The sequence below is a fragment of the Cheilinus undulatus genome, linkage group 11, assembly GCF_018320785.1.
Source record: "Cheilinus undulatus linkage group 11, ASM1832078v1, whole genome shotgun sequence".
Taxonomy (NCBI): domain Eukaryota; kingdom Metazoa; phylum Chordata; class Actinopteri; order Labriformes; family Labridae; genus Cheilinus; species Cheilinus undulatus.
In genome coordinates, this window is record NC_054875.1 from 21,247,281 (window position 1) to 21,391,459 (window position 144,179).

General features: G+C 38.5%; 1 long non-coding RNA gene across 1 annotated transcript; it reads right to left on the reverse strand.

Moving 5' to 3' along the window:
* Positions 1 to 40,983: 40,983 nt before the first annotated feature.
* Positions 40,984 to 93,743, reverse strand: LOC121517444. Its single transcript, XR_005992552.1, has 3 exons — positions 93,612 to 93,743; positions 91,975 to 92,031; positions 40,984 to 41,048 (listed from the first exon to the last, which is right to left on the reverse strand). It is a non-coding gene; the product is annotated as an uncharacterized LOC121517444 (long non-coding RNA).
* Positions 93,744 to 144,179: the final 50,436 nt, after the last annotated feature.

Sequence of the window (144,179 nt, forward strand, 5' to 3'; positions counted from 1 at the left end):
TTAGCAGACGGAATTTTTGCTTTCCCTCATCAAACTCATCAAATAGACAATCCAACAACTCCAAAACGCCCTTGTGGACAAGTCGTGACCTGTACATTCACCACGCTATGAAATAATCATGGAACATTACGAGACGGAGATGTTTTAAAGTTAAGTGCAAAGGCAGAACTAAACTCCAGACATGGCTGCTGCACTGTGTCACTCCGCGCGGTGGTTTACTCAAGAAATAGTTCCGAGTATTTGCTCCATGTGTCGTAATGTTACACAATTATACGTTATTATTTCATAGCGTGGTGAATGTACAGGTCACGACTTGTCCACAAGGGCGTTTTGGAGTTGTTGGATTGTCTATTTGATGAGTTTGATGAGGGAAAGCAAAAATTCCGTCTGCTAACATAGCGTTTGCTGTGCAGCTGGTATATCGGTCCCCCCAGATCTAGAAACAGCTTGCACTGACAACCAAAGGAAACAAACCTATTACTAAGACTTTAGGTATTATGGCAATGGGCGAATTTGCCAAAATGTTGAAGTATCCCTTTAAGGAACTAAAAAGTTAGGCTACAGTAGCGGTGTGGCTACTCCCCTGCTCTCACAGTGATGGTACTTGAGGAAACCACTTCTTACTGTTCCTGTTTGCTGTTTCCATCCACAACAAATTCAGTGCTTCTATGGTGAAGCTACTGTTCTGACTTTTAATCTAGCAGAAGTTCCTCATTTTCTTTAGACATAAAAACATGTTTTTATCTGTACAGGAAGTGATGTACCCACAGTCTATGAAAGCTTAATAAAAAAAAGTAAAAGCATGACCAAAAATATCTCTTAACAGCAACAGACAGTTGTGCATTTTGCTGCATGTCTCTGCATAATGAGTTCTCGGTCTAAAAACTGTGCTTCTCTTTGTTCTGTGTCATTCTATTTCATTGTGGGGTTGGTGATCTTGGTGCAGAGCCACTGGTGTGCCACTTTTCCCATGGCAAAACACGTGCTGAGTGTGCTGGGGTGGCGAAATTTAGGGCATTTTAGTACCTGCATATATTAAGAGCAAAGTCTGCTGGATTCGTTGCACAAGTGGAGCTATTAGCGAGCGCAAGTCTTGTGCTAAAGTCAAAGTTATTAGCTCAGCACAAAAAATCAAAGTGGACTTTTTAAAAATGTTTACATTTAGGTTAACCTTTTTATGTGATATGTAGCTGAATTTAATGGGCAGTTGCTTTTTTTGGGCACTTAAGTAGTCTGTAACTTTATAAACTTCCAGCAAAGTAACACTGCAGCTGAATGGACCCTGCCAATTGTAGTGTAACACAAACACAAACACAAATAATATTTACAACTGATCTAAATCTATTTAAAAGAAACCAGAATATATAGCTAATATATTTTACTGCCACAGAACAGAGAGGAAAAAAGATTGTATATGCAAATAGAGTGGAATGAGACACATTTGATCGTCTGTCCAGATGTTACTCAGTTTAGCTGTGAAGAGTGAAAAAAATGTTGTTACTGTAAACCACGTCCAGTGCCCCTTTAATAAACCCTTGTTGCTTTTTTTGTAAGACTCGAAGTAATATGTAAAAGGATTGAATGAACTGCTTGTGGAGGCATCTGCTCTGTTCTCTGTGCTTGCTCATGCAGGCCGTAATACCATACACCGCGGAAAAAAATTGGATAGGTTAAAAGGTATCAAAAAATGGATACTTACCAATCCTAAATCGGACACAAGACACTAGATAGTTAACTGTATCACAAGGTTATACTTAAGCCAGCCCAACTAAAAGCCATAAATGCTAACTTGTGCAGTGGGTCAACTGTTTGTCAAGGAAAGCTAAGACAGCGAGACTTAGTAATAGGTCAGTTATGCATGACTTAATATAATCAAATGAAATGATTATAAACCTGTATCTCTTACAGTAAGCATTAAAGAAATGAGCCATTCAGACCAAAATGGATCTTGCTCCAGCCTATAAACGGGTTTATTTCTTACAGTCAAAATGCACATATTAAGCTGATGTCTATGGGGTGTCAGGGGTTTCTGCAGCCAGCCTCAAGTGGACACTTGAGGGACTGCATGTTTTGTTTTTGCACAACTGCACTGGCTTCCTTTTTCAAGTTTGCCACTTTGTTTTAAATTATAAGAAAAATTAACTCCAAGTGGCTGACAGTACGGGATGGAAAAAATATCAGTGACTGTTTCGGTTGATCCTGCTAACCTATTTTTGTTGCGTGCCGGATAAAACTAGACCAAAGGAGTAACAATTTCAATGCTGTGATCTAACAGATATCCTAAAATTGTGTGGCTACATTGTCAAACAATGGCAGCTTGCTTTTATATTTACTTTAAGTTTCTTTATCATAGTTTTCTATTTCTGTGTATTATAGCACAGCTTAATAAGAGGTCTGTCATCTTTTCTTTTCAGCCCTAAAGTTAAACCACTCTTATTACCCCAGAAAGTATACATTTGAATAACCAATTAATAAAAAAAGACTTGTCAACTAGCTGACTGATAGTGTAAGCTACAATCGACAAGGAAAATTCTCGGTAACAAGCAGTCCTATTAAAGAAAACCACATGCAAGATTATTGTCTTCATCCATCTAAGACAATATCAAGCTGTAATGGAATGTGACTCATTGTGACAGTATCATTGGAAACATATTTTTATCTAAATAAATCACTACATGCGGGGGACATTTTGCACAAGTAAATCAAAGAGATCATTATGTTGACCTAAAAGCAGAAATGTAACTGTAAAACCTTACAAATGCAGATCATGTCCAAGTGACTTTTAGAATTGCCACCTAATGATAGCAGTTTTCTTTATTAAACACATACAGTCGCACAATTCCAGTGATCAGTGGGAACACAGCTGGTACAGACACTCACGCTCTATCTTTTTTTTCCTTACAAATGATGTGAAAATGGCCCATTACTGTGAGGAACAAAGAGGATAGGCCCCATGTTAGAGCCAACCCCTCATTGATGCCCTGGTGACTCGGCCAGCCACTCTCCCAAGGCCTACTCCTTGATTAAATGCATAATCCACTACTCCCCATCCCCAATGATTTAGTGTGCCTTTAAATCAGCTTGCGCACACATAAAAACCTCAAATAAAAATCACCAAGAAAAACCATTGCACTCTAACTGTTCTATTAAAATGATACCCAGCCCAGCCTTTCTTCTCTGCAATACCGTTTATTCCACATGAATGCATATCTTCATTTTTTTCATAGGTATGCATATAAAATATTTAAAGTTTAAAATGTCACCGTTGAAACATCAAATGCAGGAGTCTCTCATTAATCAGCAAGGATGGAGGTTCTCTTTTAAGGTTATAACCCTTTGAAAGAGCAAAAATTACATTTTTGACCTTGAAGATGAGACAAACTCATAAACGTAAAATAATTTGCAGTTTAAAGGGGAAAGAGATATCGGTTACCTCAGCCAGCAGTGCTCTGGGTTGTCAGGGGGAGACCAAACAAGTCTCATTTTCATATTTACATCCAAGCTGTTGAGATTAATTTAAAATCACATCAAGAAAAAAAAGAAACAAAACTCAGAGAAAACATCAAAAGGGTCGTCTGTCAAACTTTTAAATCCATGGGGCCCCAGCTATCTCCGACAGTTGAAACGCAGACTTTTTTCTTACAGTTTTATTAAATGGTGCATGACATTTTCATTACTCAAGGAAATTAAATTGACTAATTTTCTTACAAGCCCTGTTCGTCTGCTATTTTAGGGAGGTGCAGAGAAGAGAGCAATTGTTTCAACACCTACACAAAAGGAATATGAACGTGGCTGTGCCCTCAGAAGAAAAGTGATTTCAAAAGCCTTCAAGGAAATTTGTTCTCTAATGAGGGAATTTAGAGTTTTGATCTTTTTCTTAAAACCGGGTTTTGATCTTGCACCTTAACTTTGAATCCTGCTCATTAATGTCATCAGAGCAACATAAACACTTTTAAAAACAGCATTTAATTTAAAATTAGAGCTCCTTTCTTCAGTAGATTTGCCCATGTGTAATGATCATGGCAATGGCATGCTGATGCTGTTGAACATTGTATGTTTTTCAGGATATTATAATGAGACATCATGATACATTAAAAATGGGAACCGTAATCCAAAAAGAAAACAATAATTTATCATACAACAAACTTCAAAGACAAATCTCCAGCCGTTTTTGCTCAGCGTTGATTCTTATTAATCTTAAGAAAACTAATGATGACAAACATTACTCTTCCCATATGTTCTCTGACTTTTAAGAGTCTTCACACACAAAAACACTTCACTCAAAAAGAATAAAAATGTTTGATATACAAAAGAGGGATTAGTGAGATGGTCCACACAAGCAGACTGAGCTGAGAAAGAGTGAAGCTTTGCTCCAACACAGCGAGGACAGCTGAGGAAAATATGGAGTCAGCCGTGGACCTCAGCATTGCCCCTCCTCTGGAGATGAAAAGGCTGATTACCTTCACCTCTCAGGGGTGTAAGCCACATGGCTGACAACATCATTGGAAAATAGACTCCTGAGCTCCTTTGGGCCCTATAACAGCTTACATTTAATGTGGGGGGAAAATTCACACTAAAAAGGAGGTGACACCACTGCTACACTCACATACTGTTGAATACATTATGAGGGGAACCACCTATTTATGTTGTTGGCTGTGAAGCAGTAACGGAGGAAAAGGATAAGAAATGTTGAGTACTTTGGAGTTCTTAGAAAAGTTCAAATTCTAGTGATACACAATAAGTTGTTTTTTTTTAACCAATGCCGTTAACTTTAGTAAGTAGTAATTTCCTACTCCTGATGGCTGATAACCGAAAAAAAACCCTGACAATTTCTTTCCAATTTTTGACAAGTCTATTTTATCTATTAAGTCTATTTTATGTATTAATGCACATCTGGAGGTAAGAAGGGTTAATATATATTGAGCAGAGATATTTATAACCCACAACTAACTGACATCACTGGTGTTTACATCAAACACAAGTAACAGTGCTGACTTTAACAAAGTCATACCATAAAAAAAATACATTCTTGTGTTTTAAAGTTGTTGTTTTTTCACTTCTGCCATGATAAATGTCCTGAGAAACTGTCAAATCTAACACTACAATCAACTAAAAAAGAATTCAGCTGACATATGTCAAAACAGGCATGTTTCCATATTAAGAAAACGGGTAAAAACGTAGAGTGCATTCCTCAGTTAAAGATTAGAGCTAAAAGCCTGTTGCTTATTTATATGCAGATAAAACACATCAAGGTTACCAATAACACGCTGTCATGCTTAATACACCAAAAGGTTTGGGGGACAGCTGTGCTATTTTTAGTCAGAACTTAAAAGAGAGCTGATGTCTTTCATAGAAATTCAAAATATGCTCTGACAAAAGTCTTAAAGGGAAGTACAAAATTTAATGTGCTACGTTAATTAAAAAAAAAAAAAAGTGTTGTTGTCTGTGGATAGACTAATGTTACTGATACTGTCGGTCAGACTGTGAATGAAACCAAATGGAGCAGGCAGGACTACGTCTAAAAATTAGTGGCAGATCAGGAGACTGCAGAAAGTTTCTCCGAGACAACCAAAATGCAGATCTATTAATGACAAAATCTATCAGCGTTAAACGCCTGCTAAATCCGCCTGGCGTTAGCCTTTGGCTTGGTCCTAATACTAATGGCTTACGCTACACAGCAAAAACTGGAGTGTTAAACTCTCAGTGTTAAACATTCCAGTGTTGATTTTAACACTCAAAGTGTAATTATTACTGTAATTTTTACATTCAGAGTACATGGCCTTCAGTTAGGGGTGGGCGATATGGAAAACAAATCATATCACGATTTTTTTTATGGCCAGATGACGATCTCGATTTTATCACGAGTTTTCCCATCATGCCTTTGTGCAGAGCGTTCAGATGTGTTTTGGACATTTTAGAGGTATTTAGATGTTTAGTTGTGTTTAGATGTCACCTGTTGTACAGTGATCACTGCTGGAATTCAACTGCACGTTTCTTGAATTATTGTTATTTTTAATGTTACAAACCTTATTTTGAACTTTAAAAATGTCATTGCCCTCAAACTAACGTGCGTTTGTTATGGTTGAGTGGACACTGAAAAACAAATCCACTAGAGGTCGTCGTCTCTCACTGAGCCACTTTGATGCTGTTGTAGCCTTAAAGACTGAAGAAAGAAGTGTTGGTCCTCTGCTCAGCTGTGCACTTATAGCTGACTCTTTTTGTGCCCAGGTGAGCTAACATCATTGATATGCTTGTGTTTACTAACAACTCACTCATTATTCATTGTTACAGGTGGGGTCTGCCAGTGTACCTAAAGGCTGCTACTGCGGTAGCTATTAGCTTGGATGTAGCTGTAGGAAAGCGGTAGTTTAATCCGAACTGGACAACATTTCTTGATAAAACTAGAGCAAAGAGCCACACCCAAAGCTTGTCTTGGCAGAGAAGATGTTTTAGCATGTCTCCCGACCAGCCTTGGCATCAATTTTATTCACTGAGAAGCTCTGCCAATAAAAAATTACAGCAACTGCAACCTGTCAGCTCAAGTGAAGTGCACGTGTACAACTTCATTTTGTCTTTTCGTTCTGATTGGCCTGTTATAAACGTAACAGAGAGAATGTTCCTCCAATCACCTTCTAAGAATTTTTTAAAAACTTTTCCAGATGAATGTGAAGTATATCCATGCAACGGATATTTGAAACAGTCAATGTGGTGTGTCAGGTTAAAAAACTCTCACACTAGTAAAAGAAAGCCTAGTAAAGCTCTGTTTAGTCTGCACCCTCGTCTTGGCGCAGCAGAGGCTTCTTCTTCCCTGGGACTTAATAAGAGGTCACATGCTGCAACGCCATGTACTGTTTTGGAATGTGTTGTCTTTTATCCGAAAATAATAAAATACTATAAATAATATGCAACATCAGCTGACAATTTAACAGCACCGATAATTAGCGTGCATCCCTGTTCAAATGATGAACTGTGTATATAGACAATTTTGACCTGTAGAAAAAATAAGGTAAAAGCTTGTGATTGGGATGCAGATGGCCTAACAGTTAGGACGGGCAACATGCGCACAGACGGCCCAGGATCAAGTCCAGCCTGTGGCATCTTTCCTGCATGTCTCTCCCCCAATCGCTTATCCCTGTTTCTAACTCTATCCACTGTCCTCCTCTCTTCAATAAAGGCATAACAAGCCCAAAAACAAATATCAAATAGGCTTGGAGATTTTCTGCAGGGTTTTTGTGTAGCTGCTTGGACTGGCTCAATTCATTTTGCATCTCCAACCACAGACTTAACATTAGTTACAAAATGTATTCAAGAGCTCAACAGTTGGTGCTCAGAAATGAAAAAAGTCAATGTGAATGAAGTAGAAACCATAAAAATTATCTAATCAAAATTAGAAATTGTTTATTAAGTCCTCCAAAGTGTATCAGTGGCATAGTTTGTGTGTCACTGGATGAAACATTCCAAAATGAAATCCCACTAACCCTTTGATGAATAAGCTCAAGTCCTCTCCATGACCTCTGTGTTCGTCAACAGCAACCACAATTTAGTGGCTGCCTGAACTCTATTTCAAAGGTTACTGAATTAACTTAAAATTACTTACAATGCTATTAAAACGCTGAGCTCTTTTGTTGTGGCAGCAAATTAATTTAAAACCTCAGCGATTTGAAATATTCAGAGACATGTTGGGGGGGGCGGAGTAAAAGAATGGCAGAAGTTAGACTTTCTCAATGCTTTTGGCTTGGCAAATATGCGTTTTGAATGATGAGAGAAAGAAATTGGGCTTAACAAGAAACATATGCTATTGCACTGGAGAGGAAGCCTTCGTAAGAGGATCATGGCTGTGTAATAAGTGGAGACAGGAAAAGGGCACGTGTGGCGGTTTGGGCGGATGAGGAGTTTTTCTAAGGCGAGATGAAGCCACAGACTTTTAAATTAAAAAAAGGAGTAACAGTGGCTTGTTCCACCTTCTTTATCAAGACACTGAAAACACAAGTAGCACCAGCAAATCTAAACATCTTATTTTCCCATACTTGCATCTATATCACTTTCATAACGGATGTTCTTAGGCCCTGTTTAATTGCAATTATACAAAGGAAATTGGATCTCCTCTCTGTGCTTTTCATGATCGGATAGAAAAAAAACTGTGATCATTGTAACTCCTAAGAAAGTGTTAAACTTCTTGTTCCAGCATGTTGAAGGGTATGAGTTATATATTATAAACCATTTCTGTAACAAAAGGATAATTCTTTGAAATCTTTATCTGCATATTATTCCAAAAGCCTGCCGGTCTCTCGTTTATATGTACTCTGCACCAGGGCATATGTCTGTGCAACAATCACAACAACAATCTTTTACAGATTGCCCATAATTAGAAAAGCTCCTCTCCAAACCAGCTCCATGTTAAGAGCATGATTGCAGCCAAATTGAGCAGTAATTTGTATGATGTGGACGTGGGTGCTGTGCAAGGGGAGAAGTCTGATGGTTTAATGCCACTTTTATCAGGTCTGGTTAGCCTGCTTCACTCAAACTAAACACACAAACCTAAGCATCAGACTGGGAAAAGAGCCTCTGTATTGCATCATGGGAAAACAGACATGGGGCTGATTAAAAAAAAAAGAGGGGGAAAAAGACAGAAGCAGTATACATGTTTTTTTGTCCTCAGTAACCCCAGGAGACCCATCATGGATGCTAATGGAATCACTTGCCCTACTATTGTACAAAAACCTAAACATCACCTGGCTTTCTGTGTGAAGAACAGATGCACTCATTATTATTCCACAAAGCTTATCAAGGCCAAGCTACTGAGAGGTCTAATAAAGACTCTCCTGTTACTGTACTGCAGACACAGAATTTAAACTCTGCCCTGATGTTTAGACTTAGTGAGGCCTTTTAGGACCTGGCTAAGAATGGTCAGACTTAATGTGACCTCTGCTGCAGTTAGATTTCATCTTTTTACATCATTCCTTTTTGAGGAAGGACACTTTAGTTTTTTCAAGCATTTCTTTCTGAAGGGTGCAAATTCTAAACTAAATAATAACTACAATTTCTGTTGTCATTTTAAATCCATTTTAAATTAAACATTTTTTACTCATCTAAATTCCTTATGTGTGTGCTCTTGTCTGGTAATATAAAACATTTTTATAGTACAAGCACAATGACTTAGTTTAAACTTCCGGTGTTTTCCTTGTACTCACATACATCTTATTAATAAATACAGTTTGCAGGGTTCAAGACGTCACAAAATGACAAAACTGTGCACTGTAAAGACACTGGGACAAAAGAAATGGGTTTACACTACTGCACTTTCAGTGTGCACTACGTTGGCTATGCCGGGCTGAGGAATGGGATGAAAACCAGGGAAAAGCAGATTAAAACTATTATCAGATCCTGAAAATGCTCCAGGACCTCAATACTAGTCCATCTCCCCTCAGTTCAGAACAGATTGCTGACAGGTGTTGAGGAACTGTTTTGGGTGGGTGGTGAAAAGAAATGAACAGAAAGTCACAGGTTTTCAAAAATCCCAAAAGTTCTGGATCATATCAAATGTAATATGAACAAGGGTTGGCTGTGACAGATATAGCATGAATGGAGGTAAAGCATGTTTTTGTTGTGTTTAAGGATACTTAAATCTCCCTTTCTAAAACAATGGGATAAAAACAGAAACCCTTAACAGGAGCAAAAGGCTGGGCAGCTGTTTCAGCAAACATATGAGAGATTTTCTCTTTCAACCAACATAATTACTGCTGCCAATCCAGACTGATTTTATAATTCCAAAATCCTGACACTTCACAAAGACTATATAATTGGATTGGAATGGCCTTTCACACCTTATGGTCTATTAATTATGTTTTTCTGACCTGTCCTTAAATACATCTCTTTTTCTCCATGAAGCCACCTCATGAGGAGATGTGGAATTTTCCATGAAAACACGAAAAATATCCACTTGAAATGGACACATTTTCTTCTGTCCTTTCTGCCCTCAAAAACATCCCAGAATAGAGCAATGATGTGGTGCTAAATACACAGAGAACCTACAAGAATTTCAGCTGCACAGGGAGGGGACCGTTTCAGGTTGAAGATACAGATTTAAGGGCAGGAAGGGTCAAAACAATAACTCCAGCTTTAGTTTCAAACCTTGTGACTGAGAGAACTGAACTACACAGGGTACACACAGTGGACATAATGGGTTATTTCAAACTTTACAACATATTGTCAGGAGGAACTAAAGGCTTTAAGCCAGGCTTCTACACAAACACAGGCAGGGCTCAAGCTGTGACAAATATCTGATTTAGAATCTCAGCTGGCCCACTTAATAAAAATAACAGCTGAGGAAAAACAACAGGTTCGGTACACTAAAAGTGCCTTGATTTCCTAAAATAGTGATGCACTAAGAACCTCCCGCAGGGATGTAAAGATTCACCCTGCTCACTATTACATATGTACAGTGTATTCAGCCCCTTGGATGTTTAACCCTGTTACTGATTTATAAATCAATCATGGACAATATAACTTGGCTTTTTTGACAACAAGATTTACAAAAAAAGTATCTTTAATGTCAAAGTAAAAATTGATTTCTGCAAAGTAATGCCATTAACAAAAAACGTGATGTAAAATAAGTGACTGCAAAAATATTCACCTTCCTTAAAGCAAGCCTTTGAAAGCATACTCAATTGATATCTTAGCATAGGAGCACAGATATATTTTTTAAGTCTCTCTAGGTTTACTTCTGTCTAACTGTGCTCCAAGTCTCACATTTCATCTTTTTCCTGCTGAGGTGTGTTAAGCTGCTAATAACTTGAGCACATTTCCTGATGAAGGCGTGCACAATAAAAGCGTTTCAGAAAAATAACAGCCGCAGACTTTTATTGTGAAGAGCTTGATGGAAGTAGTGTGTTTAGCATTGATTAAGCTTAGCTTTAGCTGCGTACAGGCGAGTTTTTGCAGCTAGTTTACAGATGCCTTTCTGAGCTCATTTAACATCACAGCCTGGATCTTTGACTCACCGTGGACTTAGAAAAGAAAGTCATAAGTTAAAAACACACCATTAAACGGTTGTTAAAGCCGTTGTAAGAAAAGCTGCAGCACTGGGCTGCAAACCAAGACCAGCCAAAGTAGCACTTAGCTTGTGTTAAAGGTTACAGGTTGCGTTACAGGCATCAAACTTTGAGAGGAAAGAACACATGTTGTGTCTGTTAGCACTAAATGTGCTAGTGACTGGACTCAGCCTGAGATGTCTGTCACAAATCACTCACTCTGCCAGCTGTGGGAGCAGATATGCCTGGTGAGTGCATCCCAGCACAATGTACAGTCATGGACAAAAATATTGGCACCCCTGGAATTTTTCCAGAAAATACATCATTTCTCCCAGAAATTGTTGCAATCAATGAATGTTTTTGGTATACACGTGTTTATTTCCTCTGTGTGCATTGGAACAACACAAAAAATCAGAGGAAAAAAGACAAAATTGACATAATTTTACACAAAACTCAAAAAATAGGCCAGGCAAAATTATTGGCACCCTCAACTTAATATTTGGTTGCACAACCTCGGAAAAAATAACTGAAACTAATCACTTCCTATAACCATCAACAAGCGTCTTACACCTCTCAACTGGAATTTTGGACCACTCTTCTTTTGCAAACTGCTCCAGGTCTCTCAGATTTGAAGGGTGCCTTCTTGCAACAGCACCATTGAACACCTCTCCATAGGTGTTCAATGGGATTTAGATTCAGACTCATTGCTGGCCACTTCAGAACTCTCCAGCGCTTTGTCTCCAACCATTTCTTGGTGCTTTTTGAGGTATGTTTCAGGTCATTGTCCTGCTGGGACACCCATGACCTCTGACGCAGACCCAGCTTTCTGACACAAGGCCCTACATTACGGCCCAAAATCTTTTGATAGTCTCCAGATTTCAGGATTCCTTGCACACAGTCAAGGCACCCAGTGCCAGAGGCAGCAAAATAACCCCAAAACATCCTTGAACCTCCACCATGTTTGACCGTAGGTACTGTGTTTTTTTCTTTGTAGGCCTCATTCCATTTTCTGTAAACAGTAGAATGATGTGCTTCTCCAAAAAAGCTCTACCTTAGTCTCATCTGTCCACAAAATGTTCTCTCAGAAGGATTGAGGCTTACTCAGGTACATTTTTGCAAAATCCAGTCTGGCTTTTTTATGTCTCTTTGTCAACAGTGGGGTTCTCCTCAGTCTCCTGCCATAGCGCTTCATCTCATTCAGATGACGACGTATGGTCCGAGCTGACACTTTTGCACCCTGAGTCTGCAGGACAGCCTGAAGTTGACTGAGGATGTTTATCCACCATTCCAACTATCCTGTGTTGCATTCTTTTTTCAGTTTTTCTCTTCCATCCACATCCAGGGAGATTAGCCACAGTTCCATGGGTTATAAACTTCTTGATTATATTACGCACAGTGGACAAAGGAATTTCAAGATCTCTGGAGATGGTCTTGTAACCTTGAGATTGTTCATATTTTTCCACAATTTTGCTTCTTAAGTCCTCAGACAATCTCGGCTCTTCTTTCTCTTCTCCATGCTTGGTGTGACACACACAGGCACACAAAACAAAGGTTGATTCAACTTTTATACATTCTAACTGGCTTCAGGTGTGATTTCTACATTGACAGCACCTGTTACTACCACAGGTGAGTTTAAATGAGCATCACATGCTTGAAATAAAGTGATTTAGCCCCAATTTTAAAAGGGTGCAAAAAATTTTGTCCAGCCCATTTTTTTGAGTTTTGCGTAAAATTCTGTAAATTTTGCCTTTTTTCTTCTGCTTTTTTGTGTTGTTCCAATGCACATAAAGGAAATAAACATGTGTATACCAAAAACATTTTTAATTGCAACAATTTCTGGGAGAAATGATGTATTTTCTGGAAAAATTCCAGGGGTGCCAATACTTTTGTCCCTGACTGTAGGCATTAAAGATGATGACTGTGTTGCAAAAATCCACTCTGTGGCAGAAATTTTACTGGTGACGGTATTAATACTGGTTTACCGCCCACCACTATGACACAGAATGGGCTATTGACTGAAAATTTTACAGCAGTATTGCTCAAAATAACTCAGAAACGGGGTGCAGGTGGCCAAGTGGTTAAGGCGCGCGCCTCATGTACGTGGACGGCCCGGGTTCGAATCCGGCCTGAGGCCCTTTACCGCATGTCTTTCCCCTTGCTCTCATCCCTGTTTCTGACTCTATCCACTTTCCTCCTCTGTCAAAAAAAGGCACAAAAATGCCCAAAATAAATCTTAAAAAAAGGAAGTAAATAAATAACTCAGAAACAATGCATCTTCACTCGTCAAAAAGATGCAGGCCGTTTGTATTGAAGTGGCACTGCTGAGTGTCTGCTCTGCCCTCCCTTATAGCATCAGCTCCCGCGGTTTATGCTTCTGGCATTTTCTATGGTTTAAGTGTGAAACTGGACAGACTTGTCATTGTAGGAACAGCGCACAAGACTGTGATGTTTTTAGAACTTCAGTGTGAAGGATCGTGGTTTTTTTAACTTTGGAGATAGCCGCTGTTTGTCAGTGACACATGGGGACTCCTTTTACGGCTCATATCAACATGGGCTGCTTTGTTGATTGGCTAGAAGTCATGTCACATCTTAGCCAATCAGATAGTGCTGTGGGTGGGACATTAGGTGAGACAGTGTGAAGGAGAGCTGAGCCATAAGAGACGACACACAGGCAACAGAGCCAAAATGGTGGAAGTTTTAATAAATAAATCATATCTGTGATCAGTGGTCTAAAATGCCAATAACATTAATCGGTAAAATGCAGAGTATGGGCACGATACTTGGCCAGATCGATCATCAGTCAACCCCTAATTCTGGTTTTTCACTCAGTCACAGCCTGTTGACCGGAAGCTTCACGTTGCAACATGAACACGGACACCAAAAACTGTTCTACATTAAAAAAGGAAATTCAGACAAGGAGCAGAATACCTACATTTAAAATCAACAACACAAATCAACAACAGTGCCCACTCCAAAAAACTGTCCCATCTATGACTAAAATCTCTGATCCAACCTGAACAATGACAATTATGATCCATTTCACTGGCTAGAATCATATGTTTTGTTTTTTTATGTTCATGTTTTATGCTTTATGTTACAGTACTGATCCTCAAAATCCATGCATTATTTTTCTATTAGCAATATACTTTGAAAGATTTATGGAGGGATTTATTTTGTGTTGTGTTTAAATCCCTAACTGAACATGGCAGTGTAGTAATTTATTTGCAGCCAATTAATCATTTTACCCCAAGTTAAAAAATTAAAGAAGACATGGAGGAAACAAGTACTTTGACAAATAATAACACAACACAGAAGTCATCCAGGGTGCATATTGCTAATCTGCATCAAAATATAAACAATTCATCTGAGTGTACCCCTACAGTGTCCTATGAATGGTGTTGCCTCATTTTTAATAACACACAGCAATTTGTCCAGTCTTCAGTATTCTGTTACCAAAAAAGAAGGAATTTCAATTTGAGAGTAGCTGTTCCAACACTTAAGTCAAAATTTCACAAAATCCAAAAAATAATATAAGCAAAAGAAAAAAAGGATTTGTCATCATGCTGAATGTATTATCAACGTTTAATTAATAAACTAAATATGTTTTTTGTCAATAGATATGAATACAGTATCTTTATATATTAGCAGTAATTTTCTATGGGTACAAAGGGCTATCACAAAAAGATAGATCTTTTAGAAACACCTTGTGATGCATTAAACAAAAAAGATAAAAAGTGTTTGTGTTACTGAGCCAGGTGCAACAGGTGTGAATCCTTCTCTTTAAACCCTCAGATCAAATACAACCAGTCAGCCATAAAATATAACATGGCATATGCAAACACGGTCTCCTAGTCTTTTACAAAGTAAGCTCAAGTGTTAATCTCTTAACTAAATCTGTATGTTTGCCTCTTCAGAGTAAAAACTCTCCTGTCAAATCTTGACAATTCCAGCTCCCGTTGCAACCATACATAAATGTCAAATTACTGTTGATGGTAAGGTAAAGGAAAAATTGGTGTTTCAAGGCTGTTTTTGTGAGCATTTACAAAGGTGTGTGTTGAGTTATCTTTTTTCATATTAATAAAGTATTAAATGCAAATATGTATTCAGGGGGATTTTACCCTCTAGATCTTTATGAACAAGGCTGAGCAGCAACTGTCCATATTGTTGAAAGTTGAAACACTTCATTCAGAAATAAAGTTTGTTAGCTTATTGCTCTCTAGCAAAGTGAAAGCTTCAGATCTACTCACTTAAAAAAATATCATGCAATTATTTGCCAAAACAGTGCCCTTGACAAACACTGAAATGACGGAAGGCATTAAGTTTTGAATGATGATGTTGACTCCACCATAACCATACAACAAGCTCAGATTAACTAGTCAACCAATACAGCATCAACGAGAACAGATGACATCCTGTTCTCTCCCAAACACAAACACAAATTCAGTTTTCAAAAGAAATATCACTTCAATTAAAAAAAAAAGTTTGTCTAGAAAGTATGACAAATGGATACAAAAAGAAATCTACAAGAGAAAAGAACATTTATTTGCTTGGAAACTTCAGTTGCCTGATTGTTTTAGATAGAAAAGTTCCAGACATTTGGGACTGGGGGGAGTGGCAATCTAGCATTTAAACAAACAGACAAACATTAAGTATTTCTGGAAGATGTTAAAATCCCTGCAGAGCACCAAAAGCATGGGGCTTAAAGATTTACTGCAGTCGTCTTATCTGTCATTACTGACGAGCGTGAAAGAGAGGCAAACATATTCTACTTTTTGCATTTCTGTTCTGATCCCAGTCCAACTCTATTAAACATTTGTGTTTCAGAGGATGCGTCAACTTCATTCTCAGAGCACTGTGTGGATTTGAAAAAAAGGGAAGAGAAAAAAACGCTCAGAAATTAAGTTCTTTAAGACCATCTTTCCCCTCTTCTGTTCTTAATAAGAGATCTGTTTCTTTTTGTTGTGTTTTTTCTCATAAAGCTGTGCAATGTATGAAAGCCCTGGAATAAAAGCCAGTACAATAGCATTATGGAACAAAGGCAGGAAGGAGATTGAGGGGAAAAACAGGGGGAAAATGGCATCCTCTCTAAACTTAATGAAACAGCATCCTTTCATTTTTTCTAGTAATTATAATAAAGATGGAAAAACATAATAAACGTCTCCCTGCCCCCACCTGCTAACAGTAATTATAATAGACTCAACAATAAATGGTAAAGCAGCACAGAGCTGCATCTTGGGAATTCTCAGGAGTCTGTGGATTAGCTTGAAAAGCCTGAATGATTAAAATACACTAATTAAAATTTTGTGTTCCTTGGTAACTCGTCTTCCAGGGCCCCTTGTGCTGGCAAAATGGGAATAAATGCGACAAAAGCAAACACTCTTTTGGACCTGAATAAATAAACAAGTCTAATCAACTCTGTGTTTTTACAGAGCCAGTTACATAAAAACTTCCTTGATGACCTTTCCTGACACTCGTACTTTGCATCCACCAGGAAAAAAGCAAGAATATTTTGTTGTTCAAATCAAGAAAGGCTTGCCAAGCATACCAGACATTTTAGATAGCCTATTACACTGCTTTGACAAGGCAGTTCAGCTTAATTGTGACTTCTAATCATTATTTAGACAGAATTAACATCAGAGAACAAATGGGAATAGAAACCAAGATCAAGCTTCTTTTTTCTATGGTTTAAATGAGTTATGGATGAAAGCTGTTGATGTTATCTTTAAGAAACAGTCCCCATACAAAGCAGCATATATAACACGTTTATCAAATGATGAAATACATTGTAGTTTTTAGGAGTTTCTACATAAAGCTAGGTGTGATGGATATGACAAGTGCAAGCTTGTTCGAAATTCTGAGGTTGAGTTAATCTATAGTTAAAAGATCAGACAGGGAGGGATCAAAGCTCTAAAGGTTGCAGTTGCATTCAAATAGCTACCATGTAATCCACATAATGCTCTTTTTGCATTTAAAGATAATGCTCCAAAACAGGAAATTATTTCAGAAAAATGTATTTCATATTAAATGTAGTATTGCCTTGTGAGGAGCATGCTTTTTAAAGAGTGCTTCTGCAGGGGCTTTCCCAGTAGTCTCCCTCTACAAAGAGCCTTCACTGAACCTTTTATTTATTTTCTGCTGTCTTTACAAATAATGTCAAACCCCTGTTTAAAGTCAGCAGGGACAATAGCTTGATACAAAAAGATGTTCTCTGCCTTACAGTAGTCTTTCATCTCTACCACTCCTTAAAACCACAAAGGTGTGTGCTAAATAAAGGTTTTGACAGCGTTAGGGTAGAGATTTTCAGATAAATTTACTTGGTTTGACCACTTGACACAATTATCTTTCTCACAGCTTCAGCAGACAGCTGTTCTTCATGAGTCTGGTTCTGCTCAAAGTTTCCACCTGGTAAAAAGAGTGTTTTCCTTACCACTGTAACTCTGCTGAAAGTTGCTTGATGCTGTGATCATGGTGGATTAATGTTAGGTCTTTGTAAACAATATAATAAGAGTACAGTATTGGCCTGCCCTCTTTGTAAACTGTCCTGAAATAACATTTATTTTGAACTGGCTCTATATAAATAAAGATTGACTGTTTGATTAAATTACACACAAATATTCATATAAATGCAGAGGTTCAGTGATGTCTCTTGCTGCTCAGTATATTCTCTGTGGTACAAAAACTTTCCTCCTGTATGGCCACACTAAATAAGATGTCATTGCTGTGGATCTATCAGTCAGGGCCTTTTCCAACAAGACCCTTGCATGGTCACTGGGACTTGGCCCCTTTTCTGCCGGGGCATCAAAATAGAGCTGAGCTTCAAAAAGGCTGTAATCCCTGCCAGTATTACCGAAGAGGCTAAAAAGATTCAAAAAGCCTGCTTACAAATTTAATTACCTTTGCAGTTAACCAGAGCTTAGCAGCCAATGACCTGATATTTCCACTGAAGACTAGCTAAGGGGAGATGGATTGGAGACGGACGCGCCGAGTGGACCATTGAGACTGGCAAGCGTGGCAATCCAGGGCGGCTCAGAGGCATCCGGTGGGCATACTCAGTGCCAGCCAGGGCAACAACAGCACACATGTGGCCCTATCTTCTGCTCGAGTGCAAATTAGATACAGTTGATTAAAATATTGAGTCATTTCGCAGTCACTGTTGGGGGAATAAAAGGAGCGCGAGCACTAAAAATGTGCTGTGGAGTGCATGTGTGTAAATGTGTTTGTATGTATGAGACAGAAAGAGAGAAAGAGAGAAAGAGAGAGAGAAGAAGGAGGGGATATTTGACAGAGAAAGACCAGGCTCTCTTAAAACTGAACAACACACACATTCTTCTTTTCTATATATTCCCTTTTTCAAATCTGCCCTTTCTCAAAGGACAAGTTTTTAACAGCTATAGTATAACAGCAGAGAATTCTTGGTAATCAATCAGTACAAACAGCATAACAAGTGTTAAAAAAGCTGCATGTGGTGTTGTACACTTGTGTAGCAAAGCAGCATGTTCCAGTAGCATCGTTTAACACCCCTGTCCATGCTTTTTCAAGAGTAAAATCCAAGTTCTTTGTTCAACAAAAAAAGTGAATATGACTTGTGATATAAAAACTTCTGCCTCGCTGCAATATAACAAAAGAAAATTAACACTTTGGGGTTGCCCTGGTAACCTAATTGCATCACAACACTGCACACAGGAGCCAAAGTAACTGAATTTTGATGAAAAGGCTGTGATAATTTACGGCATTGAGAAATTAGTTGCCGTGGCGACGCGTTAATTACATCTCAAATTAACAATGCAAGTGTAGTGAAATTAAATATAAATCATATTTTCTGCATAAATTACAGGGGTTGATTAGTGCGGGCGCCAGGAGAGAGAGGTTGAGATTCCAAGGGCCTGTCACATCCCCCTCCTCCTCCCTCCCTCCCTCTCCTCTCTCTCTGTCTTTCTCTCCTCCTATTCCTTAATGGCACCCCCTCATCCTGACTGGTTCCTTTAAAGACAGGGACTGGATTACACCAGAGGGAACAACTCAACCTGAGCCTGTTTGCATTTTAACAGTTATTTTAATTAATGCAGGGCAAGTCAGCTGTCCCGGTCTATGTTTGTGCTTTATTTTAGACAGAAAACAATTTTACTTCTGTCATAACATTTTTCCCTCCTGGCATATGCGTAACTGTTAAATGTACAGTCATGGACAAAGGTATTGGCACCCCTAGAATTTTTCCAGAAAATACACCATTTCTCCCAGAAATTGTTGCAATTAAACATGTTCTGGTATACACATGTTTATTTCCTTTATGTGCATTGGAACAACACAAAAAATCCGAAGAAAAAAGACAAAATTGACAAAAGTTTTACACAAAATAACAAAAAATGGGCTGGACAAAATTGTTGGCACCCTTTTAAAACTGTGGGTAAAACATTTTATTTCAAGCATGTGATGCTCATTTAAACTCACCTGTGGCAGTAACAGGTGCTGGCAATGTAGAAATCCCACCTGAAGCCAGTTAGAATGTATAAAAGTTGAATCAACCTTTGTGTGTGTGCCTGTGTGTGTCACACCAAGCATGGAGAAGAGAAAGAAGAGCCAAGATTGTCTGAGGACTTAAGAAGCAAAATTGTGGAAAAATATGAACAATCTCAAGGTTACAAGACCATCTCCAGAGATCTTGAAATTCCTTTGTCCGCTGTGTGTAATATAATCAAGAAGTTTACAACCGTGGAACTGTGGCTAATCTCCCTGGACGTGGATGGAAGAGAAAAACTGAAAAAAGAATGCAACACAGGATAGTTGGAATGGTGGATAAACATCCTCAGTCAACTTCCACACAAATTCATGCTGACCTGCAGACTCAAGGTGCAAAAGTGTCAGCTCGGACTATAAGCTGTCATCTGAATGAGATGAAGCGCTATGGCAGGAGACTGAGGAGAACCCCACTGCTGACAAAGAGACAAAAAAGCCATACTGGAGTTTGCAAAAATGTACCTGAGTAAGCCTCAATCCTTCTGAGAGAACATTTTGTGGACAGATGAGACTAAGGTAGAGCGTTTTGGAGAAGCACATCATTCTACTGTTTACAGAAAACGGAATGAGGCCTACAAAGAAAAAAACACAGTACCTACGGTCAAACATGGTGGAGGTTCAAGGATGTTTTGGAGTTGTTTTGCTGCCTCTGGCGCTGGGTGCCTTGACTGTGTGCAAGGAATCCTGAAATCTGGAGACTATCAAAAGATTTTGGGCCGCAATGTAGGGCCTAGTGTTAGAAAGCTGGGTCTGCGTCAGAGGTCATGGGTGTTCCAGCAGGACAATGACCCGAAACATACCTCGAAAAGCACCAAGAAATGGTTGGAGACAAAGCTCTGGAGAGTTCTGAAGTGGCCAGCAATGAGTCTGAATCTAAATCCCATTGAACACCTATGGAGAGATCTCAAAATTGCTGTTGCAAGAAGGCACCCTTCAAATCTGAGAGACCTGGAGCAGTTTGCAAAAGAAGAGTGGTCCAAAATTCCAGTTGAGAGGTGTAAAAAGCTTGTTGATGGTTATAGGAAGTGACTGGTTTCATTTATATTTTCCCGAGGGTGTGCAACAAAATATTAAGTTGAGGGTGCCAATAATTTTGTCTGTTTGACTTTTGTGTAAATTATATAAATTTTGGATTTTTTCTTCCGTTTTTTTTTTTGTGTTGTTCCAATGCACATAAAGGAAATAAACATGTGTATACCAGAACACTGTAATTGAAACAATTTCTGGGAGAAATGGTGTATTTTCTGGAGAAATTCCAGGGTTGCCAATACTTTCGTCCATGACTGTATGTGTGCAACTGGAATGGTGAGATTTATCTGTTAAAAGTCGAGTAAAAGTTCCTGTGATTTTGTGTTAGAATAGCCATTTTCACACATACTAGGGGTGCACGGTATATGAGGTAGATGGTATAAATGGTATAAATTTCGCCTATGGTAGAGATTTGGACTCTACAGACCAATCGCGATAACGCTTGTTGATGACGTCGTCTTATCTGCCTCAGTGTGACAATGGCTTCAAGCACAGAGACCACGGAGCAGGAGGAGTTTGTTAAAAAAAACAGTGCTACATAGAGGTGGGCAGTAAACTGGTATTAATACCGTCTCACAGCTGGCAGATAGAGTGAGTTGTGACACACAGCTTGGGCTGAGTCTAGTCAATAGCTCGCTTAGCTCTAGCATTACGTGTAGCCAGGTAACTGACCAGTATTTATTGTATGACCTTTTATGATGTTGGAGGCTCTCAGGCATCTTAAACAGGGTCCAAAACTAACACTCGTCCACTTGCCAATTACTTATTTGTTGTTGGCTCTTAAGTGGACCATAAGGTGTAAAACTAAACCAAACATAAGAAAACTAAACTTCTAGGAAAAATAGAATAATAAATGAATGATAAACCAAAAATAAAATTTAAAGTAACTCTGCCAGAGTGTCTCTTGACTCATTTTGCCTAGCCCAGATAAAGGAGGGTTGCAATTGTGACGTTATAAAAACAAGAATCCACAGAAGCAAGTTCATTTGTTGTTCTACACATAATAAGGGTCTTTTTACTCACTTTTTGTCTCTTTTAGCATCTCTTGCCGCCGTAACTAGGCACAGTTAGCAGGCAAAAACATGTTTTTTCTTCTCATAGTCTGACAGCTGTACCGCAACAAAGTCAGTGTGCTGTCTCTGTCAGCCTGCCTGGGGCTTTAACACATCTGATCTGGCTGATCTCAGAGCCCAGTGCTGCAGCCTTTCTTCTTACAACGGCTTAAACAACCGTTTAAAAGTCTATTTTAACTTATGACTTTCTTTTCTAAGTCCACAGTGAGTCAAGGATCCAGGCTGCGATGTTAAACGAGGTCAGAAAAGCTGCTGTAAACTAGCCATATTCTCCGGTACGGCAGTCAAAGCTAAGCTAACTCAATGCTAAACACAATACTTCCGTCAAGCTCTTCAAAATAAAAGTCCGCAGCTGTTATTTTTCCGAAACGCTTTTACTGTGAACGCCCTTACTAGGAAACGTGTTCAAGTCATTAGCAGCTTAACACACCTCATCGGGTTAGAGATGAAATGCGAAACTTGGAGTGCAGTTAGAAGTAAACCTAGAGAGACTGAACAAAAAAAAAAAAAAATGTTTTCTGTGTTCCTATACTTAGAGATAAATTGAGTATGCCATCAAAGGCTTGTTTTCAGGGGAAAAGGGGGTTAATAACACTTGAATTTGGATAAAAAAGCATTATCACTTTTTATTTTGTAATACTGTGATATAATACCATTATCATCAAAGGCAAGAAAAATACCATGATATGATTTTCAGGCCACATCGCCCAGGCCTAACACATACACATGAATATTTCTCTAACTTTTCAGAGCAGCCTGCCCCTTAAATCCTCCTGAGTTGCTTATTCACATACATCCCTCACAGCATTAAGATTCCCCTGTCAGATGGGAAGTGGCAGTGGGATCTCAAGAGGCTAGACATGATATAAAAAGACGCTGTAGAAATATTAGACAGCGGAAGAAGTGAAAGACTAACACTGCCATACAGTTTTTGGCCATTATATATGTACGACACAGAACTGGCCGCACTCATTAGGGGTGTAAATCACTAGTTGCATACAACATGATATCGAAACTTGGGACTAGTGCTGCATGATTTGGTAATACAGTGCAATTGCAACAAGGAAAATGCAGAAAATAATGATAGTTTTGAAGTGTGTATCTCTCAACTCAAAACATACAAATATTAAGGTAAGAAATTACAGAGCATGAAATTTATAAAGTACTGTTTTCAAAATAACTAAATATTTCCCAAAACATCAAACTTAATCATTTTTTGAAAATTGAGGTACATCTACAGAGTGAAATAGTGGCACTATTGTAAAATACCTTTCTGCAGGCATTGTTGTAAGCAACTCAAGTACTTCTTAGTACAAAAATAATTTCAGCCTTTTATGCAATTATGAACAGCATGGCATTGTGATTGTGGTTTCAATTGGATTAACTGAGCTGCACTACTTTGGACAGCATTTCTTTCTGATATCATAAAAATCTGCCACAATATAGTTTCGATTCAGGAGCCAACAATCAATATCAGATGATATGTGCTAATTTCCCACAGTTCAAGTAAAAAAGCAGTTTTGGCAACTTAATTGTTGAAAGGTCTCAGTGTTTTAATACAAAATAATAAATTCTAACAAAAGAACACAGACCTGCATTTCACTTGATGTTGCAAATGTTATTACTTAAAATTGAACGCCCACTACCTTTAAATTAGCAACATAATGATTGACACTTGCACTAGAAAATATATTATTATTATAAAACAGCAAATATTTCAAGTTCCAAACATTTCTTTTTCTTTCTTTTAAAGTATTCTGATCAATCTAAACCCCTGATGCATGTACCTTTTACACTGTTTTAAAATCAGGTCTTTTGAATTTTTAAACCTTTAAAATCCTTTTGAATACTGTTATACACATGTGGACCTAAATAGTTGTTTCAGCAATATTTAAGCCCTTCATACTTTACATATGAATGTAGTATAGTTCATGCGTAGTTTAGTTTCACATAAGGAAGTTTTTTTATGAGAATTATTTTTGTTTTACTGTACTCTTGAGTTTGATGAATGGAGGGGTTAAGACAAAGTTTTTGAGATGCTGTCCTTAACATATGACCAACTATAATCAGTGTATCAAAGCTGGCATGAAACAGCTAACTTATCCCTCTCTGTTTAGCTGCAGAGCCTGTATCAGACACTAAACACACTAGGTAGACAGGGAGGGGAGATGTGTGTAAACATGCAAACAATTGTAGTCTGTGAAAAGGGTGGCAAGCCCACTGTTGTAGTCTGAAATATGTTCAAACAACCAAGAGAGGAGGAGAAATCCTCTTCATCCTCTTGATCTCGGCAGCTATCTGTGAGCAACTTCCTGTTTAGAGCTACCTTGTTTGAAAGTTCAGGATGATGCACATCTGGGTGGAAAATGTCAACAAGTGTGATGGAGGAATTTCAAAATAAAAGCATAGCTTAAAGGTGATGGTATAGATCAATTTCTTACTTTATCAATCAGGCTGAATATTTGATCATTCAAATAGATGTATCAATTCACACTGATGGAAGGTCACACCCACAGTATTCACAGCATTAACAAAAATGGAAGCATCATACTGGCAAGCAGAAAAAGAGCATGAAGCAGTTAAATAATGTGCGCAACAATAACACCATTATAGCACATCAGTCATGTGACATTAACATAATCATTCGTCACCCACCAGCTTTGGTTAAATTTTCAGATTAATTCTTGCTGCAATCACATATCAGTTTGTTCTACCTCCAAGTGGAAATCATAATATTGAACAGGGAAGGAAATGTCTGAGAAAAGAAGGGCTAAAAAAATGTGACTGAGCTTGCACATTCAACTCACTCCAGAAATTTCAGGACATTTTCAGGAGTTTGACACATCTGTGAAAGCACCATAAACTCTGTGCTTGCTTGGTGGTCAGTAAGCCAGTTCAGCACTTTGAATCCATTTTAAACTTTGTACACTATGAGAGAAACTTTCATTAACTCTGATGCATCAGTGATAAGTGCTGCATAATGCATCTAAAATGTATCATGTAAAAATCTATAATAGGTCACACCCAGTCTTATTAACACAGTGCTCAGTGCAAGCCAGTGTTCAGAACTTAAATATTGAAATCACAGCCTCTTAAACTTCAGATGTGTGCTAGATGTGCGGCATGTTTAACACGAAGCACATGTATGGTTTCTCTATGTCTACAGTGGCTCTTGCTTGTGTGAATATGTTTGTAAAGGTGTGTGAGTGTGTGTGGGTGTTAAATTGTTAATCTGAGGTTTGTATAGTTCTAGAAAAGACAGGAGAGAGAGACAGCAGCAAGGGAAAGTGAGCCCCATGATTCCTCATGAGGTTCAACTTCCCTTTAAGCATCACAAACAAGCCTCAGGAGTGATGTCAAGGAGGGAGGGAGTCTGGCGGTGTGTGTGTGTGTGGGGGGGGGGGGTGCTGAGCCGGGAGAGAAAGCTGAGCGCAAACACAACAGCAACAGGAACCAACTTGAGCCATCTAAATTATTCATACACCAGATGGATACGTTTCCCCTGAATTTTACACTAAAACACAGGCATTCAGCTTCCCCACGCGTTTCTGTCTATTCAACGGACAGCGGCAGGAATCAAGATAACTATCACTTCATCTAAAACGTTTCATGTCTGATTCATATCAACTTTGAAGAGTGGGAGCCCCTCGACACCATGATCTCACGTTTGTTCTTTTCCACAGGCACAATGAAGGGGGAACATGTTCTCTTTCCTCTATCTTCAAAGACATAGGCACTGCTATGACCTTGTCTGAAGGATATTATACAAATCAGGGGGGTCCGTAGAGACACATGTCATGTATATCACTGACTACACCTCACCCGCCTGATGTGTGCTTGTAGGCAGCCCAAAGGTGCTCGGTTTAAGAAGAAAATTAATACTAGAATGTAGATCAACAATGGAATTTTTAACTGATGGGCCAGCAATACATGCCCTTTATGTCAAAAACCAACCTGATTTTACATAAAGTGCATTAAGAAATACTTGTGTGAATTACTTGTGTTTTTAATTATTCTTATATTTTCATCAAAAAACTTGAAACAGTGTTTAGTGACTCTCCTTAAAATAGGCACGAAGGAAAAAACTAAAACTTAATCAGAGGGCATTTTGACTCAGGAAAGAGCATTAAATGTTTTAACACACCAACACTCGGTCGGTGTGAAAAAGTCACATCCTTTTCAAATTTTAATACCCTTTGTTTTAAGTTAAATCAAATCACCTCAAGAAACGTATTCAGTCATTAAGACAGAGGTGTTACAGAATTAAGCTTTAGAGGGAGCAGACGACCCAGCGGTTAGGTTGCACCCCATGCACGGAGGGTCTAGTCCTCCAAATGGGTGGCTGGAGTTCAAGTCTGACCTGTGGCTCCCTTCCAGCATGTCATCGTCCTCTTTCTTTGTGATTTCCTACTCAAACCACAGCACTCTTTAAAAAAGGTCAAACAGCCCAAAGATAAATGTCAAAGTCAGTTGTAGGTAAATCCTATCACTGGGAAATTTTATATCTTAATTTGATCTTTTATCTGCACATTCAGACGTGGTTTAACTTGCTATGCAAAAACTAGGGCCACCAGCATAAATGCATTAAACTCAATCAATAAAGCTCCATAATAAGTGCATTTATTTTCCTTTTCAGCACTCTTTCTTTAAGCCATTGTAACATTTCCTGTGGTGTAAAATAAGTGCATCACTGCTCCTTAAATGGATATTTTGATATTTTTTAAGTTGGGTATAAGGTACTCAGGAATTGTAGTGGCATTGGCCTCAAGAGATTTCTGTGTATTGCCCCTTTAAAGCGTGTTTGGGGAAGCTAGGCTATACAGCGCTACAGATGGGAACAGTTGCTCTGAATAATTCAGCCCATATTTGCTAAAAATGGGCCAAAAAATCAATGATGGCTCAGTTGTTTGCCATATCGATAATTTTTTCAGCATTTTATTTTTCACCCCAAAGGCCTCTGTGTTTGGCACTATCTTGCAATGCAAGATTTTGCTTCTTCTGCCTCAGTGTGTCTGCTCAGCTGTTTGGGTCTACTGGCTTTGCCAGTGACAACAACAAACTAAGTGTAACCTGGTGGTAAAGGTAACGCCACACCCACTTGGACTTGAGCTTGCATAGCACTTCTCTAGTCACCTCACTACTCAAAGCACTTCTACACCGCAGGTCACACCTACCCATTCATAAACTTTCACACCATTCACACACTGATGGCAGAGTTTGCTATGGAGAATTGGCCATCAGCATTTGCCAATCCCATTCAGTCACATCCACACTCATTTACATGTCACGACTGAAGCAGCGGGAGCAAGCTAGGGTTAAGTGTCTTGCATGTAACCTACAACCTTCCGACTGCGAGACAACCAACTCGACCGACTGAGCCACAGTCTACCACGTCGTCACAAGTAGGACTTCACACCAATCTTCAAGGCATTTCTGATCAAGGATAGCAGCTCACAGACATCTGCAGTCTGCATCACATTCCAACCATGACTTCTCTCCCTCTCTGAACACCAGAGTTTAATGGATCTTCTTCGACTTTCTGAAGACTTTCCCCCAACCAGAAGAGCTGAATAAACATGTTCCAGCCAAATAAATTTACTGCTGTTACTTTAATCCTCTAATGGCTAATAATTAGCCAAACCACAGTCAGCACGATATCTTGTATCTTATATCGTGTCCTAATTGCACATCATGACACAAGGGAGCGTCAACAGCAAAATTTTACTGATTCATAATGTAGTGTCTGGACAGCATGCAAGCAATGCAGCGCAAAGCTCATTGGACAAGTCAAAAGTCATCTGCACCTTGTTTTACCAAACATTTACCTTTAAACTGTTCCTTTTCTAATCCATTTTAAGTTCCTTTTTCTGTAGCTAAGTTTTAAATGCAAAATAGTGGAGTTTTAGAACAAGACTATTATTGATTATGATTAATTGCAGTATAGAAATCCTGAGACTTCTCGTGATTTAATTTTTTTACTGTTTTCCAGCCCCGGCAGAAGGGCATTTCATATCAAAAGTATAACATTATTTTTATTGTTGGCAGCACTAATTTCTGATCCTTTCTTATAAATATTAATTTTGTTTTGTCTTACAGAAAATGCTGCCTTTATTGATTTTTCGCTGCTAAAAAGTTCTTGAGTTTGACTATTAGGAAAACCTAGAATAAGAATGATTTCCTCTGTTTGTTAAATATCTCCATTCAGCAGAAACATTCCTTTGTGCAACCATGACACAAACCATAATTGATGGGTGTTGGTAGTTTATTGGCTTAGCTTGCCAATGGAAGGATTATCTTTAAGTACCCTGAAGAGAAATTTTCTAATTTCTTTCACAATGCAAGCTCAAATTCAAAAACAGAGCATTTCAGATGTTGAGGCTAAATTGTAATGAATGAAAACAATTTACATAACCATTCACAATAAAGACCTTTTTCCTCATTTAATGAAGCCATCTTTGGCATACTGCATAAACATTCAACCACATATATATTGTATTTACAGTGCTTCTCCCATCAGATACAAGAAGCAACAAACTGATCAAAAATAATTTAAAACTAATGACCATCCACAATAATTACCATGTGGTATTCTGAAATGCACTCCTCCCAACCCTGTCAACAAATTTAACTTTTAATGCAAACTGTCCTGCCTTATTTCATAGAGAATACATAGGGAACTTCTTGTGCCTGGGACCAGAAGGTTGGGATGACCTCAGTCTCTGGGGTGCTCCTCTGCCGTACTCATCCATTTGTGAATGAAGATGACGACTTTTAAGAGGACAAGACATCATTAAGAGAATAAGTAGCCTTTCCAGTGGTCTTTTTGCACCATCCCCCTCTGGAAGTAATTTCGATGCATTTATACAGAACTAAAAGTGCTTGAGAGTAGGAGGGGCAGCAGTTTAATGGTCCAATAATGTCTCAGCCAAAGCATCGTTGTCCTCCCAAGATGGTACAAAAAAAGTAACACACAGAGGCCAGCCAGTTTGACGATTTAGGACACAGTTAAGGAAGAGTGTTTAAAAGAAGGATGAACAGCAAGTGCATAAATTCAGTAAAATTGAGCTATACACACAGTAAGGTCATGCAATATAACTGCCGGATTGGATACACTACCCATATAAACAAATATATTTTATCAAAAAAAACACAAGTCAGTGTGTGACACTGAAGGCAGGTATGGTCAAATGACATTTATTTAAGTGGCATTTCTTATACCGCAGAAAAATATGGGGAAGATGAAAGATAAGGTCAATAAAAACAAGCCAGGGACCTCAGTATGGAGCTGTAAAGGGTGCCTTGGCAAAGTCTAATCATTTGTCTTGCTCCTTCCTTCCTGTTTTTGCTACATCTCTCACCTTTCAGTTTACTGCACCCACAAAGTGCCAGGCAAACACAATAGGCTTCCCAGAAATCTCAGAATCCATAATACTAGCTAATGCTACAGGTAGATGAGCTGCAGGTGTGACCTCCCGGGCTTGATCGAATATGCAGTTTCACTTTAAATAAGAATAACAACCTAGATTTGTGATTTTAGACCTAGCCTATATGCCAAAAAGACATAGTTTCATACTAAGTAAGGTGCTCCCAAATGTCAGATAACCCACTGTATAAAAACCTCCCAACAAGTTTAAATAAACCCTGCAGGATAATGCTGGCTCTCCTAGGGGAACCAAAAGCTGATGGCTTTGAAACAGGAGGGAGGTACTTTCAGCGGGGCTGCCCAGCATGAGAGATCCTGTATGTCTCACAGCTGAGCTTGTTTTATTGAAAGGTTGTTTGAAAGGCCCTGAACCCAAGACTTCAGTGGTCATGTTTGTTTGGCTTAAAGTGGAGCAATATACCAAAGCTTCCCAAAAAAAAAAAAAACAGTTAAAATAGTTTGTACATAGGAGAGAAAATGAGATGGGTTAGTGCCCACAACAACTTAGACACACAAGCTGGGAAGATTTGTAGAAATTAATAAAATGGCCTCAGTATAGCTTCCATTACAACCTCCAACAAATGTGCACAGAAAAAGCTTAACTGCTCAGAGCAAATAAGTGCCAAAACCAGTGCTGTTATCAGGTAATGGAGTGAGAGGAAGAGAGAGGGCCTTAGTGAACTTGACACTCCCATTAGGCCTCTACTGGAAAGTGCAGTATTTGATCAGGAGATGGGAATTGAGCAAAAATGAACTGAAACTAGATCCCACATGACTTATTTTCCTGCTGGCTTTCAGCTTTAGGTGTCACTCAGACTTAATAAAGCTCCCTCATATTCATTTTATCACAGAAAATAGACTGAGCAAAAATAAAATCAGTCGGTTTTGCCTTAATGGAGCAAAGTAATGGCGGGGTGAAACTGACACACATTCTGTCCATAGTAATACTATCAAAATGAAAGCATATTCACTTCTGGAGTTTTCTAGGAATCAATTCAAACCGAGTATTGGCCTTTTTCGCAGACTTTATTTCATAATGGTTCCAACAAATACAGCACTTTGGCAATAGGCTGTCACCTCGGGTGATACCAACACAGCTATTTCACCCTATAGAGTTACAGTATTCTCTGGCCCACACTGAGCCTCCTCCACTAGCCTATAATTCTTATTTTATTTCCGCACTTTATACATTAGTGGTACATTACACCCATCCCAGCAGATAGGATGAGTCCACTTTTACACCCAGGTGTTACATTGCAAGGTTAGGTCATTTGGATGGCTATGACCTTTGATGGCTCTGTCTTCGATGAAAATGATCTGGTGATCTCCACATTGACATGCACACAGATGCCCTTGTGCTGTACATTCACACTACGGTGATAAGGCCAGAGCAATTCACTCAGGAGACATTATGGAATTATTCATTTGGGAATTAGGAATTATAATTAGAATGTAAGGCCACATTTCCCTGTCTTAGGTATGGTTGGGATCGCATGATTTCCCAGAGATAGGACCAAAAAGCAGTCTTTAAGAGAGCTCCATTTTCCTGCATGTATTCTGTTTATCTTCAGGGGAGAATATTGTTTATCATGCTTATCATTCCAGTCTTCTTTAGAGAATGCTTTGCTTTTAAAGAAGTAATTAGATCAAGTAAAGTGAGAGGAAAAAAATCAAACAGTAAGTCCCAAGTGCTTTGGTATGCAATTAATTATTCTGAGAAAGACAGATGTAAAATTGTGTATGCCCATCAGCGCTAAGAGTTTCTGAAGATTTATCATTCATGTAAATCATGAATAAAATATTTCCTTGTTGAGAGAAAATGCTACATCTGTTTGTTGCATTGTGTACACCGAGTGCTAGAAAATAAGCAAACAAATCAGACCTATAACAGCTTGTTTTTGACAGTGACTGGACATGTAATGTAGACTTAACAAGTAGGGCTACAAAGAAATGTAATTCAGTAGTCACTTCAGATTTTTTTAAATCATCTCAATCATTATTTTATTATGTGATCACAGTGTTTAATTCATTTCGTCAAAAGACAACTAAATTAAATCTGTTCCCTGCATAGGTGGCACACCTGTGCTTCTTCTTTCCCTAGATATATAAATAAACGAGTTAAAGCACACAAGTGAATGCGACACTGTCATTGGGATCACGGACAAGGCAATGGTGGTGGCGGAGGTCGAGCCACAAGCCACCGGGACGGTAGCGTCTCCAATCGCCCCTGGCGACCATCACGTTGCCATGCTCCGGAACAGACAGGCCTGCTCGCACAACAGATGGAACTAATGATGCGAAACAAAAGAGATCATTTCACCGTGGTCCTCTAGGAAGCCACAAAGAGAGGCTTGGAAGTTTGAATGATGGGACCAGGGGACTTGCATGGGGTTAGATATGGGTAGCCTTTTTTTCTGGAGGTGCTCAGTTGAATAGGAAAAAAGGCCTTTGATGTTCTCACAGAAAGCAGCACATTAAAAGACAAGTAATGAAAAAAAATTGAGAAATGGTAATGAACCTTCAAGTTCTGCTCAGGATTCCCACTAGAGAATGGTTTTGCTTCTGATTTTCTGGACTTCAGTTTTCTGATAAATATAAAGTCATATGTGGGTCATCAAACTGCTGACTTGAAATTGTCTTCAACTAAAAATGATGACCAAGACAGTTTTAAAACTATACTTTCAGAACTAAGTTTAATCTACTACTCCTTTGTTTATATTGCTTAACACTTTGAATACCCAAATGTGCAATAGCCTAACAACACTGCTAACAGTTAGTACAATCAGGGTAATCTGACATCAAGTTTAATACTTTGAAGACCTTTTTTCAAGACCCTCTTAAAACCATTTTAAGACCCCATTGCACCTCAATTTTTAACCAGTTACATTGGTGACCCAGTTATAAGCATAATTTGTGCAGATTGTAAGATAAAAATTGGACAACACAGTCAAGAAACTACAGATAGCACTTGTTTCTGAAGAAAACAAATTAAGCTTTCTTTGAGATGCTAACAGAGCTTAACCTTGCAAAGCAGATGGATACACCCGTTTCCGTGTTTCTCACTGGGGAATCCATCTTGCAAAGCTCCCATCTGAACCGTTGGGTCTGGTTAGAAAGTGACAGGCCCAATCAGCGTCGAGGGCCAGTGCTTTCGAGTGCAGGAGAATCGTGACATAAGCAAGCAGCAAAAAGAGGCCAGCGCAGTTATGGCGGAAGAAATTAGCGTGCTAAAGCGCCAGTTTTATCAGAACTTGATGACATTTCTTTGTTAGAAGAAGAACAAAGAACAGCATTGAGTTGTTTTCTTTTCAAAAACGACAAAAGTGGTGTACTGACATGTCTACAGTCTCCATGGTTTGCGTTCTGCAGTTCTGCATGGAGTCTACTTCTTCGGTAGGGGTGGAGCTCGATAGCGGCTATGTCACGTGTTTTGTTGCTCTGATTGGCCTGTAAAGATGTGACAGACAGAATGTTCATCCAATCACTCTCCAAGTTTTTTTTTCAAAGGCTCTGCCTTTTCCCAAACGCTGTCTATGAGTGGTTTGCCAGATGGATGTGTGAAACACATCCATCTGGCGTGCCAGGTTAAAGAGGGGGTATTATACTTTTCCAATTTTTAAAACATAAATATAAAGTCACAATGTTGGGTGTCCATACTTCACATGTGCAAATTTTCAAACCGCAAGATAAACGTATGTGGCAGTTATCTTGGAACTAGAGTGTAAACTGATGAAAACGGTTTGTTGGGAATCTCTCCAAGATCTTCCCCAGATCGAGATTTTGATGGACCAAACTGATGAGGTCATCGCAATAAGATCTCCTGACTGGTTCGTCCGTGCTGCCGTCAAAGTGGAACAGACCGCCCCCACAAGGCCTTTTAGCCATTTAGTAACACAGTAATTAAACACTTACAAAACAGATACGTCCTTCTCTATCCTTCACTGCTGCTGGTTTTCTTCCCCCTCTCTCTCCAAACCATCAGGGACAGACTCCGGGTCTAACACGTATGAACGTATATCAAAATTCGCCATATTTTAGTCGGACCGGTTCATTCAAACTTTACAAGTACTAGCATAGCAGTATAGCCACATTGGAGGGGGCGGGCACAAAATATGGAGTCCTGTCGCCGGCCAGCCTGCGGTTAATCGGCCAATCAGAGGAAAGGAGGTCCGTGGAGGGGGGGTGTTAAAGAGACAGCAGCGAAAACGAAGCGTTTCAGACGGAGGTTAAAATAAGGGTTTCTCAGGACGCCAGTGTGAGAAACATGAGGAATTTTTTGAGCTGTAAACCATGTGAAGCTAATATGTGGGTATCAGAGAGATTGTGTAAAGCCTTGGAAAAAGGCATAATACCCCCACTTTAAGCAGAGCTAACATTAACAGACTTTGTCCTGGTATAACACAAGGCAAAAGCTTGACTGCAAAGCTGATTTTTATTTGCAAAATCCTGTAAATTTTATTGGACACACCCTCAGCTCCAACGCCTTCTCAGAAAACTTGCATTTACCCATCACTTACGTGCACACAACACAGATTACATAGTCAACTGCAAGCTAGGGACACAGCGGAGCTTTAAGGATGCACTTATAGCTCAAGGGACCAGAACATAGACCAACATGCATACAGACGTCAGATCTGGTGGAGTTCCATCAGAAAGTACTTGTGCTTAAAACCAAACGCAAAAACAGAAACAGAAAAAACAGCCAACAACCTCTTTTGACAAATATGAAATTGAAAATGGTTCCAAAAATTGAAACATTATGGTCCCGCATTTAAGACTTATTAAAAGTGTTAAATTTTTGCTAAATGTATTTATCAACTTTTGATATTTTTTTAAGACCCTGCAGACACCCTGACAGTTGTCATTCATTTTACTAGTTGAATCACCTCATCAGCCTTGTTTCAGTTTGATAGCTAAGCTTTTAATGTGTAATTTATGTAGAAGTACAAAAAGACTGAATAAAAAATAGAACGCCAATGCCAAAAGTGAGGACACATTTCTACGATATCCTTGTATCAAACCAGTCTGGTGAACAAGGTTGTAAAATGTCTTATAAAGTAGAGCTATGTTTGTGCACCAATGCTTTTTACCACTGCGCTGAATAACAGCTGTAAACAAACTGCTGTGTCCTGAACTGACAAAAACAAATCAAATTTGAGCTGAGGACATTTGCATATCCTGAGGGACAGGATTAGATTTAGAGGTCATCTCTTATGAGCCAGTCCTCAGCAGACGCCGATGTAATGTTTCTATGTCAAGTGCATTCAATTGCAGACTATGTGAGCCCAGTCTGTTTTCCAAGTCAGGCAGTCAGAGAGAGGGAGCACAGCTCTTTAAATACAGTGTGTGAACTGAGAGAAGTCAAACACCTTGGGATCGGATTTAACCAGGATGGAGAGAAGTGGAGCCCAATCCATACCCATCCACACATTGAAGGGATCACTGGGAAAAGTTCAGCTCTGACACTGACACAAACAGCGGAGCAAGGCCTGTATTAAAGTCAGGTTAGCAAAGATAACACTATCAGCCAGATCCCCATGGGTACCAAATGCCGGGCCTTGCTGGCAAATAAAGCTACAGTGTCTTGACTCCTTGGCACATTAGCTCTGATTACAATGACCTTCATTATATCAGCTACCCTTATTACAACACGTAGAAGGCGTCTGTCCCCTGGGCAAAGCACAGTGGGGGAAAGAGTAAAGGAAAGCGGTGAGATTCACTAGTAAGGCAATGGCAGCAAAAACCAGTCTTTAGACCTGCTCTGTAATGTACAACTAGCACCTATGAAAACAATCAGAATATCTACCATTGTTGATTAGACAAGTCATATTAAGATGGGGTTATGGAGTATTGCTGAGGTCAGACTAGACTTATGCTGACTTTTTTTAACTAGTTTTCTTGGCTCTAGTGAAGGTAACTACAACAAAACTCTGAGTTTTAATAAAAGCACTTAGTTGTTTTGTCATAGAAACCGTATTCAATCGGTTTTAAATGACATACTCTATTAAAACCTTTAACACTGCTGCTTCCTACAACACACATATTAAGGATGCATGATACTGGATTTTTTCCAATATTGGATATGCTGTTATTTACAAAATAAGTTTAGACGATACCTACAGTGCTTAACAAATTTATTAGACCACCCTAAAGGCCCATTTATGCTCAACATTTAATACGAATCCGGATATGGACGGAGCCTTCTGTCCATACTCCGCATTCATTTCATCCGTATTTCTGCACGTTTCCATAAAGCTTACGGATACGGGACAAACGGAGCAGTACCACCGGAAACCGTGGGGGCAGTGTTGCTGTCACTACCCGTTGCATAGCTCTAGTGAGACACGAAGAAGAAATAACAATGGTGGAACTTTTTGAGGAAAAGTTGTGTGAGTTGGTTAGAAACGCTGCCGCCTTTTTTGTCTAATCACCAAATATTTTTTTATGTTTCGGCAATGATTAATACACCAATATGCAGAAGCTCTTTAACCTGTATGATATTTTTAATGCTAAAATATAATTATTATGGTTATCCATGAATTTTCAAATTTACTGATTTACAAAAAACTGAAAAAATAGTAAAGCACATTATTCAAATTATTCATTATTCACATTAGTCAAATTACAGTTATTTACTTGCATTCCTGAACAGAAAAATTAGTTTTAGTTGTTGAATGTTATGCTTGATTAATTTCTGACTTCTCAGAGAAGCCCAGTGAGCCGGCTCAAATTTGGGTATAAAAAGGTGAATTCAGTTTGAAATCCCTCATTCCTGTTCAAAATGGTAAAACGTGGAGAGCTGACTTAAAATGAAAGAGTCCGCATTAAAGCACTTCATGATGCTGGATGGTCTTTGAGACAAATATGACAGGTGGTCTAATAAATTTGTTAAGCACTGTATATGCAAATGTAGTCAGACCTAAACTTTGAGAAACTGAAGGCCAATGATATGACAACGTAATGATAAGGCAAATGGCAAGATTTAAAATCAAGTTTAAAAAACAAACAAACAAAGGTGGCTGCTATGCTACTAACCAGTAATGTGAGTTTGAGATTTACTAAATATGGTCATTACTCCTCTTCAGTCTTAAACTAACTTCATTTAAATGTATTATTTAGCACAGTGGGAACATTTATGAGGCTTAGTTAAGTCCAATTCAATTGCCCCTTTTTTTTTTTTTTTACATATTTTTAACCAAATTTTCAATTTGGAACTCCAAAAGTGTATTTTTTCCCAAATATTCAAGGGGCTTTAATTTTAATATTCAGGTTAAGGGCTTTATTATTTTAAAGAAAAAGTTGACTACTGAGGGATTTACCATTTTAGGTCCTGTGTGCATGAACTCTGTTTAATATGTAATGATGTTATTAACCTCAATTTCCTTCCCAGCCTGCCCCTCCACAGGCCACACTGTTAGCTTGAACAAGCTCTTGGCAAAGGTAACCACGATGCTGGTGGCTCTCATTCAGTCTGACCACCCCGCAAGCAAGGATATTCTCTCCCACAGCCCTGGTCATCCTTCCTTCAGAGCCCCTGCTGTGCATCTCGGCCTCCTTCTTTGCTGGCAGGTGATTCAAAATAACAGACGCTGCCCTGAGAGAGCCACTCGGTCGCATTCACTTAGCACAACACACCCCAACATGGGATGAGCTGAGCTGTGGGGGTTCTGAGGACCATCCCTTCAGCCAGCAGGAGGGCGTGATGTTTGTTTATGTGCTGAAATACAAAGGGGACCAGGGGGAGGGCAGAGGATGCAAATCAGCTTGTTTTGGATTAAAAACAAATCAGGAGATTTTTGGAACTACAGTGAGTTGAAAACAAGAGCACCTGTAGGAAGCAAAGGAAAACAGTGATACAGCAAGTGATACACTGTATCACTCTCAGCCTCCCATTCACATATTTGTCAAAGTCCCACTCTTGATGAGAAGTAGCACTATAGCCAAGAGTGCACTTAACAGAATCAGAGTTAAAGCCATCAGATGCCAAATGACAGTATTTTAAAAAAGCAAATAAAATTGTAACTTAATTATAAATTTATAATGAGCCACTGCACCTCTGCCAAAAACAAGTCCCACACCAAGACAAACAGGCACCTGTCGAATGCTCTCAGCTCGAGGGTTTTCATAGATTAATTAATCTAGGCCTTTGGGTATCATGACTGGTGCGTGCTGCTTGTTGGCACGTTTGAGTCAATTAAGCTGTTCGTTGAAACAGAGGTGTGACTTCAACAAGGAGTAGAGGCACACTAATAGTGCATATTACATTACGAGCCATTTTCTGTGATTTATGAAAGTCAAGTTGATGCTCTGAATATGTCTTTCCAATGGACAACAACAAGTTTTATGGTTATATTTTGCTATGAAAATAGGTCTCTTTAAAAAGGATCCCCTAGTGTGATCCCCTATAAATGGAAAACCATTGCTGTTTCATTATATATTTAACAAGGATGCAACAATTCTCAATCCAAGACTAAACAGCAGCAGCATCAATGGTTCGATACATGCATATGAATTTTATTTTTTTCTCCAATTTTGTATAGAACTACTTTTATCTTTAATAAACACTTGTTTGAATTGGCTCAGTCTGAACCTGTGAGACTGAGACGAAGAAACTAATCACTACAAGTAAACATTCAGTTCAGGGTCTGACATTAATACAAGCTAAGTGCCAAATGTGTGTAGATTTTCCATTTGGTGAGTACATTTCAGAGGACTATGCAACACATGGCCAGTGGATGTTCAACCAAAACGTTCATGTAACCTACAAGAAAACTTTAAATGACATTTGGTGTAACCTTGTCTTTGCCCTCTCACTGGGGATGAACATATCAGCATGAGACTGATTTCGTCAGATATTCGCTTAAAAAGTTTAACATTAGTATCAGTCAGGGATGCTCAATGTTGGATTTTTTTCCAATATCCAATATGCTGATATTTACAAATTAATTTTAGCAGATATTGATACTGATTAGGATTGGGTGGTAATACAGTATTACCGTATCAAGGGGTATTAAAAAATAGTCCAGTAATTACCATCCTGATGATGTAATGAGTCCACTATCAAAATAAATGCCTTGGGGGTAGGTGTCCATTTCCACCCTCAGCACCTCTGCCGAAGTGTGAAAAAAAACAGTTTCTGCAATTAAATTAGTGACAGGTCTTTGTATTTGATTAAAAATATCTCTTTAACAGATCGCCTGGCACTATTAGTGATATTTATGACCGTTTTTTACTCTCTTAAATAAACCTTGTCAATGTGCAGATTACGACAGAAACTCTTCAACCTTTATAAACGTAGGAGTGTTGACAAAAGATCACACGGGCATAGAGACAACAGGAGGAGACGGAGACATGCATGTGTGTGAATGGAAGAGAGAAAATGAGTAGATAAAGTCAGTGGAGAACAATCAATCATCATTAGGAACATTTACCAAAATGCATAATCTAACCTATTATAAATATGTTATATGTTACAATAAAAAGGTTTACTAAATAATTTGTTTTGGTTGTTAGTTAAATCTTTCAGATGTTAGACTCATTTGCATGTAGGGATGCCTTTTTGACTGCATAGGTAAATTTTACAAACTTTACACTAATACTGGTCTGATACAGTCCAAAAGTTACTCCTGATGTGGCAGGAAGGCAAAAAAGTTCATTTCCAGATAGATAGATAAAAATTCATTTATTTGTGGCGGGCCACCACAAATAGATTCTGGCGCTACCTGGTCACCCGTGCATTTCTCGCTGGAGTTTCGCTTCTCCCATTACACATGCGGCTGTTGTGTCGTTTTTTTTTTTTTTTAATATCAGCGGCGAGAGAAGCAAGGGAGGAGAAGTTAAACAGTGCAGCGTGGTGAGTTAGCGGCTAGTTAGGTGCCTGATGGACCCGAGAAACAGCGCTGGATCTGCAGCGTTTAACAGTCGTTCAACTTTGAAATGAAAGAAGTCGAACTCACGTGGTATTCGTTAAGATACACTGCAAGATGACTCTGAGATAACGGCGGCAGTAACACAACACGCCGCTAAAGACATGAGCCCAGTGTTGTTGAAAAGCCAGGATTTAAAAATCTCGGGAGCGCAGATGGTCGAGTGGTTTAAGGCGCTACCCCTGTACGCGGGTGGGCCAGGTTCGAATCCGGCCTGTGGCCCTTGTCTCTCCCCACTCTCTTCCCTGTTTCCAGATCTATCCACTGTCCTTCCTCTGTCAAATAAAGGCACAAAAAAACAAAAAAAATCTCATTGAGACATTTAACCAAGAATACAAGATTTGCCTGGGTGCGAACATTTTGCTGAAAACTCCCTGCCAGAGTTGTATATGTCAGAGAGAAGACGGCCGAACAGCGGACAAATGTGATCCATTTCTCCACAACAACGGAGCCTTATTTCAGCTTTACAGTTCAAAACACCGACAACAAGTATTTAAAATGTTCCTGCCTCCAGACAAGCTTTCCCCCATTATCACACAGGAGAGGTTATTGAATGAGGTTTAAAGACGCTCTTGTGTCATGAACTTGTCAGAAGCTAGTCCAGCGTTCATCAGCACAGATAACAGACTAATATAATCACAGCTGTGAGCCTGAATGGTGGACTAGACTGCAGGGTTTTGGCCTTTGGCTGCATGCAGGATTGGTGAGTTTTGTGTAGGTTTGCTTCACCCTTAATAGGGGAAATAATCATTTTATAATCAGCAATAGTGAACATAACACAGAAAACATTTCAGGACCGTACACTGTGAAAGACAAGAGTATTTCATGATTTATGTATTTCTGATCTATTAGTAAAAGACTGAGTAAAGTCCTTTTCAAAATAAAACTGCTAAACTTTCTGCATACAATTTTATTAAAAACCAATAGAACAGTCTATTTTAATCATCAAACTAGTGTCATTTAGGGCTGAATTAAATACAGCTGCTGAGAGGACATTTCAAAATATCACAATATATATTGTGTATCAGGATATAGCAAAAATATATCGGGATATCAATTGTAGGCCTTTTTTTTTTTTTTTTTTTAGGAAGCCCCATGAAATAAAATGCCTCAAGAAAGGGTGCAAACTCTGCAGGAACAAAATTTAACAAAATTGTTACTCCTTTTGATTTAAGTCACCTATTTTATTTATTCAACCCAATTTCTTTTCTATCTATTTTTATTTATTTCTTTAAATAAGCTATTGTATTTATAATTTAGGTTAAATGTATTTATGTTAAGTTTATTTGGTGTTTGTTTACATTTGACATTAAATCAAAGTTTTATATTCAAATCCAAATCAAACTCCATGTTTTTTTTGTTTTTTTTTTGCGCCCTGTCTGATGCAGATCAGACCTAAAACTTAAATCCTTTAAACACAAGTTTGAGGATGAAGAAAATAACAAATTTTAGTCTTCAAAACACACTTTAAAGTGTAAGGAAAGATGATGAGCAAAGAAAAAGACCCCAGCTGAAAAGGTTTGTTGGTCCAGTCTAAAACTCTGCTAGCACATTTGTTCACAAAGCTATTATTTGCCGCTGATAGGCAGATTTTTATAGGTAAAATATCAGTTGTCAATATTGGCAGAACTTTTTCTCTTTGTCAATACCAATAATTCACTCTTTAAGCTAATATTGGCAGATAACAATACCATGCTAAAAATATCGTGCTCCCCTTGTATCGGCAGGTATGAAAATATCTGCTGCTATCAACCATACACATTGGCAGTACATATCATATATCAGCCTTGAATATCATAAAAATGTACAACTGTACCATCAGGTATGGGTGGTTGCCTAGGACACCATACACTCAAGGGGGTCCACTATGAGCCCTGAACATTTTGAAGGAAGCCCCAATCTCAAAACAACAATCAACCTGTCTACTTCCCCATGTGCTGCTGCATCCCCAATAGTCAATATCATTATACAAGACTAAGTCCAGTCTTACCTTACATTGAAAAGCATTGCTACGGCTGAATCCACCGAGGAGTTATTGCTTGGGGTTGAAGTTCTGTAGATAAACATACAAAAGCTGTTAAACATCAAATGTATTTTCTTTGAAACTGAACATTTAAAACAATCTTTTTAAGTTCAAAGCATTTGCAGGAAGGAGAAATTTAAAAATCTGAAAGTCTGGCTGGGGAAAGCCTAGATAAACTAATTTTATTCAAGTTTGGTATCTTACATTTTTGGCCCAAATATGGGGTATAGTTATGTTGTTGTTGTTGTTGTTGTTGTTGTTGTTGTTGTTTTCCCACTCAAATTTAACACATTTTTGATAACTCCATTCTTTACTTTCTGTGTGAAAAGAACCAATGCAGACAGAATCGGTGAAATGAAAAATTACAGTAGTCATTCTATTCTAAACAAATACAATGTTTATATGTTTATCTACAAATCTTAATGAATGTGGTAATAACTTGTAGGCACTGAATAATTGGTGACCAAAATGAAGAAGGACAAAAGTATGAAATCCTCATGACTGCTAATTACTGCTTTGAATGAGCCAGATAACTAAAGAGAAAAGGTATTAAATGCAATAACTATTACTATTGCTAATTACATTTCCAATTATGTCACTAATGAGAATGGCTTAATTATCAGCACATTGAATAAATAAGAGTTTAGCTTTCTACCCTTTGTGATGGAGATGGTGATGTGGTTACAGCATCAGGCGTGACTTCTCTGACCAAAAACACAAAACATTAAAACTCCTACAGCATCAGGGTCATTTAAATGCTCATCAGATAAGAAGAATGTCAAATGTATGCATAATAATACACCTTTCTGACCATGTCCCTTGTGTTGAACGTGACCCATTATTCATCAAAAACAAAAAGTTTTCTTTCCATATGTACTTAGAAGTCATGATGCTTTTCGGTTAAAAAAAAAAAAAAAAAAAAATCTGCTACCTCATTATCCAAATAAATGTAGAAATTCTGCAACATCAAGTCACTGGTTATAACAGGACATCAATGAAGAAAGAAAACTGTATCAGTTGTCAAAGATTAAGTTTTTTATGTTGTGACTTTATAAAATCCTGTTCTACATCAACATACTTTAAATTTTTATAATGAAAATGTTATAAAATGTAGAATTTCAGTGACACAAGCCCATATCTGAACTGTAGTTTGTGTATCATGCAGTAATGTGTTTTAAGCATCTTAATCAATGAACTGGTTGACGACTGCTCAATAAATACTAAGACAGTGTCTTTTAATACTCCATCTCACTGATCCCATACAGCCCACCAGTGACTTTTCTCCTCAAGGAAAACTGCGGCCACACTTCTGTCAAAATATTGTTGTATCACACTCTGAGAGTCTAAAAATGTTGTTGATATTTCTGTATTCCTTAAGGGCGTAGCTCTACCTTTATGAGAGCGGAAGTACAGCAGAGGACCGTGTCTGAGTGCCAAGTAAAGGCACGATGGATTAGAGTCATATCTTCCACATGGCTGCTTCCTAATCCCACCATCTGAGGTAAACACAAGACCAGGTGAAGCAACACGACTGTCAGACACCTCTGGAACACAGAGGGATCTCCTCTTAAACGTATAAAAATAGTCTGGAGCTCATGTTTGTCTAATGGCACAATGCTGTTTTTGAAATAAAATGATAACTCTGATTCTTACAAAAAAACTGTAAATTTGCTGATCTGTGTGTAGATTGTCTGGAAGACTATTCAAGGGAGAGGAAGATATTTTGAAGCAGCAAAAGGAGCAGCAAAGTATGGAAACTAACAAGAAAAGCTCTTTTACTGAAAGCTGTGTCAGCAGCATTGAGTCCAAACACTCCAAATAAGAAGACAGTCACAATAGTTTTTTGAACAATACTTGCTTTAGTGACAATGTCTAAGAAGTAAAACACTCAAACACAGCATCAAAAAGACAGACAGCAGAAGAGCACTTTTATACACAAGGCTAGTTAACACTAACAATGGCATTGCTTTATACAGTACATACGTATATTATTTCTTGCTTTTGAGTCAGATACTGACTAATGTGAAACAAGCTACTTCTCTTCTATCCTTCACAAAAATTGGGCCTCAAGTTGTCCCATAATTCTGCTCACTAACAAACAAACCTTTAATAGCACATGACCTCATTGAAAGAGGTTATAGCTGCTTTCAACAAAAGAAAAAGGATCCTTTCATTTTGACAGTATGTTGTTAACATTTATTCCAGTAATTTATGCCTTTGCTTTTCTTGCAATGCACACAATCTGTACTCAGATCAGAACTTGAACATCTGGTTCAACTCTTTGTTTTTCATGTTTTCAAAAAGTGAGCAATAAGGTGATACTTGTGTGTGTCACTGCCAAGGAATGTTGCCAACTTTAGTTTCAAAGTCTCTCCCTCTCACCTCAAAGGTAGGGCAGGAAACAAAAAAAAACACAGAAAAGAACATCTAATGGGCGTGTTGAGATGGGGCAGATATTCCTAAAATATTTAGATCACTACACAAAAGCAGGTTTTGATATGTTATGGCAAGACAGTTTTCAATACATTTTTTACACATGACCTCACAACTAGAAAAAATGTACACACCCATGAAACTGGTACTTGAGGTCTAAAAAACACCAACAAAAAGCTTCAGGAAGATGCAGTGAGGTATGCACTTTGCTGTATTTGGCTCCAACTTTGATTTTCCATTAAGGTGATGACTCTATCTGAGACAGGAAAGCACACATTTGTGCGCAGTTTAAATAAGAAGTATCACATTTTAACTTTAAACAATCGTTTAAGTAAAGACTTAGACCTACTTGTTTTATGATAACTGTCTCTGGTTGAAATTTGTTCACGACCTTTGTTCATGAGCTATACAGTAAAAATATCTGTGTAGTAAAATAAGTAATGAGAAATAAACATGCTATATAAACAATAGTTGTTCTTACAAGCTAGATTTTTTCTGTTGTCTCTTTTAAAAACAATGTTTAAATAGAAACAAGGTATACCAAAGCACAGACTTACTATAAACATAACCTAGAGCCAAGCCACTTGTGAAATCCTTGTCAGAACATGTGAATGAGGGAAGGTTCTGAAAAAGTGCATATTTTGATTTAGGTGATAAAACAGCAAACACAGGTGCTGAAGTGTGTTAACTGTTCAGTGACTGTGAATATCTGCGTATGAAGCCAGCAGATCAGATACTTCACCTCATAAGAAATGTACAGTACATAGTGTTTGTGTTATCTTTACACAGTCTCACCAGTCAGCGACTCTCACAGTTTAAAATGTCATGTTTCAAAAGTCACGCAAATTGAAAAGGCATCCTTTTGTTACAGTACAAAATAACCGTCTGTACTTGCTCAGCTTAGATCTTCAAAACAAAAAATCTAAACAGTTGAGGTTTTTAGAGTTATGCAAAACGTCTTATGCCATCAAGCAAGAGCCAGACAAAAAGAGAAAAGTGAACCTGAATAGTGAGATTTTCTGAGGTTATGTTACCAACAGTTGCCCTCAGGCATGAGTATGAGATAAATATAGTGTAAAATATACACACACCTTTATCACGCAATGTGACTTGAGCAAAAAGGCATCCAAGTTCATCATTACCCGTCCCATAAATGTAATGTGCAGCTGGCCCACCTTAGTTTGTTATGTATGATTTTTTTTCTACTTAAGTCGTGCTGACAGAAAAATAGCCAGCTTTAAAGATTCTTACTCACTGTACAGAGATGTGAATCCATGGCTGAATGGAATTTTGCAAGAGTGCACGTGTTTTCTGCTTTATTAAACAGTGGATGTAGTCATTGCATATGTAATCACTCCAGATCTCATTTGTCATTATTTATCAAAGATTTCAAAAGTACCACTGTTGGTTTTATTCTGAGACAAAAATCCAACAGACTAGTTCCAGTGTGCGCATGTTTGTGTGTGCATTTTTGTGTTCACTACAAAAAAATCATCTGTACAATCCTTGTCTTCAGATTCTCAGAGCATTTAGTACAAAATCTAGATGGACTATAGCTCTATTGAAGCAATACAAGACTTTGTTGATTTTTAAGTCTTTAAGACAACAGGGGTCACATTCCACCAATTCAGTTTTGTCCCCCTACAATACACCCTGACTAAAAGCAAAGTACTGCATCCAGAGAAATTATATTTTTGATTCTACAGTTTTGCTTTCTTTCTAAATATCAGATTCCTGTGTTACCTACAATATAAGAGACTTTATAGCAGCTAAAGTAGCCTCAAGCTGTTAGTCTCCAGCAAAGACGAGAGGCAGGCAGCAGAGTTCTGCTTTTTTTCTTTCTACTGTTGCCTCAGTTAACCCAACAACCAACTACGGTATCACACGTGTCACCTGAAGGGATGTCACTAAAGGCGCTAGATGAGCTACATTTGAAGCCATCATTTTCTGGATTTTTTTTTTAAACATGCAAACAGAACTTGATATTTAAAAACTACTACTACTGAAGAGCTTAATTATAATTTCATAACCAAAAGAACACATTATCACACTAATGTGCCAGTTAATATCACGGTTCTTCTTCTCATTCTGATGGGAAAAAAGCTTCACTGAAGACCTATAAGTTTGGTTGGAAAGCAGGAAAGCAGTCACTTTCACTTTCACAGATGTCAGGTTTATTTTCTACCTGTGACCCTTGCCCCTTCCTAATTACACAATAAACAAATCAATAAAAAAAGACTGTCCAATGATTAAAAATGTTCAATTGCGATTACTCTAATAACTTCTACTTTCAGAACTGTGTTTGTATCATTCTGTACTTCTCTATTGTCTCAAACTAAGGATAATTGACTTCCTGTATGGATACAGATCAGCTTTTAAAGATAGATCCATTTTAAAATGAACTTAACCACAGAATAAAAAAACTGTTATGGATCTAAAAGGAAATAAGTGGACAGTCAAAAGGTAAATGTTTGATAGCACAAGTTCAGATGACATCTGACTTGTCCACTGAGGTTTCTGTGAGTTTATTACAGTGAGACTTAATTTACATCACTGTGACTGCAGGGTGACTGTATTGAAAGAGACCATAAAGCATGAGATTAATTGTGATTTTAAAAATAAGTGCACTAATTGTGGATCACAATCACGATTAACTTGATTAATCAGACAGCCCTAAAGTAATAACACAGCTACTCATGCCACTAAGGGCTGGTTATTTAAAACTCTGACGGGAGATTTTGGGTGGAGTATCAATAAAACTGAATCTAGGTATCCACCCTTTGTAAAAATGCTTTTTAAACTGGGGCTGTTGATTGTCTGAAAAGGAGTGGCATTTCTGTTTTGTGACTTACATCACATTGCTCCACATGAATCATGTTTCCACTAAGGGAATCACAATGACCCCATCCTATTATCCAGAAAAACTAAGCTCACTTGACCAGGCAGTATTGCAGTATTCTGCAAAGTCAGAGTGTCTTCACAGAGAGCTCAAATTCTGGGTCAAACAACACCTACAAGAAACATTTCTTGAAGGTTCATATTTGGGATTAAAAAAAAAAACAAAAGGTCACCAAATAGTAATTTTTATATAAGGACCGAATTACAAGCACATGTGCCCATGTTTGTATTCACTGGAGATATTTATTTTAGGGTTTGAACAATCGTAAAGCATATAGAAACAGTTAAAAATTTCATCAAGCACACCCAATCTGTTGATTGGTGCGACTGTTGAGTCCTACCATTTCAAAGAGAATGTGTGAGGACATGTTGATTATGTATGCTAGGAGTGGTTCAGTCTTTTATTGGAAAATTTACACCCATGCTGTGATTTATATAAATCAGTAGTGCCCACAAAGCAGTAAAACTCTAATTGTTTCTTCCATTTTGAAAGTCTAGCGTCCATTAAGGATTCAGTGAGTAATAAAAAGGACTTTTAATCAATCCTCTCTTGTTGATGAGTTGATGTGTGAATGGCCTATCCTACCTGACAGCGCGACCATATGTTGATTTCTCTGTTGAATATCTGGCAAAGAAAGAGAGGGAGCTTATTTCAGTATAGAAAAACACATTAACGTTGCAATTTTATCAGTGTGTAAAAACATGAAAATAAGTCTAAATTGTTTCAGTTTGTTTTTAAAAAAGAATCTTCCTCTTTTTTTCTCTCTGCCCCAAAGAAATTCTGTATTCATATACTCTGATATTTTATATGATTTAAAATGCAAAATTATTTTTTCCTTAATTGTAATTTATAGCATTGCTCTTTTCAATACAAGAAATGCTTTACAGATTTTTTGCAGCTTTAAAGCAAGGGCTGCTGCATCAAACGTTGCTCCCTTTTGCTCACACTGCAGTCTCTGTAGTGACCCTTTCATTGTCAGATTAGACTAGCCGACCCCTCCTCGACCGGCTGGCATGGCCACAGTAAATCCTGGAGACTGCTCATGCTAGGGACCTCGGGTAATTAATAAAATCCCCATTACATGCCTTGTGCCCGTTGTTTGCTATTTCAACACCCCATTTGTGCCACGATTACAGTCATTATCAGTCACCGCCATTAATTCTCTACCCGATGCCAGAACTGCATACTAATAAATTGGGCTCTAAAATTTTTTTACCTTTCAAGGAGTTGGTGTTGGAGCTGAGCCAGGAAGTGCCACTCCAGATTAGGAGTCATCTGGTGACTCCAAAAGAGCCCTTTCAATAGAAGGCTGCTGCATCTTTGGAGATAGTTCAAATTTCCCCTTTGATTATTTTCCTTTCCCCTCCAAAATGAATCTTTATTAAGCTTAAATCCTGAATAAAATGAAATTAGCAGACTGCAAAATATTGCTTTCTTTTCTGACTCTATTCCCTTGTGCACGCATGCAAATTATAATGCTTATTTATGTAAATGAGGTGTCGTCTTTAATTAGTTTTGCTTGAGGGCATTAAAATACATGTATTCTCTCCCCAAAAATGATTTGTTTTGTTGCTCTGTTCAGTTTAGGTTCAAAATGAATGATTATGCCAACTAAAAAGGTTTATTAATTCTCTAGTTTTCTTTTTTCTTCCTCCTCTTTTGTAGAATTATCTTCCCCACCCACTTCCTGGGAAGAGAGTATTCTCTGTGAAATCGAAAAGCCCCTTCAGGCAGTACTCTAAGCACTACTCTGACAAGCACTTGTAAAGGTCCCAGGTTGAAACCACATGGTAGAAATGCACTTCCACTTATCAAATCTGAAAGCTGTGCTCTTCAGCGGTTCCTTCTATACATTTGTGTTTAGCTATGTGACTATGTGCATACTGATACATTATTGAACACGAGTTTTGCTTAACTGTTGTACTTTCACATTCTTCCTTAAGTGCTGTTTAACCACTGTGCAACACAATGTGCTGCACTTTATTGTATTTCAAAGATGTATACACTCATAACATAACCTGTCATCGAGTGTAGTCAGTTTCAATAATCAGTTGATAATATAGATGTAAACTATAGCAGCCTGTCAGCATCACCCCTAAAGGAAGAGAGAATTCATGTGTTTGCATTCTGTTTCACAGTTTTAACTCATTTTATATCTTAATTTTACACAATTTCAGCTTCCTGCTGTTTTAAGCTTCTTTGTGTTTTGATTGCTTTTTCATGTGAATTGTTTTGCATCAAAGCACTAAGTCAAACTCCGTATATGTGTAAATGTTCCTGACAATAAAACTGATTTGGATTCTGTGTATGACACGTTAAATGAGGTTTCGCCTGATTTGGGTCTTATTTTAATTTTTGTTTAAAAGGATCTGCAGTGTTACAGTAAATCTTCCACTTTGCACAGTTTTTATGCATTTGCTGCTGATTTACAGTCATGTGTTGAGTGGCTATCGAACAGAAAACTGCTTTATGTCATTGCAGAAGGTGTTGGGTCAACGACTGTTAGAAGCAGCCACTGACTGTGTAACGCAGTATTTCAAACCACTTCAGGTTGAAAGTGACCAACTGCAGCTCTTGTTATTGTTCAATATCATATCAGTATTCAGCATCCCTTAGACTGCTCAGATGAGCTGAAGTGGCAAGTTAAGATGCCCCCTCCCCAGCATCTGAGTATGATTTATGGAAAGGAAGCTAAAACCATTATAGCATTTTTATTATTATTGTTCTTTCAAGGCTAATGCAACAATAGATTTTTGCATGATTGATGTGTTACACTAAACATTAGAGGATTACATTAACTTTGCATAGAACAGCTAAATGACATGAGATTACTTATTGTTATTTTTCCTCCACATGATCACACTGTAAACGCACCACATACTGTATTTCTTTGCAGGTATTGATTAATGTATACACAGTGTATACACACAGACATGGTGTATATTAATGTAGAATGTCACATGTATTTAGGCACTTGCTCTCAGTATAGTTCTAGTTGTTAACATTAGGAAGAGATGTATTTTTCTGTTGTTCTAGAGAAGTAAGTGTATGTCAAAGATAAAACAAATGTCCCTGATAACCTCTCATGCACCCCTTCTACTCTACACAGTATTACAACTTTGGGATCTTATGGAGAGGAATATGGCAGCAAGATGCTGATACTTCAATCAGCTGGGAGGAAATTCCACAATGTAATAAGGAGGAATCACTTCTCTCTGTCCTGCAGTTGTTATCATGAGCTTCAGCTGTCAGAGCGTACAGTACAGCCATTAGGTCTCTTTCATGGCATCTGTGAAAGACAAACTTCAGACCACATCAAACTTCACACATCAGTCCTCACTTATAAAGCACATGCACAGGCAAGGTTCAAATGCTTTGCCTTTCATAAGAAAAAAACTGCTTCACTTTTCATTTGGTGCAACCCAAATAAAAGCTGAGAATGTATCCATAAAAACAGAGACATTATTTGAAAAGTCAGACCATGATTTGACAGTGGCTCAGCTCCATTTCAAGGTTTTGTCCCTTACCCTGGTTTTGGAGTGGCTGTTGCCCCTTGAAACAGAGTTAGAACGAGTAGTGGTGAAATATTCCCTAACAAAATGGGACGACCCTTCAAGCTCTTGATATGTCAACAGTAGTTGTCAACAAGATTATATAAACAGACCCAACATTAAGAGACATTTATACAACTGTTTTTTGTTTTTTTAATCAAACAAACACTTGATCTGGAGTGTGCCTCAAGAAAATCTCCATATGGAGGGCTACGCAGCCCAAACATTATATAACATTCATCCATAAGAATTGGAACACTGTACCCCGAGATTTGAATGTGTAAATGTGGGGGTAAGGGGTGAACTGGGACTAGGCCAGCGTCTCTCTTTTGGGAGCATCTATGACCATTTGTATCTCAATCCTGATAATTATTTAATTCAAACAAAATAAAAGACCCACTTGTACACCCAGCAGAAAATTTCTCAACACACAGTGCAGGTGTCTGTCAGGGCCTGGCGCGAACGTTTTTTCCAAAGGAGCACATGTGCTCCTAAGTTGAAAAAGTTAGGAGCACATAAAGAAATTTAGGGGCAAAATGAAAATTGATCAAATAATGTGTTTTTTGTAATAAACGTGATGCAAATAGACATTTACAAGAAAAACTATTTAATGAATTTGTATACAAAATGTACAGAAAGGTAAAATCATCAAGTTTTGAAAAAGTATTGTAATTTATTTTTGTCTTTAATTTTACTGATTTTGGTACTTTGAATTTACTTTAAATTTGACAACTTCAGTCAGAGTCGGTCTAAGTGACTAATAGGTTTCATTTTTGCATGTGTTGTATAGTCCAGGGGACTCGGTCTGTTTTGGAACGTTGTTGCACTTTCCTTAGATTTGGTTTGCATCTGCACTGCTCTTGGCCAAAAGGACCAAACCATCTAAACACCTACAGCCTCTGCCCGTTAGGGGCGCTGTCGTGACAAACAAAGAAGAAAAGCCGGTGTAGAAGAAGACGAAACGGGGAAATCCAGCTCGTTCTGCCGGTCTTTTTTCCACATTAACAATGAAAAAACACTGAATTACGCTGTCTTGTGGTTTCTGCTCTTGCATTGGGTCATTATGAGCAGCAAGCGAGACGGTGAGCTGTCCAACATGTCATTCTCAACATGAGACGAATAAATAAGCACAGACAACGACGTGTTGCTATGGCTACACAGACGCCAAGTGAGGCATCTTTCCTCCATGGATCTCTCCTTCGGCTGCTTCGGCTGATTTTTTTATGCACATATGTGCCGCTAAATATTTTTTACAGTTAGCACACATCTATTTGTGGGCGCAAATGTGAGTGAAACGCTCGCACTGTCAAGCCCTGTCTGTCCTTTTCTCCACCCAATGTAGTTGTCCTTTTTATCCCCAGTGTTCACACAGTAAATGAAAGCAAATGAACTTGCACTCCAGTTTGCACCAATAGTTGTGTTTGTCTAAAAAATGAGGAACTGACACATTTAAGGAAGCATAAAAATCTACTGCACCTTAGACTATGTAAAACCTGGTCCAAAGACAAACATTTTTGGCACAGTATGGCATTCAGATGTCTGGAGATTTTAATGATTACTGACATCAAACTTTGGTCCAGTAGATCTTTTTTTAACATTTCTGATGTTTTGGGAATGCTTTGGTAAGTACAACTTAAATCCTCCACCCAAGTATTTCCTATTCCTAAGTATTTCCAAAAGAGTCTTGTGTGTGTTTTGTGGGGTCAAAGGCACAATTTAAGGAGGGAAGTCTAAAGCATTGGTTCCCAACCTGGGGTCTGGGACCCCCCAAGGGGGCGCCAAATATCTTGAGGGGGTGCGAGGCTTTGTTTGCTCTGAGGATGCCAAAATTAGATTTGCAAATATTGACTAAAACCATGATAAAGCAGTTATTAATTAGTTTATACAAAGGTCTATTTATAAGGAAACCATGCAAAGGCATCTTTTTAGGGTTTTATCAGTGAAACAATTAAAATCTATGTTGCAGTGTGCCACTTTTTCTTCTCTCTGGGGACCGGGGGGGGGGGGCTCTAATATTCTTAGGGTACATATAGGGGGGGCTACGAGGAAAAATGGTTGGTAATCACTGGTCTAAGGAGCTGGCCAGAGGTTGGTTTATTTTAATTTAAAAACTAAAATCTGCCAAGTAAGTAACAACCAGCCACACCTGGTTTTAAAGAGAATGAGAGCTTACATCCCCGTTGGTTTGATACGGTTGCAAGAAAAAGTATGTGAACCCTTTGGGATTTCTTGGATTTCTGCATAAATTGGTCATAAAATGTGTTCTGATCTTCATCTAAGTCACAACAATAGACAAACACAGTCTGCTTAAACTAATACTGCACAAAAAATGATATGTTTTCATGTTTTTATTGAACAATTCATGTAAACATTCACAGTGCAGGGTGGAAAAACCTTTTTGTGCTCTGTTCCTGCATTTGCAACCTCATTATGTGCTGTATAAAAAGCAATACGCACAGACACTCCCTATATCACTGCACAACTGGCTTTAGACAGCAGGTTTCACGCCATCAAAACAGAGCCCAAAGACTACTGTCTGGACCTGCTCTACATGCTGCTTATTCTGAAACATCTTAATAAGATTTCCTGTATATATGAAAACTGATTGATCTTGTTTTTCAAGCTAAGATCTCACACATGTGCCTAATGGCTTGTTAAGTTTCAGCAACTTCAAAGATAAGCATTTGTAAAAATGCACAAAATGTTTTTCTCAAAAAGATAAGAGCAACAATATTATGAAACTCTCTTTGGTTTCAGGAAAAAGGTCTTGAACAAAAATAATTCGAACCCAAGACATAAAATTTTCCATTAAAATGTTGACGCTGACTTCAGGTGCCTTTTATAGGCATTCGTGTGCTTGTGTGTTTATCATGTCCAGACCGTGCAGGCAGTGATGGGCATCCAGCCAACTGATTCTTCCCCCAAAGTGCTAATTTGTGCCACTCTTGTGTGCACAGTGCTATAATTACCTGAAAACGTAAACTGGAAGCTATGCCTGACAAAGACAAGAAACTGTAATAAAATTGAGCTTTTGATGCTCAGTTGTGGTGATGCTTATAAGACGTATTAATGGAATGTTTAAAGGATATGGCAATTTTTCATTTGTCTTGTAGAAAAATCTTGGGCAAAACACCTGGCACACTAAGTGTCTGCAGTCTGAACACTGAAAAGCAGCTAGCGGTCATGGCGCTCTTGTTGCAAATTGCTGTCACATCTGGAACATTTTCTATTAACTATGAAATGCAGCTTTCTACCACACTTGTCATGTTTTGATTGTCATAAGGTGGCAACTAAATGAACAGCTAAAGTCAGACTTTAACACCTTTTCACTTGTAAATTATCTAAAAGTATTTAACAGCCCTCTGTTTAAAAACATATCATTCAAATCACTGAGCTCTTACTCAGTGCTGTGACATTTAAAAAGAAAATGTTCCCTACATAGATGTTTTTAAATCTGAAGAGTTTTGCCCACATGTCTTTCATAAAGTTGCAAATATTGATAGATACTTTTACACAGTAATCATTAACTATTTGCTTCTTCCAATGGTCACTTTGCAAGAATTTGCTCATTTTCAGACCCTATATATTTCATATCAAGAAAATTAAGAAAAGCAGCTCAGTTAGAAGCTTCTTAAAGAAAAGTAGATTTACAAGTCGTCAGCATTAATGCTAAATAACAAAGCTGTAAGCAAATATTGGAAGTACTCAACTGTCCAGAAATATAGTAGGAAACTGTAGAAAAATGACTTTGGAACAAATTACTGGCTATGATCAGTTCAAAAGAAAATATGCCACCAGCATCAGGAAATGCCCACAAAACGTTAGATCCTCTTTCGCTGAGGGGTATAGCGGGCAATCGGCTTAAATACTGAAAAGCTGCTGTGTGGTCTTCTGAACAAATACACTTTTAAAACAGATCTTTTGCACTTAAGTTTTATATTAACATAACTGCAGCACAGGGCGTAGAGGGAGAACACCATGTCAGCATGAGAGGGCAAGCTTTTCCCAACTGTGGGATCCAACTAGGGCTGAAACACATCCTAGAGTAATTCAAGTCACCTGAATTCCTATATGAAAAATATCTGTCTCAAGGCTTTGGTAAATCCGTCAACACCCATGTATGCCCATGGTATAAGCATGGACATCCTATTATGTGTCGCGCGGCATACTATGTTTTACACGCACTGTCATTTGTGTGGCACAATGCACTTGCTTTCACTGCTGCCCTAATGTACAGTGTGCAGTAATGATGATGCGAGGTGTAAAAATCATGAGGGAGGAGAGAGAGAAGATGATGCAGTGGTGTTGAAAGGGGCACGTGCTGTGTCTTTTACATACTGACTGTCTTTGGCATTATGGCAATTACAACATTATAGTGATGTAGCAGTGCAGTGTTGTAAAAACAGGTTTAAAAAAAATAATAAAGTTTTCCATGAAGAGTAAGAGACTGCATGGGCTGTACTACTCACATATTCGAGTTTTTGCAGCCTGCAGGACTCTAATACAGCAGTCCGTTTGTGTCTGCCAACATCAGAGGATTTTATAAAAATCACACAAAAATCATCATATCCACATAGAATGTGGTTTCATCTCAGGTGATTCAACCAGGCAGCTAAAGATACATTGGGTCATTGAGTGCTATCTTTATTCCAGTCTTTTATAACATACAGGCAACAATCAGAGCGTGTTATGATGTGTTTATTAATGTATCTTCCTTTGTCAATTAATAGTAATGACTCAGTGTAGGACATTACCGTTCGTTAGCACTGGTGCTGAAATCTGTGCATGGCAGTGTTGTAGGCTGTAGGAAAAAGGATTTATTTTCCCAATGTGACACCCTGCCTCCAACTATGATGCAATACTGACTTTATCTGTTTTTAAAAAATGTTTTTTAGGTCACACATTTTTCAGTCAATCCCCTAAAGGGATTACTTTCAACACTTAACAAAAGGAACATAATGCTACACTTATGATGGTTGGGGGTTTAAATCCATACCTGCCGAAAAATGCGACAATACCAGAGCGCTGAGAACATTCTGTTCATAAGAGCTTATACAAATGTGTTTCAATGAGCTGAAAGTGCTGCAGCTTTTGTCTAAAAAAATGTGTGAGTTTGTTTTTGGTGACAGAGATGCCAAGGACAAAACAGTATGCATGGAATGCTTATTCTGAGACATGCCTCAAAAAGTGGCTATTAGCTATACATGTCACCTAAAATAAATGACGAGGTAGCGCCTGGACAAATTTAAGCTGGTTGAATGCTTGAGTACTACATATAAAACAATATATTTCTCAGGCTTGATATTACTGGGGAAATTTTATTTAATTTTCTAGAATGTAAAATAATTAAAATGCCACAATCTGGACAGAGTGTTCATGTGTTCACAGATTTTTAAATATGCATATCAACATAAGCTACACAGTGCTTAATTAGTCAAAACACAGGATAAAGAATTGTTCCAGTTGATAAAAATTGCCTGGCAACTCATCTATGTTAGGAAAACAGATAATTCATATGCAGGAAGACAAAATGTGTTTAAGCACACAAAACAGGACAGACAGGTTGAACTATTATATACCGTAGAGAGACGTAATTATTCTAATAAAAGTGTTCCACACCAACAGTCAGAACATTCCAGTAAAGTCAAAACTAATGCCAAGATTGTGCACACAGAGGGAGCAAGAATGCTGTTTCAACGAGGATGCACATGACAAAAAGAAAGAAAAAAATGTTTATCAATTCCACAGAACATACAATCAATGGTAGTTTCTATTGTCTTAGCAAACAAGAATCCTTATTTCAAACTCTGACGCCCCTGTAACCAATCTTTGCTAGTATTTGATAAAAGCCCTGAAAAAGATAGACCCCTTCACTCCAACACATGTAGCGAGGTAATGGCATGTATACAAGAACAGTACAACAGACAGTTGTAAGGAGCAGAAGCTGCGAACGGCGCAGCCCATCCTACAGCACAGGGGTGTGGCATCATTTATGAAGGTAAGATTATGCAACACGAGATATAAAACCTGTAAAGATTCTCAGTCATCAAAGGATTGCTACAAGAACTAAATCAAATTCAAATGGATCTTATTTTTCATCATAAATAATTTCTTTAATCATATGAGGACTTCTGTCGAAATAACAGCAATAATTCAGACTAAATATCCAAGACTACATGCAAAGAACAATCAAGTTTCAAGTAGAAACTTTGGCCCTTGGATTGACTATTTTAAACATTAACAGACTACTCTTTAACTCTTTTGCAGTTTGTTTGTATTTGATTACATATGAGAAAATGGTGGAGGTTATTAAGGTGTATAACCTTTTTTCCTTTTCTTTTATTCCTTTTTTACTTATTCTATGTCTCACAAAGGCCACAAGAATTCAAGAAAAAACAAAAAGCCTGTCAGGGCGAGCATACAACAGGCAAAGGGGGAATCTGGCATGCCCTAAGCAAAGTCATAAAAATATTTTCCCTTTTATTTAATGTTGTCCATAATTCATTGCTAGGAAAAGCTAATCAATAGCACCTTAATGAAAACTTGAGCCATATTTTATTTTGCCGCAGCAAAGTCCCAGATCAGCATTTGTTGCCTTGTTATGTGCTGGTGTTCACCCTTGGGCTGTTTGACAGATGTGCATCATATTTGCAGATACTTTAAATATTTGCTCCCTTCAACCATATTTGCCTTATCAAAACACCACAAAGGAGGAGGGAAAATTCTGGAGATGATGGCAGAAGTTCTGAAAATAAAAAGAGAAAGTGATGCTAAACTGTTACTTATCTGAATGTTTTTCCTGACTATAACCTTGGCTGAATATGGCAATGCATTGCCAAACTAAAGATGTACATAAATATTGACTAACACATTTTTGATGCTTTGCTCCAGTGTCATAAATATACTGCACTCCCAAGACTCAAGGTTCATATTAATGTCAGATTACATGGAGCACGCTAAAAGGAAAAACATATGTATGCCTTAAACACTACATCTCTTCCAATGCAATTGATAACACTAAGCAGACACTTCATAGAGCTAAGAAATAACAGAAGTTATAAAAGGAAAGGGGTAAAAGAATCCAAAATAACACCAAAACCTTGTGACTACTGTCATGACCTGGCTCAGATGGTCACAACAAAGAAGGGAGACAATACCATCGCAAAGTTTTAAACAGATTTTTATTTCTCATATCAAACCAAATTAAACCAAGTTAAACATTCAAATCAAACAATTCCTCTTGTTGAACCAAATTACAACAAATCAAATAATCACATCGCGCAGTTTCTTGTTAAACAGAATTAAACCAAACTAAAGAGTCTGAAAAGCCAAATTAGACCAAATTAAACTAAACTACTTAAAGTTACTTCAAATTAGAACAAATTAAATATTTACAGCATGAAGTATGTAAGTCAGTAAAGTCAGTAATGTGGGATGTGCATGAGTGGAGATAATGTGGGTAAATGTTGTAAAATGCAAACTTAACTAAAGCTCAACCTAATCTGACATAACTAAACCAAAGTGTGGTATACCTGTGGAGGCCAGGTCAGAGAGAGAGTGAATGTGTGACTGCAGGAGCTTAAATAACCTCAACACACTGGGCCCAGGTGTGTGACATCACTCTAATCAAGGAGCTGCACTCACAGACACAGGCTGGAGACACTCAGGCATCACATAATGTCATGGACATCAAACTACTGCTTCAAATTCAAGTCAGGTATGCTCAAGCTTGGTAATTATAAAATGTTGAAAAATAGTCAAGTCTGCAATATGAATGGATTTCTAAAAGCATAACCTAGTAATTATATATGGTTTATCGTCAAGAGGAAGATGAGAGACTCCAAACCCAACAATGAAGATGACCTAAAGTCCGCTATCAAAGCAACCTGGGCTTCCGTTACACCTGAGCAGTGCCACAGGCTGATCGCCTTCATGCCATGCTGCATTGATGCAGTAATTTATGCAAAAGGAGGCCCAACTGAGTATTGAGTGCATAGAAATGAACATACTTTTCAGAAGCCTGATATTTCTGTTTAAAACATCCTTTTTTTATTGATCTTATGTAATATTCTAATTTTTTGAGACACTGAATTTTGGGTTTTCTTATCTGTAAGTCATAATCATCAACATTTCAAGAAATAAAGGCTTGAAATATTTCACTCTATGTGTAACAAGTCTATATAATATATGGGTTTCACTTTCAGAAAAGAGTGACAAAAATATTGAACTTTTTAATGATATTCTAATTTTTTGAGATGCACCTGTATATCGTGTATAGGGATATAGTAAAAATTTATTGTGATGTAAATTTCAGGCAATATCGCCCAGGTCTACCTCATAATAAAAAGGCAACGATAGAAAAAGAGCAGCTGTCCTGCTTGAATCACGTCTAGGTCAGACAATCTACGATAAATCTAATGTAAGGCATCATGCTTCAGTATATCAAAGGAGCCATGCAGCAAACTTTTCCCTCGGTGTGTAGCGGAGCCTGTACCAGACTCCACTCATACTACCTCAAAAATAATGAGAGAAGAGGGTTTTTTATCTGTTAACAATTTCATTCAGCTGTTGTTTATGGACAAATAATGCAGACACAGTCAGCAAAATAAGGAAAGAGTCTCACCCTATAGTAGTCCCTGTCAAGAATGTGTCCATCCATTTGAGAGAAGAGTGGATATTCTCCTCATCTCGGCAGTAGGGATGGGCGATATGGACTAAAAAAATTCTCACGATATTTTGCTGTATTTATTGCGATAACGATATAAATCACGATAAAAAATAGCACCATTCAACACAACCTTTCTGACTAGGAAATGTGTATCAAATTGGCTGCTTAACTACACCAGCTACATATAAATATAGATATATAAATATATCTATATTTATATAAATAGATATCTATTAATGTAGGGATATTTTAGTAAAAAAAAACTATGTTGCTTCTACATTTAAGAGATTCAAAGAGAAATTTAGTTGGAAACAGTACAAATAATGTTCCAACTTGGCAGATTATTAAAAATTTAAGTGTCAGCATTAAAAATTGACCCTAAACTAGAAGTATTTACAGCACTATTTTACCTCCATATGGCCATTCCAGGATATGGTCTTTTTTGTCCAGTTTGCCTCTATCTTTAGTGTTTAAATGTAAAACACAGTCTGATATCCTCTTTTAAGTCTGGAGGTTCCTTCAGTGGAGCAGAGCTGCCAGGCTTTACCATGTTTTCTTTTACAGAGATAAGTCACTTAGTGCAAGTCCAAGTTAAAACTTCTGTTGTTAAATTAATAAAAATAAGAATAAGTAAATTTGATAAATTATTTTTAACTAAGTTTGATTAAGTCCATGATGTATAATAACACTGAAGCTTATAATGTGGTAGTAGTAGTTATAATCACATTTTCAGATATAATACAGTTTGGTGCTTTAATGTTTATCTGTCCCTCCATCATACACTTCTGTCGATCTGTCTGTCTGTGAGGTGTGTACTAAAGACACCTATGCACCTAACAAAATAAACATGCATCATGTTATCTATCATATCATGTACATTCTATGTTGTTGTAAATGTTATGTATTGCTAACCTTATAGGAAATCTACATGAGATGCGAGTTTATTACTCACATCTTTCTAAATATTAGACTAAGCGCTCCGTTATTTCCTCATATAAACTGTGGGACCGTGCGTCATTTCCGCAGCTGTAAAACGGAGGAATAGGGGATCGTAAAATAAAGCACACTGTGTAAATGACCGTTGTCTGCTCCACATCTGATTTCCTCTAACCGAACCGTTTACAGATAATGGAGGTAGCTCCTCGTTTAACAAACTCATCCTTCTTTTCATCTCCGCCTTCGGCCATGTTTGTTATGTTTCTGCACGTGAGTTACGAGTGCGGCGCAGCTGATGACGTATGTGTGTGCGACAATCGCAGACACATACGTCATCAACCATAGTTTATCGTTATTATCGTTAAAGGCCGTTTATCATCATGGAAAGTTTTTTCACAGTATATCGCAAACGATAGGATATCGCCCATTCCTACTCGGCAGCAACTGCTGTTTACCCCTACCTTGATTAGGACGCACTGTTGAGAAGAAACTGTCAACAGGTGGGCCAAAGGAATATCAAAATAAAAGCATAGCATAAAGGTGACATTGTAGATCTATGTTTTAGCTTTCTAGGGATTCTAACTGGATAATCAATCAACCAATCGATGTATACATATATATACATCGATGGATTGTTACACCCCTAGTATATTCTATATCCAAAACCAACCACTGGTCAGATGATTATACTAGAAAAAACACTGCATATTGAAAAAATGATGTATATATTTCTTACACATATTTTAATGCAGAAAAATATAATAAACATGCATGTTTTTGTTTCTTCTTTGTCTGTTTTTAAAAGTTACTGATGAGAGAATCATCTAACGGTATTTAAAAAAGTTAACATTTAGTCAAGATAATTTTGTAATGACAAATACATTGAACCCTTTTTCAGTCTACATTGCGTTATGAATACTTTTCTGCATAGTATTTAGCAAAAATGCATGCAGTCAAATTGCATTTCTAACCCTCAAATCAAAATATCAATTTCTATGATATGTCTGCATGACAATAATCACTTTTTATGTTATTGTTTTTCTAATACAACATTTTCAGGTAATGCATAATGTACAAATATTTATAAAATATGAACTGCTGTCCTATGTCCTTGATGATTGTATGTATTTTATCAAATTTTCAATAACATCTCTGCTGGAGATAATGAGATCAGCCTGCTTTTAAGCAACAAGGTGTAAAAATTTGGTAAGTGAGACTATTCACAGACTGAGGGGTGCGATGCAATGCTAATTGTTTCCAGTGATCCTTGTCAACGTACAGTATGCTCTGGTTCCAGTCAACTATCTGTGAACTCAGACTACAATTACAAGGGAAAAGGTCATTTTTCATGCTCTGAAAGGCATCCTAATGAACTGGTTGCCACCTATTTAACACTACTCTCCAGTCCACTAAAACAGACTTTCCATATTCACTGACAGCTCGCTTCACTTTGCCTCTGAACAGGATGAGATGTTTTTGTTTTGCCATTTGTGTCAGGAGAAATGACGGCAAACCTTAAGGAAACTTGTTTAATGCCTGCATTCAGAGTAAACAGTTATTCATCAAAAAAATAATAATGCCTCAAAGGTCAGGCCATAAAAAACAATATCTGCCCTCTTTCCATTGCCTGGTGCATTAGTTACTGTTAATGCCATGCAGAGCACTTTGATGGCAAGGAGCTGAGGAAAAAAAATCGCATATGCAAGGAGGAACTTGATGGTATGGACTATTTTAAAGTTAAAATGAAGAACTGATTCCATTGTCAAAACAGCATCATGCCATTGTGAAAAGTACCATCATTTCAATGATTAACATGTGGCAGACTCAAGTTTTCTTATCCATATGGAATTACAGGAGTGCATAGAGAGCTGTCCACAGGCTACGCATCCTTTGCCTGTATTTGCATTGTCAGCCGGAGGTGAGAGGGTGGAGACCTGCCAAGTGTAGGGCTCTGGGCCAATGCCATGACAGCTGACAACTCGGGCAGGCCATGTGTGCAGTGTTGCATTTCTAACAGCCAAGATCCCAGATCAAGTAAATCCTAATCAACAGAGTTAGTATGCCTCTAATGTGAAAATTCATATTTCTACTGTGAGTGTTTCATGTTCAAAAGGGAGCACATGTCATTTGGCATGCCTTCATAAAACACTAGGGCTTCCATCAGTCACTGATTATTGCAATGAGGAATTAAAATCCCTAAACACAAAGGAAGCAGCTCCACATTGCTCTGGCTGTCAGAATTAACTAGTAAAAGTGACCTCACCCTATACATGCTGAAGAAGAAGGAATCATATTCAATTAGTAAGATAGAAGTATTCCATCAGACATGCATTCATTGTTGAATAATAAAGATACAGATGAGCATATTCCATTTTATCAAACCCAACCCTGACCTTACATTCTCCATTTGCTAATTTACACATTTCTGAAAACCTGTGGTTTAGAAATTGACACTCATACTGGATTGTTCTGTTTGGCTAGTGCAAAGCTGCCACCTGTCTAGTTTGTCAGTGAAGAGTGGCTAAAGGAGGTTGTGCTGAACTGTTAGTTTTCCCCCCCTTATGGTGTGCTGTGTTTATGGTGATCCCTCAGGCTATTTGTTTGCGGCACTTCCTTGCCCCACAGCACCATGCATAATGCAGAGATGAAAATGTTAACTGTGGCAAATAAAATCGGCAAGGTGCCCTCACAAATCAAGGCACATTTAGGAGCACATTTAATCATCCATGCATTTGGGACAACGCATAGCAATTAATTGTGGCATTTAAAAGAAGATCAGGACCCCATTTTTCCAGGGGCCTTTAAGCTTCTTGTTCAGTTGCCCCATCAACTGAGGACTAGTGGTAGTGGTCTCTGTTCACATTTTGGCTCAATTATGTTTATCATCTCTTTGCTCTGAACTAGATGAGAAGAGAACTCTGGTAGAGAGTTGCAAAGAATTGCATCAACAGAGCCCACCCAGAAAAAGAAATAACAAAAAACAGGCATTGTTTGAAGAAGGTCTCCCATGTATACACACAAGAAGAAATCCAGTCTAGGTCTTGCATCCTCCAGTTTGCTCCAAGACAAACAAGTTTCAGCACCATATGGTGGTGTCAGGAAAATAAATAATTTACAGAAATTCATGTGCGGTGCACAGATGAGCAACCACAGAAATACCAACACAGGCATCCTCATACTTAACCCTTCTAATAAGAACCCCCAGATGGGGGGGCAAAGAGACGACTACAATATCAGCCCCTAACTGGATTGAAAATGACTTCGGAATTTCAAAGACCGGGACTGGCAACTGTCTGTGGACGTAAGGACAGCATTTTGTGCAGATATGATCTGCAGTGCCTTTCAGCACTTCCCGAACACGAGACAGCCTAATCTAATGAACTGGGGGGGGGCAGTATCTGCCCAGGCTTTTAGCCCAGTGCCAGCGTGCCTCCTCTCACATCTGACTGCAGTCAAAAATCCACTTGTTATTTTTATTTTCACTGTATTTTCCCTGAGGTGTACTCTGCACGGCTTGAGTCATCATTGTTCAAGTCTTTAGAGTCAGAAAAAGCGCACACACGCACACACAAGCTGGTGGCAAGGTTATAGCAAGTCAGACAAGGGGCACTCGTATTCTGCCAACCCCAGGGAAAACTCACAGAGGGCTCCAGAGAGGGAGAACAGAGATGTGCCATGTTGCTGACATGGCAGCCGTCACGTCACACTAACCACAAAGAGTGATGTGCAAAGACAGCACTGAGATTTGTAGAATACTGAAGTGGCTCCTTACCAAAACAGTGAGAGCGTTCTGGATAACAGGCCCTATGATGGTTAAAAAAGAGCATTTAGAAACAAAGGCATGTAAGAAGGAAGGTGAGGACAACCATTAAAATGAAACTCTGAAAGATCATATTGTCTTGAAAGCTGACAGGATGTTTAATTGAATGTAAGGTCATCTTTACACCCCAGTTCATCAGAAAACAAAATGCTGCAGTAGCACAAAAGTATTAAAAGTGTTATTACGCTAGTAAGATATTGAGCACCTTTAAACACACAAAATCCAAGTGAAAGTCTAGCTTTTAGTGTTTTTCATGCTTGCTGTGCATCCCTGTTACTGAGGACAAAAAGAAGCATCTAATGCAAGTAAACAAGCAAAAAGCAGTCAGGCAATGTTGAAGTGCACATGAGTGACGAAATAAAGCAAATTACGCATAATGACCGCAGATGCAGATCATTTTGTAAGACGTCGCAGCAACAATAAGTAGTAATTATTTACAATAATTCAAAACCTCTGAATCTGGTTGATAAGAAAATCTGTGTCTCCAATGTAAGAATAAATAAATAAATAAATAAATCCTCTGAAACACAGACATGATACTCTAAATGACCCTGACTGAATATTCAAGGCCCAGGCCCCACTGATTAAAAGGTGGACCAACAAGCACAAGATTGTCACATCTCCAACTATAATCAGAAAGTTCAGCTTCTTGTGAGCTTGACTTGCTAGTCAAAGAGACTTGAGACTCGATATTAAATTGACCCTCCTTGATTACTGTAACTACGTTGGGACAAGATCTATTGTCACATACCTCTTTCCCATTCTAAACAATTGAAAACACCCTGCTGCTATACAAACTTTAATTATATCTAATTGAAAAATACATAGATGTATGAGGATATCTTAAATTGTCTAATTTGTTAAAAACATTTGAAATACTGCTAATTAGAGGTGTTTTCAACTAAGGATTTTTCATAGTCGAATCTGATTTGTCAGATTTTGCCTTTAGACGACTAAGAGTTGAACAGCATTTCCGCTAGACATTTTTGTCCCCAGTCAAAATGACCGGTAGGCCTGTCACGTTAATCAATAAATCAATTAACCGCACAATAAATAAAAATGAACTCGATAATTTTGCCGGCCTCGATATATTGTCATGTGTATGCGTGTTTGTTTTCCTCCTCTCTCTCTACCAAACAGGCTGGATGACAAGAGGGTTCACTCTGTGCATCTGTCTCAACACCTGGGCGTGTTGGTTCTATAGCAGAATGAACGGAGTGAGTGAACCCTCTTGTCAGTCATTCAATCTTTGTCCCAGTGGGGAGAGGCGGGGCCGCTAGCGCCTGCACACACAAACAGAGTGCTGCAAGTGAGCGTCGTGAGGAGTAACAAGCAAGCAAACGCAAATATGAATGAAGGCACGAAAGAGATGGGTTCTAAGCCAAATGCCACAGCCCCAGAGTGAGAATATTTCAGTTTTAAACAGAATGAACATGGTGAGCCCATGAACACCGACGAGCCGATATGTCGCATTTGTTCAAAAGTTGTGGCCACGAAGAAGGGGAATACGACCAACTTGCATGCACACCTCAAACACAACCATCCTGTCCAGTTTTCCCAAACTGATTGTGATTTTTTTTTAAGTGCAGTTTTTTCTAAAAGAGACTGAGAGTCCATTTTATTTTCATTGGGCTCAAGAAGAGGACAAAATCCCAAATTCTCCACCACAGAGATGGGATGGTTGTCCAAAGCAAAGAATTTGACAACCTTTTCTGTTATCTTTTTTGCCTTATCGCTCTCTCAGGGGTATTTGTCTGTGCACTTGTCCACTTAAAGTCCAGAAGTTGTTGCTTCAGTGAAGCTGCCTGTAGCTACAGTGAAGTATTCCGGTAAATGTTTAGTTTGGAGATGGCGGATCAAACTTGTAGTGTTAACTGCTGCTACCACCTCTTGAAACGGTCGCATTACAGATGCTGCAAGAGGCCACTGGACTGTTTTCCCTCTCAGGTTTGAGGATTTTCCACACCGTTGATATTTTAAACACAGGAATGCGTGCGTTTCTTATCAATAAGAAAGGGTTGCTTTCGTTGTAATAATTTGATATTTTCCCCATATCACTTCTGCATGCTATACTAACCTAACCTTGCAAAGCAGATGAAAAACGTTGTTTACGTGTTTCTCACTGGCGAATCCATCTCACACAGCACCTGTCTGAACCATTTGGACCTGGTTAGAAAGTGACAGGACTAATCAGCGACGAGGGGCAGTACTTTCAGGTGCAGCAGAGTCATGACGTAAGCAAGCAGCAACAAGAGGCTGGTGCAATAATGGCGGAAGAGCTCAGCGTGGATGCTGCTAAAGCACCAGTTTTACCAGAACTTGATGACATTTCTTGATTAAAAGAAGAACAAAGAACAGCAGTGAGTTATTTTCTTTTCAAAACGACAAATGTCGTGTACTGACATGTCAATAGTCGCCATGGTTCACATTATTCCTCGGGAGCTGTGCATGCGCACCTTAGTGCAGCTACGTCACGTGTTTTGTTGCTCTGATTTGCCCGTAAAGATGTGACGGACAGAACATTCATCCAATCCCACTCCAAGTTTTTTTCAAAGCCTCTGCCCTTTCCCAAATGCTTAGTATTGAAGGTTTTCATCTGGCGTGTCAGGTTAACACTAACCCAACACCACGTTGTCTCTTCAAATTGTTGTTGTTTTACATTCGCTCTTTACTTTCAGACGTGTTTAAGACATCAAGTGTCTCCTAATGCCATTGATTTAGTCTCTGAGTGTCATTACAATCAGTAAATCCTGTTTTCTTCACTCAACACTGATGCAAAAATATATAACACAGAGTGGTTAAAACCTCAGGGTTAAGGTAAAAATAATTACTCTGACATTTAAAGATACTGATCCTGAAGGAAAATTAAGGGAAGGTTCTATATATTATATGTAGGTTATATATAGGTTATATTACTTATTGTATAGATTTATTTTTGTTTATTATGTCAACATTTCTAGGATTCTTTTTTACATGTATGTCCAGCAAAGTTGTGATAAAGAGATGATGCTGATTTATCAGTTATGTTAATGAAGTTTATTTCCATATGCTTTTGTGTCTATTTATCCAGAACATCTTGGAGGGTTTTTATCATGGGAGCCCAAATATTTAAATCCCTCAGATGTCTGCTGAGCTGTCCACACATTCATTGTAGCTAAACAAAGACCCATGAAGAAGACATAGAAGAAGACTTCTTTTGCGGTTTTTTGTGTCCCACCACATAAACAGTTAGACAACATGAAATTTATGCTGTCTTGGGATGAGAGCGAGAGACTACTACACTAAGTGTTGCCATGATTAGACAGACGCAAAGCAGGCACCGACATGTACAGTGCTGTTAAAATGTGTTTGCTCCCTTTCTGATTCCTGAGTTTTTTGCATATTTATAACACTTAAATCTTCTGGACCACCAAACCAATTTACAGTGCTTAACAAATTTATAAGACCACCACCCAAAGTAAGGTTTATGCCACAGCTGCCCTAAATTAACAGCCCTGGTAAAAATTGGTAAAACCAAAATCATTTTTTATGTTCCTGCAATGGTTAATACACCAATATGTAGAAGCTCTTTAACCCAAGTGGTATTTTGAATACTAAAATATTATTGTTATCCATAGATTTTCAAATTTACTGATTTACAAAAAAACTGAAAAAATAGTAAAGCACATTATTATTTCTTGATTAATATGTCAAATTATAGTTATTTACTTGCATTCCTGAACAGAAACATGAGTTTTAGTGGTTGAATGCAATGCTTGATTTATTTCTGACTTCTCAGAGAAGCCCAGTGAGCTGGCTCAAACTTGGGTATAAAAAGGTGAATTCAGTTTGAAATCCCTCATTCCTGTTCAAAATGGTAAAACATGGAGAGCTGACTGAAAATGAAAGAGTCCGCATTAAAGCACTTCATGATGCTGGATGGTCTCTGAGACAGGCGGTCTAATAAATTTGTTAAGCACTGTAAATATCTCACAAAGACAACCCAAGTAAATAGAAAATGCAGTTTTTAAATGATTTGATTTATTAACCCTCAGATGCTACTATGTCTGTTTTGAGGACATTCATCATTTTTATCATCATTTTTTTAAGTTGATAGTTACATTTTTATAGCTTGAGGCATCAAATTTGTCCAAAATTATAATTTTTCTTCATATTAAAAAAAAAATTTAAAAATAAAAACCGTGTCGCCCATAGAACGCCCATGACACGAAATAGCTCCATCCATCCTTGTTTGTCCGAAATCAGACACATAGACTTCCATTAAAAACACGTTTTTTTGACTGTGTGTCTAGGGCACCAAAACAACTTATAGCAACTGGGTTTTTGCAGTCAGTTGATCACCAGGGATCTAAATTTCACCATTCCACAGTGATCCAGCGGATAGTGCCAGCGCCCCATTTTACCCCCTTCAGCAGCGCAGACATGATTTACCTTCCATGCGCTCTGACTGTTTAGAGCGCTATTTCACCCACTAAACATTATCAGAAATAAATGAACCAATTCATGCCACTAGATATGGATGTCTGAGAGTGGGCTACATGTGGAAGGAAAAGTTTGTGTGCTCCTACATGTGTGATCGGGTGCGAATCTGCGTGTACGTTTACAACCGGACATGCCGTAACTGGAGTGTTTACAGTAGGAAATGTTACCTCTGGATTCTGCAGCCTGGGACTAAGAAAGAGTGACATTTGGACAATTTCAACTTTGCCCTCACTTCATAGCAAGTGGATTTACATGCATGAGGATGCACGGGTCCTTTCGATCAATAGGTAAGAATATATCATATCTCAAAGATGCAGTAAATTTATATCTGCGCGTAATTGGCATATTTGTGGTCACATTTTGGTTAGAGATGGAAATGCGTGTGTTCGTGATTCATATCCTACATATATGCTCTGATTCTTTATGCCTGTACATAAAATAAACCTAACATGAAGGTCAGGTTTGAAGTTACTGAAGAGATCTGAAGCAGTGAAAGTTTTAAAAAAAGTTGAAAAATGAGTATTTTATTAACACCTTTCTGCATGTCTGTTTTTGGACAAACAAGGACAGATGTAGATAAAATATGGCATTTGGCACTACAGAAAAAATTTCAATGCACCAAAATCAATTTTACTACTCACCATTGGCATGGCCCAGACTCTATTTATTGAAAAAAAAAAAGTTCTCTAGATCATTTTATATGGGAATTATGGTGTTTAAAAGTTAAAAAAAAAAATGCTGAAAAATGATTATTTTATTAACACCTTTCTGCATGTCCGTTTTCAGGACAAACAAGGATAGATACAGATAAAAATCAAAAGCACCCAAAGGTTAACGAAAAAAAAAAAACTAAACCTATCTGGCCCTATGTGAAAAAGTACTTGCCCCTGCTTGTTAAATCATGAGTTAACTGTGATTAACCATGGTTCTTGCAAGGCTAAGTTCAGTTTCACTGCCTACACCCAGGCCTGAATCCTGCCAGATTTGTTGGATAAAAAACCCACTTAAATAGAAGCTGTCAGACAAAATGAAGTAGGCTACAAGATCTCCCATCATTCCACGATGCAAAAGAGATGTATTTGTGATGGGGATGCACGATATTATTGGCAGTATATCTGTATCAGATAATAGCTTAAAAAGTTAATTATCGGTATCGGCTGATAATAAAATAAACGCTGATCTGTACGGACAATAATGTGACGTCATAATTTTCAGTTGACGTTTTATTTCTTTTGTTCATCTTCAGTCTCAAAAATTTTAAAGCATATTTAAGCTCTGAACTATAGCTAGATTTTTTGCATTTAAGAATCTGTCTTTTTCTTGTTGTTGTTATTGAAAGCACTTCATCAGGAGTATGTCAGGGGAGTAATAAAGAGAAACAATCTAAATTCATAAGCCATTTTTTAGCACTGTGGAGCTCAGTGTCAGTAGGTTATTTTGCTGCTTTTTACTGCCCTCAAAGATGCAAATGACTTTGGCTGTACTGTTAAAAATACATGTAGCATGTAATGCACATGTAATCCGAGGGCATTACTGTAAGTTTTTCATTAGTATATGGCTGTATTTGAAAAAAAAAATACACCCTCCATTTCTGAAAAAAATCAAATGTTTCGTCCGTTTCTTAAAAAAATAGACTAACAATATCTTTAAAAATGTCCTTGTAGTACAGGATGGAATTGGTGTTTTTTTTTTTACAGTGGAAAAAAATGTAATTAAATATCCGTATTGGCAACGGTATCGGCCAAAATGAGTTTTAAAATATCAGCAAAAATCCAATATCATACACCCCCAATTTGTGAGATATTAAAATTAGTTTAATGATCCAAAACATTTAGCTGTGATAAATATGCAAAAAAAAATCAGGAATCAGAAAGGGAGCAAACACTTTTTCACAGCACTGTATTTGAGAAAATTAAATGACATAAATGCCATTATGCCACCTCCTGCCTTTGGTTCACAGGTTGGTCCACTTTGCTTTCACACCTTAAAAGGAACAACACCAGGGTTAGTCTGGAAGCAAACTGAGACCTCCAGTTTTATAAGCAGACCAAAATTCACTTGTTTGGTGAACCCAAATGAGCTTTCATGCCACTCCAAACAAATCGGACTCTCCAGGAAAATATGCATAAAAACAGTGGATAGAAAGCCAACTAATGTGACTGATGCTTTGACAAGAAGTGACAATTAACACATCCTTATACACTAAGTTTGCTATTGATAAATGATCCCAAGATTATCAAGATAAAACACTAAATCAAAATAACAAGATTTATAAAATGCAGCACCAAAAAGAATCACAATTATTATAAAAGCAAGAAACTGCTAAATATTACAAGATGTTTTGCTCATTCACACATAAAACCAAACTGGTGCTAGATCAAATCAACTGAGTTGCTTGATAAACACACCCTGATACAGCAAGTGATATAACAAAGTGTTAAACTCTAAATGGGTATGAGAAGCCTTAAAACTTAAAATGCTGTAGCCATATATCACTCTCTTTCAAGTACACAGGTACAACAATATCTGCTCCTAACATTTTCATGACTTGCTAAATGGCAGGCTTTTAACATGATGCTTCTCTCTTTAATGTGCACATCAGGACAAAGCAAGCGACCAGAATAAGCAAAACAAAAAAAAGATGGCCTGAGTTGCTCCACATCTATGATAAATCACTGCCACTTTTATAGCCTCTAATAAGTTGATGCAAAGCCATTTTTCTTCCTGCCCATCGTTCAAACATTTAGGGCATATTTACAAGGAACTTGTTAAAATATTTAATAATATTTAGTGGCAATTTAGGAGCAGCCTGTCACAGTGAAATTTATTACCTTTAAGTGTTTAAAAAGGTGATGACATGAATAACAAACTGTCAAAATTTCCTAATTTGCATAGACAGGCCATAACTCGTGATACCTTGCATTAAAAAAAGAGGTTTTTAACAAAACGAGTCATAAAAGACACATTCAAAGTGAGTGATGGCAAAGACTGTTTCACAAAGTCGCAGCACAGACACAGCCACCCCCCCACTGCAGATGCTTCCGAGTTCAAGTCAGCCAATAAAAGGACATATATCCTGCTGCTTTGACTTATTTATCCTGTGTGGATGAGCTCAAGATGGAACATCTCCTATAGGCAAGCTTAATTAATTGTGATAGAAGGGCTAATTCAGAGGCTGCACAAGAAAAGTGAGCCAAACAATAATATTCCTCACAAATCATCCATACCTGTCAAATATTTCCTCCATAACTTTCTAATTCAAAGTCCTTCGGACGTGAGACTTTTAATAAGGAACCTCTCAGCACCAAACAAGCTCCTAAGTATCTCTGCTTCTCTGTCGGTGCTCCTGGATGAAATCATCAGATGAAACTGCAGCCCTGCGATGTTAAACCCTCTTGTCCTTTGTTTGACTCAACAAGATGGTGGTCAAGTTTGATGCTCCATCTTCCACAGGATTCAATGGGTTTCACGTTTAGTCTCAGTGACCTGGGCCTGCCCTGGCTGTCCTAGTCAGAAAAGGGCCCCCGTTGACACTGATTGCAAGGCTATGAGTAGTCTCTCCCCTGTGCCCTCTCAGTGCAACTCTAATTAATAGCCAATTCATCTTCTCTGATCTGAGCCAGCACATGGAGTAATATATCGTTAGTTTGGCAAGCGAGCTATTAAAGTGTAATAACCAAGTACCAGCACTCGATTTGGAAGAGTAGCACATACTTAACCATGAAGTGGAAACAATTAATTTATTGGAGGATCTCCTGTAACCAATCATTTGCTTGCACTCACACTGTGATGCAAAAGCCGTCTCCTGTTGTGTGTGGCTCGAGTCAATGACATATTTTGGGCTCAGCGCCTGAAACCTCTTGCACTATGACCAGTTATGTAAGCTTCATCTAAGCACCACCACACTTTCTGCTCGCAAAAATCCTTTTAAATGGACTTCCATATAGTTGGAGGTTCATTACAGGAAGGACCCTGCTGGATTAAAGGTGACTAACATAGTGATACTCAACCCGCTGCTCTCGAGCCACATGTGTCTCTTTAGTGACCAGTTGTGGCTCTTTTAAGGCTTACTTGGGGAAAAAAACTTCTAAAATCTTTATGAATGTAAACACTGTCATCAGTAAAGATCCATTGTAAGTCACATCAATAAATCTGTTACCCACACAAAGAGGACAGGCTTTAACTACAACTGAAACTTTTAATTTCTTTTTAATCCATATATTAATTCTGTCAGTCGTGCTCGACGCAGGAGCATAAGAGAAGAGAGCAGAGAAAGTCTGCCGGTGGTCTGTCTCTGCAGTAAGCTCATTCATTGAGGTGTGCTGTCTTGTGTTCAAATGAAGCCTCCTATGCCCTCGTTTTAACTTTTTTCTCCAGTCACTTCCTGCCAATGCTCTCTCACACTCATATTTTATGACGATTATGCCAATGCGCATCATTATCAACAAGCATAACACAAATGGATCACATATTGAGACAACATACTACCTTGTGAAATTTGTCCAAACATGGGTGTTTTGTTTGATCTTTGATGTACTACTGATAATGAATACCGTCAAAAGAGCAGAAATATAAAACTAGCTCTCTAAAATGAGGAAGGGCTGAACGATGTGTCTGGGAGAGCTTCAGGTGTGAGGCAGGACCGGTTAAAGTCATTTGGAGGCCCAGGTCAAAGACCAATATGAGGCCCCTCCCCTTTAGCTACAGAATTAAGAATGAGTGGAAAACAAATTAGGAAGCATCTCTTTTATGTTAATAAAGCCACAGAACTACAGTAAATTTCCAAATGTGATATAAAAATACCTAAACATCCAACCATAATTCATCCGCTCTTTGAAAAGCATCTCATAGCTGAAACTCAGCTCATTCTAATATCTTAAAAAATCTTTAGGACAAGTGGAACTCACATGACTCTGATGTCGGGCCAAAGACTTCAAAATCCCCACACTTTAGGGAACATCTTTTGACATTTTTTTTTCTTGCTTTAAAATTGGTTTAAACCCACTGACAGAGGTTGAGTGACCAATAGCACTTATTTATAAAAACAAATTAAAATAATGAAAAATCGAGATACAAGGTTGTGGCCTGATGTCAGTGATAAATAAAATAAATATGCTCATTATCAGTGACATATTGTTTATTCTGACACTATACAGGCATTTTTTGTAGCCTATTGAATCTCATTGAAGCTCACAATTATCCACCAATTCACTGTTTTATTTCATTTTCACTATGGATTAACTCATCTATGATCTGTGTTACATCCCCGGTTTGGACTGCGGCTCTCACTAAAGTATAGTAAAGCAGCAAACGGGTGTTTGAAACTGCTGGTGCCGCTTGAGTCCCACCAACCTCAAGGTGTAGGATCCTCCAGAGGCTTGCAGTTGTGTATAAACCTACTATTCGGCCGCCCTATCCAGTGCTCACAAGCAGAAATGGTTGCAGTGGGCCTAGAAATACATGAAGACTCAGTTTCAAATGGTCTTGTTTACTGATGAGTGCCGTGCAACCCTGGATGGTCCAGATGGAGGAGTAGTGGATGGTTGGTGGATGGCCACCATGTCCCAACAAGGCTGTGGCGTCAGGAAGCATGTGGCGGAGTCATGTTTTGGGCTGAATTCATGAGGAGAGAGCTGGTAGGCCCCTTTAGGGTGCCTGAAGGTGTGAAAACGACCACGGAATATGGAGTTTCTGACTGACCACTTTCTTCCATGGTACAAAAGGCTATTCTGACATCCTGCAAAGAAATTCAAGCAGAAACTCTCCAAAAACTCACAAGTTCAATGGATGCAAGAATAGTGAAGTAGGGATGCACGATAATTATCAGCACCAATAAATCATCGGCCGATGTTGCATATATTTTACATACTTTTATTATTCTGATAATAAAATATTAACCGATAAAATCCACCGATAATGAAGGCGTTTGTTCTCGCTCACAAAACTACACATTCCAAAACAGTAGGTGGCACCGCAGTAGGAGACCTGCTGTTAGCACCAGAGAAGAAGAGGAAGCAGCATTAGTGCTAAGAGGCTAAAAACATGGTGGAATTATTCAGTATTTATGGGGAGGATAGCGCGACAGTGGCTGTAAAACTTGCCCCACGAAGACCCCAAAGAGAGGAAAAAAAGTCCTGACACAAGAATTTAACACAACGGATCTTATAAGTCACTTAAAAGCCTTAATCACGATGTTAAAAAGAAGCGGCTGTAGTTGCTAAAAAACGACAAAATCAGTCTGACAGTCTCCCGATCCACCGCTGCTTTCATAGACGTATCCCTGCCTGCTCTCTGTTTGATGTGGTTTCATTTGGTCTGGTCGATGTTAGGAACCGAAGTTTAGCCACAGACCACGATGGACATTTTTAACCTATTTCTGACTTCTGTCAGTGCATATTTTAAGTCTTTATGTAAAACATTAGCTCTCTTTAATTCTGACTTAAGCAAAAAGAAAAAAACCCAGACCCCCAACCATCTCCATTTGTTAAGCATGACAGCCTGTTATTATGTGGTTTTATGTCTGATTTGACATGAGTCAGTTGAATTCTTGTTTAGTTGATTGAAATTTCAGATTTGACCACTTGACACGATACTTTAATTCATTTCAAGGGAAAATGTCTGTCAGCTGTTTGTGTATGTTGTATTTTGGTACACAAATGTTTAACAAAATAACTGCTGTAAAGTCAGAAATGTTATTTGTTTTTTGATGTAAACAGGAGTGATGTCGGTTAGAATTCATTTTAAATATCTTTGCTCACTACATATTAACCCCTTCTTACCCACAGATGTGCATAAATACATCAAACAAACTTCTTTTTTAAATCAACAATTGAGAAAAAATTATTGGTTCTTATCGGTTATCGGCCATCAGGAGTAGGAAATTATCAGTTATCTGTATCAGTTCAAAAAAATACTTATTGTGCATCACTACAAAAAGGGCTCCTATGATAACATGTAATTTGGTCTGTTAAGATGTTTTTGATTGAAATGGCTTTTGATTTCAGTAAATATGACCTCCTAATGATGCAATTTCAATGAATGACCATTTTCAGTTCTTTACAGCCTATAACATCTTTTAAAACTCTGTTTTGCATAATAATATGGAACATTGCATTTTAATGGTTATCATTATGAAGTTTGTTCAAAAATATTTGAATTATGCTCTAACGGCTGATGACTTGAAAGTTTTTCTGTCATTTGCATTAATATTTAGGAAAACAAGAGAAAAATGTCATTTGCTTAATAATGTGGAAAGCGGTGTATAAAGAATGAAAATGAATATCAAACATATTCAAAAGATATAAAGTACATTAACAAGTTAAAAAATATATATCATAACAATCAGAAAAGGTACATCAAAGTCAAGTGAAACAAGTGCAACAAGAGCACAAGAAATTCAGCATTAATGATTTGAAACACCCCAGAGTAACCAGTTCTTTGTTTTTTAAAGTGCTCTGCAGTGAGTTCTAAGCAGACGTGCAAAGAAACTAAAGGCAGATCTGCCGAGCTCAGACTGAAATTTTGAAACCTTGAGAGTAAGCCGGTCACAAGAACGGGTGTTGTGCGTTCTAGTGAACCAGGCTAACATGGAGGAGATGTAAGGAGGAAGCATCCCAAGTAGAGCTTTGTAAATACATATGTGTGTATGCAGGTCGCATCTCTCTGAGAGCGACGACCATCCAACCTTACTGTGAAGGATGTAGTGGTGAGTGTTATAGGCATCTCCTGTGATAAACCTAAGTGCAGAGTGAAAAACTGGATCCAGGGGTTTTAGAGTTGCAGCCGAAGCATGCCTATACAAAATATCCCCATAATTCAACACTGGTAGAAAAGCTGCCTCAACCAGGGTTTTTCTACAATACAGAGGAAAATAAGATTTGTTTCTATAAAAAAAGCCATTTTTTTAACGAAGTTTACTTACCAAATTAGAAACATGTTTTTTAAAAGTTATCTTCTCATCACTCCAAAAGTCAAGATATTTATATGCTATCATTCATTCAATATTGGTGCCACCATGAGTAGTGATAATGACACTCTCAAAATCAATACAATACAAAAAGTAAACATTTCTAAAATAAGAATAAGAAATGATTAAAGTTATATTGATATACCTTTGCTGGCCTAGGAGTGATCATAGGATGTTTCTCCTTAAATATCTTGTCTCTGATCAGCCATATTCAGCGGTCTATCACCAGCTTTTACAGCAGAAGCATAGGCTATCATGTCTGATTAAGGTGCCCAATTTTCTTCTATCTGGTTCGGCATCAAGCCAAATAATTTTGTTAATGAGCCAAATCAAAGAATAACTTCAGTTTTCTCCCATTATTTGTTGTCTAAGATGTATATCTATTTTGTATATATAGTAGGACTGGGTTCAAAACATTGATTCTCTGATTCAGATTGATTCTATTTTTAAAATCATGATATTGATTCATATAATTCAAAGATTGATCTTTCAATAGATGCCTTTTCCGACCAGTCTTCGACATACGTCACTCATGCAGCTTGAAACTTGGCCTGCACTCACCTCTAAAAGCCTTTAGACTCAGATTCAAGGTTTGAATCTTACACCTAATCATTTTATTTTGGATATCTATGCACGTTACTTGTACAAGCTGGATATCTCTTCCTCAAACGTAAACCTCCGCCTATGCGGTGCAAGTAGCTGAGCTCTACAGGTGACTTGGTGGAGAGCCCTAAAACCGCTGCTATTACAGATCAGGCTGATTCTCACACAATCTTAATAGTCTGAGGTGCTACGTTCAAAAGCGAACCCTGACTGTTTTTGTGAAAGCTCCATACACAACACTCCATACACAGTGTGCTTTATTGTACTACCCGGATTCCTCCGTTTCACAGCAGTGCAAATTATGCACAGCCCTGCTGTTTACAGAGGGGAAATGACAGAGTGCTCAGAAAGAGAAGGAACTCTTGTTATTTAGGAAGAGATGAGTAATAAACGTGCATCTCATGAAGTTTTTCTGTAAAGTTAGAATAACATAATATCACAACAACATACCATGCAATGTACATTAGATAAAAGATAACATGACGCACATTTCTTTTATATCAGGGCTGTGGTTTCTGTCTTTTAATTAAAGAGCATAGGTGTCTACCTGTAGTACACACATCACATACACAGACAGCAGACAGAAAGAAGTCTATGATGTAGGAACAGATAAACATTAGAGCACCCCCCTCTATGCATTATATCTGTTTTTATTTCATTTAACAACAAGAGTTTCCACTTGGACTTAGAATAAGTGACTTATCCATGATAAAACAAACATGGTGGAGTCTGGCAGCTCTGCTTCACTGAAGGCACCTCCAAACTTAAAAGAAGATATCAGGCTGCATTTTGGATTGAAACACTTCAAAGATAGAGGCAAACTGAACAGAATAAAGGCCATATCCAGGATGGGCCACATGGAAGTAAAACAATACTTTAAATAGTACTAGTTTGGGGTCAATTTTAATGCAAATCCTGATATTTTTAACAATGCACCTGGTTGGAAAATTCTTTGTAGTATTTCCAACTAAAGTTCTATGAGAATCTTTTAAATGTAGCAGCAATGTAGGTTTTCCAACTAAAATATCCCTACATGAATAGATATCGAATAGGACCTAATCAAATCATGAATGGAATTGAATCGGGACCTTGTGAATTAGAATCAAATCGATTCAGGCAATCAATGATAATACCCAGCCTTGATATTTATGTTAAGATATATTGCACAAATCAGGATATTGGATTTTTTGCCAATATCCAATATGCCAATAATTGCAAATTAAGTTTAGCCGATACTGATAATGAAACAGATATTTAAATGTAATTGAGACCAAAAATTTCAGTCCTTAAAAAACACAATTTAAGGTTTGAGGTTAATTTCGTTGACTAAAACTATGACTAACTATGACTATGACTTCTTCAACAGCCTTTTTTTCCCCACGACAAAAAGTAGACTAAGACTAACCAAAAATAGATCTTGATTTCCGAAAATAGATGTGACTTAAACTGACAAAAAGTAAGTTTATTCTTCTTAAGGGATGAACATGTAATTTGTTAGAAATTATTGTTATGAATTCTTTCTCCTGTATTAACAATTCTGAAAATCAATAAAGAAATATTTTTTTTAAAAAGTAAGTTTAGATTTCGTGAAGATGACAAACTAGACTAAAATGTAATTTAGTTTTTGTCGGACATTCAAAATCCATGATATTTCTAAATGCGGATAAATCAATCAAAAAACAATGCATCTGTATCTGTTTTGCTTCTTAGCAGTACCATGACTTGGTACCAGATTTAGGCAAGAGAATAAATGCTTGGACTAAAAGGTTTTACAAGGTTTTAAATTAGCAACACTGGAGTAAACTTTTAAACAGTGAAGTCTGCCCATCAGCTAATGAATTCAGTGCTTTTGAACGTAGCATTTCAGCACACCTTTACAACAGGTGACTGCTTGTCTGTGTGTCTGTTTGTGGGTGCACACTCTGAAGAAGCAGGCAGGAGGGAGGACAAAAAGACTATACGTTGTCTTATTAATCAATCCTGGATGGAACAGATCTTTTATATGTCTAAAATAACCATTTTCAAAAGACCACGACAAGTGTGGCTTGATATCAATGCAATTAAGGTGCGTTAAAGAAGAATATTTTTTCACATTATGTTTGCATCATTAACTAATCAAACAAGAAATCTAAGATTTTTTTTAAAACAGTCTCTACACAGCAATTTCACTTCACTAAATACAACTTATTTTTGTCCGTCTTATCTCAGACAATTATCCTAAAGTCAAGTCAGAAAAACAACCTACTGTGTCTGCTCCTGAAATCAAGCACCCTAGAACAATAAAGCCTTCCCTAAAACTTTGATAATTATGGGAAATAAATGAAAATTCTCAGTCACAAGACTTACTCTTGTGCTTTTGCCCTGCCTCTAAAGCAAAACCTTTAAAGCCCATTATTCTTTTTGCAAGAACTAATGACGTTTTTTTGTCTCTCCAGCTTAACACACTAATTGACAGTTTTTTTGGAGGATAGCCCAGATGGAAAAATAAGTACCCCCTTAAAGACCCAACTCCCTTGCTCATTCCCTTAGCTTTAAGTCCCTTATTAATTAAACTTTCACCAAGTCAGGATTTTTTATTAAAAAGATAAAGTCTGCTGTACCGTAAAACAGAACTGGCCTATTGTCTCTGAAGCTAAAATTTTATTTCTATAAATAAAAGAGACTTTTTAATACCATCATTTGCAGCAGAGGGACTGGGACCAAAGGATCCACACAGTACAGTAATTAGAGAGAGATTTTCATCCCCAACTGCTCTCAAATTGGTCAGCTTTAACCAATACCCTTTGCTCCAACTGAATAAATACTCTGAGACTGTTCATTTTAGCATCATGGGATATTATTTACTGTATGGCAAGCAGAGGCAGCATTGCCATGCTCAAGAGAGACTGTAGTGTAAATATGTGTTATCCAAGCTGTGTGTCAATCCTTACATCTGCCATACAAGTGGAAAAGTGTTCTGAGTGTGAATTAAGCTACAATCAAATATTGACTGCAGCTTTATGATCGGACACACACATAATCAATTAAATCCCTCTTGTGCATTGACTTTGTGACCATATTTGATGATCAACATCTTAAATGATGATTGTGTTTTTCTTTCTACTTCCTGTTTGTTTTACCAAAAATAATCATATCATTCTAAAACTTGAACGTTTAGCCAAAATGCAAAATAAGTCATGACAACTTCCATTAAAAACAAAATTCCCCATAGGAAAATAACTTGACTACAAAAGCAACACTGCATGCCATCACTTTTATATGCAAAAAGAAGTCAACTTAAGATCAATTTAAGACATATACTGTGAGCTAGCCCAACAATTGGATTTTTTCCCCTTCGGCTTATGTTATCTTCTTCTTACAAATCAAAAGCATGTTTATGATACTTCGGAAAAGAAAACCATAGGTTGGCAGTTTTTCAAACAAGCAATAAGTTGCAGAGCCTGTTTGCTGGCACAAAGAGCAGGTAAGGACATCATCAATGGAAAAATCTAACAGTGTGTCATGCGATCATGCTCACTTGTTTGCATCGAAAACTAGGATATATGAACAGAGGATTTAATAGTACAGTAAGTAGTAGTGCTGGGCAATTAATCAAGTTCTAGTTTAAGCTGCCAATGATCGAGAGAACAAAATAACAGAGATTAAACGATTACTGTGCTGCATGCTCTTTTTGTCCTTGGATTTTGTTATGTGTGAGAAGTGGAGCGCACCTTCCCTTGCTTTATAGCACAGCGTGTGCTCTGCCCCTCCCACTATGATAGCTCTCACTTTAATTTAAGTGAGGAGTAGTGGGAGTCATGGCATAAACTCCAAAAAGCAGGTGCTGGTTAGCAAAAAAAGTAGACTGACCTCAGTCACACGGAACTAGTGCTAGGAGATATGGCCTGGCATTAATATCACTGTAATCTTTTTGTATTTATTTTCGCAATAATGGTATTATTCAGTGTTGTGTCACCAAACCTCGAGTCCGAGTCGAGTACCGAGTCCCTAGTGTTTAAGTCCCAGTTGGGTCCGAGTCACCAAAGAAAAGTCTGAGTCAAGTCCGAGTCGAGTCCTCTTTACCTGAGTCCGAGTCCAAGTCCACTGTACCTTAAACCTAGAGCCAAATTAAATTTAATAATCAATTATTTTTAAGCCATTCCAGCTTTCCAGGTGGGCTTTTTTGATGTGTTACATTAATGTATGAATTTCTTCAAGTTTTTTATTGTAAAGGGCTAGAAGAGCTCTTCATCTATAATATTAGTTATATTAACAGGATTATTGTATATTTAGGGTGGAAAAATTAGATAACATGTTTTGAACTGAACTCATGCTTTACCTCTATCTTATACTAAATATATGCACTGCTTAACAAATGTATTAGACCACCACCCAAAGTAAGGTTTATGTCACAGCTGCCCTAAATTAACAGCATTGGTAAAAATTGGTAAAACCAAAATCATTTTTCTATGTTCCTGCAATGGTTAATATACCAATATGTAGAAGCTCTTTTACCCAAATTATATTTTTAATGCTAAAATATAATTATTATTATTGTTAGCCATGAATTTTCAAATTTACTGATTTACAAAAAAACAGAAAAAACAGTAAAGCACATTATTATTTCTTGATTAATATGTCAAATTATAGTTATTTACTTGCATTCCTGAACAGAAAAATGAGTTTTAGTGGTTGAATGTTATGCTTGATTCATTTCTGACTTCTCAGAGAAGTCCAGTGAGCCGGCTCAAATTTGGGAATAAAAAGGTGAATTCGGTTTGAAATTCCTCATTCCTGTTCAAAATGGTAAAACGTGGAGAGCTGACTGAAAATGAAAGAGTCCGCATTAAAGCACTTCGTGATGCTGGATGGTCTCTAAGACAGGTCGTCTGATAAATTTGTTAAGCACTGTATATTTTTATGAACACATCATAAAAATGTCTCAACTTTGTCCCCCCTTTAAAAATGCTATAAAGTACGACCTGTCTCTGAACACATCATAGTTTTACCATATGCCACCTCATTTAGCTCACTACACAGCGCTATCGCACATACGTTAGCGCAGATTTCAACGTTTGATTGATATTTTTAACTTACGGGACTCACTACAAGGTTTAAAGAGTTTTTAGCATGTCCAAGACTGAGGAGGATTACTGTACAGCAGCAACAGCAACTATATGACGAGTCTGAGCAGCGGATGGAGATTTTCCCCGATCTCAAAGGTAGGCTGGCTGATTTTAGTTCAATTTCTTGTAAAGATTACTGCAGGAATACAGACAAAAGCCACAGGTTTAAGCTACCCATCAACCTATCAGCTCCCCTCTCTGTCACCCAGGCTCGCCCACTCCTCTTGCTTTCTTTCCTCTGTTTTTTTTAACAGACAGCAGGTTAGACTCACGTGAACATGCATGCAGCCGAACGCACACTGGGTGCTGCATGAACACTGATCAGTTGTGAAAGGTTTTCTCACACAAAAACAACAAATATTACAGAATAAAATAGTCTTCAGGAAAATAGATTTGAGTCCTCCTCTTCATCCTCTTGTCCTGACGCAGTTAATGCTCGAGTCCGAGTCCAAGTCTGAGTCATCAATGCTCACTTCCAAGGCGAGTCACGAGTCCTCCAAAGGACTAGAGTCGGACTTGAGTACTACAACACTGATATTAGTATTAAAAATTTTTAAAAAAAAAGTGATAACACATGTAAATTAAGGTGCTACTGGGCTCTTCTCTCCCTAAAATAAGCCTGTAGGGGGATACCCAATAGGGTTAGGGTTAATTAAAATTCAGAGAAAATCATAATATGGCCTGCTTTAATCTTCAGGTAATATTTTTTAACCGGAAATTTGTTTCAAAATACCAGTCTAAAAATGTTTGCAGCAGAAATGTTATGCCCAACACATCATGCAATTATTCAAGTCTTTTTTTTTTTTGTATCATTTACAAAAACTGTACTTTTCACATTTTTGTATGTTTATATCATCAAAATGAGAATGACATTAAAAATGGTGACTCTTTCCAGTACAACAGTTCATACTGAATCTGCAAAATTAGTCAAATAATCCCAATTACAATATATTTTCTTAATTGTTCAGCCCTAGTTTTCTCTATCTAAATATGGTGTTGGTTATGACATTATTGCTTGTGTTTGTTTAATCGATCTGCGCTGCTACCGAGGAGTGAACTCACAACGTAAACCACGGTGACTGTAGACATGTCAGTTCACGACTTTTGTCGTTTTAAAAAAAAAAAAACTCATTGCTGTTCTTTTTTCTTCTTTTAACAAAGAAATGTCATTAAGTTCTGATAAAATTGGCACTTTAGCAGCATCCACGTTAATCTCTTCCGCCATAATTGCACCAGCCTCTTGTTGCTGCTTGCTTACGTCACGACCCCACCCAAAAGTACTGCCCCTCATTGCTAATTAGTCCTGGCACTGTCTAACCAGGCCTCAACGGTTCAGATGGGAGCTTTGCAAGATAGATTTGCCAGTGGCAAACATGGAAACAGGCGCGTCCATCTGCTTTGCGAGGTTATATAAGATGAGGATCTCAAAATGTAATCGTGGGTTAAATCGCAATCGCAATGTTGAGGGTAAAAAAATTGCAATTAGATTATTTTCCCAAATCATTCAGCCCTTATACTCATGTCAGTGCATAAGCTCTCATAATGAAGTTTATCTAAGTCTCTGTGTGTTCAGTTCTTTATCAACACATCTGTGGTTTTAAGTTTAGTTTATTTCCAGTTTGTCACGTGGTTGTGGGTGTCCTTCAAGACAATGTGATGAATTAATTTAACTATTTGAAATCCATGGCAATTTTGTAAAATCATAAGCATGCGATAATCATGATCTAAACATCAATCACAGCAATGGATATTAGTGTTTTTGCCATATTCGAGCAGCCCTAATAATTAGACTGTTAAAAACATACTTAAGATAATGCTGAATTCTAATAGATTCTTCAAAAAAAAAACATCAAATTAGTCTCGGACCAAAGCATCAAAAACTGTAGCAAAGAGGTGATTTGGTAAAGAGCATTATAGTCCTCAAACTGTATTCATCTACTTTTAAACACAGATCTAAAGGGAAAACAGGAAAACTGCTTTGAGGGATGATTGTTAAAGAGTTTAAGGGACTTGCTGTGAGTGTGTATACAGTATCTGTGGTGAAGAAGGCAGAAGTTACATCTACAACATTACAACATTAAATGTGCAGGTCAAAACCAAAATGTCAGTCTGTTATGACATGAAGAGAAGGCAAAAGTTAGAAGACAGATACATGCAGCATTAAGGTGTGTTTAGTTGCCACAAAAGTAATGTATCATCTGAGTAGAGTCATTATGCCACTTCCACAGTCAGTGCTATACGGGCAGCAAATCACAGCCAATTAAGAACCCTTTAAACTTACAAGTCAAGCATCACTTCTTGTGCTGTCCATAATGTGGTTTTATGGATATGAAGGAGTTCTGATGGCTGCATCGCTCTTTGTGATGAATGTTAAACTTTACAGGAAATGTGGCCTGGGTAAGAATGGTGTTGAAAGCTAAACAGATCATTTTGTACTTTCAGTTTTTCAGGGACAGAAAGAAAAAGGATAAAACAGGCTTTGTAGGGCTTACAGTTGATCCAGCTCTATCATTTCATGAGAATCACACTTTCTCCTTATTCTGAATGATAAACAATTCAGCCCTGTTTCCCAAATTTTTTGTGTCAGTTTTCTGTTTTCTGCTAACGAGATGTCACTAATATGTACTGGAATGCTGTGTGAATAGGCAATTTGATGGGCCACGAAGAACTTAATGATGTATACCAAATGTGGGGGGACAGCTTCTAAGCGCAGATTTTTGTAGACAAACATAGCTGTTGACAACATTTTCCACCCAGTTTGTCATTTCTGTCAGGCTTAAAATCTAAAATTAAGAATAAAATGCTTCCAAGGTACCACAACTGTTAACAAATCATGTCTGATTAGTATTTTGCCTCAATTGGTCAAATTGTTATGACACATTATGAAAAAATGTCACTTGGCAAGAAAGAAATCCTAATTAAAAGAAAAACAAAATTACTACATGTATGCATGGGAAGAAAAAAACAAGTCTGACTGTGTACCTGAGTTCTTCTTAACTAATTAAAAAAAGCATAAATCAAACATTACATGTTGTCCATTTACATAAGCGGTCCCCTTTTGTGCTATGAATTTTGTTGTATTGTTCCTCTGTGCACATAGGAGCTTATTCGAGCTTAATTTGTGCCACTGTGTCTTCCTGTGAGCAGACCCCAGTCATCTTTAAACGGCTCCATTTAAAATGCAATTTGATTATCTGCCAAATTGCTACCAAGTCTTTCCCTCTGCAGCTTGGGGATGGGGGGTAAAAATTTTAATTAGCATTTGTGCATAAAAGAGAGGTCTTTGTTGCATTTTGAACATGGCATCCCAGAATGACCACCACTTTCAAAGAGTCATCACCCAAACGATTTCAAACTAATAGATCCAAAGGGAGAGGAGCAGTCCTGGCACGGAGGGGTGGGGAAAATCACAGAGGTCTTCAGCAGCACTGACAAAAACCCACAGGACATGGCATGTTTAAATAATCCAAAACTTTTCTTTAATCGTAGTTTAGAAAATTGGCTGGGACCTTCAGCAGGAGACAGCTGCTCTGCCCCATAGCCATTTAATGAGATTCACTGAGGGTTTCCCTTAAAATATTTACGCTATCCCATGGCACAGCAATATTGTCCTAGAATGGGTAGATAAGAGCCAAGGAGGTGTGTTGAAGTTCTCCTAATCAATTTGCTAATTACTGGAGCGGCTATAGGAGAGGAGCGAGGAGTCCCTTCTGGCAAGCTGTATTCTAATAAACGCTGAAAAATTTATTTACTCGCTTAGCCAAGAAGAGTTCTGAAGTGGGATTACAGCGGAGAGCTGATTGAGACAGAGCTGTGTTTTGGTCGAGGTTGCAGCCAAAGGAGCAAGGAGAGTTCTTCAAACATAAAAGGATCTCTCAGGACTTGCACCTTTGCATCTGCTCAGGGAATGTAGATGGCAGACTTACAGACTTGGCATGAAAACACCTGACTGCTATAGCTACAAATCAACAAATATTAATGAGACTTCTGGTTCCTGCATAATAAAACAGGTTAACACAAGTAATGCGCTATAGACGCCATACAAGTGACTCCAAAAGCAAAAATAAATGGGTGTAAAGAGCACTGGTAGAAGTATCATGATAAGCTCAGACAATCCCTTGAATACTTTAAACACAGAAGATATAAAGTTTTATCCTAAAAGGAGCAAAGGGCAGCAGCCCCAGACATTTTGCCAGACGCCGGGGTTGTGTGTTTGAAGCCACCCTTGAGCCCTCCAGCACAGGTTGGCCCTCCCTTCCAACCTCTGTGTTGAGGACAACCCTGAACCTGTCACAGGACACAGCCCACATCTTTTTAAGGGTTAGGGGCAAAATCTGCTGCAACTCTTAAATGCCACATTATCCTTAAGTCTCCTTCCCTTTCAGAGGCCTGTAGCCAATGGCATGTAGTCTTTATGAAGACAGGTAAAAGGTCAGTGTAAAGTGAGAGCTTTAGGGGGCATTACCATAGACTAATCTGTGACCCTATGGCACAAGTAAAGTATGGGGCAGCCTAGACTCTTGGGTAAATTGGGCCTTTCACTGACCAGTATTGTCTGCAACCAGCATAATCACAATTTCAACGGGGAAAGAGAATGCATTTTGGTTAAATTTTTAAATAGTCTTGGGTTTAAAGGTTAGATTTAAAATTTTAGTTCTATATTGATTAATAACAGTTGAGGAAATAGCTTTATCCACTTCTGGTAAAACAACCCAATCTGTTTCTTACATTGTTTGTCAACAAGACTGATGGATATGTAGAGAGTTAGAAGTGTGAGCTCCTTGAATTTTTGTCAGCTGCCCTCTGTGGACAGATTGCAGTCTGTGCATAGTAAAAGTAAGACCTCTTGATTTTTGTTGGTGAAAAATATATAAAAGTTGTAAGACATACTGTTTAAGAGTATAAATTTCTAAACCAGTTAAAACTATGCCCTATCTTAACAAAAAAACCTGATACAGACATTACTCAAATACTTATGATTCAAAATGTAAAAGCACAACGTTATTAAAACTATGCCATTTAAGTAACTTAATGCTATGCCTATTGCAATATTTGCAAACATTTTTAATCTTACAATCACAAGCTACTCTCACCTGACACTTGATTTGTTTATATCTTGTGACTTGATCTATTTCCAAGTCACTGTATTCTTTTCTCAGATCACCTTGTTTCCTTAACTCCCACAGTCTCTCTGGCAGTCCCTTCAGTGTAACTGAGTGCATGGATCTGAGTACAATCCCATTGAGAATTGAGGCAAAAACAAAAACATAAAAAAACCTGTTGCTGTGACATTTCGTTCCCTCTCACCTCAACACACGCCAGTCACAATGGACTGGTGTGTAGGGGATCTGTGTTCAGATCACCATGGTGATAGCTCTCTCCCTCCCAAGGCTCCCTGGGGGGCGTTGGAGGACTGGTGGCGGTAGATAGAAGGGGAAAGGCATTATTTGGGTAGGTTGCCATCCAGGCCAGACCAAAAGGCATTCAAATAAATAGAATGGTTAAAAAAAGAGAATTTATCTCTAAACTCTACAGCAGAACAGTGCAACTGACACCTCAGCATGGACATGTTGACATGTTGAAGGCAATGTCTTTTACTCCTTAACCTTTAAAAAAGCAAAAAAAAAAAAGAGAACAAAATGGTGCAAGTTCAAGAACAAAGGTCTGAGAACATCTGTCTCTACGTAAATCATCCTAACATGACAGAAAGGCACAGAGACAGCAGTACAGTAAGGGAGACTAAAGAGCACACTCAGCTTTAGTTTTGCTGCTTATCTGGCCATTATCCCATCTTGGACAACTACGCAAACATGCTCTCAGGAGGATCCATCATCAATCACCAAAGACACACACAGTCTTTTTTTAATCATTTTGTACCCAAATTGATCCTCAAAATGTGAAAAAAAAACATCTTGTCTAAACAATCAAAATATTGGTGAGAAAATACATTTCTTGTAACATACCAAAGAAGCATCTCTACAACCTTGCCAGAAGATGAAAATCTTTTAAAAAATGATGTTTTTTCATCCCCCTTAACACATTATGCCTGAGGATACAAATAGCCTGTACTGTTTTGTTAAGTTGATCTTTTTTGAGCATTTCATCACAAAAGAATGGCACGTCTATGCCCATCTGCAATATTTACTTTGTTTTGTGGGAAAGGCAATATCCTATCAAATTTTTTTAAACAAACTATTTTAAATAAACTATGATGTAAACTGGAAATTGAATGAAAGCAGGTGGTCTTAAAGTTGCTGTTAAGACATATTAAAGCACAGGACATCAGTATGATTATGTAAATATCAAAACACTTGAGCAGGGACGGGGGGTTGTTTATAAAAAGAATTCTTATCCTTCCATTTGGAAATCATCCTCAAACTTTAAAAAGCATTGTATGCATAGTTCACAGCATCATGTTGAGTCAGAAAAAGCAAAACTCTATAAGAGGGAATAAATAACTATATTAATGACTGTTAGATGTCATCCCCAGGGCCCGAGCGATATGGCTTTTTCAGGGCCAATGCCAATACTGATATTAGGGAAAAAAAAATCAGATAATTAATAAACTGTACATCAGCTCCTAAAGTTTTTACATGAACATTTTTAGATTAATAAATGAAATAAATAATTTGTTCTGATTCCTTGAATATCATTCAAATACGTGTTACAAAGGTATTAATTGAAGACCGAACATTTTACTATTATCAAATACTTTATGAACAATCATGAACAAAATGCCAGCAAATATGCAGTGGCCTCTGCGAAATGTAGATTATTGGTGTGAATAACATTGCACAGATGTGTCTAATGAAGTGGTCAGTGAGTGTATCTGCAAATGACAAACTCACTATTATGTTCAGGTAGCAGGTCCTGTAAGTGGATAAGCACCGTCATAAAAGTCATGGGTAAAATGAAATGCACCTCTGATGTTCTCCAAATGTACATTCACATTTTCTCTCCTCTATCTTTCTGTGCCATGAAGACATTATGACTCAAACTCCAACCAGAATCGGCCAGCCAATTTATCGATCAGGCCATAGTCATCACAAACGATGGCAGAGTGGGAAATAATTAGCTGGACTACAGAAAAATCACAGTTCTTCTGAGCTACTTACATATGTTTCTGGAATCAAGAAAATTCTGAACCCACAACAAGATTTTAAAGGGTTTTAGTACACGTGTTGAAATCGAGACTTTTGCACTTATACAGTAGGAATGGCACAATGTAAATTAATTTGACAGGGTGTTTAAGCCAGTGATGTTTACTGATGTTGTACTTTTAGTGCACACAGGAGCAGGGACATATTTCTATTTGTTGAAATCATTTTTATGTTAAAGAAGTATTAAATAACACCTACTCTCATGTACTTTTTTTCTTGTAAAGACTACAATCAATGTCACTGGGCTTAATGTGTGCTGCCATATTTTATGTTAAAACTCTGTTAATCAAAAACAGAAGTGTACAATGAACTTGTTTTGGATGTTTTACTTTCTTCTGAATATTCTTAAATCAATAATCAACTCTTAAAGAATCTTAATCTGAATAAAACATCTGAATAAAAGTTTGATATTATAAAGGATTGTGACACCTACTTCCTAACAGATGAGCAAATGTATTTTTGAAGATTATACTAACATTTTTTCGTAGAGAAAAATGTATATTTTAGTTGCGTACAGACATTTATATACTGATTAAATATTCAAAAAACACACCAAATCTTAAGTTCATATCAAACACATATGGCTTCTTTCCAATAATATTTACACTTGATCAGATGTTTATACAGTTTTGTACTCAAGGTCCATAGTGCCTAGATGGCACTGATTAAATTATAGAACACAGGCGATGTAACAAAGGCAGAAACCAATGTACTAATTACCAGAAGTACAAAATCCCCCTCTGCTGTGGTTTCACTGCGGACTAAGATTAATGTGCCAGACTTCTCTCACATCTGATTTGATTAATGAACAAGAGTACTGTAATATTACTAACACTGTAGAATACATAAGTTGACACTGGGTGACAACAGTGGACCATGAGCTTAGTACCGAATATAAAATAATACAGCATTGAATTTCCATTAAAGCAACATGGTTGATCAGCCACTACAAGTGGCTGGCAATTTGTCAAATGAGTTAATTGGTCACCAGTTCATCCAATTCATCTTAATGCTTGTTTTTGGACCACACCCAAAGAACAGTGAATTAGGCATGCACAGCAGCCAACAGTTACTTTGAGTGCAAGAGTGAATCCCTTGTGGTTAACGGTGCCAAAGTCACACATGTCCTATTCAGAATAAAGCTTTTTACTCTTCACCTGTCATTTCCTTGTTCTTGCTCTGAATCATTGCAGTCTACACCAGTTCTTATAGCCAAATGTGACTGTGTGCATTTTGAAGAAGAAGTGTTTATGTACTAATTTCCAGGTGGTGCAGGCACTGAAAAGCTACCAGCTGGGGGAAAGGGCCTAACCTTTATACAGTGTCTAAATGTCCTCACTTTCTCCTTGAACATCTATCCTTAACTGTGCTCCTCTGGTCCCCTCCCTGTCCCAAAGTGGCCAGCTGGGAACGGTGCACATGTGCTGACGTCCCTACTAACCTTGGCCAGTGTAAGGATTACCGTGCATTTACACTCAATGCTCCTTCTTTCCTTAAGACTTATTAAGAATGATAATGAGCTCGGAAAGGGGCAGCATGTCCCTTTTTCAACTCTGTGAAAGCTCTTCTCTCTTTCTTGCTTTTCACTTGTCTTTTAACTCTCACTATTCTTCCCCTCTACCTTTCCTGTAGTCTCTTTTTCTATCTCTCCCTCCCGGTCCATGCATCTCTCTCTTTCTCTCTCTCTCTCCCTTTCCTCTCTCTCTCCATCGTATTGAAAGGACCCAGGACAAATTACCAAAAAGACCATTTTCATCTTTGAACTGCAGGATTTAATCGATACTTATTTCATGCCTTCAAAATCAACCCTATATTACTGTTGTCTGTGTGATTTGTTTATTTTGCTCTGGAATATTCCTCCAGTCGAAGGTGGAAATGCACGGGATGCAATTCACCTTGAACCTCCATTATATTGGATTTCTCTACTGGCTGATCAAGCATGCAAAAAGGACATTTCCTTAGCACTAAAATAAAAACAATAATGATGATTAAAAAAACATGTGTGCTATTTGTGCCAGTATAACGGTGCGTGTTGAAGGCAGTATATTTTTACAAGGCAAAACACTATGGCTGTGGTAGTGAGAATATGTATACAAAATCATTACAGTAGAGGCAATTGATAAAGCTTATGTGCTGGGAAACAAAAGTAATGGCTCCTGAAGCCTGTCAAATGCCGCCTGGGATTACTGATGCTTATTTGACATCAAAGAGCTGAGGTCCACAGCCAAGGTCAAACAGAAAAGGAATACACATGGGTTTAATTCTACACACCCCTTGACAGATGCAGATGGGTACTTATGAGGCATGAGGCATTTCGCTGACTGATAGTGCTGCAGAAAATAAGAATGTTTGAGGCCTCGCAAACTGATTAAGCAATGAGATTCAAGCCTTATAGTGTGAGCCAGGAACACAACACTACAGGCAACATTTTAAGTGCCATTTTAAAGAGAGACATGAGATCCAATCAAAAGGCCTAGAGGAACACATCCATAAACACTCAACTAAAGACACACACCAAATTGCTATTAAAACACCACAAGTGCACTATTAGCATCTCTGCTTTGCTCAGCTCAGGAGCTTTATGCAGCTCTAACTTTCACCTTTAGTGATGATGAAAAATTATCCAAGATGGGAAGCAAAAGGTGAGTGAAAGAGAGGAAGAGACTGAAGGGCAGTATGTTTGACAGATGGATATTGCAGTGTCTCATCAATGCCGAGAGATGAGAACCTGAACCACCAGTCTGATGCTAAAGGCTGGCTGGTGTCCAGCTGTAGAGATGGACCTCTGGACAGCGGACACATGCTGCACGTTCCAGAGATACACCATGGGTGCACACAGGATGAGGAGTCTTAAACCGCTTGAACTGATCACATTACACCTTTCTTTGGACACTTGTGTAAAAGTGCATGTAAAAGACTGCAGTGCACTGAGCTGAACTATTGTAATGTAATGTCATCTGCTGTTGGTTACTATTATTGGTGACCTCATAAAACAGAAGACAACACTAAAGTAAACTCACCTTTAGTCTGACTAATGCTTGCTATTCAAATAACACAAAATGGAAGCTCTTTTCATGTCTTAACATGAGTTTTTTAAGCTCACCTGTTTAAGTTTCAAGTGCGTGCTTGCTTTGCATGCATGAATACATCTGCAACAGTTAGACTGCACAGCTGCTGCATTACAAGGATATTATGGAAACTACCTTAAAGCACATTTTATGCATGATGCATTGTCTTGCATTGTAAAATGATTTAATCTGCATCTGGTTTTGTCAGAAAAATAAAGCACAAAAAAGGACATTAACACAAGAAAAAAGTAACATTCATGTTTACCTTGTGTTGTACTAGCAGTGGCATTTTCTATACAGAAGACGGCTTTCCATGAATGATCTGTTTAACCAAAGACAGCACAGAGAGGGGGAGAAAAAAAAGGATAATTAATTACTTTTGTGAGCTATTGCACGGCAGAGACAATAAACCTGCCTGGTCGCCATGGATATGACATATTTGCTCTGAAAACAACACAATAATTAGCAAAGGAGAAAGATCCGGTGAGAATATGAGAACTCCAGGTTTAAAGTGCCAGTGATCCATTCTCATTCTCATCTTCATCCTTGAGAATAATAACAAACACATCAACAAGCAACAGCAAAGACATTTATACATTCAGAGGAGAAGAAAAAAATGACCCTTTACTCAAGCATGTTGAATTAATTCTCTCATTATGGCAGTATTTTATATAGATCACAGCTAAACAAACATAAGGAATATGTGCAGTGTTTTCAAACAGACTGGTTGTTCTTAATCAGAAAACCTGCCTACAGACGCTTGGAGCAGGAACTGCAGAAAAAATCATATTTACCATAGCAAATATGGCTGAAGTGTGCATGACAGAGTTAGAGTGTGTGCATCTCTCTGTCTTCTGTCTGCAACTGAGGTGTCAGAGGTGCATAACTTGCCAATAGATCCAACAACAGTCAGTCCAATTGGCCCAGTTTAATAATTACAAATATATGTGATTATAATATATGTGTTTGCATGTATTTATGCTGTCTATATATAACAGACTGTTGAATATTAAGAATACAGTAGAACGTTATTAAAGTGTATGTATGTATTTAGCATTAATTATCTGCTGTCTCATGATTAAGCAGCAGCTGTCCTCGTACAAATGCAATTTAAAGAGGAAAAAAAAACAAACCATTAGAATTAGTCTTCAAAAGCAAAACTTCCGCATTTCGGGCTTAGAATATTGACTGAATTTATAGAAGTTCCTCTTTTCACTGTAAAAGAAACTGCGAGGCAGCTACCTGTCAGTACAGCCAGCGAAGTTTCACTTAGTTTTTTTCCATGATAAAAAGCGCCGCACGTTTGTGTCCTTTTTCTGCACTTCTGGAGAAGTGTGACATTTATAACCTTACACTGTAGATCTGTGCTGTTGGTTAAACAATAAAGTGCGTCACATCAGTCCTGTTTTCGCGTTGCCGTGTATAAGCCTCGTATATTTCGAGGATTTGAGCTCGCCTTTGCATCGGGAAAGTACGAACTGAGGGAAAAGTTGCATCTTTATCTTGCAACTCTCCAAGCGCCGTGGGCTCTATCGCCGCACTATTTTCCAATTAAAAAGTTGCTTTTATGTGAATTTCTAAAGTTTTAGAAGAGGTTGTTCCTCTCGCCGGCTTTTTCAAAGGTACACTCACAGACAGCATGAGTCGCTCCAGACCTGCTGCTGCTGTCGGCGCCGCTGCTGCATCGCGGATAGAAGTCACACCGTGTTTACCGACAAGTCCTCACATCAAGTCTCTATCCCTCAGCGTCACCTCTCAACTGTTTAAAAACTGCTTAAATGCTCGCTTTTCGGTGCCACAGTTTAAGTCAGGAACACTTTATTGTCGCTTTCTGTGGTGGATGATGTATTTAAAGATGACAGGAGCGAGTACAGTAGTTAAGATGAAAAGGAAAACCCATACCTGTGGTACTTCGCTGCCTTTCGGTGAGTTCCAACCAAGAGGGCGGGTGTGTTTACGGTTGGTGGCTTCAGAGCTGTCATTAATAAAGTTGCCACATTTTTTTTTTTTAGTTTTTCGGGTTTTATTGTAGCATTTTCTAATTTCTGACAGGGTGAGTCGCCCGGAAGATCTGCCCTGGAGACCGGCTCCAAGTGGGAAGAGGAGTCCTTAATTGAATTTCTCCGTTTGCAGGTGTCGCTTGGAAAACCTGGACCGGAGTTCAGGGGTGGTCCCCATCTCTGCTGACAGCTTGTCAAAATTATGTGGTACTTTTGTGTTAGGAAAAACAAAGCTGGACTTTTCATTTTATCACTATAATAGCTGAATAAATAAATCAAAGGGTGTCGCGCCCGTCCCCTTTACATTAGGCCTGCAATGCAGAAGCCGTGTTTAACCACATATTTATGCCTTACAGGTAACCTATGGACACTTGTGAAAAAAGACCTGTCGCTTTAGTTGAATATTTTCCAAACACTGAGACAAACAAGCTCACATTAATGACGACGCTTCAAGTTTTCTTTAAAGTTGGCTAACACGTCAGTGAACAATGAGCACAGCTAGCCTAAACTGCACGTCTAACATTTTAGCTAGCACTTAAGGCTCGAACTGTTTCTACCTTAGACCTGTTGTTTTCTACGGAAGAGTATTAGGGCCACTGAAAAAAAAAATTTTGAGACGAATTTTTTTTTTTTCACTTGTGAGAAAAAAGTCAGAATTCTGAGATTAAAGTCAGAATTCTGAGATTAAAGTCAGAATTCTGACTTTAATCTCAGAATTCTGAAAAAAAAAAAAATTTGAGACTTTTTTTTCATTTGAAGAATAAAGTCAGCATTCTGACTTTTTTTCTCAGAATTCTGACTTTAATCTCAGAATTCTGACTTTAATCTCAGAATTCTGACTTTTTTCTTTTTTTCCAGTGGCCCCAATACTCTTCCGTAGTTTTCCTTCGCTTACCTCTGTGCTAATGTGTCAGCTCAAGAGAAAAAAATGTTTATCATATTTGTCTTCCGACATTGTTCATTTGGTTGTATTCCTCAATTGTAGGACTTTTACTCTGCATCTCGAGTAATGGCTGAACCAGAAAGCTCCGCCCCTGACTCGGCTAGCTTCTTTCACTAGCACAGGAGTAACGTCTCAGTTAGTTACCATCAGTACTTTGTTGTTTATTTTTTTGTTTGTTTGTCTTTCCAGCTTAAATTTATTGGCTCACAGCCTAACAGAATGCCAGGGGTGTAGATATAAACACATACAGACTGAAAAAAACACTTACAAAGAAACAAACATAGGCCTAAATAGACAAGAGTCAATGACATGCACATTTTTGTAGCCAAACCTATAATTTCCTTTTGAAAAATAATAATAATAATTTGTGATGGCATATCAATGTTATATAAAAACCTGCTTTTTTAAATGTATTTCCTGTATCTTTGAATAACATAATTAATTATTTATATTTTGGCATCTCAAAAACACTAAAAAATATCAGGTGGCTTAACTGTGAATGAATGTTGAATGTTATTGACACAATAAAATGGCATTTTAATTGTTAAAAATTCAAATTAGAATACTTTGGCATGATTTTACAGTTGAAATCTATTAAATAATCACATTTTATCAAAATGTATTATTTTAAAGCTAGGAGTATCATTAAAAAACATTTGTACCAAACTACGCAAGTTCTCCAAAGTCAGGGTGGTGCAACAGTAATGATGGGACTTCTATTCAAAAATGAGGTAATAAAAAAGATTGTTGCATAATTTCTAGGGCTGTCAAAAGATTTTTTTTTTTTTTTTATCATGTAATCACACCCTTTTTTATCACCCTTTAATATTCCGCTATTTGACATTTGAAACTGTTTTTGTCATTTCGGGTTTGTCTTCTGTCTTAAACTAAAGGTAATTGACTTCCAGTTTGGATACGCCCCTGCTTTTATAAGTACAACTTAATCATGGAAAAAAGAACATGTTAAAGATTGAAAGGGTATGAGGAGACAGTACAGAGTAAAAGTTTGATAATACAAGGTCCAGATGACTTTTAACTCATCCACTGAGCTATCTGTGAGTTTTTAAAGTGGAATGAGACATTAAGGAGCAGTAGTGGACTTATTTTACATCACTGTGGCTGTAGGGAGACACTGACTTGACTTCAAAAAAGTGTGTTGAAAGGGACAATAAATCATGCAATTAATCACTATAGACAAATTACTGCGCTAATTGTGGACCTTGATTAATCACGATTAACTTAATTAATCTTGACAGCCCTAATAATTTATCATGCATTTGTCTCTAGCTGACACTTAGGGCCAAATGGTCTGTAGATCCTTTAAAAGTAAATATAAAAACATTTCTTTCCAGTCATAGGTGGGCAGGTACACTTTCCTTGTCAGGTGGTACAACCAAGGTAAAACAGAAAATTTTATTTTACCATAAAATTCTTGATTTTATTTAAAAAATATACATTATGAATGCACTTTGTAACTAGAAAAAAAGTGACAATGTGTCAAAGTATCAGCCATAAGTTGCAAATGCCAGGTGGTGCAACTGCAATGACTAAAGCCTTCTGTGTTATTGACCCATAAACAAATAAATAACAGAAAATAAAATGTAAATAAGGCTAATGTAGTGTAATGGGAACATAGACAGGTCTAAAAGAAAAGAACAGCTAATGACCTAAACAAACCATTAGCTTGAAGAAGATGTTTGACAAGTTATCTGTATAGTTCACACTCTTCACTGACAGTAAAGGTGTTGAGTTTAAATTTGCATTCATGGAAATGAAACTTGACTAAAATAATTACAAGGCTGATCATGCACACCTCTTTCTTTATGAGTCTGTTGCAGTTTAAAAAGCTGTTATGACCATACCTGGTCCTCAGAAGATATGAAACGTGTTACTGAGCTTCTCTGTGTCGTGAACATGAAAACAACTTTCTTTCTGTAGTTGCCTGGTATTTGTGGGCTAGTTACTTGACTAGTTTTAGCTAGCCTTTGGTCAATAAATTAACTACAGTTTCACTAACGGTTATCAGGGCTTGTATAGTTGAAACCACAGCTTTATGTTGCTGCTGTTGAGTTGGCTACAAACAGCCTAGGAAACATCTTGTAGCTCTTTGTAGAATATTTGTAGATTAGTGGAAAATTAATCATTTAAATTTGGCTATGTGGAATGATTTGTAGGCCCATTTGCTGAACTTGTCTTATATTGAAGCTAGGGAATGAATCATAAACCTGAAACAGAGATTATACTATTTTAATGCAGAGTAAAATTTACTAGACTTTCTGACCATCTCCATATATGCTGGTTAACATTAAATGAAATACAATGAATAACAATTTAAAGTGGAATAGAATCTGACTTGGTTTGTCAATTGTGAACATAGAGAGTAGCATCCATTTCACCTTCTGAGTTAATTTTCTAATATTTTCAAACATTTAGGCTAACTATCTCTCTGCTGTCAGAATTTTGGAGAAAAAATGCATTTTCTACGACAGCTTGTGTGCAGTGTGTACTTGAGAAACCTGGATAGTACATAAAGCACATGAACGCATGAATCTGCATAATTTGTTTTATAGTGTTGTATTGTTTAATTGTTTTATTATTGTGTGATAGTGTATTATTTTGGGAAAGCTTTATCTGGGGTTTTGTTGCTGTTTTTTCTCAAAATGTAGTGCTCTTAGCCTTACAATGTTTTAATATTGTTAATCTTAACATGCAGGTGGGTGTGGTATTGTGGTGTAGCTTTTTTATATAATGTAATGCTTTTTAGCTTCTCATGTTTAGTGTTGGTGCTATGTTATGTTTTGTTGTGCAGTAATTTTACAGAGAATTGTTTGCTTTTAACTGAGACTCTGTCCTGGTCTCCTGCCCAGGGACAACGGATGTAAATTAGCTAATAGCTAACTGTGGTACAGCTAAGTAGCTGTACATTGTCCCTGTCAAAACAAACAAATAAATAAATAATAAGTTGCAGAGCAGTTTTTTCCTTGTTGACTTAACTAGCAGTAGCTAAACATTAAGTTATGGCCATGTCTGCTTAGTGGTTGGCCTTTCAGCCAATTCTTTGGGGTAACATGATTATTTTAGTGACAGATTCAATGTTTTTTGTCCTTTTTAAAACAGCATGTTGTCCACTATAGTTCAACAAGAAAAGCCCTCTAGCTTATGTAAAGTATATGTAGTTTATAGATCAACCACTATTTGCATTTTTGTCCTGAGTCCATTTAAAGTTTAGCTTCCTATTGGCAGAACGCTAATGTCCCTCCTGTCTTTGTTTTCCTTCTCTCTCACCTTTCCTACCACCTAGGAAACGTCAATAATTTACTGTAAAATATTCTGAGCATGAGACTCCTTGAAGGTATCCCAGGAGCAAAGCCCACAGGAATATTGGGGCTGTGATAATGTATTTTAAACTTGAACTTTCCTTATCTAAATTCTGCAGTCTTGTGAATTATCGACAAACAGATTATTGCCAATTAGCAGTTTTGTGATGTGTCCTGTTGTACATAATAAAGAATGGGGAGGAATCGATTGCAAAGTCAACTAACAAGGTAGATAGTGCCTTAATCTCCTCCATGTGTGGTTTAGGATACAAGGAATGAGACATGTACTGCTTCATAGAGCTCTAACACATCTAAGATACTTTTGACTGGAAATATAAGTAGATCTGTATCTCGGCTTTCATTTGATGCCTTCTGCTTAACTTTTGTGCAATCATAGATGTCCATATACAAATTCAAGGTTAGACTTAATAGCTTGATCATTTTTTCTCCCTGTTCCCCTTTTAATGTCAGTTTGAAGTTTTAATAAATATATTGTTAAGTTGTTCTGACCCAACTCTTATTATCTGATGTCATATCATAGATGTGCATATCATTCTTATTGGGACTTACAGCTAATATCTTGCTTTTGATCAAAATACATTAAAGAAAACCTTCAAACATTGACATGATGACTTACTCCAAAACATTTATGTTGCATATAGTCAGAAATTCAGTGGCTTTGTTTTTAAAGCACACTTTTTAAGGCATAAATCTCTGCATGATTGTAGATATTGTATGCAAAGAATCCTGGAATGTGTTTTATATATAGCACATTCCCAAGCAAACCCCCACGGTCACTGCAGAGGTCCAAGCATCCCATCCATCAGTGAGTTCCTCCTGATGTTGCAATACTGTGATACAGAATAATAAAGAAGTAAGAAAGACCAGAAAATCAATAGATTATTCTGCAGATCACTTGATTCAGTAATGATCCAGTCCATTTATCGCCAGCCGTTGATTCATAAGGCCTGCTCTCAAGGGCATAGCCAGCCCACCTCTGCCCTGCTGACTGCTTTTCCACTGATACTACTAATTATAAAACATTAAAAGCTAATCATACAACAGTCCAAGGTTAGACAAGACTTAGTTTTGTTAAACTAACAGGTTCATATCAAACTGAGACAATCAAAGGCCTTATATGGCTTTGGGTCAGAGGAATTCAAAGCAGCACAAACAAAATTTATTAAAAAAAAAAAAAGTATAACATAGAAATAAACCACACCATTTATTAGAGAGCAAATCTATCATCATATTCTGTTGTATGAAAGATCACTACTTTTAGGGAGTATAGAGACCAATCTACTTCTAAATAAAACACAACCAAGCAAACACCTTAAAGCTGCACTATACTGTAACAAAGATATGTCTTGTGACTATACATGCTGATTACTATGAAATCAAGACTATCAAACTTTAAGGAAAGCACTTTTCAGATGCTATGTGCAGTTTTATGGAGGACAGCAGCTGTTGGTCAAGAAAAAGCTGCAACATGCAACTGCTCCTGAAACCACAATGTCTCGTTTTTTTGTCTACACAACTGAAAAAGGGGTTTCAACATGTCTTTTGGAAAGCATATTTTCTTGATCTACGTCCAAGGCTGCTCATAAGGGGGGATAAAGGGGAGAGCTTTCTGGGGCCTTGCCACATGGGGAGACCATGGTGGTCAGCAAAATCATGATCCATGTTCTGAATATTTAACATGGATTGTCAGAGTCTGTGCAGGCAGGATATCACACATCTGTTGTTGATGTGGGAGCGAGCGGTAATGGTCAGAAATCCTAGGGGGAGCAGAAGGAAGCAGGATTAAGAAAAAGGTCCCTCACAGGGCTCTAGCATGGGTTCAATGTGGCAAAAAAAGTGGTAAAAGTGAGTAAACAGTGGAAAAACATGGTAAGAAAATGAGTTAAAAGTGGTAGAAAGTGGTGAAAATTGGTTAAAAATGGCAATAAGTGGCAAAAATGGGTTTAAGTGGCAAAAAGTGGTGAAAATGTGTTACAAGCAGCAAAAATGGGTGGAAAAGTGGGGAAAAAGGATAGAAAAGTGGATACAACAATTTCAACATCAGACCTATTAATAGCTAGACACACTTTTCAGCTCCAAATTGAGGGAACTGTTGGCCAGGATGCTGCTGGTCCAACACACATTCATTGACATCATTACTAAATCACATCTGGGGAGGGCTCATTCGCTGGAATTTTTCAGGGGCCAGCAAATTCTGCAGGCAGGCTTGCCTATGTCATTGCTGAACGAGGTAAAAATCTATCTATCTATCTATCTATCTATCTATCTATCTATCTAAATAATAAAGTATGTTGTAAAATCAGTGTGGAAATCTACCTTTTTTGGTAACACTGATCAATTTTGAAGAGACACACACACTCCACAAGCCTTCACACAGCCACTCAAAGGAGTCTTATCAAGGTCGACGTATTTTCAGTCACATTGCATGAGGCGGCCGATGAACTGGCATTCACCTTAATTAAATAAAGACATGTACAAATGTCCTTTAGCAGGTGGCTGTCTTATGGAAGTTAACGGTGGTGGCAGCTGCCTATGTATGGTAAACAAGGAGCATTTTTAAAAAGTGATGGTGGCTGCTGAGGGGAGGGGAGAGGAGGGAGGGTGGCAAGGGGGAAGATTGGACAGCTGTCGCCGTACCCACCTCACTGTGCTGACTTAGAGCTAATGCTCGATCAAGCCTTTGTATATATTTTTCCAGTGCGTTTCAACACTGTGTACACCTAGTGTTTGAGGCCGCACAGCGACACATGTGGTGTGACAGATGTACGCGGCACATGAGCAGCAGAGGGCATGAGCTAAAATACCTCGGCCGGTGAATGACTCTTTCTGTCAAACTTGAAGGATAAGCAAGAATTTCTCACAACCTCGAAGAAAATGGCACCAAGTTATCTCATACCAAATTAGTCTTTTTAAACTTGATTGACCTTTCATCTTGGCTCTACATTTTTTTCTCAGTCTCACAGCTTTTTACATTTACACAATAGGCCAGAAGAAGAAGATTAAAGAGAATTATTCTCAAAACAAACTATGTAAATGAAAGCCCGTTGTGAGGAACCTTCTGTATATTTTGCCAGATTCCTGGCAGAGTAGTATTTTTTATCTCTTTGCTGATTTTACACGTGTGTTTTTGTTGTTGTTGTTGTTGTTTTTTAAACAAAATCTCCCCATTTTATTTCCAAAGTCACATATTTTTCATGACTAGTATTTACCACTGAACATGTAAAAACTGTGTCTCAAGAGTTACTATTACTATTAATCACTTTGTCTAACACCTACCCTGTGGCAGCAGTTACAGATATAACAAATACCTATATAGTAAGAGCTAATAATGGCATTGATGGTCTTTCCAGGTCATACTGAAGCATCAGTATTAATGTCAGTCTGTTTCACAACCAACCAAAAACACCCCACAGGAGCTTTAAAAGATTTACCAATCCTTCACAACAAAAGTCAAATCTGAGCAATTAAATTTAATCTTGCAAGTAAGATAGAATGTTTCATATATGCATTTCATGGGGATTTATTTCACATCCATTTTTTATGACACATTCATTACAGGACAATCAGAGCGATAAGACATAAGGCCCTGGTGAGTAAACTATATAGCATTAGCTTGTTGTTCATCATCAGTGGAGCCAGTTGGTGAAACAAACTCACAACCTTTTGGGGCAAGAACAGAAACATCTTTTCCACCAAGACAAGCTTTCAATGTCATTCTTTGCTCTGCTCTTAATGAAGAAATGTTCATTCAGGAAAACTCTCATCACACATTTAACCATTTTATTACAAAATGGTTGAACAGTTTTATTCGGTGGAGAAGGCTCTGCTCAAAAGATGCTCCCTGGGTTTGTCAAGCAGCATGCTTTGACATTAAAGGGAATGCATAGCTAGAAACCCCCATATGGACAGAATATGACAATGTGCACTGAGTGCAATAAAATTAGTTCAAAAGCAATTAATCAATAGTAGCATGAATGAGGGTGCAACAAGCTTTATGCTATAAAGGAGGAGGCTGGGGTGGAGGAGGTGAAGATTTGCCAGAAGCAGCAGCAGCATGGTGCATCAGCATTAATGCAAGCAAGGATAAGAAGTAAAGTATGTCTATTTAAATAGACCAGTGTGTTAAGATAAAGAGCTGTGATTGGCTGTGGGAGCTGGGAGGCAATAACTGGGACCAGCTGGTCGTCAGCTGAACACAGCTAGGCATATGACTTCTGTGTACTGCATAAAGTAATTCTAAGCTTCATTTGCCCAGTTCTGATAAAACAAGTGCTTAGTCTAGGTCTCAGTCTTCAGGATAAAAGGCATTTTAGTCATTTCTACCTTTTACAGTTTTAGTCTAGTTTCAGTCGATGAAAACTCAAACACATTTTAGTCTAGTTTTAGTCCATAAAGTTTTTTACATTATAGAATCAACTTTTAGTCCAAACATTTACTTTCTTGCCTGAACCTGGTATCAAGTCATGGTAGTGTGTTCTATGCACACTGCCAAACCTTGAATCCCTTCTTTCTTCGACTGAGAGGCAGAATAGTTACAGATGGATTGTATTTTGACAGATTTGCCCTCAGCGGAGAAATGTCATGGATTTTGAATGTCTAACAAAAACTGTATTCCATTTTAATCTAGTTTAAGTCATCTTGATGAACACTAAACTGGCTTTTAGTCAGTTTTAGTCATCATTTTTTTATTGCTTAAACCTTTTTTTTTAAATTTTGTATTGATATTTGACGTGTGCTGCTACACACGTAGAATATCCAGTTCTTTCAAAATACAACACAATGCACAGACTCTCGATCATAAATCATCACTATATCAACATGACGCCTCATTCTGCAGCAAGAGCACAGGGTCACCTGGAGGTCAGTGGGTCACAGAGCTGCAACGGCGCCATTGAGGAGGAAAAGTTTAATTAGCCAAAAATAATAACATCAGTAACATCATGGACCTCCTTCTACCGGAATGGATGATAAATTAACCCCAAAAGGTAAAATAGTCTGCTGTTGACATAAAATTTCTGTGTGAACTTGCAGTTCTCCTGCGATCTCTGGGCTGCGTGCTCTAGACACGCTTCCAATGGGCGAGGTCATTGGCCTTCGGTTGGAGCAAACCCGCTGCACTTCGGTGTGCAGTGCAGTCGTTGTATGTGGAAACTGAGAGTAAAGGTGGAGGTCGCTATGAAGAACTGGCTATGAATATTAATTAATCCACACTCAGCAGTGGATGGAAATCGGGGTAAAGTGTCTTGCCCAAGGATAGATCAAAAGACAGTATGACTGTGGCAGCCAGGGATCAAACCCACAACCTTCTGATTACAGGGCAACAAACTCTGCCTACTGAGCAGTAGTAGCCAGAGCATGTGAGCGGAGTGGAGCGATGAGATTTCCCGCCCCTCACTCACAGAGCTGTTACTTGTGCCCGCTCATCCGCTCAGAGGGGATTCACGCCGCTCCGCTCATTATCGCTCCACCTTCCACTCAAATTTCTACCCGCTCCACTCAAATCACTCACCGCTCACTCAACAAAAACACGGAAGCGCATTACCATTACCATCTTCTTGGTTTCAGACATTGGGAAATACTGATGTTTTTAAAAAATGACGATGGTGTTAATATTAGTATATCAACACTGTGCAGGCATCTCAAGTCTCTTGGATTATTCCGGCGGAAAGCCCAGTCTGATGTGCTGGATGTCGCTGTCTCTCTGCAGGAGCAGTGAAACCAACACGGGATGCTTCACGGATACAAATTCTTGCAGATGCATTCTGGGTGAGACATGCATGAAATTGGAGCGGGATGGAGCGCAAGATAAGGTGCCAGTCCAGCTTTTTTGAAAAAAAACGCTCCGTGCTCTGGCCAAACTCCTTCCGCTCGCGCTCCCCGCTCGCTCTCGCTCCTGCTCCGCTCCACTCACATGCTCTGGTAGTAGCTATTGTTTACCAGCTTGCAGTACCACTAAACCATGCCCATAATTACTAAAAACTCATGTCAAGGTCAGAAACAACATTTTTCCACCAAGAAAAGCTTTGTGTGGATCTTTGCAGATCTTTTCTCTTCTTTTAATATAAAAATGCTGTTCAGTTCTGGTAAAAAAAAAAAAACTTTCCTCACTACATCAAAGCTTATCTCCAAAGTGGCAGCCATTGTTTTCCTGCTTGCAGTACAACTAAACCATGCCCAGAGCACACACCCCTTTTCTTTAAATGATGCTGATTGGTGCATACATACAAGGTCAGAACCTTTAAAATTGAAGCTTTGCAAGATGGATCTACCAGAGAAACTTGGAATCTAGTCAATCCATTTTGTTTTGCAAGACTGAATTAAATATTTTAATTTCTTTATGAAATATAGAATTCATCTTAATTTTAGTTACATTCACCTGTCAGATTCTGATAAACATCTTGTTTCATGACTTAAAACTTAAAGTATGCTTGTAGTAAGAAAAAAAATAATGGGGCATATAAAATTATGTATAGTTATTGTCTTGAAATAAATTTTGCTCACAGATGCCACAGCTCATATTAAGTCTCATAAGACGTAAAATTGCTCGTCTTACCAGCATTATTTTAGTTGTTACAATAAATTCAGGTCTTTTTTGTTGGGTTTTAGTTCTTGAAATATGATTTTTATCAGGACATGTCAGGCAAGCGCTGCTTAAAAAAACTGTATTCCAGTTTTTGATGACAAATGAGATTAATATGCTGGCTTGGATTTTAGTTTGTTGGTGTAAAAAAAGCTCTCTGTCATTGTTCACAGTTCACAGTGTAAAATGACAAGGACTGTAAACAAAGCTGTATTCTGATTTCTAAACCAAAAACAAAGTGGTCACTGCACCATATGGTGACGATAAGATGATCAGGTAAAATCTAATTTTAATAAATTCCTAATCAGCTTGGAGGGGCGCTGAAACAACGTAGTTAATAGAAATGTGTAGAGTCAGCAAGGTCTTTCACAGCTGTGGTCTTTAATAAGATTTGAGAGGCATACAACAACACTGCAGTCAATGTCATGTTGAGCACTCCCTCTGTCTGTAACCCAGGCGGAGAGGAAAAAGAACGGACAAATAAGGGAGGCAAGGGGAGGAAAACATGGTCATCGGTTTCAAAGGAGCTGAAATCTGATCTCTTGGGGGGAGAAGCGTTGTTGGAGGTGCTGTATAGCACATATCATCTCCCTCTGATCATTCATGCTTTCTAATTACAGAAGGTGAGGAGGGCCATAATTTTATCGTATTTGTTTTGCATCACTGCAAAAATAGAAAATGAGGGCTCGCCAAGCTGCACCAATTTACTTCATTTCGACCTTGATTAAAAGAAAATTAATTGCCACATCTCTCATTATGTCGCAGGCAGTATTTGATGACGCGAATGGAAAAACTCAAAAATAAGATGCAAAGGCTCAGAGGGAGTGAGAGCTCGACCTGGATGTTCAGGCGATGACACAGTCCTCTAATGATGAAAATAAACAGGCTCTGTCCACACAACCATAGCAGGAAAATGTTGAATGTGTTACAACACGGTAATTGGAGGTTTTGAACAAAGGACATCATGAAGTTTTGATATTCTGTTATGCACAATAATTCTTGGTATTTGTACTGTTGCACCAATCTGCTTTGTTTCTTTTCTTCCAACAGAAAACAAACAATATTTCTAAAGACTACCCAGCTTTTTCTCATGCCTGTTTCTTTTTACTTTCAAGACCTGGATTATGAAACAGCAAAATAAGCCATTTCATGTTGTTACAAAAAAATTACCGCAAACCAAACATTTTAATCCTATTTATGTCCCAGAAGCCCCTGCAGCTCCTCTCCTTTAAACACCATATGTCTCTGTGGATCAACTTGAGAAGTTTTCAGTCACCTTGGTGTATGATTACATGAGAATTTCTCTCAGAGAAGGCCTCCAGGAGGAGTAAAATGCTAAATGCTATTTTTGAAATGAAATTCTCCTTCATGTGGCTGCACCTGTTTCCCTTGGAGAGTAAACAGAGCAGACGCCCGATAGAGTGGGCCCGGCCCTGACACACACCTAATTCTAAAATATTTATTAGCTTTTGACACTCTTTAAAGTTGCAGTCTGGGACAAAGGCTACCCTGTTCCCCCTGCTCTTGTTTGGCTATACTTATTCCTCTCCCTCATCTCTGTGCTGCTTCAGCTGCTTATCTGTGATGACGCTGACAGAGACATTAAATGCAACTAGCTCCTCTACACAGTGCTGCTGGCCTCACACAGGTCGGCTTGACACACGTCTTTCCACATTTGGGCCCAATCAACAGGAGTAAAATTAACGTTTGGCTCTTTTCAGAAGCTTGTGCATGTGAATTTTTCATGCTCCTCTATAGGTGATTGTAAGCAAGCACAAACGTTTAGGTGAGCATGCATGCTAACTTGTGAGCATGTGCTTGAGCAAAGGAGGCTGGTCATTATTTGGCATGTCTCGTCAAGCAATCATGAAAGCAATGGGTACATTTGAATAATTGATTGAAATAATGTAAAGTAATCCAGCCAGCTTTCATTCTTGGCTCCCCTGCTCGTCATTCTAAGACTGCTCTCAGTTGACAGGGGACAGGGAGGGACATTTAAGGACATGGGAGTGACATGGGGGAGCGCATTTTACCCACCATTAGCCATCGTCTCTTATTTCTCCACTGTTCTTAGCAGCCATGTTGTGGTATATAAAATGGTGTGTTAAACCCCATGTTTGCTCTTGACACAACATATCTTACCACACCACACTTTAACATGCACAGACACCCACCCCATCAAAACACCTCTTTCATCTACCTATGCAATACATACTTTTCTAGCAAAAAATATTTTCTGTTTGTGCATTATGTAGGCGGAGCCATGGGGAGGCTTTATAGGGCTTAAAGAGAAAATGAGAGAGAAAATGTAACTGCGGAGAGTTATAATAGATAAATGAATAAAGAAATAGATGAAAAGAAACAAATGGACACTCCCAATCAGAACATGAAAATTTTATTCTTGTTATCAAACTGAGAAAACCACAACATTTTAAAATTCTAACACCGAATTCCCATACTGCCATGTGAATAAATACCATTTAATCTCATTCTTAATATGAACAGTTTCTGCATTTTACAAGTAATCAACATCTGGAACCACATTTAAAGCTGTTTTGTTCTTTTCAAAACAAAAAGTACCAGTCAAGGCCGCACATAAGGGGGGATATGGGGGAGAGCTTTCTGGGGCTAGGACGGGGGGGGGCATGGAGGTCAGCAAAATCATGGTCCATTGTAATGTTAAACTTTGATAACCATATTTTATATTTAACCTGAATAATAACTGCTCTTATTAAATCAAACAGAAAAAGGGAATTTTATTTGTTTATAAGTTTATGCTGTAGTACAACGTAGCCTTTTTCACCCTCTCTTTAAAACAGAATTACCCTTTTTTTTTTTTTATAATGTTCCCATTGTGAATGGGAAGTAATGTCAGGCTTACAGTAATAGCTATGCCATGATGTGCACAAATGTAAGGATACCAGAGAATAAAGGAGAAGTAACTGAAATAACTTCAAGGGAAAAAAATCTGAAATAACTGCAATATAAAGGTAAAAATTGGCAAAAACAGCACAACTTGATGGTAATAAGTGGTGAAAAGTGGTTAAACGGTGATAAAAACAGACTGAAAGAGGCAAAATGGGATAAAAGCATCAAATATAGGTAAGGAACAGCAAAAAGAAAAAAAAGAGACAGAAATGAAGAAAAATGGGGAAAAGCGGGTAAAAGTGCCAAACATGGGTTCTACATGGCATAACTGAACAAAGTGGCAAAAGTTACCGCCCTACTTGTAGAGACAGATTTACTGTAACTCAAGAAATAAATCACTTTAAATTCAGTGACTGTGAGCAATTGCAATGGTAACTACACAAAATCTCCCTCAGTTGCACGGTGTGAACTGACATGCTTATAGAATGCTGCAGAATGGCCCATTGCTAGCAGTTGTGGGCTTAAATTAATTTACATGAGAGTCTTCAGTCAGGATGTATTTTAAGTGGAACTTTTTTATTTTGGCCAAAATAATATATTGATTTGATGGTATTAAAATCTACATGTCTCACCCTTTAGCCTGGCATGTGATGCAATACACTTTTTATCTGCCATGCAATATATGACCTTCTGCGCATCAATCATTTGTTGTGCACTAAAGAAGTAGTAGATCCTATTTTAAATGTGGTATATATTAATAAGGAAAGTTTCGTTTTCTTTATGTAATAAACTGTCTGCTGTGCAATATCTGCCATGCAACATGGTTTCTACTGGGTGTTGGTCACTGGTTTTTTTTTATTATTGAATACATGTTTTTATAATGTGAATGGAGATGCTTGAATGTTATGCACTAAAGAAGAAATATCTCTTAATTACATTTAAATAAATATTTCATACTGGAAAACGTTTTTACAAAGTATTATTCTCCATGTCTGCAATGCAATACTTTATCTACTGTGCAATTATACATTTTTCTTTTCATCATATGCATGTTTTATGTGGATGTGGATGCCTATATGCCATGCACTAAAGATGCTCCTGATCTACTGAAGCATCTACTGTATACTATCAAATATTTTGTGCTTAAATGTGTTTTTGTGATGTTAATGTCTATGCCTTATAGTTGTGCACTGATGGAGAAGCCTATCCTTATGTTGTCTGTGTGTTATTTTATGACAGCGGAGGTGTTTTTCTTTATTTTCTGCATCTGTCAGTCTTTGTGTACAGTAAATTCATGCTGGAGTTATTGACTGTAAGTCAACCGTTTCAGAGTTTGAAATGTTGTGAAACTGGTTTTAGGAATGTTTCTCATAAACTTTTGCACAATGTGCACTTTGGTCTACATATTCTATGTTTCATTTTATATAAAGTCACCATTAGAAATCTAACATCATAATGTGTATAACTGATAGTGTGCTTAGGTTTAAGACACATCAGTCACACATGACCGAGCGTCTCCGTTTAGTATACGAACAATCAGCTCAGACAACGTCACTCTCTCTCTGTCTCGCACTGTGATAAAGTTGTATGATTGACCATAATTATTCCCTCGGGATCTGGTGGCTCCTATCAAATTCAATTTTTCATCTTTCCTGCTTATGTTCAAATCAGAGCATAAGAAAGATGCTTTACATTTCATCTCCGACTCCGAGGGAAACAGGAGAGGAGCTCTCTGACTGTTCCACCAGGTGTTATTAACAGATGCATACAGGCACACCTGTGCGCTACTCACACCTTGACACAGTGAGATTCCATTTATTCCCACTGTAGGATACAAATTGCTTAACTGCAATAATTGTGTTATGATTTGGTTGGAGTCATATTTCGGGAAAAATACTTCATGTGTGCAAAAGCTGCTGTGTTGTGCTAATTTTGGCACTGATTGTCACAATTTCTACTACAAATCTCCACTCTTTTTACATTTGAATGATGTCTGTAGACTTTAAGTCAGCTTTTCTTCCTTCACTGTAAGGCCGAACAGTTGCAGGTTGTTAAAAAACAATAGTTATCTTAACTTAAAAATCCCAAAAAGCTATTTCTGCTCTTTTTTTCTGAGTGCATTGGACATATTTTAGTTTTAATAAACTTTATTCAATCATTCTAAGTGGTTTTTTGTCATTGTTCTCAAACACAATCATACCTTAAAGGGATATTTGGGTCTTTTGAAGTTGGATCATATGAAGTACTGCAATAACAGTGGCACTGGCCTCCAGAGATTTCAGTGAGCATTGCCCCTTTAAGAAGAACTCACTGGCAGCACAGACTGGGAAGCTAGTCTATACAGTGCAACAGAGGGGTACATAGAGCATACATTTGAGCCAAAAATGTTTCTCAGCCTATTTTACTGAAAATTTTACTTAAGACCACAGAGAGTTGGTACCCATCTATTATGCTGTACAGACTAGCTTCCCTGTTGGTACGGCCAGCGAGTCCTTCTTAAAGGGGCACCGCTCACTGAAATCACTGAAGGGTATTGCCACTACTATTTCCAAGTACCTCATGTGAACTTCAAAAGTACCAAAATACCCCTTAAATCTGCAGTTTTCCTAGAGTGCCTTTCAGCATTAGACACTTTTGAACCATGAGTGAAGTTATCATCGAACTTACAGAAGTCCACCCTTCTGTCTTTCAAACATGTTTAAAGTGGCTTGCAGGTTGTTAAAAAAAATAGCTGTTGTAGCATTTCAATTCAAGTTTAATTTTGTCTGAATTGATAGAATGCATTTTTTGATTTTGAGTAAAAAGTACTCGATCACTTGAAGTATTCAATTATTAATTGTAATTGTACTCAAATTGTTGGGCAATCATCCCCTGATCTGCAGAGTTTTCCCAGAACACCTTTGGGCATTAGACACTTTCGCACCATGAGTGAAGTTACTGACTCAGTTTGGAGTCCAGCCTGTAAACTACCACAACACACAATGGTTGACCATGATAGAAGAGGACTTCTTGGTTCAGTGTGTTTCATGGTCAGTAGTTTCTGAAGTTGTTCTACCTTGAGTCGCATGAATGTTAAAGATTAGAGTTTGTGATAGGCAATGCAGTCGAAGAACATGAAGCTTTATGAAAAATACCTAAACATGTTGTTCTGAGTTGGATTTAAAAAGAATTTTTGAATGAACAGGTGAAACTGAGTTGATATGACTTGAAATGGTAAAGTACCATTTCAGTTACTTAAAGTTTTTATGTGATCAGTTGCCTCTAATATTTTGAGTTCCATGAGCTTATCAAAGACTGTAGTGTAAATTAAATATTTCACATTGAGTCTACTCAAAAATGTATTTCCACCACCAAAAAAAAAAAAATTGGTGTAATCAGTTTGGACAAATATTTGATAATGTTTAACTTGCTGGGTTTTACAGTGTTGGTGTCACCTTGGGCAACAGTGGGAGAAGTTGCAACAGTAAATTGTTGCTTAATTAACTTTGAGGCAAGGTGCTGAAAAGAAGTTCACAACTTCACTGGCAAGCCCTACAATCCCCTCCTGCAGCATTTAGTTGAAAGAGTGCAGGGACAAGCTGCTTTTTTTCCCAGTGTGTCATGCTGGGTGCTGTTCTATCTACTTTATCACCTGATATGGCGTTTATCCTTGAAAGCTTTATTGAATGGCTCAAACTCCCCTGGCTGGGACACAACTTGACATGTGTGTCCTCACTGCAGCTGTTAGTCAAACTATTCGGCTCTGACACTATGTCATAGTTTAGAACAAGAGAACATTTTTTACAATCACATAACATAGCAGGGCAAAGTTTCTGTCTCTTTCCTCAGTCAGCCCCACCACCCCCCCACTTCCTAAGCAGCGCCCACTGAAAGTGTTCAGTTTTAGGACACAGGGGTCACACCTGTTGTGGAACTTGATAGAAGGCTTATTTATAAACTTTCTGAGCTCTAAATTCCTCCTTCAGAGAAAACGCTGACACACAAAGAGTGAGGGAGGGGGTCTGCTTATGAACACAGCAGTGACTGGAAAATCCATATAACTCTGAAAATGAGGAGGGGAGCGAGCCATCTGATCAGGGAACTTTCAGGACTTGGAATGAAAGCTTCAGACAAGTAGCAAATGAGATGTGTCATTTATGGTGTCATTATGAGGAAATCACAGCGCCCCTCTATGCAAACAGTGTTGTCATTGAACTCAGAGGATATAATGTAAAAGGTCTGTATTTTGTCTTCTTAAAGCTCTAATACTCTACGTGTCATGTGTTTTCCAGCTGTGTCAGTGTGAAAACACTCTTTAAATCACGTCACATTGTGTATTCTGAGCGACCTTCACCGTGTCTTTGTGGTAAAACTAAACAGGACACAAGGACAGCCTCTGTTAAACGGCACGCTTTGCTCCCAAAAAAAGGCAAAGAGTCATGAACGCTGTCCAGAGGAGGGGGTGGGCGTCTTAATATATTGCCTAAATTTAGGTCCTGAGTTATGGCCCAGGAGATATCTGGGTGGGCTCGTGTGACATATGAAAAGTTGTGGAAATGCTGAGTGGTTTTGAAGCATAAGACGGAATTTATAATAGCTGTGGGGGAGAGCTGTAAAGTGACTGATTGCACAACAGGTGCACTTGTAAGGATTTTTACCTGATTCTGAGCTATTTTCTCTTGTTTTCATAGAAATAACTGAATATCCAAATTAGGAAAAATATCATTGCACACTGATGTTCATCCATGATTAGGAGTCTTTCTTTAAATCTGAAGCTACTCCCTCACATGTAACACAACAGATAATTATGAAATGAATGCAGCACGGCAGTAGTTAAAATCCAGCATAATTTGCAGCACACTGTTTCAGGTTGTTCAGCAGGGGGGCACTAATGGAAGGATCATCATATTCTGCTGAGCCCTTCTCCCCGCCACTCTTGCTGTGCCATGTAATGTAACGTTGTTCCTTTAACATTTAGCAGGGTTCAAGTCATTCTGCACTGCTCAGGAACTTGTAAGGAGCAGATTGCGCACAAGTAAGCAGATACTCCACACTTTATTATAGACATCTGGGTATAATATTAGTCATCTCTGCCAATACCAGCAAACCTCACAGGCAAACCATGTGACAAGGTGCAATACCAGACAAATCGATGGCACAAAACAGATTGCATTGCAGAGATTCCCTTTGCTGACAGGCTGCGGGATAGTTTTGGCTTTTAAAAAATAGCGACATCTTTTAAGGTGACCCCTAGAGTGCTTCTTATAAAATTACAAGAGACAGAAATCCATTTGCAACTGTGCTATAACACCGAGATTACATTGTTACTTTAGAGCCTCGGTGCAAATTAATTTGAGGTTCATTTCATGTATTATATAAATGGATGGTGGTGGGAAAATTAAATCCCTGTATTGCACATTTCTATATATTGTTTTATATCTGCAGAGGGTGTTTTGGATCACTGTGCGTGCCTTTCAATTGGCCAGCAAGGCAAGGTTCCAGCAGATTTAACTCTTTTATAGCTACAGCTGTCAGCAGAGGACAAGGACAAAAACAATCCTGGATGCATCCTTCATGTAAAGAAAGGATAGAGCTTCTCCAGACATATATATGACAGGCAATAACAAATATATGGAAACAAATATTGGCAACATCAGGATGCATTAATGAAAATAATTACATTTCAATGAAACTGATCATCAGGACACTGATTTCTCTGTGCAGCAGACATTGTCATATTCATTCAAAAGGGGCAGAGTTCTTACTCATGATTTCTACTTTGATGCAGATGTTTGGCTCTATCTACATTTTAATGTGGAGACTCTCCTGGCAGCGAGGTCTGCTGATGATTTAAGATTCATCAACTGCACCATTATAAAAGAAAAGTTTGCTCATTGCACAACTTTTGATTTTTATTAACAGCTGTTAATCATGTTATAAATATTGGCTGTCGGTTACAATCATTTAAAAGAATAGCAAGCACATTTCCAAAGTGTTTGCTCCAATTTAATGACAGCTAAGATACTGCAACTGCTCGACTCTGTCAAATAAAACTGTCAAAAAGTTGACTGAAAAAAGAAAACTGGCCTGTGACACACAGCACCTGACCTAAAGTTAGATTAGAAGTCTAAAAGACTTTACATTTGTAAACTTGAGGTCAAAAATATGAGTTTCATTAGTGTGATATTATTCATATTAAAACTTGATAAGAATGAATCACAGTTTACCTGCTCTGACAGCCCTGAGCAAGGCCGTCCATAAGGGGGGATAAAGGGTAGAGCTTTCTGGGACCCCAATATATTGGGGGCCCATTGAGGTCAGCAAAATCATGGTCCATTGTACAATAAACTGTGAAAACCATTTTAATTTCTACCTAAATCATAACTGCTCTCATCAAAGCAACAAAATTGCTTTTTTTTTTTTCAAATTTAATTATGCCATGGTATATTGCCATGAGAAATGTAAACCCCTTTTCCTTAAACAGTATACAGTGGGTTAAAAGTAGCAAAACTATATGTTAAAAGTAGGTAGAATGGCTAAAATAGGTTTAAAGTGCCATAAAAATGTCTGTAACATATGGTGAATTACATGAAAGTTGGTACAAATGGGCTTTAAAAAATCCTGAGAAGTGGTTAATAATGGTGAAAATGGGTCGACAGAGGAAGCAATAGGCAGATTTTTAAAAATGGTCAAAGTGGCAAAAATTGGCAGGCCAGGGTTTAAAAGTGGAATCAATAATGTCTCATAAGGGCGAAAGAAGTGGTGAAATGGGATTTAAAAAATGGCAAAATGTGTTTAAAAACTGGGGCAAAAGAGTCAAACAAGGGTGGAAAGGTGTTGAAATGGGATTTTATTGGCAGGGGAAACAGTAGGTGGTAAGTGTTAAAAAAATCAGGTAAAAAGTGGTAAAAACATGCAGACAAGTAGTGGAAAGGGTTAAAAAATGAAAAAAAAAATGTTTAAAAGTAGCAGAAATTGGTGGAAACGGTGGTGAAATGTGATTTAAAGTTGCAAAAATGTTTTAAAAGAGGCAAAATGTGCATAAAAAAGCAGTTTAATGGGATTTTAAAAGCAGCGGGAATGAATTTGAAGTGGTAATAATGTGTTTAAAGTGACTAATATAGCTTGAACGAAGTCACAACGGGGATGAAATGTTGAAAAAATTAATCTAAAGAGGCAAAAATGGGTGGAAAAGGCAGTGAGATGGGATTTTAAAAGTAGCAGAAATGGGTTCAAAGTGGGAAAAAATGGTGAAAAGGCAAAATGGGGAAATATTTTTATTATTTTCATAATCTTAATTAGTAAAAATTTTTGAAAATGGGTTAATAATAGCAAAAATGAGTCAACAGAGAAATCAATAGGTGGAAAGTGGCAAAAAAAGGAGACATGGTAAAATTGTATTCATGTGCCAAAAATGAGTTAAAAGTGGCAAAAAAAATGTACAGTAAAGGTGGTGAAATGGGGTTTTCAAGTATCAAAAATAGGTTAAAAGTGTCAAAAATGTTTTTAAAGTGGCAAACGTGGGCAGGAAAAAAAGTGATGAAAAGCGGTTAAAATGTGACAGATATGAAAAACAAGAGAATAGGCAAAAATTGCTCAACATTGATGAAAGTGGCCAATAATACTGGCAAAAATGATTTGGAAAAGCAGTTTAAAGCGGTTAAAAAGTAGCACAGAGAAAATTGTTTCAACATCAGAACCCAATTATAGTTTGACACACTGATCAAACACACATGCATACTAATCACAACTGGGGAGGGCCCATTCTCTGGGTTTAACAGGGGTCCATCTGTGGGTGGACCTGGCTCCTCTGGGCCTTCAGGCCTGGCAGAGTTACAGCAGCATTTACCTATAAAGTAAACTCTGTGGCCTGGCTCAGCACCCTTGCACCCACCAGCAGCCTCACATATGGAAAAAGTGCACAGTGTGTCAATGGGGCAGCCCTGTCAGGGATGAATATCGCAGCATCTCCTACCCTATCTGGGGACCTTGGAGCCATGTGTCGACATGCATCGCACTGTTAGCTACATCGCCTGGTCATATCGGGGACAGGAAAGAAGTGGCGGAACAGAAGTACTCCAGATGTTCTTCATCAGTGGGCCACAGGGGAAGTCTGTTACCACAACACCTGGCTCATTCTGCTCGCAGCGCTGATGCTCTGCTCACAGTCTGGCTGTCCCACTGAAAAAATCACACTGCTGCAGGAAAGCACCGGATCCTCTGCTCACATGGACTGTGGCATGTCAACTTCTCTATGGAAACTTTAGCAACAATCTGTCATATTAATAATGAATAGATGTACAATGCATATACTGCACTGGTCCAAACACGCACATGTACGCAGCCTTGAAGTCATACAACTGTGCCTGCACTTTTAAATACTCCAGGTTATTCATTCAGTTTCACTGAACCCACAAACTAAACATCTTTTGGTCACTGATTTATGCCTCTTTTGGAAAAATCATCAAAGCAAACTGCTGTAAATGATTTTATGAATGAATAAAATCTTTACACTGTAGCACCAAATCATGTGGATACAGTTTAATTATGACTGTAGCCCATTAAGGTGTACAAGCAGTACCTCAGTGTTGCAGCTATAGATGCCACATTTAGAGCTTTAATCCTGAGGAATAAGGTGCTTGTTTTCAGCAGGGGGAAGTCCCATGTAGGTGAAAAACGACAGATGCCACGCTCAATAATACCAATGTTAAAATCTCCTTGACCTGCAGGTCACCAAATAACAACCCCAATTCGTTTCATATTTTCCTTGCTGGATCAATGGTGGCATAAATTTGGGGCTCAATGACAAGAATAATTTAAAACAGATCTATAAACGATAGAATGCTATTCCCTGTGGTCACAGATGCATAACAATTTGCTCCTCTGACAGGATGAATCTCCCCAAAGCTTGCACAAGCATTCATGCACATGTGGGTGTGAAAAAGTAAATAAAATGCACACTATAATATCAGGCATCTGTGTGCACACACACCTTGCCCTGTTTGGTGTCTCTGCGCCTTTATCTGGTGGGTTCAAGTACATATTGAGAAATCGATCTTTGCTGAATTTCTTAGGCTTTTCTGCTCTGATCAGCAAAGATAGGAAGGACAAATTGTTTAACATGCCTGAATAAATAATAATATCAATGCTGACCTCATCCCCCCTCACTTAAGTCAAATGAGTCTGACTTTCAGCACCTCCAGGGGATAAATAAAGGCAATAACTGTTTGTGAAATGTTAATATTTATTGATGAGCTACTGTTTTAAACATGAAAAATCAGGCTATTATTATTAAAAATGCGTGATTTTACCAGAAAGAATATCAAAAGGAGACATGTGCACTGTTATCAGATCCCAAATCTGTCTGCACAAGACACCATTTCCCAGCTTAGAGGACAAGATTATTGGAGTTCACGCTAATACTGTTTTGCAAAGCATAAAAGCCTCTCGTTGATAAATATTAATTTGAGCCTTCATGATGTATTTGAAAATTCCGGCTAAAATGTCACCACATGGAACATTAATGTAATATTTCAAGGCCTGAGAGCAATACTCATATTGATTGCATTTATTTGACTCTGGGGAGGAGAAATAATTCTTCAATGTGGAGACACATCTGGTAGCCAAAGATGCCGAGCAGGGAATGAGAAAATGCAAAATAACAATAAAAAATAAAAGGGCTTGTATTTAAATGCATTATCCCAGCATTGTTTGGATACTAGTGCCTTATTATAGCCCAGAAAAGACAGATGCAGCCGGGTCTTTTACTGCTGCCTCTGAAAGGTTTAATTTTCTATAAAGTGTTTAATACCCAACAAGAAGAGAGCACATCTTTTGCATTCTGCCCTGCTTGTTATTTGCAGCAGCTCCCCTGTGATAGAGCTAAACAGCTAAATGACAAGAGTCCTGGGAGAGGGTCCTTTTAGTGATAATGCTGCCTCTTTTTTTTTGGCAATATCAGGACATGTTTTGTGTCTCTACATGTCAGCTTTTGGGGGCTTAAGAATGCCAGATTTAACCCGGGAATGTGTCACTTTTACGCACACTGGCACAGTGAGGCTCCTGTCCTTTGTTATGAGCGGGAGGTATTGACTGGCAGAGGGTCGAGGCGCCTGATTGTCGATGTGCAAATGAACTGAAATCTGAGAAACAGCACCTTGACCCTCAGTCCATCCGTCAGCTGCTGCACACACTTTATTTACTGCATGAACAGTATTTGTTCACGGCCACGCGTTTCTGGTCAAAAACATTTACCTTCTGTGCAGCGCGCAGCAGCTTCATCTGTCATGTGCAAGACTCCTGCAAATGTTCTTAACAAACATGCACAAGCAGACAACTGCTCCACTGACAAAAAACACACACCAACGAGATACTTTCTAGTAGTTTGTGAACGCGTTTTGTCCATACATGCAGCATGCAAACGCCTCCATTTTACGCATCATTATTTTGATACGTTCATGGAAAAATGAGTCCTTCTGATGCGCAAAAACAACTAAGTGTGCTCATAAAAACAACTTAAATGATGGGCCTTATTTTAATTGCAGAAAAGCTGTTGACGAGGCTTATTTTGTGAAACAATAGAAGTACATGTCAGAAAAGTTTTCCTACTTTGAAGAGAAGCCCCTTCATCCTGCACACACCGGCACTTGGAATACAACACGGCTAAAGCGCCTCCCACTGGCGGATCAGAGACAGGGGCTCCCTACATGCCTCATCCAACACCTGAACAATTACTTCTCCTATCACAAGTCTCATTTTTAAAACAAAACAAGGTTCAATTTGTGGCAGATTTATACATTTAGGCTGAAAGCATTGACGGATACAGCAGGACGAATAAGGTGCAAGAAGGAAGGTGACAATAAGACTTTAATGCCTCAGTACTGTGAAAGGTTTTTCAAATAGATTCAGTCAAATAGCTCAAACAGATGGTAAAGCAGAATGTTTAAGAGGTGAACACCTTTTTATAGGTCACATATTCTAAATATTTAAGTAAATGACTTTTTTGCAGTCATCTTTTGTAATAAATGAGGTGCTCTCACCAGGCATGCCCACAGATTTGGCTGGGCCCCTGAAAACCCCCGAGAATCAAACCTCCCAGTTGGGATTTATTGATGATATTGATGCATGTGTGTTGGATCAGTAGAACTGATGTCCTGGCTGACAGTTTCTTCATTTTGGATCTGAAAAGAGTGTCAAGCTAATATAAGAGTCTGAAGAACAAATATTTATTATTGCCCTTTTAATACACGTTTCCCTCCATCTTGCCAAGTATGTTTCCCTATTACCAAATGTTGCCTCTGTCAACCTTATTTTTGCCCACTTTCAACCAATTTTTGCTACTTTTTAACATTCTTTTTAAACTTGTATTTTGTAAGTATAAAACAACCCTTTTCACTACTTCATCAACCCATTTAAGACACTGCCATCATATATTTGCTGCTTTTTAAACCCCCTTTTCACCATTTCCACCAATTTTGCCACCTTTCGGCTTTTATTTAAATCCATATTTGCTGCTTTTACCCCATTTTTGCTACTTTTCAACTGCTTTCACCATGGTTCGCCCCTTTTTACTGATTGTCTGCCCATGTTTTGCCTTTTTAACCCATATTTTCTGCTTTTGACCCATTTTTTGCAGCTTTTAACTGCTTTCTCCATATTCCACCTTATTTTGCCCATTTTCCCCTTGTTGAGTGTTTTAAATCCATTTTACCCATTTTTTGTCCATTTAGTCCATTTTTGCTCTGTTAACCCATTTTTGCTTCTTTTAAACTGCTTTTTATACTATTTTTTTCTTTGAACCTGTTTTTGCCACTTTTAAACATATTCCACCCATTTTCTGTCTACATTTGCCTATTTTTATGCATTTCAAACCCACATTTAGCCCATTTGTTACTTTTTAACCCTCTTTCACCATTTTCCATCCATTTTGCCCTTTTTGCATTTTTTTAACCCATATTTGCGACTTTTGACCAATTTCTGCTACTTTTTAACCATTTTTCACCATATATGTCTGCCATTTTTTTTGTCGCTTTTAACCCATTCTGCCTGTAAGGCCTTTACTTTGCAATTTAATTATTTCCCCATTAAATTTGTTTCAGTTGGTTCTACTTAATTCTCTGGTATCTATGACATCACATCATGGCTTAAATACAAAGTCTGACACCACTTTCGAAAAAGTTTAGTCAATGTGTCCATCCACGTTGTCAGCACTACAAACAAAAAGGTAATTCTGTTTAAAGATTGTGAAAATGCTACAGTTTTCTACAGCATTAATAAATCATTACAATGACTTTTGTTGCTTTGATAAGAGTGGTTATTATTAATGCTAAATATAAGATAAGGTTATGGCAGCTTAACTTTACAACAGATCATGCTTCTGCTGACCTCTATGGGACATTTAACTTATCCCCCCTTATAGGAATGCTTGGCCCTCACCTATTTTAATATCTAACCCAACTATTTCAGAGATCTGCTATTTCTAACAGGCAGTGCTCAATAACTGCTTTGGTTTGGGGTCTTACAGACTGAGGGCTCTTACCAAAATCTGGTTTGCAGTCTGAATGTCATTCTCGTTTATTTAAGAGCTTTAAACAAATTAAGGGTGGTTCCTGTTTTACTGGCAACTTTTATGCAGAGAGAGAGTGAGAGAAATATGGGACACAGATGATGTGATGGAGGTCCTGCTCTGAATTCAAACTGACTTTGCAGAATAAGCCACCAGGACAATTTGATCCCTCTTACATGTGTGTGTCAGCTCTACTTTTAGACCCAAACACAGATGATTTTAGCAGATCTTTCCTCTCTTCTGTTACAAGTGTGTCAATCTGCTAAATATGCAGCTGCAGTGTTTGTTTAGGATGAAACTCTGCAGGGCCTCAGAGATGCAAAAATGAGAACAACAAGTCTGCAGTAAACACACAGTTCTCATTCCTGTCTGACTTTTCATTAAAACTTTTGAATTTGCACAGTTGCACAGGTGTAAAAAATCCAGCATGGGGACATTTCCTGAAAGCATCGCGCACCACCAGGATCTGGGAAGTTTTATCCAAATTCATAACAATAACACATCCAACCAAGGATATCCTAAATAATGGATTTATACAAAAACCCAAGACAACACCTTCAAAAAGCAAACACCTTTTATCACCATCTGTAGCCGACACCTGGGAAGGGGGGCTTTGTGTGCCGCAGAGTGAGGAGGGAAATCAGGGTTTTTGGCGCAGACAATGTGAGCATTTAAATAAGAAATGGAATCTGAGCCCTGACTGTTTGCTTTATTTCTCAATTCCCACTCTGGTTCCTGAAGGCAGCATGGAAAAGAGGAGAAAACTGAAACAGTCAATTTTTTGTGTGCTGTGAAGAATAAGACATACAGCTCACCATAAACAAACTTTAGATTATCTTCTCTCTCCCTCTCTGTTTCCTTAAATGTCACTTTTACTTTCCTTTTCTGCTTGAATTGCATAAACTTGAATTTATGAAGAGAAACCACAGATACAGCAGGGTGTGTCTCTCCTGAACTATCTGTGACATAAAACAGAAGTATGTTCTGTTGGGGCTCGGTGGGTTACCAGGCATCAGCAGCAGCATCAGTAAAGTGGCTGCTCCATGGCAGGTGATTTAATGGTTGTCACAGCGGCGATGGAAGTGCACAGAGACAGGATTCCAGTCAAAGCTAATATTTGTGATGAATCACTGTCACGCTAGAGGTAAATGTAACACTAATAGACATGGGGAGATCTACTGTTAGCTGCTTTTACTAATGAGCGTATTCTTTCAGAGAGGTGGTGTCAGTCCTGCACGCTGGGCCCATACAGTAAGGAGAGAAATGAGGGGGGCGCTTATTGGATTGGATGTAATGAGAGTGTCATAGCCATGGTGACTGTTGTGAGACAGTCAGTGGTGAAGCTCAGACAGGAAGTATAAGGTGTGGTGTGAAGGAATTTGGAAGTTAAAACATTTATTAAATGTGATATTGAGGAAGAATTGTGTTTAGAAATGCATGCAGATGCACACACGTTAGTATTCCAGATTTTGCTCCTCTAATCAACCCTGAACAAGATCCCAAAGGTTTAAATAATTTATTTATTATATCTGAATTTCACATCGACAAAAACAAACTTCACCATATGCATATGTTAACCCTTTTCACAGGCCAAGGGCCAAGTATGCTTACACAACAAGGAATTTGTTCTTAGCTTTGCTCTCAATGTAAAGGAATTTAAAATTAAAATATAAAAATAAATAAACTAAAAAGAAGGATAAAAATAAGATTTAAATCTGTACAGGCTCTTGTTTGGTCTTTTTATTACTATTTACAAGTCCATGTGCTTTAATGGTATGGTTGTTAGGTGTGCAAATAATTCAGTGAAGCTGAATAGACAAGAACTAAAGTACAAAATATGCAAGGCAGATTTACATGGGATAGATCGTTTAAAATCATTTCTTTTAACTAGTGCAAATATGCAAAATAAATATAATCAAAATAACAGAAAACAAAATATGTACTAAAGATGTGATGGGGGAGGAGTACAGTTGTGCAGAAATGCTGTAGTACAGAGGTCCCCAAAATGGGGCAGACTGTGAGACACTGGGAGGGGATCACTAGATGCCTTCCAAAAAAAAAAAAAAAAAAAAAAAGGAAAAAAGAAAGAAAGAATTTCAAAAGTTTTCTGAAGCTATATTTTAGACATTAGTGTAAAAATGTGTGTATAGAATATGTTTCATCTAAAATAAAACAAAAGTCATTAGCTGTGATCTATGTTTGAAGAGTATGATGAATAAAAATAATCTTTAAAATATGCGTTTGCACATGACAGTAACATGACAGGTGACTGCTGCTCTAACATCAACACAAACATCAACATGTGCTTTAGAGAATTTAGTTTGGCTACTCTGTGTTCCAGTCTACACAGGGGGATTTCTTTGATTTTTCTTCTAGCCTTTCCTTCTGTAAATATCTTTACAAAATATATATTATATAATTTATCATAAGGATGTTATGCCCTGTTGCGAGTGCAAAAGGCTGTGTGCAAAATTTTATGCTTCAACCACCTGCAGGGACTGTGAGGGTCTCCACCTTCTGACTTTTAGGGGTCACATGCTGAAAAGTTTGGGGACACCTATAGTCAGAAGTGAGTCTAAATGTCTAACTCGTGGACACAGTGTGCAATATTAAAGACAAATTAAGACATACTGTCATTATTAGAGTAACACTGGAGAGTTTAAAACGTCTATTGTACAAATAAATGCTTAATTTCTACATTTAGGGAAATATTTATGTTTCAAGTAGGCTGCCATTGTTGTTCAGAACACTCTGGGCCAGGAGTTAAAGGCCCAGTGAAAAGGCATCACATAGGCCCCAACAGGGATTTTGGCCCCAGACAGAAAATTATACAGGGCCCCCTAAGTTGGCTAGCCAAGCAAAAGATTTTGTGGCATTTTACCAATAGCTATGAATTTCAATGTATTATTAACTATAAATTCCTGATATGAATGTGCAATATTTTTACTATGGTTAAATAAGATTAATTGGATTATTGCCTTGATGTGTTAATGTGTTTATTAACCTATTCCCAAAGTATGAGGCATTATATATCATTTTAGCTTTCTAACCCCCACATTAAAAACCTGCTTAAAATACTCTCTCATGTCTTTCTTCACCACTTTTTTATGCACCTTACACTGATGTACGTTATAAAAAACCAATACACCAGGCTCAGATGGAATTATAAACTTACTTGGATGACAAGTTTCCATTTAGCCTCCCTGGTCTTGGTCGGTTCTCTCCAGTTTATCTTTAGAAAGTTGAAGAAGGTCTGTAAAAAAACAGCATTCAGAAAGGCAGGGAACTCTGGATGGGGCATGATACTGGCTGCAGTCGTCTGTAAATCACTATCCTTGGGCAGAAATGTCCTGGAGAAGGAGCCCAGCTGGCCTAGTGGTTTAAAGTGCCATGTACGTGGTCAACCGGGCTCAAATAACCTGTGGCACCTTCCTGCATGTCTCTCCCCAGCTCTGTCATCCCTGTTTCCGATTCTTTACAAAGAAATGTCCTGAAGAAGAGTTGGAACTAAGTTCAACTCATGACAACAGTATATGTGGACATGGGCTCATAGTTTTACACTTAAACCAGCAAGTAATTTAGATCTCTTATTAACCCATCCCCACAAAAGTTTCTCTTCCCTCTTTCTTTCCACTGAGTCTCATCTCTAGGAGTTTCTCTGAGTTCTCCTGTTCAAAAGAGTATCCCCTCATATCCACAGTAAATGGTACGTCAGCATCACTCGAGTTGAAATAGCTCAGTTTAGTGTTGTTTATGCTAAATAACTTATTTCCTCTGACAAGACCTGCAGACCCAAACAGCTGTTCAGATATGGATATGAGTATTGGTGGGAGCGCATATCCGGCAACTAAAGTTCACTTTGCAAAAGAAACTATCCCAGGCGAGTCCTGTTTTAAGGGCCAACATTCACTGACATCAGTGGAGGCTGCTGCTACTGCTATTGCCATGTAGCTTATACAACTGTACTTTAGAAATAAAGAAATATCCCTGTAATGCCTCATTATTTTAGTTTTGTGATATTCAGCTATATTTATTTTAAAATCTACTGTATATTTTTAAAGTAATTTATAGAGGGTTGGCTGTGGCTCAGTGGTAGAGTTGGTTGTGGCTCAACAGGAAGGTCAGGGTTTAATCCACAGCTCCTGTTGCTCATGTTGAAGTGTCCTTGGGACAATGATTCTTAACTTGCTCCTACTGCTGTGTCAGAGGCATATGAATGCAAATAAATTCATATGAATGGAATTAGTTCATACTGATGGACACTTTACATAACAGTCTTCATCATCAGTGTGTGGATGTGAATGAGTCTGAGTAAGTGCTTTGATTTACCATCACCTATGATAATCTATAAACTGCAACAGCTATCCATATAACTGATCATTTATTTAGTATGAGTAAATTTCAAATAAATATTCCTCTTCTTGAATGCGAGAATTGTCCATGTTTTTAGTTTATTACAGTCACAGAGTGAAAATCTCTGCAGGGTTTGAGCCTCTGGGAAATTTTGATCACTTTAAAGACTATAATCATTAGCTGATGTCCCACTGTTGCTTTCTCTTCAGTTCCAAAGACAATTAGAAAAATAATGTCTGCCTCATCATCAGCCTCCTGATACCTCATGAGCCTTCTTTTGATGACACTGGGATGTACTGTGACTGTCGGTGAAGGGGGGGATTCTGTTTTTGCTGAATAGCAAGTGTTTGGTTTCGTGTTCAGATCAGCCAGCTTTAAATCAGGAGCTGTGATACTCAGCGTGTGGAGGTCAAAGCGAAGTTAGAGCCCTATAGTGGCTCAGAAAGACTTTCTTGGCCATGTGAGGGGACTCCTGTGGCACTACAGATTCTTATAGATGAAGTTTGCCATGCCATGAGCTAAAATCTTGAGATTTAGCTGCAATATAATAGACTATATTTAATTTGCTTGAGGTTATGCAGGATAATCTACATGTAGTTTTTGATGGCACTGTTTAAGAAGTCTTTTTTTAGATAAAGTCTGAAACATGACTTATCAGAAATCTTCAATTACATTAAAAGCAAAGAAAAGAAAGAATTATACCGATACTTGACACAATTGTTGGCAACATTCTGATCCAGGATTAAACTCTATAATTCAGGATGTGCTTAATATTATATGATAGCAGTGGCATGTACAGTTGAGTATCACCTGAGTAGCAATGCAAATCTATGCAGTGTTTTTCTCGTGATGTCACCTCGATGACACATGTATAAGTGAAAAAAATGGCCTAAGCACAGCACTATGATGAACTCCTATTTATGACAAGTTTGATCAGATGAATGTGATTCAAACCAACTTAGAACATTTCCAGTAATGTCAAGTATTTGCTCTAGTCTCTGTAACAGGATATGATGGTCAGCTGTGTCAAATGCAGCACTAAGATCTTTTTTGATGAGTTCATAGAGAAGTCCGCTATCTGAAACCAACAGTAGATCATCATGACATGATACACCAAATACAGTTTCTCTGTTTTCAATTAAAGTCCTTTCTTGAAATGTCATAAGATAGTTTAAGGTCATAAAGTTTACAGCTCCTGTGTTGTCTTGGCTGTGTGCTCAGGGTCATCGTCTTACTGGAAGGTAAACCTTCAGCCCAGGCCGAGGTTCTGAGTACTGAACAATAGGTTTTCACTGAAGATATCTCTGCACTTTGCTCCATTCAGCTTTCCCCCAATCCTGACCAGTCACCCAGGACTTCGTGCTGAAAAAACACCCCCACAGCATGATGCTGCCACCACCATGCTACACTGTTGGGGTGGTATTGAGCAGATGATGAGCGGTGCCTGGTTTCCTCCAGACATAACTTTAGAATTGAGGCCATAAAGTTCAGTGTTGGTTTCATCAGATCAGAGAATCTTGATCTCAGTCTGAGAGTCCTCCACTCTGCCATAAAGTCCAGATCAGTGGAGGGCTGCAGTGATGGTTGTCCTTCAGGAACTTTGTCCTATCTCCATACAGGATCAGTGAAGCTCAGTCAGAGTGACCATCAGGTTCTTGGTCACAACTCTGGATAAACTGCACTTGTCATAGCACATACATTCATATTCATTTATATTTTACATGGATTTATTTTCATGCACTATTAAAAATAAAATTCAAAATAGGTACCATTAAATAAGAAGATAAATGAACTAAAGACAAACTGAAAATAAAAACTTAGGTGTGGTGTTGGTCCCTCTCCTCTCACAGCACACAGCTTCTGTGGATTCCAAAATCAATTTTAAATTTGAATCGTCTGACCTCAGAACAGTTTTTCATTTTGGTTCAGTCCATTCAGGAGCTTTGGCCCAGAGATGAAGATGATTGAAGATTGTGTTCACATATGGCCTCTTTTTTGCATGATATTTACATGATGATTCTTTTCTACCAAGTCATGTTACTGCCCTGTTGCCAGTGAACCTAATTAGTTACAAAATGCTCCAACAGCTGTTTGTAATCAGTACTGCTTACTTCTAGCCTTTTGTTGCCATTTCCTTGCTTTTTCAAAATGTGCTTTTTTTTTACGAAATGGTAAAAGATCTCAGTTTTAACATCTGATATGTTGGTTATGTTTTATTGTGAATAAAACTAATGAGATTTGCAAATCATTGCACTCTGTCTTTTATTTACATTTTACACAGCGTCCCAACTTTTTGGAACTGGGGTTGAATGTCCACTAAAGGCCACTATAAATCATAGACTTTTGCAATATTTTTTCCAAGCACATAGCTGTGACCCCACCAGTTGAACTCCACTGTCTATAGTGGAACTATGCTTCAAAGACATTAACCCCTACATAAGATCCTCCCACTGGAATATGAATAGAAAATGTTATACATTTAGGGAAAGTCTGATGGAAAGTCAGGCCTTTGGTAAAGGAACTAGTGAGAAGTTTTACTGTGCAGACTCAGAGACTAGTAAAAACTTTTAACTCAAGTTTTATTAAAATAAATTGTACTTTATTTTTCTGATTCATGGTGCAGTATTGCCTGGAGACTTCTGGTTGAGGAGTGAAAATACACCATATAACACTGTTGAAAACCTTTTATGAGTAGTAAATTGGATCCAGCTGCATATGAAAAATTTCAAGTATTTTCTGTTATTAAACAATAAATTTGAAGGATCTTGGAGTTATGACAGAAATAAAGTTACTCTCTTCTTGTGTTTGTGTTGACAAAAATTTCAGCAAAGAAAACAGTCATAAATTTCAACAAATTTCTCAATCCAGATTTTCACCCTTTCCAGCAGCTTTAGCTGAACTGTGGAGTCAGACAGAGCTCATATTTCATTTCCAAGTACTGATGCCAATGTAGATTTACAAATGTGCCTATATAAACCAGGAACCACAAAAAAGCACTCACAGTGATCTCACACTTACTTAGTCCCATTGGCCGTCCACCCACTCTTTGAACTCTATCTTTGTGAACTGACTTCCACTGGAACGAGACGTGGCAACAACCCATGATATTGCTCAATTCACTGAGTATTCAAAATTACAACGCGCTCTGTTGCATTTGCCTGAGCCCAAAAAGAAAAAAACCATAAAGCCTATCAGAGTCTGATGGCCTAATTTGTCTTGTTGGGGGTCTCACTCAATCCCCTGAATCCGAGTAACACACCATGCTCTCTCGCTCAGCACTCCCTCCCAACACATTCAGCCTTCAATTGCTTGTTTAACTTGACACATAATTACTGTGGAAATATTTGTGTATTTTGTACGAGTGCCACAGTCTGCATTGCAACCGACTGCCAAGTCCTCACAGCTCCCACTACAGCTATCGCAGCCAGAATCCCTGATTAAAACAAGATGCTTTCATTTGGGCCAGCTTTGGAAGAAATCACTCCCAGCACTCCCAGAGATGAGGCCTCTCCCTGCCAAAGCCTCGCTGCAGCACCGTTTGCCATGTGTGGCAAAGCTGACATGCTCATTGTACCAGAAGATTTTTTTTTTTTTTTTTTATTTGGTTGAAACCCAAAATGTGCTACTGAATCCAGCTCGCTCCATCAAAGTGGAGCTCTGAAAGACCACAGTGTAACTCAGTCAGTGCCACGCGGGTCAACATGAAACATCACTCATCAAGCTGAGCCGGTTGTTATTAAAACCCCATGAAGTCTGAGGTCATCTCTGTCATTTTTCACACACAACCCTCTAATTTAAACCCTATTTAATAGCTTTTCATATAGAGATTAAGGCAAAATGGGCATGAAATAAGCACTTTACGCAAAGAAAAACTAAATCTGATTTCAAGAAACCAGAGTAAAGCTTTTAATACTGCTGATTCAGCTTAACTTGAGTTTCAGTGACATCATTTAAAGCCCATGTAAAGCTATGAAAAAAAATTATTAGCTTGTTACACAACATAAGGCCATGTTGTTAAACTTCAGGCCAAATTTAAGGATGAAAAAGAACAAGCATGAACGATAAAGTTTCAAATACTGAAAACTCAAGCAGTACTTTCTGCTCGGGGATGTTCTGGATGTCCACTGAATGAGAGAAACATGCCTCTCTCAAGTGTCTTCTGAAGTTCAAGTTCTTCAGATTTTGCCATCCAGAGAGGACAAACTAACAGAATGAAGACATAGCTAGAAAATCAGACTTTAACGTTGAACCTGCAGTATTTCATACTTGAGTGGAGGAACGGAACCAAAGATACCTAAGCCCTCAGCATTGTCCCATCATAGTAAAGCCCTTCTATCTTTAGGGGGACAGGTAATGCTGATGCTCCTGTGTATCAACAATTGGCAACCTCATGTGGTGAAAATGAAGCTGATGCAGAAGTGCAAAAAAACTGCAGTTTACGTGGGTGTCCACTTGGGGCTGGCTGCAGAAGTACTGGGAGTCACATAAACACTCTATGTTAAAATGCTGATTTTTACTGCTGAATAAGACATGCTTACAGCCTAGTTTAAATCACGATTTTGGTTGGAATGGTTAATGCCTTTTTTGGCACACTATATGGGTAAAAATTTCAAACTTTTGATTTCCACATACACATTTAAAGCTGTACAGTTTAGCTTTTTGTCAGAAGGGTTAAGACCTGCCTCTGTCTTCTTACAATAGTGATCCAAAGACAGTTTTGGATTCAAACTCCTCCCCTTCAGTTAATTCTCAAAAATAAATAAATAAATAAATAGACCAGATTTCATATCTGTCTTCAGGAAGATCCATCTTGCAAAGATTCCAGCTGAAATGCTTATAACCAATCAGAGAATTCCCAGACCAATCAACGTGATATGAGGAGAACAAGACGAAGACTTTATTGAGAGTACTGTTGTATTGTGAGCCTGTAAACAATGACAGCCAGAAAAGAGATTTGTGTTGCACGATATTGCAAAATTTTTGGTAATTTTTGTAGTCAACTTTGGCCCTTTTTGTAGAGGGTGTCTGTGTTTGTTGACCAGTCCAGCTTATTGTTGAGGTGAACACCCAGGTTTCTGTAAATCTCCAGCCTCTCAATGTCCAAGCCCTGGATGTTCATCGGTGCAGTCTGGGGTGACTTCCTCCTGAAGTCAGTCACCATCTCTTTCTCCTTGCTGGTGTTGATCTGTAGGTGGTTGATCTCACACCAGCTCACAAAGTTCATGATGACCTGTCAGTGCTCCAGCTCATTTTCCTCAGACACAGACCCCACGGTGGCTGTGTCGTAAGAGAACTTCTGCAGGTGGCAGCTCCCAGAGTTGTAACTGAAGTCTGAGGTGCAGAGGGTAAAGAGGAAGGGGGAGAGCACTGTCCCCTGCGGGGCCCCTGTGCTGCAGACCACCATGTCTGACTCACAACCCTTAAGCCTCACACACTGTGGTCTGTCTGTGAGGTAGTGCAACCAGGTGACAGCTTCTCCCTAAGCAGTGCAGGCTGGATTGTGTTGAGGGCATTGGAGAAGTCAAAGAGCATGACCCTCAGATTGCTGCTGGTGTTCTCCAGGTGAGCCAGGGACCTGTGCAGCATGTAGATGACAGCGTCATCTCCCCCGATGTCCAGTTGGTAGGCAAACTGCAGGGGGGTCCAGGCTAGGGCTCACCAGGGGACAGAGGTTGCTGAGGATGATCCTCTCCAGGGTCTTCATCAGGTGAGACATGAGGGTCACAGGTCTGAAGTGGTTGAGCTCCCTGGTGTGCATAGTCTTTGGGACCAGAACCATGCAGGAAGTCTTCTAAAGCAATGGGACCCTCTCCAGGGTCAGGCTCAGGAAGATGAAGATGACCTGAAGAACCTGTCAGAGCTGGTCAGTGCCGTCCTTCAGGAGTCTGGGGCTGATACAGGACCTGCAGCCTTCCTCACCTTCATCTTCCTCTGCTGGCTCCTCACTTGATCCGCTTTTATGGAGAGGCTGGGTGTGGAGGGGGGTGGCAGAGAGCTCAGATGGAGTGCTGGAAGCTCAGGATGGTCTGCACCTAGCTGGGTGGGGGAGGGAGTGGGAGCAAAATTAAGGCCTTGTCCACACAGAGATGAACTCAGGAGTAAACGCAAAAGTTCTTTGTTGTATACGCGTTTCATTTACACAGAAACTGCATTGTGGGACGCTGTAAACATTACTTTTTGAAATTGGGTCCAAGAATGAACAAATCTCTAGATGCCTACCGTTTCCTCTCTGTGTGAACAGCCAACTGTATCTTTCTTGAAACGATTACATCATACAAAGCATAGCCCACTTAAGCCGCATGCGCAGGTCCAGCCAAAACAACAATTTGCTGCAGAAACTACCTAGGTTATTATGGCTTTTACAGCAAAATCTGATGCTCCTTTACCACCACTGAGAACAGCATACACCAGATGTTCTTAAATCCACCGCAGAGAACAACCAGAAGGGCAACCAGAAGAACGTTTGGGGCAGTTTTCTGTAATCTTCTTCTCTCTTTTGGTGCATTTCTTTGGCAGCGTTACAGCACCACTTACAGGCTTTGCATAAATATACTATAATATTTTCAGTCATTGTCAGTGGTTCCATGCCTATGTGGACATTTCCTGATCCCGTGTTTACGGACAACTTTTTCAAAACGAACCGGAAATCTATCATTTTTCGTCGTGTGGCCTTAGTGTTTGCATACAGTAAGTCCAAAGTTTTGTTGTTGCTGGTATAACAGTCCACACACTGGGTGAAAGTAGGGAGAATGGCAGACAGAGAAGTGTGATTAAAGTCTCTAGAGATAATAATGAGTGACTGGGGGTGTGTGGTTTGTTGACACCACACTGTGGATGAGTTCACAGGCTGCAGCAGCATCGGCTGAGGTAGGGATGTAAACGGTCAATGCCATGACTTGGGAAAACTCCCGCGGCAGGTAATATGGCCTCAGGCTAACAGCCAGAAGCTCCTTATCCTTAGTGCAGCACTGCTCTTTAACAGTAACAAGCCCAGGATTGTACCATCTCTCATTCACAAACATCGCTATTACCCCACCTTTCCTCTTACCACTCTCCCTCAAGTTCCGGTCAAGTTGGATTTTGTCCAAAGTTACGTGTGTGTTCAATGTCAGTTCAGTCAGCCAGGTCTCCGTGAACAGCATGAGGCTGCTCTGCCTGCACTCCCTCTGTAGCCGGGTCAACGTGTCCAGCTTCTCCATTTTTTTTTAAGGTGGGATCTTACATTCCCCATGATTGAAGACGGTACGGACAGTTTGTACTGTCTTTTTCTTTCACGACACCTTGCATCGGCTCTACATCCCCTTCTCCTCCTCCGTAAATCTGCAGGAATGTCCAGCCTCAGTGCCGGGTGAATCTGGGGTGGGCGCAGCGTGATCAGCTATTCGTGGGTGTAAAACAATTGAACCATGGCTGAAGGCGTCTGTTGTTCTTAAAAGTCAGTAAAGCGTGAAAAAACCCGCCATTACACTAAAAGTGTCATGTCCATGTTTGAGTTGTGCAGGAGTTACGTTAAGAATAAAAACACAAAGGAAAAAAGACGGAGCTGCTGTAACAAGATGTCACTCACAAGGAACCAGAAGGGTCATAAATGTGCAACAAACAGTCATAACAACACACACAAGAACCTCAGCGACAAACATCAAAGGTTAGCATAGAAGCTAGCTGGCTGGCCCGCTAGTAGGATGATGACAGGCTGTTAAATTATGTTAGATGAGAAATGTAGCGTTAGCATATCCATAGCACATAACCTTAACCCCATCCTGAAGCATTTACACTTTAGGTTGTTAATAAGCTTTTGTTCCCAAAATGTGACCACTCCTACATCGTGCTTCTGATCCATTTAATACCAAGTACCGAACTAGTACTGTTGCAAGTTTCAAGTATCATTTAAGTATGGTGATACTTAACTAGGCATCGGTATCAGAGTTGAAATTTTTTATTACACTACCTTAAATGTAGCTGTAGTGGTAGTGACAGAATAAAATGAATGTGACAGACAACTTGTTTGTCTAATCCTCAAAGAATTTTTGGGAAAGGCTCTAGCCTTCCCAAGCACCGTGTATGAGCTGTTGCCCAGATAGATGTGAACAATACCGCATGGTATGGATATGTGATACGGTGTATTTGCTCTTTCAATCTATGTGGTGTGTCAGGTTACCCTTCAGTAACCAAATGGCACTCAAGCTTTGGCCCATATTTTGTACTATCTATATTCATCAGACCTCTGTTTGGCTTTGTCAGATAAACAGGCCTAAAAGTGAGAAACTTGCAACACAACTCACAATGGTTTTACTTTACACATGCGCTAGCTTAGTCTTCCCTCCTAATTCTGCTGATAAAGTGAAGCATTTGAAAGGAAACTTTTTGAAATCATGAACTCACCAATGAGAGATCTGTAGATCTGAGGTCTATGGTCTGCAGCCAGTCTGCTTGAATTGGTTGCAAAGGTGGCCAATCAGTGAGTTTCAAGTTCCTAATTTTCTCAAAATATAGATATCCAGGATGCATTTTTGGACAAAAATACCAAAGGTTGCAATTGTAATCCACTGAGGGCATGTCTTAACATGCAGGCTTACTTAAAGTCACAGTGCATATAATATTACAAATCTACTATAACATCTTTTTTTTTCTCAGAGTGTCAAGTGGACAATGTATCAAGATTTTTTGAAGGGGTGAGGATGGTGTATACCTGATTATTAAGAATCACAAAAGGGAGACTCTTAAAGAGATGAAATTGTCCATAAAAGTCTTGAACCTCAAATTTGGGCCATTTTTGTGTACTTATTTTAAAATTTTATGTGGATTAATAATGTATAGATGCCATGAGAATAAGCTGTATATGACAGCTGTGAGCACAGAAGGTTAAGGAGTAGAAATGTTTGGTGAAGATGTCCTCTGACAGGTCGGAAAGTCACTCTCATGCGGCAGTGACTGGACGTCTGAGGAGTCTGTCTGCAGAGCCATTTTGACCCTGTCAGCTCTGACTCACCAGCAGCCACATTTAACAAAGTCTGAAGAGACGTCAGCTTTTATCCTGTCCTGCAACTTTGGATCATGGTTTGCACCATCATCTGAAGTTAATATCTGGACCAAAATCAAACATTTTTTTGCTCCTTATCTTTGCTACTGTAAGCTGAAATTCAGAGAAGGCAACTCACTACAAGCAGTCAAATAACTAAAACATAGCACTTCAATCAAAGTTGGGGGCCACTTTCATGTAAATTGGGACCTCATTCACAATATCCAAAGCAAATTATCTTCATTAGATTTCCAAAACCATGCCACTGATTTGTCAAGCTGTGAATGATAATGAAGTTGTGTGGTTAATGAAAGGCTGAAGATGCAGGCTTTCACAATCATCATCATCTTCTATATAGCCCTTATGAATATTTAAGGGTCTTAATTCTGTATATAATTGCGCACCAAAGCTTGCCATCTCCATAGACTTCACAAATAAAGTATGTAATGGAAGAGACAGGCCCTAGCTATATTTCATTAATCATTGACATTAATTAACTGGTGATAATATAGGATGTTGCACTTACGGGATCCGTGGGGAACTGTGAAGAATGTGCGGAAGATTTCTGTGAAAATGCACTTGTGTGATTATTCACAGAAACTCACTTACACTTTAGGAGTTTGCTCTTGATGTTCAGTGTTTTTATCTGGGACAAAGGATTTTAATTTGTCTTTTTTTTCTAACAGGAACTTAAAAACATGAGCTTTGAATGTGTGTGACATGCTTTGTAATTTGAAAACCATTCATTTATGCTTGACTACCACCTAGGAATAATGAAATAGTTCTCATATCAAAATGCAATCTAATTTTTGTTTGTTGTGATGCCTGATTCTGAAAAGGTTGGGATGTTGTGTAAAGTGTGAATAAAACATAATTCAGTGGTCTACAAAACCCTTTCAACCTATATTCAAATCAATGCAGCTGAAACACAAGATTTATAATGTTTAAACAAAAGTTTATTGATTTTTTTCTTTTTCTTTTTCTTTTTTTTTTTTTAAATGCACACATGCTTAATTTGCCAGCGACTTGTTCCAACAAGGTTGGGACTAGAGCATTTTTACCACTGTGTTATGTCACCTTCTCTTTTAACAACCCTCTGTAAACATCTGGGGACTGAAGATACTAACAGTATTCTTGCTTGATATACATCTTAAGTTGTTCAGCAGTGCAGGGTTTATGTTGTAGTATTTTGCATTCAACATTTTCAGTGGGAGACAGATCTGGACTTTATGAAGGCCAATCTCATCCCTACACTCTTTTTCTGTGAATCCATGCTGTTGCTAACCTGACACGCCAGATGGATTTGTGTCACACATCCATCTGGTAAAGCTTCAATACTAAGCGTCTGGGAAAGGGTAGAGGCTTTGAAAAAAAACTTGGAGTGTGATAGGATGAAAGTTCTGTCCGTCACATCTTTACGGGTCAATCAGAGCAACAAAACACCTGACGTAGCAGCTATCGAGCTGCATGTGCGCAGCCACTGAGGAATAACGCGAAACATGATGACTATAGACATGTCAGTACACAACTTTTGTTGTTTTTGAAAAGAAAACAACTCACTGTTGTCCTTTGTTCATCTTTTAATGAAGAAATGTCGTCAATTTCTGATAAAACTGGCACTTTAGCAGCATCCACGCTAATCTCTTCCGTCATAATTGCACCGGCCTCTTGTTGCTGCTTGTTTACATCACAACTCCGCTGCGCCTGAAAGTACTACCCCTTGTCGCTGATTGGTCCTGTCACTTTCTAACCGGGCCCAAATGATTCAGATGGGAGCTCTGCAAGATGGATTTGCCAGTGAAAACAAGGAAATGGGTGTATCTATCTGTTTTGCAAGGTTATGCTGTTGCTACTTGTGTAGAATTTGTCTGTCATTGTCTTACTGAAATAAGCAGGGACATTCCTAACAAAGATATCCTCTGGATGGAAGCATATGATGCTCCAAACCTGTATGTACCCTTCAGTATTGATGGGGCCTTTACAGATGTTCAAGTGACCCGTGCCATGGGTACTAATACACCCTTACACTATCACAGATCCTGGCTTTTGAACATTGCACAAATAGCAATGTGGATGGTACTTTTCCTCTTTAGTCAGGTGGACTTGACTGACATTATTTCCAAAAACAATTTGAAATGTGGACTGGTCAGTGAGCGATACTTCTGATACACTATATGGACAAAAGTATTTGGCCACACCTGTTAAATGCTGTGTTCAGGTGTTTCAGTAAGACCTGTAAACACAGGTGTATTAAGTCAGGCATCTAGCCATGCAGTCTCCATTTCCAAATGCTTCATGCCTGTGGCCAAAGCTGGCTTTTTTAGTACTGGCAGTGCTTATTTTTAATTCAAAACCAATGTAGTCCAGCGTTTTCAAGGCCCTTGGCAGAAAAAATGTCCTCACGCTCTACTTCTGTGCTTGTCAGTGTCACTTCTTCCTCACCTGCCAATCAATATCAAGAAGGGGCAGGACTTAGAGAAACGTATCTGACTTGTCTTTCTTTGTCTTTTCTCAAGGATAGTTTTCAGGTCTGCAGCTGCTTCCTTTGACAGGAAAGGATTCTTTTACATTGTCTGCATGTCTTCTGTGTGATATTTCCTTGAAATATAGGAATATGAAGCACATAGAGCTATTTTAAAACAATGTTACAGTACTAATGAGGAAGGCAGGATTCATTTTTTGTGACGTAGCAACAAAAAGCGCTGACGAGAAGTGCTCTGAATTTAAGGTCCTTAGCACTACCATTGCCAGCTATGGACCCAGGCCCCAGTGATACAAAATGTGTCATTCTGAAGAGCTCAGTGACTTCAAGCGAGGTACTGTGATGGATGCCACCTTTGCAATAACACAGTTCATGAAATTTCGTCCGTGCAGGATATTCCACCGTCAACTGTAAGTGACATGACTAGAAAGTGGAGGCCTTTAAGACAACAGCAACTCAGCCATGAAGTTGAAGATGGCAGGGTCAACATCTGCTAAGGCCCATGGTGCATAAAATTTGCCAACACTCCCCTAATTCCAAAGTTGAGGAGTTTTAACTTCCACTAATGTCAGCACAAAACCTGTGGGATTAGAGCTACATGGAATGGGTTTCCAAGGCTGAGCAGCTGCATGCAAACCTCACATCACCAGGTCCAATGCAAAGTAGTGCAACTATGAAGTTTGGTGGAGGAGGGCTAATGGCATGGGGCTGTTTTTCAGGGTTTGGGCTAGGCCCCTTATCTCCAGTGAAGGCTAATCTTAATGCTTCAACCAGAGGTGGGTAGTAACATGTTACATTGACCCCATAACATGTACTTGAGTAGTTAAAAAAAAAAAATCCTACTTCTGAGAGTAATTATTGAGCAGAGTACTTTTTATTTCTACTCTGTTACATTTGGCATGCACTGGTCGCTACTTTTACTTGTCTATAATCTATTTTCATTGAATATTATTTTACACTCAGTCGAGCTCTCACAGCAGCGTGAGGTAAAATCCTTTGCACCACAGAGTAAACGGAGGAGTGACCCCTCCCCCTTCACTATCAACAGGTGGAGATAATGGCTGAAGATGTAATACCTGTGTCTACTTCAGAGGAGCATGTTCATCCCTGGCTCTACATCAAGACTCTTTGCCTTTCAAACGATAAGGAACAACAACCACATAATGCGCTGCCCACTGTGTCTACCTAATACGGTGGAAATCTCAAGCTTCAGAAATAGCACGTCAAATTTAAGAAAGCACATTATGGTAAGAAAGCTAAACAAGCTAACAACTGCACTGCTAGCTAGCTAAACATATAAGTTCAAATCTGTTTTAACTTGCAGACTGCGAAGACACAGTTGTGTCAGTGATAAATGATGTCACGTGTCCAACCACCTCTGTAACTCTGCCACAAATGTGATTTTACACAGCATTATTTAATGTTGCGTTGTAGGTGCTACTAGTATCATGTGGTGCAGCATATCTCTTATATCAGTGATTATACCTAACATGGTTATAACGTGGGGCTAGTGGGCCAAAGTTGTTGAGTGATAATCAGGATAAAAATTAATAAATTGGAGCTTAAAAGTAAAAATTAGATTTAAAAAAGGGCAAAAAGTCAGTAATGAGGCAGTTCATAAGATTAATTTCATAAATATGAGCCAAAAATCTTTAACACATGATAATACTAGAAAAGCACTCGGAGAGCACAGACCTCCACCATTAGCCCTATCTCCCAATAGTAAAGATATGAGAGAAAGAGTCTGTTTTTTCTCATTATATTACATTTTTCATCCCATAATTGTGATTAACAAACATAATTTGACTGCTGCTTTATGTATTAAGTTTTTTATTTCTTTTACTTTTGGCAAGTTATGCTACTTTATTGATGACAACGTGACAATGTGCAAATTACTTTAATACCCCTGAATAATAAGTCAAAATGCAATGCGTTTTAAGAAATTGCACAAAATGAAGTTACTCATGAAGTTACTCACTACTTGAGTAGTTTTTTAATGAGGTACTTATTTACTCTTACTCAAGTACTTATTTTTATGAGTACTTTTACTTCTACTTGAATAATTATTATTGTTAAGTAACAGTGGCCCCCAAAGCGCTGCTGCAGAAGGTTGGAGATCTCATGCTCGATGTGGACAGGACCTCCATCTGTCCGTCCTCCGAGGTCCAAAACCTGGGCGTCATCCAGGACTCCACCCTCTCCTTCCAGTCCCACATAAAGTTTGTCACCAAATCTGCCTTCTATCATCTCAAGAACATCTCCAGACTCCGACCATCACTCGCTGATTCTGTGGCTGAAACAGTCATTCATGCTTTCATAACCTCCCACCTGGACTACTGTAATGGAGTCCTGTCTGGAGTTCCCAGCAAAACCCTGGACAGGCTTCAGTATGTCCAAAACTCTGCAGCTAGAGTTCTCACCCGCACTAGACCCTGGCAACACATCACTCCGACCCTCATCCACCTCCACTGGCTCCCTATTAAGTCCCGTATCAACTACAAAGTCCTCCTCCTCACATACAAATCTCTCCATGCTCTGGCTCCCTAGTACCTTTCTGATCTCCTCCATCCATACACACCATCCCGCAACCTTCGATCTTCAGACACTGACCTACTTTCCATGCCCAAAACCAAACTCCGAACCTATGGAGACAGAGCCTTCATTGCTGCAGCCCCCACCCTCTGGAACACTCTTCCTGCAGACATCCGCAGCGCTCCATCTCTGGACATTTAAAAAAAAAACGTCTCAAGCACCACCTGTTCACCACAGCCTACAGTCTTCACTAAACCACCCCTTACACTCATCCTTCCCCTCACATAGTTTGTCCATGTCTATGTGTTCCTGTAAAGCGTCCTTGGGTTTCTTGAAAGGCGCGATATAAATTCAAGATATTATTATTATTATTACTTTTACTTGAGTACTGTAACTGTGTACTCTACCCACCACTGGCTTCAACATACCAAAACATTTTAGACAATGCTATACTTCAAACTTTGTGGCAACAGTTTGAGGGAGGTCCTATCTATTCCAACATGACTGTGCCCCAGTGCACAAAGCAAGGACTATGGTCTGATGAGTACGGTTTGGAAGAACTTGACTGGCCCGCATAGAGCCTGACCTCAACCCCATCAAGCACCTTTGGGATGAGCTTGGACAGAGATTTTGAACCAGGCCTTCTCATCCAACATCAGTGCTTGACCTCATGCCTTTCAATTTCCATGGTAGTCTTCTCCTGCATTTGTACTGTGACATACTATGTTAACTGACAATGTGTATGGTCTGTAATGTGTGTTTTTTGAGGATTCCACAACTTCCCAAGTCTTTTCCTGGTCCTGCATCAAGTTTTTGGGAACGTGTTGCATGCATCAGATAAAAATGTGTGTATAAGTTTATCAGTTTGAAAATCAAAAATCTTGTCTTTATAATGTAGTCAGTTAAATATAGTTCAAAATAATCAAAATCCCAACTTTTTTGGAACTGGGAATTGTAAGTTTAAGCTTTGATTCAAGCATTTAGAGCACAGAATTCTGCAAAAGTTTGGGTTAAATTAAATTTTTAACTGTAAATAAGCATTTTATGTATTTTCATCCATTTGTTTTTAGATCCCACCACCAAAAACATGCTCATTAGGTTAATTGATCGCTCTAAATTGGGCGTAGGTGTGAATGTGAGTGTGCCTGGTTGTCTGTCTATACGTCAGCCCTGTGATTGACTGGCGACCAGTCCAGGGTGTACCTTGCCTCTCACCCAATGACAGCTGGGATAGACTCAAGTCCCCCGCGACCCCTAACAGGATAAGTGGTATAGAAAATGGATGGATGGATGGATGGATGGATATTCTTTTACATTTGTTTTGAAGTCAATAAATTAATTTAGTTTTGGGCTTTTTCTTTTTTGAAATATCAAAAAGGTATCTAAACTGAAGAAATGTTTATTATTCTTGATTTGACAAAGACGGAAGGAGGGATGGCTTCGGACTATTTTTGCTCACTTATTTAAAAATGTGTGTGAAATATTTTATTTATAGATCTCATGAGCAGGAACTGTCAGAACCAGCTGTGAGTACAGAAGGTTTGGGAGGGAGGCTGAAGATGTCTCCTGACAGGTCGTAAAGTCGCTCTCATGCAGCAGTGCTGTTATAGGCTTCATATCATTTAAAGGTAAATAAAATGAATTTGCACATAGAGAAAAATGCATGTGTAAGTCAGATGACAGGGTTAATACAAAGGCAGTAAATAAGCCATGCTTGTATTGTGATCTTACCTGCCGCCTGCTCCCACAGCAGCTTTTGGAGTGAACAGGAGTGGATTTGAGTGTCATGGTGGAAATCCTCAGTCAAATAAAACAAAGTGGGGCTGCATCGATGCTCTGTCTTGTTTTATATGATGGCTTGAAATAAATGAACTTTAAATGGAACCTTGGCAGGGACGCGGGCTATTGATCGATTGAAGCAGGAGCTGAAGTTTAAGGGCACAGCTTTCCCGGGGCTGGGGCTGTAACTGGAGTAATGAAATTGATTAGGCCAGGGGAGGGTGACAAGCCAGTAGAGTCAAGCCCTTGATGTAAGGAAACAAGAGTGCCATCTAATTGGGGTGTAATATGGGTCTTTAGAGGACATTAAGCACACAAGTGGCGGAAGGGAAGCCTCTCTGCTGGATGGAGCCCAGATGATGTTGCACCGGTGTTATTATTTTGTAATTATTCACCCAGCTGATTGCATTATGGGAGTCAAAACTGAGAGTCCAGCCAAGGGTCAGCCTCTACCCAAACTGTGGAAGCTTTCTTTAAAGCTGCCTCTCTGTCTGCTGCTTCTCTGTGACATGTTTTGCTAAAAGAGATGAACATGAGTGACGATGAACTTAAAAGAACATTTCCACTCAGTTTGGAGTGGAAATGTTTTTTGATGTAGTCCACTGTTTGATGATGCTTTGCCTTAATGTCTACCATTCCTGATTGTTTACAGTCTGTTTTAATCCTGCGCCATAAGTACAGCTTGTCTCTTCATTTCTATGCAGATCTCTGCAAGTCTATAAAACAGATTCCATGAATGTCTTGTTGAACTGTCTTAAAGATGTGAAATTATGGATAACCTACCAAATCTGAATGAAAAGAACTTCTGCATGGTGCTGACTGCATCCTTGGCCCACTAACTTCCCACAGTCACCCAGATGTAATTTAGAAAACAATGGTGCCATTTTCGACAGCTCTCTCAAATTTGACCCATGCATGAGCTCAGTAGTCAAAGGAGCTTTAACAGCTGAGACTGTTGAGGAGTGTAAAGCTCTACGATCATTCAAATGAATATGAGAGGATCATTCATTTCAGGTTTGCATTATTTTAGTTCTTAATATGTCAGTGTGGATCAGCTGTCTCTTAATCATTTACAGCTGGTGCAGATGTGACTGCAGGTCTTCACACCTGCATGGGCCTCTCTCCTGTGGCTTCCTGTAAAGATCTGGTCTTCGATTTTACTGCTTCTTTTGTATTAAGCGGCACTTTCTCATTTAAGTTGTTGCACCTACATGCTTCAGTCAGAGCACTCTGGTCAACAAAGCCAAGTGTCTTAGATGTTCCATGGCGCAGCCTTAAAACCAGAGGTGACAGAGCGTTATAAGAGGCTGCTCCAAAACTGTTGAACAGTTTACCCCTGACTTTCAGTAAACCTCAGTCTATTGAAAGTTTTAAATCCTTGGTTAAGACACCCTAGCCTTTTCTGGCTTTTAACACAACTTGAGTTTGACATTTTTATTATGCTCCTATTTTTGTTATTATTTTATTGTTATTTTTATGTGTTTTAATCATGTACAGCACTTTCATCAAATGAGGTTATTTTAATTGGGCTCCATAAATTAACATTTCAGAATTTCAGAATCTTTGCAAGATGGATGTGCCTGATGGCAGATACTAAATCTGGCCAATACAGCGACTTTGCAAAGGTTAGCATCTTGTGCTTCCACTATGTGAATCTGCACTGTGACAAAAATAACACATTACAGGGTGCAAATGGAGGCGTAATACCACGCTGGATTGAACCTGGATTCATCACCCAGATTTTACCCTGAGTTTTCCCCGTTAACTCCTTTAGCGTTTTCCCTCTCCATTACCTGTTGCAAACTGCTGAAAACTTTTTTCTGCTGTGAGTGACAAGCAATTCAGGCAGTAATCTGGGTAGGTTTTCCTTAAATTTTGTGGAAAATTTGTGAAACAGCCTGTGCAAAAAGGGCCTTAGGGGTACCAGGTAGCTCAGATAGAAGACTTAATGCGGAGGCTAAAGTCCCAGATGTAGTGGACGCAGGATCCAAACTCGGCCCTGGCACTGTTTGGTGCATGCTGTCCTCCACTCTCTCGCTATAATTCCCATCTCTCTTCAGCTGATCTATCTGATAAAGGCAAAAGGCCTCAAAATAGATTAGTGCTTGTAAATAAACCCCCATCATATTTACATTCCTTTCTTGTTTTTATCCTGAAGCATTTGTGGGTTTCCAGTAAAAAATGGACTGGATGATTTGCCTGACAAAAGCTAACATCTCTTTAGGGAACTTTAGGTATGTCTCTTTGCTGGAGTTTGCATGTTCTCTTGGTGCATGCATGGCTTCTCTCTAACTGGGGACTCAAAATTGGATGAGGTGTGACTGTGAGTGTGCCTGGTTGTCTGTCTCTGTATGTTAGCCCTGCGATTGCCTGGCGAATAGTCCAGGGTGTACCCCACCTCTCACTAATGACAGCTGGGATCGTCTCCAGCCATGACCCGAACGTGTCTTTGCTGTTAAAATGCTTTAAAAAAATATCTCTTTAGCAGTAGGTAGCTAATAACTTGGCCTGAATTATATCCTGCTGCAGCACTTTTAAACATTAAACATCATCATGTAGAAATCATCAGTCTTGTCAAGAACTGTCTGCTTTGCTTTTTTAGGTCAAAAAGAAGCATCGGAATTGATTTCAGTCCATCTCACATTCAGCTAAAAACTCTGATATGAAATTTTAGGCAAAATGTTTATTTGTGTTTTCTGCGCTCTTATTTTAATGTGTGTAAAAAGCTTCACTTTTCAGTTTTATTGAGGACTCTGGCCAGCTTTTGACCCGCGAACAGACAAATGTCTGCTCACTGAGCTGTCACTGTGCTGAACTCCAGAGTGAGTGTGTCTGGGATCACAGGGAGTGCAGTGTCCTCCTGCCAGCAGAGGCCCTGTCCAGCACAGGGGCATTTATCTCCTGGCCTGAACTGTCTCACTCAACAGGATGGCCAGAAGTTACGGTGCATTACAAGCACTTAGCGCAGTGATATCAAGGTTCACCTCCGATTTCCAATCTCAGGCCAGAATAGTGGGCTGGGAGGCCGTCATTAAAAAGCCATTACATGGCCATATTTCATACAGCAGTCTCTCCTATGTTTCAAGGTGTTAAAAGCTCAATGTATATTTCCTCTATATTTAAGCGGCAGGACAACGGAGCAGCACATAGCATCTCACTAGCAGCCATTGACCTTGGCCTAGCCAGCCTTCATTAGCTTTTAGACACTTATCAGTCATAACTGGGTTTGTCCTCTCCGCAACGTTTCCTCCTTCACTTCACTTAGGCTGGAAAATAATGGCTGAAATCCATTTATCTGCCATTTCCAACAAGTGCGTGACATTAACAAATTATCTACTTTTCACTAAGTATGGCCAAGGTACCCTCTAAAGGATTCCTCCACTCTGCCGGCCAAGGTCAGACCTTTTTAGAAACTGACTTTTTTTCCTTCTTCCTGAGCTATTTTCTTTCCTTCCCATCTTTAAATATTCATTCTGCTTTAGCATGCCGGGCCTGAGGTTTTATGAGCACTATCAGTCGTATTTCTCCAAACACACATCTTTATTTGTTTTTGATTATTTATGCTCCACTCTGACTTTATAACTCACATCCCTAGGAAAACATTGATCCAAGAGGCAAATGAATCTAATTAGGGCCTCTTTCTTCTGTGCTGAATATTGACTTGTTTTGAAAGGTGCCTCTCCATTTCAAGCGAATGTCTCTGGAATGCTCGGTCCCAATCTCTTTAAGGAAAACTTCTAAATGCTGATGAGATATTTTAGTCCATAAATGCAATCCTGTAAGGATCTATAGTGGCGCCTAGTCATTCATAATGTATCACATTAATTGCAGGATGTCATCAGTGCACTAATTTCCAGCTCTTAGAAACTGGAGCAGGAATTGTTTTTGCAATTGTCAAAGGCTTTCCTCCCTTTTAATCTCATACATCTTAAATATTCTCAAAGATACGTGTAATCTCTGCAGTGCACTCTTGCACATCCATGCTCTCAGGCTCAACCTGTCAATCTGTTCAAAGGGCTGCTGTAAGACGTG